Consider the following 144,179-nt stretch of genomic DNA (forward strand, 5'->3'; position numbering starts at 1 on the left):
AAAGTTATTTTAAAGCCTTTCTTATTTACCTTAGTCTCAGATAATTGCTTTAAAATATTTTTAATCCAGATAAAATTCTTAAACCTGTATTATGGATTAAAAATTGCAAAGCAGGGGCACCTAGGTGGCGCAGTGAGTAGAGCACTGGCCCTGGAGTCAGGAGGACCTGAGTTCAAATTCGGCCTCAGATACCTGACACATGTACTAGCTGTGTGACCTTGGGCAAGTCACTTAACCGCAACTGCCCTGCCAAAAAGCAAAAAAAAAAAAAAATGCAAGCAGCTGAAATTAATACCTTTTCCTCCTGTGTTTTATTTTTAACCATGGCATAAGTTTACTTCCATTAATGAATAAGTTGACAAAAATCATATTACATGTGTACGTTAAAGACCAACCAATACATGTATAACAGATCCTATACATACTTATAATGTCTATATAAAGAGGACAATACAAAGAACTAAGTCGCAGTACTATGAGCAATTTCTTTTGACCAATTGATTTAGATTGCTGCAAACATTCATTCCCAAACTACAGCTAAGAAACTCTAAATAGATTCAGTTTTCTTATATGATGCATTGATTGGACCTAAATGCAAACACTTCAAACCCTAGTGTTAAGATTGTCCAAACTTTATACTCACATCTAACATTTTCAAACACAGCTATAACCATGTACTCTTGCTATACTAGTTACTACAATCCAAAGAGCTTTAATCAAGTTTATCAGTTTTTTTCCTTTTAAATGTCTTCAGTCTGCCCCAGACCTGCTATAGAAATAAAGGTGAGGCAGTCTGATGTAGTGAAAGAGCTGCTGGTCTGGGGTACAGATGCCTAGCTGTGCCACTTACTATCGTGACAAGTCCCGGGCAGCTAGATAGTTTAGTCGACAGGGTGCTGGGCCTGAAGCCTATCTTCCTGCGTTCAAATCCGGCCTCAGACACTTGCTAGCTGTGTGACCCTGAGCAAGTCACTTAACCCTGCTTGCCTCAGTTTCCCCATCTGTTAAATAAACTGGAAAAGGAAATGGCAAACCACTCCAGTATCTCTGCCAAGAAAACCCTAAATGGGGTCATTTAGGGTCAGACACCACTGAAAAACAACTGTAGAACAAAATCTTGAAGGTCCTAAGGCAAGTAACAATTCTCCCTTCTCCAGGCTGTTTACCTACTTGTAAAATAAAAGTTGGACTAAATGACCCTTCCATTTCTAAATCTATGATTCCATAAAGGAGTTGTGATTAGTAATTATAGTTTAGAAGTTTATCATCTACCAACTTTTTCATTTTAGCGATGTTTCAACTACCACGATAATTAATTCACATGTATCTATAGATCTTTAAAGTTTACCTAGTACTTTCTTTACATCTGTCAAGTAGGTAGGGTATTATCCTCATTTTACAAGCTCAGAGGTTAAATGACTTGCCAAAAGTCACTCACAGTATCAGAACGAAGTCAAATACTCCCTCCACTGTCTTGTGCTGCACCTACCATGTATCCGTTCCAAGGACCTTTGTTGTTCAGTTGTGTCCAACTCCTCATGACCCCATTTGAGGTTTTCTTGTCAGAGATGTTTTGTCATTTCCTCCTCCAGCTCATTTTACAGATGGGGAAACTGAGGCAAGCAGGGTTAAGTGACTTGCCCAGGGTCACACAGCTAGTGAGTGCCTGAGGCCAGATTTGAACTCGTGAAGATAAGTCTTCCTGACTTCAGGCCTGGCACTTTAACCACTGGGCTGTCCCTCTACCATTCAAATTTGTTCATATACTGCAGTCGGTCCAGTTCCAATTCTTTTAGTCTAGAACTAGAAAATTATTCCACAAACGTCTTCTATGGATGGCATTCTGATATTTGGAATACACAGTAAAATCCCTCTTCACAATTAAGTGTACTAAAACATCAAGAGAATAAGAAACAGAATGGAAAAATTGGATGGATATCACTGGTCACTTTACTACCCAAACTCACATGTAAGATTGCACTCAAATCTCAAAATGTTAGATATGAAAAGAGTAAATAAGATGGAAGAATGTAGCTCCATGGTAACAATGAAAAGAAATATTCATTAAAACTTTGAGGTACAACAATTACTCAACTATTAGAACTAGCAATGATAAAGACCCAATGTAGTATGAGGGGAAAAGGGGAGAACACCGCTGGGGGAACTATATATTGGTCCAGTCTTTTTTAGAGAGCAAATAAGAACTAGAGTTGTGTCCTGTTCCACTTCTGAGAAGGTACCCTAAGGAAATAAGCCCCACTCAAAAAAGAAAAAAAATATACAAAGCAGTTTATAGCACAGCTGTAAATGAAAGACTGGAAGTAACCTAAATGCCTAATAGCAGGATGACTAACTGAATCATAGTATCAGAATAGAAAATGTCACAGGCATTAAAAATTATGATGGTTGTTTATACATAAACATTTATATTAAAAAGTTTCAAGATATTATGTGCAGATAAGAACTATGTAAAAAAAATATAAGGATAATATAAATGTTAATGATTTATATTATTTTTATGTGTCACACTGCTTCAGTTCCTAGTTTTAAAGCAAAAGAACACCCTTAACAGCTTAGTGAGGTAGCTAGTATCCTTCCTTTTACGGATAAGGAAAGTGAGGCTCCAAATTAACTTGCCTACATCCATTCAGCCAAAGGTCAAGAGCTACCTATGCTTATAACCCTAGATCCTTCTGGATCTTCTTTTTCCCCAATATGCAAACTAATTTTAGCTGCCGGATCTTTTCACAATTATTAAAACATTACATTTCAACCCTGAGAAGTGAGACCTAGGATAACATTTTGATTTCTGCCGACAATGCTTCCTTGAAACAATTCCAACAGTTTAGAAATGAGATCAGACCAAAGAATGCACAGGAATGCTAGCAATTGAAGAAATGCAAAGTAAAACTTTATGTTATAATCATATACATTACAAAAACAGCAGTGATAAGTGGATTAAACTTCAGTTTCTACAGCCAGGTTTAAAGGTTGTGTGTATGTTGCAGGGAGTGGGAGGGAGCCCTAAGGGAAGGTTCCAAGACTAAAATTCCCATAGAAAGACACTCAGCTCTGGAACCACAAAATTTTGTAATTTTCTCTCTGGGACGATCAAGGGAAGGGGGAGGGGCAGGGGGAAGAACCACTATTACTAATTTTTAGTGACAAAACATTAATACTGTGTATAAAATCTTGTGACAGGTTACATATTCTCAAGAGTTCAGAATTTTGCAGGGAAATGTAGAGGGAGGAAGGGGTGTTCCAACCCATAAAATAAAGAGCACAAGACAAATAAACAGCTCAACACTTTTTTCAGACCCATGACAATTATTACTGCATGGTAAGGCAGTGTCCTGAAATGCCAGTTAAAAAAAAAACCCAGTTCTGATGTTTATTAGTGGTGTGGTAAGAGCAAGTCACAACATCTTGGTTCTCAAGTTTCTAAAACTGTAAAATAAGGATATTTTTCCTATCTCCTGAAGAAAGAATTTAGGTGTTTTCTATTAAAGTCTATCTCCTCCCATATCCTCTTTTATATAGCATCCAGGTAGGTAAGCAGATAGATGATGACTACTGAAATGGAGGGGCGGAGAAATGACTTAGTTCATGGTAAAACTATGAAAAGAATCCCGAAATGTTGGCATTATCCTACCCTAGAAACTGAATGGAGAAAAAGAAAATGAAAAGCAAAATTCGTTAAAGTTTTCCAGGTTCAGCTCATCATTCCCAGTCTGTTACTGGCCGTATGATAAGAGGGGATGAATGGATCCCAGGGTAGAAAAATGGCCTAATTTTTTCTTTAAAAGTCTCAGAGAAGGTAAAAATGTGAGACCTATCGTTCAGATTGTAAAAGGAGAGCTCCCCCAAGTCATAGTCCAGAAAAATCCCAATTCGCTTGGGTTTTGCTTTTTGGAGTAGGGAGATCGGGGTTGTTGTCAAGGCGGTGTATTCATCCTTATTCCACCTCAGTCTCCAGTAGCCATCCTCAGGTGATACTTGAATGTTCCCATTCCTGGGAACGGAGTCTTTGCAAGCCCCCAGAGCCCACTGAGTCTTATCTCCGACCTCTACCTCCCAATAGTGCCTGCCCGAAGAAAACCCCTCCGAACCCAGGACGAAAGGGTAAAAGGTAAATCTCTCCGGGATGTCCGGTAGATCTTGCTTTGTCTCCACAAACCTCACGCTTTTCCGGTCCTCCGAGAGTACCAGGTTGGGGTGCGCCGTCGCGGGGTCTAGCGTTATATCCACTTTGAACTTCTTGATCATCTTCTTGAGCGCAAAATGCTGCAAAGGGAAACTGCAGGTGTCCTTCTTCAGCTCCAGGGAGACGGCGGCCGGGATCTTGGCGGTCTCACATTTGCTGATGATGTGCTTGATTCCCCTAAGGGCCTCCACCGCCGGCCGCTGGCATCTCTCCTGGATCTCGCCGATGAGCTTCTGCAGGGTGACGCCGTGGTCCGAGAGCATGGCCACGTTCTCGCTCAGCTTCTGCTGGATCTCCTTCTCCTCGTCCTCCAGTCGCCGCAGCACCGCCTGGTGCTCCTCGTCCAGAAACTGGTGCAGCTTCTCAAACTCCGAGTGGAGCTTCTGCCGTCGGTTCTCAACCTTCTCTCGAAGCTCGCTGGGCTTCCTCTGCTCGCAAGCCATGAAATGGCGCAAGTCCTCCACCTGCCGCTTCAGGGGCCCCAGGTAGGCGCGCAGCTTGTTCTTGTGGCACGCAGCCGCCTGGTCTACCGAGCTCACGCGGTGATCGCGGTGCTCGCAAGAAATGCAACACACCAGGCACACTACCTCGCGCTCCTTCTCGCAGAAGAGGCTCAGCGTCTGTTGGTGCTTCTCGCACACCGCCTCTTCGTGCCGTATCCGCTTACTGCGCTTGGGACTCAGCTTCCGCGCGATCTCCGCCACGTTGCCGAGCTGCCGGTTGGTGCGGAAGATGCGCAGGGGGAATTGGCGGCGGCACACGGGACAGGGAAAGCGCTCCTCCAGCTCCTCCCAGCTGCGGAGGATGCAGGTGCGGCAGAAGTTGTGGCCGCAGTCGATGGTCACCGGGTCGTTCAGATAATCCAAGCAGATGGAGCAGCTCGCCTCCACTTGGAGGCTTTGCAGGGCGCTCGCCTTAGCCATGACCTTGCGGGAAGGTGGGTAGCCTAGAGGTGAGCGGCGGGGCTAAACTCAAATTCAGATGCCTTCCACTAGCTCTTTCCCAATTCAGGAACAGCCGCAGCAGCCGCTTTCTCTTCTTTCCGGGACACCTCCCTTAACTCCCCGTTCCAGTGCACCGTCCAGCTAATCAAAAAACAGCGAGGCACCAGCCCTTCCCGCTTTTCTTCGCACACTACAGGGCTGGGCAGAAACACAGGCGGGCGCACGAGTCAGCCTCTCCTGAGGAGCGCAGACACCGGCTAATCGTTAACGAACGCCACTCCGCTGGCCGTGGCCTTTGCCCCCCACAGCCAATCGCCGCGCAGACGTCTCTACCGGCTAGAGGTAAATTCCGGCACTAGTGCGGCAACCGCTCATCCGACCTTTGAGGGAGAGATAGCCGAACAGTTCACGCTGTGGGGGGGCCTGATGCTATTTAGTGAGGCGGGTAGAGGGCAGGGCTCCTTCCCGCACAACTCCAGTGAGCGTTGGGATTGGCCGTTCTGCTCTGGGAGACCCGCCTCCCTCCCCCTCTCCCACACTCAATTGCGGGAAGGTGGGGAGGGGGCTGTTTGGATAAACTCTAATGGTGTAACTGGGAACCTGCTCGAGATTCTCGGGCTTGCCAGAGCTCACCATAGCAGAATGATACCGAGAGTAGCCATAAGAGTAACAATTGTCATTTAAGCAGGTCTTTAAAGTTTGCCAAGCGCTTTGCCTTTTGTTAGGAGACGCTCCACGTCTCCTGACTCCTGGACGTTTTTACAAATCTCTCTCTCTCTCCTCCTCTCTCCCTGTTCCCCCCTCCTCCACTCTTCATGAGCCCTTATGAGCCCTTTTGGGGTTTTACAGACGAGGAAACTGAGGCGAATAGGATTAAGTGACTTGCCCAGGGTGTCAGAGCTAGTAAGTAGTGTCTGAAGCCTTATTTGAATTCGGATCTTCCTGTGTGCAGGCTGATGTGTGGAGAAGAAGGGTTGAGGGAGATGAAAGTTGAGTCAGAATGAACGAGATTTGGCAGATAATACGGGAGGAAGTGGATGAATAAAAGTGAAGACTCAGAACTCCTAGATTGTGACTCTGCATTACTGGATGAATGGTAGTAGTCTTTAAAAAAAATGGTAGTGGTGTTGATGGAAATAGGGAAGTTGTAGCAGTGGGTTAAGGCAAAAGATGGAGTTGAGGTTTTGTTATGTGCTGTTGAAGGCTCACAGCCGGTCCTATGGGAAAAGAGAGCTGCCTCCATTTCCAATCAAGGCCAAACAGGCTGGGTCGGGTCTCCACACTCTCAGCAACACCTGAGCATGAGACCGTGCGCGGGGGATCCACTAGGGCATACACACCGCTAAACCTTTTACATAATTGGCAATAAGCCTCCTTGCAGGTGCCGAGCTAGCATTGGCTAAAACTCCTGTAAAAGCTTTGCTGCCTCCCTGAATAAAGGAGACTTCTCCACCTCAGTCTCCCTGTCTCTTCATTGTTCCTGATCGGGGTGCCCGCTGGCCGGAGACCCCTCCCCAAGGAGCCGAGCAGGGTTTTTTTTGGACTGGCTGGGTTTCAGATGCCTAGGAGACATCCAAGTGGAATGTCAAAGAAGCAATTGTCCTGGAGAGAGAGGAGAGTTGGTTGTGTAAATTTGGAAATGGGGTAGGGTTCTGCAAAGTAATAATATTTAAATCGGTAAAAGCTAGCACTTTTGGCTGGGACCGAGGGGACAGCTTCCCATGGTTTTGTTCCCTTTGGGAAAGCCAGGTCGACTCTGGTCTCAGGAGTTGTAGGAATGGCTTTTAAAGTTCTTGGTAACACCAGTTCTTCCACATATTCTGCTGTTCCTTCCATAAGACACTTCCCTCTCCGGACTCCATGCATTTTCACTGACTGTCCCAAGCCTAGAATTCTTCTCCACAAATCAAGGCAACAAACGTTCATTAAATGATTACTAATTGCTGGCATAGGAAGTACAAATATAAACATATTAGCTAACAATTTACAGTCCAATAGGGGAAGATGAGCTGAAAAGGGATTGGGGTGGGGGAAGGATGTCCAAGGTACCTGGCCTGGAGTGATAGAGGAAAGTCTAGTGAGTAAACAGCAACCTGGGAAAGAATAAAGATGTGGCTGGCCTAGGCATCCTCCTTCTTAACATGGAGGTTCTGGGAGAAACCAGCCACTCAGGGAGAGGCCGAATGTGTGCTTCCGATGAGGGTACAGTCTCTGGGAACCCTCTTGAACTCTCCTTGAATCTTCCCACTCGATCTGGCCTTTCCCTAAGGCCATAAACCTTTCATTATCTAGGCCCAAATCTCTGCTTGGCCTAGCCCTCTATTATCCAGCTGCTTCCCGCCCTTGATCCTATCAAAATCCCATTCTCTTGTTTCCTGGAGTCTTGACCTCTAGTCACCTCAGTCCCATAGGGATCCTCCCTAAACCGCTGCTCTAGTCACCCCAGACTACTTGACCACCCCTCAATCCCTCCCACGATCTTTCAATCCATGAAGGCGCTCAGATTCAGTCCAGCTCAGTAGATTGAATCTGGCCTGCTTGTGGAAACAAGCATCACAAATGGTAAGATTTCTTAAGACAACCCATTATGACGAATCCTTAATAAACTTTGTCTTTTTCCTTGACTGAGAAGGCTTGAGTGGAATTCTTTTGGCAGGACCCGGCGTGTTGGTATTTTGGGGTCTTGAGCACCCCTAAAAACCTATTTTTTCCCTACCATCATTTTTCTTTAACCTCATCACTTCCAGTGTGAGAAGTAGCCTGGGAGTAGAGTGAACTTTCTAGTTATGGTGAAGAAAGTACTATGGAGATGTATCAGCAGGACAGCCTGGAGAGTGAAAAGACTTATTTTTGTCTCCTGACCACCCAGGATTCCTTCAAGTCTCAGCTAAAACCCTAACTTCGCCGCCTTTTTTTTTTTTGGAGGGGGGAGGGCAGGGCAATTGGGGTTAAGTGACTTCCCTGAGGTCACACAGCTAGTAAGTTGTGTCAAGTGTCTGAGGCCATATTTGAACTCGGGTCCTCCTGACTCCAGGGCCGGTGCTCTGCTCACTGTGCCACTTAGCTGCCCCAAAACCCTAACTTCTGTAAGAAGCCTTTCAATAATAATAACAGCTAAAACAGCTTTTATTATGTGCAAGGCATGGGGCTAAGCACTTTACAATTATTGTTTCATTTGATCCCACAACAACCCTGGAAGGTAGGTGCTACTATCTTCTTGGTTTTACAGAGAAGGAAGAAACTGAAGCAGAGGTTAAATGACTTGCCCAAAGTAAATAATCTCCACTCTACATTGTGTATATCTTGTTTGTTAGCAATGTTGTCTCCCAGGTTAGATTGTAAACTCTTTGAGGAGAGGAATTATTTTGACGTTTCTTTGTATCCCTGGTTCTTAGCACAGTGCCTGGAACATAGTAAGCACTTAATAAATGTTGCTGTCCTGGTCTGAAGCCTCTTAATTCTAGTTCCTTTGGGCTCAGTTAGAGATGACTGACTTTTGGTGGCATACTTGAGGAAGGGATGTGCTAATGACTTGAGTGAAAACAAATGAGAATTCATAGCTCTTTCTGCAGAAAATCCTTGAGTACTCCTTTGAGCTGGTTTTATGTTTTAACTTATACTTTAATTTTACTTATTAAATTCCTAATTATATTAGGAAGCCCTGTTGTGGAGGAAAGAGTGCTGGAGTTTCACAGTTTTGGAGTCAAAAGACATGAATCTGAGTTGGGGCCTCAAAAACTTCCTGGCTTTGGTGCCGCAAAGTAAATCCCCTAAACTCTGGCAGCCTCACTTTTCTCATTTGTAAAATCAGTCGGATGAGAGACTTGTACTACCCACCTACCCCACATCTCTGTTATCAAGAAAGCACTTTGTGAAATAAACCCTAACGTGCTCTATTTGTTAATAAAATCAGGATGTAGGAGAATGATAGAGCTTTAGCAGTGGTTACCTAGATCTCTAATGAGCAAAGGGCATAACTTGAGAAGAGCCTACATCCACTGGACATTGCCCTATCAACACCTACACCAACAACCATTTATTATTGAGTTCCTTCTATACATCCGGCACAACGGCCCTGGGGGACACAAAGAAAAAAAATTAAATGACCTGCCCTCAAGGAATTTACATTCTATTGGGGGCACTGTGATGGGGAAGGAAGAGATACGTTGTTTACATATGTAAATATGATATGCATGTAATAAAATACTTAGGAGGGGACAGGCATTAGCAACTGGGTAGATCTAGAAAAGATTTATGTAGGAGGTGGTCTTTGAGTGGAGATTTCAACAAACCAGGGATTCTAATTTTTGTTAATTGTTCTCTTTTGCTTTTACCTCACCTTCATTCCTCTACACTTCACTTCCCTTCTTCCCTACCCCTCCAGCCATTCCTTTTTAACAAAACCCAGAAAAGCAAGAGAAAGAAGAAATAAAGCAGTTCAGCAAAATTAATCATAACAATTGAATTTGACAATATTCCTCACCCATGGTCTCCCAACTCTCTAGAGAAGGGAGAAAGGTACATTTCCTCACCTCTTCTTATGGGACTAGCTTGCCAACCTCTCTTTAAATAGATTGTGATTCTCATTTTTTGCAGGACTTTGGGAAAAGGTTCCTTTTCTCATACCCCATTCTCTTTTTAAAAAGTCACTGATATCTTTTTCTTCTACTTTGCCTAAAGTTCCCATCACTCACCTCTGCTCCCAAGAATATTATTCCTATCATGCCGAATTAAAAAAAAAAAAGAATGAGAAGAAAATTCTGCAAACAGTCAATAAATAGACAAATCTGACTTTATATGCAGTGTTTCATACTCCGTGGATCCCCCACCTCTGCAAAGGAGTCTTCTTTTCTTATTTGAGACCAAGCTTATTATTTGTAATTTTTAATGGTTTTGTAGTCTTTCCATTTACATTGTTACAGTCATGTGTATTGTTGTCTTGGCTCTGCTTGCTTTGCATCAGTTCTTATGTAGCTCTTTCCACACTTCTTATTCATCATGTTTGTCGCTTCTTATAGTAACATGCTATTATCTTCATTTACCATAATTTGCTTATCCATTCCCCCATTGATGAGCATCTACTTTGTTTCCGTTTCTTTGCTATCACAAAAGCGCTGCTATAAATATTTTGACCCTCACACCTATTCTTATTAATCTGGAACACCTCAGAAAGGAGGAAACACAAAAGAGAAGCACTGAGAAACAGGTGAAGAAAGTCTTGTTGAGCTATTTATGAACACACCTGGTCATAATTTGTGGAACAAAAAAATGACACAAGAAAACAGGTTTTAGTCAAATGCAGGGTGGAATAGAAGGCTTAAAAATGAATGTTTATCATTTTTTAGTTATTAATTTTGTGCTGTGGAATTCTTGCCAATCTGCATTCTTACAGCCTGGGCGTTCCCTATGCTAATAAAATGACAAATCCAATCTTAATCCCAGTTTATCATTTTTTTTGTGCTATTCAATTCTTTTTTATATAATTTTATTTATTTTTAGTTTGCAACATTCACTTCCATAAGTTTTAAATTTTCTCCACCTCCCTCCCCTCCTCTTCCCCAAAACAGTGTGTAATCCAATATAGGCTCTACATATACATTCTTATTAAACATTTTCACATTAATCATATTGTGTAGAAGAATTAGAATGTATGGGAGGAAACATGAGAAAGAAAAAACAAAACAAACCAAAAAGAGAGCAAATAGCATGTTTTGATCTGCATTCAGACTCCATATTTCTTTGTCTGAATGTGGATGGCATTGAATGGGATGGATAATTGTGAAGACTTCACAGGGTATGTCTAAGGGAGTAGGAGAGGTTTGGGATTTGGCCTTGTGATTTTGGAAGGTCAGGGCCTGGAGCTGTGGGCATGCCCTTCCCCCTCTCTCTCAGATGTTAGAAGATAATGAACTTCCTGTGAACTTCCAATGGTGAGAAGGGATAGAGGTGGGTGGGAATCTTTTCAAGAGTATAAATTAAGGCAGGTTCCCTTTTACCTCGCTTCCTCCATTATGGAGGTATGCCCAAATCTTGCAAGGTTTGTAAAATAAATTTACTTTGTTTCTCCTAAAGAAGTCTCTCCTATTTTTTGAAAATCCTGTCCCACACAGCATTTTCCATCATGAGTCTTTTGGATTTTTAGGTCCTTGCATTGCTGAGAAGAGCTAAGTCTATGAAAGTCAGTCATCTCACAATGGTATAATGTTCTCTTGGTTCTGTTCACTTCACTCAGCATCAGTTCATATAAGTCTTTCCAGGTTTTTCTGAAGTCCTCCAGCTCATCATTTTTTATAGCACAAGACTATTCCATTACATTCATATACCACAACTTGTTCAGCCATTCCCCAATGGACATCCCCTCAATTTCCAGTTCTTTACCACTACAAGAGCTGCTATAAATATTTTTGTACATGTTGGTCCTTTCCCCACTTGTATGATTTCTTTGGGATACAGCCCTAGAAGTGGTATTGCAGGGTCAAAGGGTATGCACATTTTTATAGCCCTTGGACATAGTTCCAAATTGCTCTCCAGAATAGTTGGATCAGTTCACAATTCCACTAACAATGTGTTAGTATTCCAGTTTTCCCACATCTTCTTCAGCATTTATAATTTTCCTATCTTGTCATGTTAGCCAATCTGGTAGCTGTGATGTGGCACCTAAGAGTTGTTTTGATTTGCATTTCTCTAATCAATAGTGATTTAGAGCATTCTTTCGTGACTATTTATAGTTAGCTTTAATTTCTTCCTCTAAAAACTGCCTATTCATAGACTCCGACCATTCATCAACTGTGGTCTACTCAATTCTTACCAGAGGGAGGAGGACCTTTGGTGATGGAGAAGAGTTGGAAAATGTGGAATTAGCTCATGAAGTACTCTTCCAGCAAAGAAAGGGATACTACCCCCAAAAAGGAATATGGGGGATTATTTTCCTTTTGCCTTTAATACCTCATTCTTAGAGAAATATAGTGGCTCTGAAAAAGGAAATTAAAATTAATAACATGTAACTACAGAGCACAAAATTGACACTAAGTTAGTTTGTTAATTTTCTCTTTGGTGAACATGTGGTCAGGGCAGGTAGACGCACTTTTCCTGCCCCCATTGGCCATTGGGGAAGAAATGCATAGCCCTTTTTTATTTTCAGCTAAAATTCTAGGGCTATGAATGGGGACAGGGATGTGTAAAGAAATGAAGAGTGACACCAATGCAAAGAAGCTGAGTGATGTTACCAAATGTACATCGTAGTAATAATGCTTTCCATGCAGAGAATTTTTATCTTCAAAGCTGTCTGTATCCGTGCATCTTTTTCCAAGGTGTCCACCCCTTGTGCACTATGGGACAATTCTGACTCTTTACGAGTCTTGTTCTTATATTTTTATCTAGCAGATAATAGTTTGTTTCTTCTTCCATTCTCCCCACTGGTGGGATGTTTTTCATGAAGGTTTTTGTTTGTTTTGATTTATTTTGTTTTGGAGAAAGCAGGGAAAGGGAGGCAGGAAAAACCTACCCCTTGATTCTCCTTTTCAAGGTAAGGATGGGCTTGGGAAAATAGCTAGTCCTTAATTAATCCTCACAACACCTCTGTGAAGTAGGTAACTATTAATCTTATTTTAGAGATGGGGAAATGAAGGTAAGAGTTAAATAACTTGCCTAAGGTCACTTAGGCAATCAACATCAGAGCCAGGATTAAAATAAAAATACTTTATATAACACTTATTTCCCCAAGAGCTCAAGGCACTTGGCGTTCGCAAGATTTTTATTTTTCTCCCCTTACTTAGTCCCATGCTTAGACTAAATGTTTTAATTATTTTCAAAAGGTCCATTTTTAATTATAGGACATTTCTCTTGGCACTAGTTAAAATAGGATTAATATCCCAGATGTGGCATTGAATCCTTAAACACACACACACACATACATACACAAACAAACAGTTCTTATCATGTACTTTTATTTAAAAAAAAAAAAAGTTCTTGGAGTCTTCCAGACCAATGTGGAATTTACTTTTGTCTTTTTCTGGTGGATACTGAATTCCAATTAGTATACTGATTTTCTGTGAAACAGTCCTAATTCTCCACTTAATTTTTCCTAAGGAGCCACAAGTGTGGGGTGTTGTTAGTGGTGAACAATGTTATAGGACTAGAGAACCTGGATCATTTATGTTAAGGGTCTGATGGTAACAAAGAACTGGCACCTAGAGAGCAGACAATTGATTATAATAATGTTATTGATAAATGGTATCTACAAATGATTGAATTTTTTGTTTCTAAACTATCCTTTTTGCAAATGACTCAAGCTGAGATAGCTAATAAAATGGAGAATGGAATTAAGATTTGTAAAGAAGTCGAGAGAGAGAGAGAGAGAGAGAGAGAGAGAGAGAGAGAGAGAGAGAGAGATTCCGCCACTCTAGAACCTCATCTCCTTTTACCAGAACTGACTTGATATCCCCCTTCTGATTATGGCTTTCCTTTCTCCAGTACAACCTCCATATTTGTATTTCCTTGTTCAAAAAATCTAACGTGACTTCTTATGTTCTTTGGGCTAAAATATAAATTCATGTTTGGAATCCAGAGCCTTTCTCACTCTGGCTATTCAGGCTTATTGTATTTATTCCTACTCATGCCCACCTGCAATTTCCGGGCATTCTGTCTCCTTGCTCTGCTTTACCCAGGCAGCCCTCCATGCCTGAAACCCTCTCTTTCTCACCTCTCCTCTTGAAAACCCCAAACCCAGCTGTCTTCCAAACTTCTCTGTTTCTGTTAAAAGCACAACTATTCTTTCATTCTCCTAGATTAACGATCATTGCTTTCTTCTTAGCTCCTCTCTCTGTTGAGGTTTAGGGAACTATATGTTGAGGCTTAGGGGTGCTCTGGACCCCAAAATCCTGACACTGGTCCTGCCGAATGAATTCGACTCAAGCCTTCTCGGCCAAAGAAAGACAAAATTTATTAAAGGTTTGCTGTATTGGGTAGAGTCTTAAGAAATCTCACCATTTGTGACTCTTGTCTTGACAAGCAGACCAGATTCAATCTACTGAGCTGGTAGTGGCTTCTCTAAGGATCTGATATTTACCCTGACAAATGCTAGATATGCTGGCTATTTAGTCTGTATTTGCTTATATGTCATTAGAATGTAAGTTTCTTCAGAGTAGAGATTGTTTCATGCCTTTCATTTTTATCCCTAAGAGCCTAGCTCAAGGCTAAGTGATTGATTGGTTGGTTAAATTATTAATGGGTTGGCTGAGGCACTACATCTTTTTTCTTTCTTTTTAAAAAAAAGTAAATTAATTATTTTTAACATTCTTTAAAAACATTTTCTCCCTCACATTCTACTCCTTTGGACTCCCCCCCAGCCCTCCTCTAGTCACCACCTCTGTAAAGTGTCTTCTCAGATCTCTTCTTTGGGACCAACTTTGTTTTTTCTAATTTTGCAAAATTCCTCTGCAGTACTTTTGTGTTTGTTAGTCTTTCCATGGACATTGTAGTAGTTATTATGTATATTGTTTTCTTAGTAACATTTCACTTTGCATCCGTTTATATGCAGTATATCTTTCCATGCTTCATCATAGAGTACAATATTCTGCTACATCCATATAGTACATTTTGTTTACCTATTTCTCATTCTATGAGTAACTGCTACCCCAAAAAGTGCTGCTATAAATATTTTTGTGTATACAGGCGCTTTCTTTTTGTCAATGACTTCTTGGGCCAAGCAGTGGGATCTCTGAGTCAGAAGTTATGAGTACTTATTTAGTATTTATTTGTGTGTGAGAAAGGTTGATTGGGGTTTCCCCTAGAATGCCCTTGAAGGGCAGTGACTGCCAGACTTTTCAAGGTCTGCCACAAACAAGGCACTTAAGGCTTGTTGAGGGTGAAATGAACCTTTTGTTAATCTCCAGACTGACCTTTATATAAGATGTGGATTTGCTGGGTCTTTGGCATTTGGCTGAGAGGACAAAAGACTACTTAAATTACCAAAAGAAAACAAAATTAGAAGCCACAGTTTCTAATTATATCAGGGAATGGGGGGGGCCCCCGGAGAGAAGAGGCTTGGGAGTGGGAATCACTAAGACTGTTTCATCTTTTGTCTTCCTGTTTAAAATGAAAAAAAAAATTCTGATTATAATTAAATGGATTAACGTTTTCTTTCTGGAGAAGATCTTGACAGGCATATCAGCACCCTCTTTTGGTTGAAGTATGGATAAGGGCCTGCTAGGTCCCTCTGTGGATAGATCACTGGACTTGGAATCATGAAGACTTATCTTCATGAGTCCAAATCCAACCTCAGACATTTGCCATCTGTGTGACCCTGGGCAAGTCACTGAACCCTGTGATGGGGTTTAGACTGTGGGAACCCCCTTGAATCTTCCCCCTAGATGAGGCGTTTGCCTGAGGCCATAAGCTTTTCATTATTGCTAGGCCCGAATCTCCTAGCCCTCCATCCTCTGGCTAGTTTCTACCCTAGATCTTGTCAAAGTGTCTATGCCCAAATCTGTTACCCTTAACCTAGCCTAGCCCTAGCCTTCAGCTACTTCCCAACCTTAATCCCATTCTCTTGGTTCCTGGAGTCTGACCTCATCCCAGTCCCATCAAGTTCCTCCTTAGACTTCTCCTCAAGACCCTCCCTAACCCCTCCTCCCATCACCCCAGGCCCACCCTAGATAGTCTACCCAATATGGCAAACCTTTAATAAACTTTGTCTTTTTCCTTGGCTGAGAAGGCTTGAATCAAATTCATTTGGCAGGACCCAGAGTGTCGGTATTTTGGGGTCTCGAGCACACCTCAACCCCAAACCTCATCACCTGTTTGCCTCAGTTTCCTCATTGGTAAAATGAGCTGAAATGGGAAACCAGTCCAGTAACTTTGCCAAGAAAACCCTAAATGGGGTCACTGTGAGTCAGACATGGCTGAAGTGACTGAACTAAAAAATAAAATCAAAATTCCAAATTAAGGCCTGCCTCCTTATAAGGTTATCAGATAGAACTATCAAGTAAAACTAGGAATGTTTGTTTTACAGTCATTTGAAACCAGAGCCTCCCAGAGGAGACAACTTGTGTTCTCAGTCTAGAAGTCTGTGTTCCAGTCAGTGTGGCTCCACTCAATTTCTGTCTTTTGGACTAAACTCTTTCCTACCCCAGCCCCCCATGGCCTCCAATATTAGCATATTTGGTATTTTTAGGTTTGCAAAGTGTTTTACATATATTATTGGATCCTTACTACTTGTATACTATTGGATCCTACAGTATTTACAGATAAGGAAACTGAGGCTGAAAGAGGTTAAGAGACCTGCACTAGGTCTAATACGGATGAGGTATGGGCCCTGGGGACCTCCCCCCTCCCCTCTCAATTTTCTTTCAACTTTCCCAAAGTCTCTGGCATTTCCCTGAGGCATCGACCCATCCCAGTAATCCTTTCAAACTGGCCTTACTTTGGGGCCAAACCTCCAGTTCTCTGTTACCTCTAACCTAGCCCAGCCCTTCATTGTCTGAATGGTTCCTGGCTACTTCCCATCTAGACCCGTTACTCGGCCTAGGTCCCAGGTGTTCACCAGGGGCACCCAGCCCTTCCCTGTCCTTCTCTCTTAGCTCCTAGTCACCCTAGCCTACTGGCCACTCCCATCCAGATCTTCCCACAAATTCTTTTTTTCTATTAAAAAAAAAGAGAGTCAGTCTCATCTACCCCACCCCAACCTGTGTTCTAATAAACCTTGTCTTTGGCTGAAAGAAGGCTTGGGTCGAATTCAGTTCATTGGAGGTAGGACCTGTGTTGCTGTTTCGGGGTCCCAGCACCCCTAGACCTTAACAAAACTAGTTAAGTATCTCAAGGACAGTAGTGGTGAAGAGGTTTAACCAAAATGAATATGGTAGGGAACCATAGGTTTCTAGGGGTGCTCGAGACCCCAAAATACCGACACACTGGGTCCTGCCAAAAGAATTCGACTCAAGCCTTCTCAGCCAAGGGAAAGGACAAAGTTTATTAGGGATTCGCCATAATGGGTTGTCTTAAGAAATCCCACCCTTTGTGACCTACTGAGCTAGATTGAACCTGAGCGCCTTCATGGAGGCAAGATGAGATTTATACACAGAAAGATTGTGGGAGGGATTGAGGGGTGGTCTGGGGTGACTAGAGGAGAGGTTTAGGGAGGGACTTGAGGAAGAGTCTGAGGAGGAGCTTGATGGGACTGAGATGAGGTCAGACTCCAAGGTGGGAAATAGCTGAAGGCTACGTGGAGACATACAGACAATAGAGGTCTGGAGTAACAGAACTAGGGTATAGATATTTTGATCAGGATTAAGCGTGGGAAACAACTGGACAATAGAGGGCTAGGCTAGGCAGAGACTTGGGCCCAATGAAAATGCAAGGCCTATGGCTTTAGGGGAAGGCCAGATCTAGTTGGAAGACTCAAGGAGAATTCAAGGGGGCTCCCAGAGACTGTGCCCTCATCAGTGGAATTCAGCCAGTTTACACTGGTTCACTAGAACTGGTACCTAATTTTAGACTGAGTTCTGGGAACTGGTTGTTGGGGGGATGGGGGTGCGGGGCTGGGGCCGACTACGTCTGTGGGAGCAGTGGCACCTCAGCTCAGTTCCGTGGAGAACTGGTTGTTAATTTATTTGAATCTCACCAGGAAGGCTATGAATTTAGGTCTGCCAACTCCCATGATTTGGGTGGTGAGAGTGGGGAGTGGAGGACGACACCTAGGTTGTGAGACTGGGTGACTGGGAAGATAGATGGTGGTACCCTTCGCAGTAATAGGGAAGTTAGCAAGAGGATGGAGGGAAAGATAATGAGTTCAATTTTAGACTTGTTGAGTTTAAGCTGACTAAGGAATATACAGCTTGAGATGTCTAATAAGCAGCTGGAGATGTAAGATCAAATGTCTGGAGAGATTAATCCTGGGATCTGAGAAACGTGTGCGCAGAAATAGTGATTCAATACTTGCTGATGGCCTCCCTAGGTTGCAGATTGGGCTTTTATAGCTTTTTAGGCCTACTTAAAATACACAGTCGTTGGCATTCCGTAGCAGAATGGAAATGAAAACTGTGCAAACCTTGGGGTCACAGGAGTTGCTAAAGTTCAAGTTTTTTCCTGTGAGAAATGACTTTCTCTGTAGTTAGTCTTATCAGAATTCCCCATACTGGCAAGGAATCTTTAAAATGGTAGAGGCTCCCTTTAAAATCATCCTCATTCATCCTGTTGTTGCCAATAGGGAGGGAAGCAAAGTGCACATCTCACAGTTCTGTTTCCTTGGTTTCAAAGGTCACTTTCTTTGGGGAGCTGGTGTTTCTCCAAAACTTACAGTGCGCAGGCTTATTCACCTCCTTCACACATGAACACTTTATCAAGTGATTTGCTTACAATCCAATAGGGGCATGACAACATGCAAACAAATAGATGCTAAGAGAAGGCTTCTCGTGGAAGATGGGATTTTAGTTGGGATTTAAAGGAAGCTGTGGTGGTCAGTAGTCAGAGTGGAGAAGGGAGAGCCCTCCTCCAGGCACAGGGGACAGACTGAGGGAGGGAGATGAAGAGTTGGGGATGACTCCTAAATTACAAGGTTGAGAGACTGAGAATATGGTGTTGCCCTCTACAGTAATGGAGAAGGTTAGAGAGGCAGAGGGTTTATGGGGAAAGATGATGAGTTCTGTCTTGGACATATTGAATTTAATGTCTATTGGACATCCAGTTTGAGATTTCTGAAAGGCAGTTGGATATTTGAGATTCAAGGTCCCGCAGGAAAAGCAGATTTGAGAATCGTTAGCATAGAGGTGGTAATTAGGACCTGGGGAACTGATAGAAGAGGAGAGGGCCCAGGAAATAACCTGGAGCAACCCCTATGGTTAGAAGATGTGATCTGGAGAAGGATCCAGCAGACGAAACAGAGGGAGAGGTCAAAATAGGTAGAAGAACCAGGAAAGAGGGAGAGGTCAAAATAGGTAGAAGAACCAGGAAAAAGTGGCGTTTAGAAAACCTAGAAAGAAGAGAGTTTCAAAGAGGAGAATGTAATAGTGTCAAAAGACACTGGGTCAAGGATCGAGGGTCAAGGAGAATAAAGATTGAGAAAAGGTCATTGGATTTGGTAACTAAGAGATGATTTATAACTTTGGGGAGAGCAGTTTCTGTGAAAGGTTGAAGTGGGAAGCCCAGTTGTAAGGGGCAAAGAGAGAAATGAGATGAAAGTGGAGGCATCTATTGTAGTGTAGATGGCATTTTCCTGGCGTTTAGCTACAAAGGGTGGTAGAAGCTTAGATATCTGGACCTGACTGTTCTCAGTTGGGCCTAAGGCGAGTCACCTGGTAATTTAGATTTGATATTGGAACCAAATGAGTCATTCTTAGGTCACTGAACAAAAGGACATTTATTCAGCAGGAACAGGAAGAAATTCAGTAATGATAGGCCTTGAAGACTCCTACTATGTGTGATAACTGAGAAAAGCTCCCTTGCCTGGGTTGATTCCCCTGATAAGCTTCAGAGAATGCCCCAAGCTACTCCTGGTTGCTTTGTACTAAGGCAACTCAGAAGGGGTGTCATCTGCCTGAACCAACGGAGTCTCCAGGATGGCTTCAATACTTAAGGAAAAAACAAGCTTAATTTTCAGGGACAGAGTTCAGGATATTGCTCCTTCCTGAAGAGGAGAAGGAAAGTAGAGAGATTTTGGGGAGAAAGGGAACCCTAACTCTGAGGAGTGGAGAAATGGAAGGGAGGGCAACAAAGACAAACTTTACCTTCTGTAAGTTTTGCCTAAGGTCATATAGAGAAATTGTCTTGACATAGGACTCCCGGTTCTTAGTGGCAAGGCAGAGAGCTTACTGTTTTTTGAATTGAACTGAATATACACAATTATGTCTCTGCTTCTGGGTTTTCTATCCTTGATGTGTCTCAAGCCCATTAGCCCTTCCCAGAGTGCAAACCTGGGATTGCTTACTGTCCTCCCTACCACCTTGTTCTTCACTGCCATGTTACCCTCCCTACGCCTCCCCCACTTTCCATTTGGCTCAATGGAGACAAGGCTGGTCTTTCTTAAAAAGAACTTTTAACAGGAAACTCTGTGAAAATAAAATAAATACAAAAGGATAGAAGTAAATATTCACTGAACATAGTTTATTTATCCTGTCATATTACCCTGATTTTCCCATTTAACTATAATTCTCCCCCACCCCAATCATTTGCATTTGTCTCTTCTATCCTTTCATTGTTGTTGTTTAGTTGGTTTTTTTTCTTCGGTTGTGACCCACTCTTTGTAACCCTATTTGGGGTTTTCTTCACAAAATGGGGTTTGCCATTTCCTTCTCCAGCTCATTTTACAGATGAGGAAACTGAAGCAAATAGGATCAGGTGACTTGCACAGGGTCACACAGCTAGTATCAGGCTGGATGGATTTGAACTCAGGTCTTCCTGCACCACCTAGCTGCCAGTGTCTTCCCATCCCTCACAAATTACCGTGGATTTACTTGATTTCTTTTTTAAAGGAAATTAACTGTGAATGGGAGGAAAGATAAAAGAAGATAGCTTGAGAAGATGAGAGGACTCTTGAAGAATTTTTTAATTTTTGGAGGGGCCTAGACATGTTTGTGAGCCAATAGAGATGGAAAGATTGAAAATTAGAAAGGGGAGAGGTTTGTAGGCACAAACAGTTAGCAAAGATATATAAGAGGATAAGATCAGACACAAGTAGAAGGGTTAAGCCTGGAGAAAAGAAATGCCACTTTTTTCTTTAGAAACTAGAGGAAAAGTACACAGCAGAGAACAAAAGAAAACCTAGAAGGAAGCACAGAAAAGCTGGGTAGCTTTGAAAACAATATGTAGTATTTATTACATGGGTTTTCTTAAAATGGAAATTTATTGTATTATGTTGAATCCTCTCTTATGTTCTACTGTGTACATGGAAAGTTTTTTTTTCCTTGTTTTGTATTTAAGTTTAAAATAAATAAAATTTTTTTAAAAAACTGGGGGAAAGGAGAGAATGTGGGGTAATGTCAAGGGATTTTGAGGTATAATAGGGAGAAAGGGGACTTATGACAAATAGCCTTTATTTTCTCAGTGAAGCATGAGGCAAAGTTCTCCAACCAAAGGGTGAAAGAGAGATAGTAATGTAAGACTGAGGGAATAAGAGAAGGTTTGGAATAGCTCCTTTGGGGAGTGAAATAAAAAATTATATCAGGATGAACTTTAAGTGTATGGGTGCTGGGCTTTGGTCATCTCCAGTTGTCCTGATCTATATCTGGCCACTGGACCAGATGACTCCGGAGGAGAAGGTGAGGCTGGTGATTTTGCACAGCTCTCCCTCCCTTAAATCCAGTTGACTTGCCATCATGGCAACATCTTTCTGATGTCATGGTCCTTTTTGAGAATGAAGGACGAACCACAAGTGTGTGAGAAACGTGGTTTTGGGGATCACTGGACTTCCTAGGCAGGGCCAAAGTCCTGAAGAAGAACCCTGTGATAATCCCTAGGGAAGGCTGTACAGACCACAGGACTCCCAGAGGAAGACCAAGTGGTACCCATCCCTTAATCTGTGGGGGATTCCAGGGCCTCCTAGGGGTCAGACCCTAAGGAAGACCCAAGTGATGGCCCCTTAGGATGGCAGTAAGATCACAAGGCTCCTGAGACAGGGCCGGAAGTCCCATGTGATGTCCCCTTAAGAAAGCCGTGCAGACCACAGGGTTCCCCAAGGGAATCCAGAGTGGTAGCCCTCTTAACACCGCAGTGGGGATCACAGGACACCCCAAGACAAGATCCAGGAGTAAGCCTGGCGAGCTTCTGCTGCCTGTTGCTTCCCTTCACTTGACCTTAGGAAAATCCATGTGATTTGCCCATTCATATCCAAAGAACTCAGGACCAGAGTGGGCAGAGGAAGGCATTTTATTATCCTCCCCGAGAGAGCGGGTGTAGTGCTCGCGGGAACACACACACTCATACAGCTGCAGGAGCAGGGGTAACCATTCCCTCCACTCCTGCTAGAGTCATGGTTAGTTTACAATCTTTGTTTTTGCATAGTTTTCCTAGGTTATACAGTCTATATAAATAGGATAATAAGGATACAGAAGCAAAAGTGAAGTTAATTTGATTTTCCTTGTATTAAACTATATTCTTTTACTTCCCCTACTTTCCCTCTTTAACATATGCAAATGATGCAAATCAGTAGGCCTGGATTCTTGACCAAGACCAGACCCTAGATAAGCTTGAACAGGTTCAAGTGGGTTTGGCCTCTCTAATTCCCTAGATTGCCTTCTCAAAAAGTATGCACATGAGTACAAGCCTCTGACCTCTCACCTGACCGACCTTGAGGCCTGGTCTCTGCTAAAGCTGGGGTGGGGGAGGGCAGGGAAGCACACCTTTAGTTCTGTGGAAACAAAACTCCTCCTCCCATTTCTTACAAGTGCATGAATGTAACGATATACACATATAGGTATAGGCAGATACAGATATCAAGTAAATGCAATGTCTCCCTGCTGTGAGTGAAAAGTTTAAGAGAGCTTAAATCATTATTAATTAGAGAAATGCAAATCAAAATGACTCAGGTACCACACCACACCTGTCATATTGGCTAACATGACAAAACAGGAAAATAATAAATTCTGGAGAAGACGTGGGAAAATTGAAACACTAATGCATTGTTGGTGGAGTTGTAAACTGATCCAACCATTTTGGAGAGCAATTTGGAACTGTGTCCAAAGGGCTATAACAATGTGCATACCCTTCGACCCTGCAATACCACTTCTAGGGCTGTATCCCGAAGAGATCATATAAATGGGAAAAGAACCCATGCGCAAAAATATTTATAGCAGCTTTTTTTGTGGTGGCAAAGAACTGGAAATTGAGGGGATGGCCATCAACTGGAGAATGGCTGAACAAGTTGTGGTATTTGAATGTAATGCAGCACTATTGTGCTATAAGAAATGATGAGCAGGAGAACTTCAGAAAAACCTGAAAAAACTTATATGAACTGATGCTGAGTGAAGGAAGCAGAATCAGGAGAACACGGTACATAGTTACAGCCACATTGTGCAATGACTAACTTTGATAGACTTGGCTCTTCTCAGCAATGCAAGGTTCTAAGACAACTCTGAAAGGCTCATGATGGAAATCTCTCATACAGAGAAAGAATTATGGAGTCTGAATGCAGATCATAGCATACTATTTCATCTCCTTTTTTGTTTTGTTCTTTCTCATGGTTCATTCCATTGGTTATAATTCTCCTTTGCAACATAACTAATGCGAAAATATGTTTAAGACAAATGTATATGTAGTGCCTATATCAGATTGCATACCATCTTGGGGAGGGGGAAGGGGAAGGAAGGGGAGAAAATTTGGAACTCAAAAGCTTGTGGAACTGAATGTTGTAAAAACTAAAAATAAATAAAAAAATTTTTAAAAAGGTGTAAGAGAGCTGTTTAAGGGAAGGAAGTGACAAGATTTGGCAACTGACTGGCTATTTGGACTGAAGGAGAGACAAGCCAAAGGTGACAATGAAGTTTTGAACATGGTGACTAGGAGGATAGTGGTGCCCTCGATAGGGAAATTTGGAAAATGTGTAACTTTGAGTGGAAGATATATTCTTAAAATATTTTTTTTCCAATTGCATGCATGTACAAATTTTATCATTTGTTTATAAATTTTTTTTGTCCAAATTCTCTCCCTTCCATCTCCCCACATTGAGAAGGCAAGGCAAGCAGTTTGATATAGCTTATTTATATGCAATCATGCAAAACACATTTCTACATTGGTCATGTTGTAAAAGAAAACACAGACCAAAAAATACCCAACCAAGAAAAATAAAGGTTTTAAAAAGTATGCTTTGATTTGCATTCAGACTCTTATCAGTTCTTTCTCTTGAGGTGGATAGCATTTTTCATCATCAGTCCTTTGGAATTGTCTTAGATCTTTGCATTGCTAAGAATAGCTAATTCATCCACAATTGATCATCATACAATGTTGCTCTTAACTGTGTACAGTGTTCTCCTGGTTGTGCTCATTTCACTTTGCATCAGTTCATGTAAGTCTGTCCAGGTTTTTCTGAGAGCATCCTGCTTGTCGCTTCTTATAGCATAATAGTATTTCATCACAATCATATACTACTACTTCTTCAGCCATTCACCAACTGATGGGCATTCTCTCAATTTCCTATTCTTTGCCACCACAAAAAGAGCTGCTATAAATATTTTTGTATATATAGGTCCTTTTTTTCCTTCCTTTTTTTTTGATTGAGAAGATAATTTTAATGAGGTTGTTGCAACCTCCCTTTATTCAAAAGAAAAGCCCTAGGAAGGTCTGCTGGGTAATCTATATTTTAAGGTTGAAATTTGGGTGGGGTAGGGGTAGGGATGGAGTGGAATTTTCCATCCCAGCCAATGTTTTGGGTAGTCAGAAATTAGGTTTTAACTGCCTTCAGGAGCCAACAACAGCTACTTTGGTTGCTAGGCCAAGTAAATGAGAGATGCTAGGGAAATATGGGTAGGAGTGGTTTTGGAGAAAAGCCCTATGATTGGCTGTCACAGGGAATTCAATCCATCACCCCACTTTTTGATTTGTTGATCATACATTCCTTGGGGGTAGGCCATGACCACCCCTCTCCTTGACCTACCCTCAAGGGCCATGGCTCCCCCTTTGGAGGTCCCTGGAAGTTTTTTCTTGCTTTCCCAGAAAAGTTGGCTGTAAGGCTTCAGTACTGTTCAGTTGGGAAGAACAGTTTCATTGTTAATATCAGTAAAGTGAGGGAGGGGGTAGTTGAAGGTCTTTGCTCTGACCCTGCACCTTTCCTGCCTACCTCTCTCCAGCAAAGCAGAAGAGTAGAGAGCTATAGTGGGCATGCCCTTCCCCCTCTCTCTCAGATGTTAGAAGATAATGAACTTCCTGAGCTATTTGTTCTCTGCTCCAGGAAGGTCTTTCCTCACCCCCCACTCCATTTCTTCTCCTAGACTTTCAGACGCCACCCTGGCAGTTGAGTTCTGATAGGGAAAACTTGAATGGACCAGATCCACCTTGGTCTTCTGCCTAGTTTTCGCGCCTTGACTGTAAGCCCACCTCCCATCCAATGGTGAGAAGGGATAGAGGTGGGTGGGGGTCTTTTTCATTAAGAGTATAAATTAAGGCAGGTTCCCTTTTACCTCACCTCCTTCATTATGGAGGTGTGCCCAAATCTTGCAAGGTTTGTAAAGTAAATTTACTTTGTTTCTCCTAAAAAAAAAAAAAAAGAGTAGAGAGCTATAGCTCAGACTTTTTGGGAGTGAGTTCTCACATTTGGAACTACAAGTGACTTAACATTATTATTTCTCTTAATTTAATGGGTTCCTTCTTATCCACGGGTTTCAGTGAATGTCCTACTTGTCATTGCTGTGTTGTTGTATTGTTGTATTTCAATAGGGACTGACTCTTTGTGACCCCATTTGGGGCTTTCTTGGCAGAGATACTGGAGTGATTTGCCATTTCCTTCCCTAGCTCATTTTACAGATGAGGAAACTGAGGCAAACAGAGATTAAGTGACTTGCCCAGGGTCACACCACTAATAAGTAAGTGTCTGAAGCCAGATTTGATATGAACTCAGAAAGATGACCCTTTCTGACTCTAGGCCCCAAACTCCATCCGCTTCACCACCTAGCTGCCCATCCTACCTTTATATCTGCCATAATAAACTGGGTGATGAAATGAAGAATTTGTGTTTAATGTTTATAGTTACAGAATTATCCATCTAGAGCTGAAAGTGACCATCTAGTTCATTCTCCTTCTACAGATAAAGAAGCTGAGGCCCAAGGAGGCTAAATAACTTGACTAACGTCTTACAAGGAATAATCATCAAAAGCAGAATTTGAACCCTGGTCCTATTACTCTGAGGAAACACTCTTTACTATGTACTATGTTATAGGGGGCTGGGCGGGTCGTGGTATGATGGGAATATTCAAACCAGAAGTAAAATTTAAGAAGGTAAAAAGAATTTCCCCAAGGTCTTGGCACATCATATTTTTCCAATCTCTAGTACATCATATTTCTAATCTATGTTTTTTGAAAAGTAGATTATTAGCACAATTAATTGCTATTGTGATCATTTTCCTATAGGAGAAATGCAGATTTATAAACTAACTTTGAATGACTGTATTGAGTGCTTTTTTCAGGCTTAAAAAAACATGAAAAACAAAAGAAGTAACTTTTTTATTTGTCAAATATCAGTTAACTAAGAAACAGCTTTTTAAAAATGTACCCACTTAGTAAATTTATAAAAGAAAGTAGATGGATTTAATTTTTTCCTATCAATACAAGGCCTAATGCAAAAATAAAATAAAACATTGTAAAATGTTGTTAAATGACATATATTTGAAGTGCATAAGGTTTTTTCTTTTTACAAAATATACAGACAAGTATATATTTTATAAACATAAATATCATAGAAACATGTTATCATTTAGATGAATTTGTAGTGAGGACCTAAAATTCATTCAGAAATCTAGGATTTTTCACTAACCTAATTTTTAAAGGAAAGTAGTTTTCTTGAAATCCTTTGGCTTATGTTTTTGTTTTACTCTGCCTTATATAAAATCTTTGTACCCAGTAAAACAATTTGAACAGTATATGAAATGAAGAGGCAGGGATTCCAAAGTGGTTCCGTAAGATTTTCAAAGCTATCTATATCTGAGCCCAGGTTCTTTCATTTTTATAAAAAAGGATTTGAGATGCCTAGTGCCTTCCTTTTTCTACCAAGCATCACAATGTAAAACCACCAGTTAAAACATGCTGTTTTGTAAGTCATTTATGAATTTCCTGAATTTTGTTCTTGAAGCTAACTTCTAGTCAGTGAAAACCGTTTAATCTCAATACAAACAAATATTGTATAATTGAAGTCGATCTAACAGAAACCTCAATTTTCCAAAGATGGTATATCTTCCCTTCCTCTTCTCCCCTCTCTTTTTCCTCCCCCAACTGAACCTCCTAGGCTCATTAGTAATTTTCTAGTCTCTTTCTTATGGTATTTATTTCATTGTGCTTTCATTGTAATTGGGTACCTGTTTTTGATCTTCCCCTATTAGATTTTAAGTTCCTGGAAGGCAGAAGTTTTGTTTATTCATTTTCATATCACCATCCTCCTCTTAAAGGGGAATCATTGTGCCTCTGAAATAATAGCGATGGAAAAAAAAGTGTTGAATTAATTTCCACATTCTGCTAATATTGGTGCATCAGCAGGAAACTAAAGTACAAAGAGGAAAAACTTTAAAAAAATGAGACACAAGTCAATCTATTTAAGAATTGACTAGTATAATTGTATTTTAAATGAGTCCTCTTAAATGGGCTACCTCAGAAACATGGAACCCGAGAACTGGATGGCGCCTTCAGTATAACACTGCATAAGAATTTCTCTTTACAATTTAATTGTATCTGTCAAGTGGAAATCTACTAGGAATCATGCTTCAGAAATTTGGATCTTTATTTCTTAGAATGTCTTGATGCTAAGACATTTCAGAAATGAACAACTGTCACCTTTAAAATAATCTGTCAGAGAAGGATTTTATACTTTCCATTTATATGTTATAATATGCATTTAAAAATTTTAAGTGACCAGTATTGACTTAAACATTAACACTCATTTGTTTAAAATGGCAACTATTAAATAGTTTTCTACTTTTAAGTCCTGTCCGGATGCAACCACTGGATTCAGTGTTTTCTATTTTATTTCTACAGTCAGGTTGGTAAAATTTGACTGTAAAATACAGTAATACTAGAGTTTTTTTTTCTCTCTGATCAAACAAACATAGTTTAAGTAATTTTTAAACTTCAAAACTATAGTTAGTATTCCTGGAGTTAGAAACAATAGTTTAAAATTCTTATAGCTTGTTTGGTTTGGATGCATTTATGGTAAGGATGTATAAATTCACATAGAAATCTAGAATTTTCCACTCTAATAATATCACTATAATTTATGAAAATTTTTTTTCTTTTAAACCTATAAATATCCTGATGTGCAGAAACATAAATTGACTGGCTTGGTATTCTGGCAGATCAGGAAGAGTAATTTTTTGAATCCCTTGTTATTTTCTCTTCAAGTGAAACCAGATACTGTAGACCCCCTTGATGCTCACAAATAATCGTCCTTGGGTGATTTCAGATGATTCTTTCAGTAGGAGGACTCCTACAGATCACAATGTCGTAAAAATGAGGTTTTTTTGAGTAGGACTCTTCGCTTCATTCTTTCTTCCTCATTTCCTGGCAGTCCAGGTTTACTAGAAATGGTTTTTACCTTTGGGACAGAAGGAAGAGAAACACATAATAAGATGTAATATCTAGTCATCCTGTTTCCATATATCCTTCAAAAAACAAATCTAAGTTGTAAAAACAAAGTTGGATTTCAAGGAATTTTTTGGAGGCATTTTATGGGGTAATGGGTAATACAGTTATTACAAGGAATCTGTCAGTCCATCTACATGGCAGTCATTGTCGTTTTGATCTTTTCCTTCCCAAGGCACATAAATGGATTACTCTCCCTGCCCCCCCCCCAATCTCTATTGATAATTCTGGATAAAATCATTTAAAAGCATTGCTCAATTTATAATAGCTTTCTGTTATGTATTTCTGCATTGAAGAGATGCAACTACTGTATCATATGAGGATCTTAGGAATTTTTTATGTTAACAAAAGATCCTCATAATAAAAATAGTTGGAAGCCACTTCCAAAGACATCATCTCATCTATTTTACAGATGAGAAAACTGAGAGCAGAGATTTTTTTAAAATTTACTTTTTATTTTTAGTTTACAACACTCAGTTTCACAAGTTTTTGAGTTCCAAATTTTCTCCCCCTCCCTTTTCTCCCCTCCCAAGATGGCATGCGATCTGATATAGGTTCTACATATACCTCCATATTAAACTTATTTACACGATAGTCAAGTTGTAAAGAAGAATTATAACCAATGGGATGAATCATGAGAAAGAAGAAACAAAACCAAAAAAGAAGGAAAAAGGAGAAAGCAAATAGTTTTCCTCAATCTGCATTCAGACTCTGTAATTCTTTCTCTGGGTGTGCATAGCTTTTTTCCATCATGAGTCTATTGGAGCTGTCTTTGAACCTTATATTGCTGAGGAGAGCCAAGTCTATCAAAGTTAGTCATCACAGATACCATATGCCTGTCTGTAATTTTGTATAATGTTCTCCTGGTTGGAGAGCAGAGATGTTAAGTGGTGTATGAAAAGTCACACAGCCAGTTAGCCATATATCCAGAGAGCTTAGAAACAGTCTTTTTTTTTTTTTTTTTTGAGGGGGGAAGGCAGGGCAATTGGAGTTAAGTGACTTGCCCAAGGTCACACAGCTAGTGTGTCAAGTGTCTGAGGCCACATTTGAACTCAGGCCCTCCTGACTCCAGGGCTGGTGCTCTATTCCCTGCGCCACCTAGCTGCCCCTAGAAACAGTCTTAACCCTCAAATGCAGGTCTCTTCTACTGTACCTTCACCATAGAAATAACAATATACTTTCCCCATAAGAATATATAGCGAATAGCACTTTTGAAAAGGTCTCAGGTGCAGTTCTGTAGGGTTTTTTGTCTTCATATTGACTACATTAGTGATTGAGATTATTTTTGGTGATATGTTGAATCAATAGACTTTGAAAAACATTTGAGTTTAAGACTGAACAGATTAATTATTCGCCTGAGGTTAAATTGTTTCTTTCTATTAAATTTTTCTGCCCTTACTGCATACCAAAATGCTGCATACCAAAGATTGTTTTCCTTTTAATTAGAGGACCAGATTACTAAAGTTTGTTTGAGCAACCCCAATTAGTATCTGGGTCTCTTACTGTTCTACTTTGACTAATGAGGTGGAGTATTTTCAGTGAAAGCAAATACCCTTGGTAAAGCAGTCTTTAATTTGTTTATCATGTTTGATTTCAGTTAGGCAAACAGATAACTACTGACTGGGCCCCCCTTCAGTCTATTTGCATTAAGTGGGTAAAGCATTCCAAAGAGTGGTGAGTAGGCCACTCAGAGAAAGCTTTTATTGAAGCTCATCTAGGAATGAATATTTTAACAATCAGATTCAAAATGTATTCTAGCATCTGAGAATAACTGTTCAGTTTTCAGCTGAGAGGAAAATAATCTTTTATGGAATAGGGATTGCTGGTCCCAAGAACAGAAACAACCAAACGACAAACATTTATTAAAAAGCTACCACGCGCCAAGTACCATTTTAAACACAAAGATAAAAAGCTGAAATAGTCCTTGCCCCAAGGGAGCATCTGAGGAAAAATATACACCCAAATTATTGTTTGTTCGTCCTTCATTCAAAGAGGACCAGTGACTTCATGGTGTGTTGTTTTGACTTGAAGTGAATTGGATTTAAGTGAGGCAGAATTGCCCTAAGTTGTTAGCCGAACTCTTTCTTCCAGAGTCATTTAAGTGCAGTGGTAGAATAAAAGTCAGGATGACTAGAGGTGGTGAGGGATGCAGTGGATAACCTTGATGTCTTTGATATCTGACCAAGCTTTAAGCACTCCCCAGCACCTTCTTCAGCCACCTTCACTGCTGTTGGAATAAATTGTTCTCATCCACCCACTCCACCATCGAAGTCTTCACATATTTGGGGTAGACATCCCCCAACTCACTAGCCCATCTACCAGAACGTTTTACTGGGGTATGGCCACTGCACTTGCTACAGCTTCTTAGAGCCACAGGTGAGAGTTGACTGTCAGGTAGGTGCCAAAGGTGAATGAACAGCCCTGAAAAGGGCTCTTGGGAAGCCCTCACACCAGAGGGACCAGTCGTCTCCAAATACATCAGTACAAAATACACACAAAGTAATGAGGGGGTGGGGATCAGGAAAGACCTGATGGCATTCAGCTGAGCTCTTTGAAGGATGCTAGTTAGGGCTTCTAAGAAGCAGATGTGAGGAGGGTGGGCATTCTAGGCATGGGGTACAGCAAGGGAAGAGGAACCCAGACTAGAAATGGATTCTCTTGGGTGAGTAGCAGCCAATTAGCCAAGTTGGATAGCACACAGAATGTAGAGTGTGATAGAACGGAGTAATGCATAAATAGGCTTATGGAAAAGTAGGCTGGAGCCAGATGATGAAGGGCTTTTTATTGTTTTTTTTTTTTTTTGGAGGGGGGAAGGCAGGGCAATTGGGGTTAAGTGACTTGCCCAAGGTCACACAGCTAGTAAGTGTGTCAAGTGTCTGAGGCCACATTTGAACTCAGGTCATCCTGACTCCAGGGCCAGTGCTCTACTCACTGCACCACCTAGCTGCCCCTATGAAGGGCTTTTTAAATGCCAGAGAAGTTTGTATTTGATAAGTGTAGTACAGTGGAAACACCTCTGGATTTGGAGTTAAGAGTACTTGGATTTGAATCCCAGCTCTGCCACTCACTTGGTGTGACTTGGTGGAGTCACTTAAATTCTCATGGTCTCAGTTTCCTCATCTTCAAGATGAAGGGGGTTGGACTTTGTGAACTCTAAGGTCCTACAGGCAACAGGAGACCACTGGAGTTTTTGGAGCAGAGAATGAGTGACATGGATGACAGCCTTGGAAGAAGTGGCACTTGTTGAAGTCTTGTTGCACTCTTCCACAAACATCCCTTCTCCCAATCCCTATCGCTGTCCTTTACCACCTTCCTGGCTTGTCTCCTAGGTCAAAAAGCCCGTTTTCCATCCCAGTTAGAATGCCATTAGATTGTTAACCAAGTACTAGCAATGAAGTCAAGGCTTAACCTTTGGCATTGATTGATCTTTTCATGTCATGAGGCCTCCTGCCTGTCAGTTCAGTCCAGCAATTAAGCATCCACACCTGGACAGCCAGAGTGCTCCAATGGTAGGCAGCTTCTGAATGGCTGCAAAAAATGAGGAAGGTCTCCAGCCCTGGACGTGCTGAAGTGACTTTATGGGATGACACGGACAAAAGTTGCACAGGACGAGCAGGAATGAATTAGTTATCTCCGTTGTTGGAAGGAAGAGCCAATGATAGTTCCATTTATACAAGTATGGGCTATTTCAACAAATACAAATCTCCCCATCCCTACCATGAAGAGCTTACGTTCTACTGGGGAGTGAGAAGTGGTACAACTACAGCCCACATAAGGCATCTTCGGGAGACTGAGAGCCTTCAGGTAGGAGTCTAAAACTGGAAACTGGCAAAACGAGGATAGTATGCATTCCCAGGAATGGAGGCTAGCCTGTGCAAAGAAAGGCAGGAGTTGGGATGAGTATATTTGGAGTTCCAAGGATTTTGCTGTTAGTCTGCCTTGGCAGAAAGACAATGTGTGGAATAAATTCATCGGGAAAGTGATGGGCTGGCAATATTGTGGAGGCTTTGAATAGCAAGTAGAAGATTTTGTGTTTTCCCATAGAGAATGAAGATGTCTGAGTGAAGAAGTGATACAGTCAGTTCTGTGTCTGTGTTGGTGGCTGGATCGAAGAGGGGAGAAACGGAAAGCGAGGAGACCAATTATGAGGCTATTGTAATGTTACAGGCCTGAATTGAGGAGGGCATGAACTAATGTGGTGGCTATGTGAAGAAAAGACAAAGTAGGTCAGGAACTTCAAAAGCCATCTAGTCTCTCCACCCCCCCCCCCCATTTTATAAATGAGGAAATACCCTCAGAGAAGGTAAATGACTTGCCCAAAGTCACACTAAAAACCATTGACAGAGACAGAATTTGAACCCATGGCTTCTGATCTAATAATCTGGTATGTTTTCAGACAAACTGAAACTGGGAAAGACCTTAATTTAGAGAGGCCAAGGTCACCCACTTCATCCTGGGCCATAAATAGTCCTCCTCTTGACTTTTGTCTTGCCACTGGACTTCAATGATTCTGGAGGAGAGAGTGAGGCTAATGATCAGAGGCTCCCAAACTTATTTGGCCTACCGCTCCCTTTAAAAAAATTGATCAGTGCCCCCCTGGAAATCTACTTTCTTTAATTAATGTTTTTTTTTTAAAATTTGTGTCATTTTAAAAAAATATAAAATTTAAAAAATGATACATCTTAAATTTAGTAATTTATTGTAAATTTGTGGTTTTTTTCTGCATTAAAAGTTTGATTACACAATATTGTATCATGTAACTGTATAGTATTGTATTGTAAACAAGTTATCACAGCCAAGTATTCCTGCTGATGCATGCTGAACTTCTTGCCAATGTGTGACAAACTTGCCTACCAATACTTGCTTGTTAAGACCTGTCAGTGGACTTCATCACTGATGGGTTATAACTTGCATTTTGTGTGTTTATTTGGAAAATAATGTAATCTCTGTTACACAACAGATGAAACATATGTGAATAGTTTTTCAAAATTTTGTTGTCTTCTCTTCTTTCCTTATACTTCCACTAACGCATTATTTTTATTTGCACCTGAGGCTACTACCACTCCCCTGGATCATTCCAGCACCCCCCATGGGGTGGTATAGCTCTCTTTGGGAACCTATGTGGGTGACTTTACACAGCTCTGCCTCACTTAAATCCAATTCACTTACAAATCAAGACATGATGTCATTGGTCCTTTTCAAGAATTAAGGGCGAACAACAGCAATTATGGGACCTCTTATTCAGCGGGTACTTGCTTAGGACTGGACAATTGATGATGATGATAATGATGAAAACTAACATTTATATATTGCTTACAATGCCAGGCACTGTGCATTTATTAATATCTAGGAAAGAGAATTTGAAATTAAAATAATACATGGTTCTAGATGTCACAACATTTTTGCTATGGTTTATATATGCACATACACTGATAAATACAAATGAAACATGATGGACAATAAGTACATCATTCACAGAGGTACAGATAAAGAGTTGTGAAGTTTGAGTAGGGGAGAGGATACAGCAGAGTGGAGAGAGAAGTTCATGACTGGAGGTATCAGAGAAGAATTGCGGGAGAAAGTAGCATTTGCACCAGGCTGAGTGCTGAGTATGCAAAGGCAAACACTAGGCCCTCCTCTTCAGGAATTCACAGTCTAATGACAGAGACAACATGTAAAAACAAGATACATAGGGGATAAATTGGGGCTAATCTTAGAGGGAAGGCATTAAGAGAACTGGGAAAGGTTTCTTGCATGCAGAAGGTGGGACTAGAGCTGAGACATCAGGGAAACCAGGAAGGGGCAGAAAAGAGGACTGAGAATATTATAAACATAAGGGACAGCTGGTGGCAATGGCTAGTGACTTGTGTTATGAAAAGCTAGAAAGACCAGCAGACTCCAATGAATGATGCAGTTTGACCAGAAGGTAAGTACCAAAGATCCCTAATAATGGGATAAAGCTGGAAAGATTATATGGTGTGGACATGGTGGAGGTCCTTGAAAGACAGGTAAAAGAGTTTGAACTTGCCTCTGTAGGCAGTTGAAAGGTTGAAAAAGATTTATGCATAAGGAAGATGAGTCTGGCTAGAAGCTGAATGGGAAGGATTAGAGAATTGAGGCAGGAAAACCTGTTGGCAGCCTGTTCCTTGTTGGGAAGATGGTAGAATGACCTCAAAGACCCTGCAACCTTTTAGGTTCTAGAGTCTTTGGGATAGCAGAAGAGTGGAGTAGGAGGGAGTCAAAAGCAATGGATTCTGGTCTTAGAGTAGCTCTAACAGTTAGTAGCTGTCTAACTGCTGGTACGTCTCTGACACGCAGCTTCCTCTTCTTGGAAATGAAGATAATACTTAACTCTGCTTTTCTCACAGGACTGTTGTGATGATCAAAAGGGATAGTGAACGTAAAAGTGTTTTTGAAATCTTTGAAGCACTGTCCTATTATTATAATTATAATTATCATCGTCATTACTCATAAAGCCAGTCTTGACTAAAAACTTGCCTAAGGTTTTTAACTCGGATACTAAAATTTGATAAGGATACCAGGTCAAAGTGTTGTTGGTTCAGGCCTTAGAAGCTTTTAGACCTTTTCTCATGAGGAGTGACTGTGCTCCCTGGCTAATTATTTTAGGCATAACCCAGCCATACTTTTTACCCTCTTGAGCCTTCTTCTTGCCTGTCTTGCCATAAATCTGGCCTCCAGTGTTTCCCCCTTTCATATTCTTCCCAGTTCTAGAGCCATGATTAAATCAACTCTGCCCTTGTCTCTGGAATGGGTGTGTTCCCAGTGGCCCTATTCCCTCTCTGGCCACCACTGCCCTGAGAGTGTTCTCTCCTACCTGGGGTCTCTGAGCTTGTATTTTATTATAATTGGCTTCCTTTATAATCCTATGTATTTTATTTTTACCAACATAATTTTAAAAAAATCCAGTCACTTATGATAAACACAACTCTGATGTCTTAGCCAGTCCTGAAAGACAAGAGTAGAGTGGACGTAATGGAATCAAATCAGTTCATTAGTCAGAAAGATGCAATAATCTGTAGAAAGTTATTTAACATCTCTGGACATTAGTTGCCTTTTCTGTAAAATGGAAGATTTGTATTAGATGACCTCTAAGGTTCCTTCCAGCTACAAATCCATGAATCTGATTTGTAGTTTTGTTTTAAAAAATTCTTATTTTAGATATATTGCTGTTCAGTCATTTTTCAGTCATGTCTCACTCTTCCTGACCCTAGATCCTGGAGTAGTTTGCCATTTCTTTCTCTAGCTTATTTTACAGATGAGGAAACTGAAGCAAACAGGGTTAAATGACTTGCCCAGGATCACACAATTAAGTTTTCGAGGCTAGATTTGAACTCAGATCTTTCTGACTCCAGGCCCAGGACTGCATCCATAATGGGTCACCTACCATCCTCCAGAGGAATGGCCAGACACTGTAGGAGGAAAATCAAGAGAGAACTGTATCATAAATCCCCTGAGAGGAGAGAGTGTCTAGGAGGAGTGGATGTCAGTCAAATGCTTCTGGTCGAGATAGGTGAGGACTGACAAGTTGCCTTGGGGTTTGGCAATTAAGAGATGATTGGAACTTTGCAGAGAGCAAGTTTAGTAAAACGATGAGGTCTTGAGGCAAACTGCAAGTGATATGAGAATGAGAAACAGTCACCAAAACCAATATTTGTATTATTTTGTTTACTTAAAATGAGCAAATAAAAAATATCCAACATATTTTCTTTAATGTCAAATATTAATGATTGTATATTAATGTAGACTTATTGCAGCTTGGTGGCCTAGTGGATCGCTCATTCCTCTCAACTTTAGAATTTCTCTATCATGTGCCTTCAACTCTTTATTCTGAAGAATCACTTCAGCCTTTAAATTGACACATTCCAAGGACCCTCTGCCCCTCTCTCTGATTAAATGGATTTTCCTTTGTTGTTATTCATTAGTGTCTGACCCTTCAGGACTCCATTTGAGATTTTCCTGGCAAAGATACTGGAGTGGTTTGCCATTTCCTTCTCCAGCTCATTTTACAGATGAGGAAACTGAGGCAAACAGGATTGAGTGACTTACCCAGCGTCACAAAGCCAGTGTATGTGCCTGAGGCTGGATTTGAACTCAGGAAGATGAGTCTTCCTGAACTTCAGGCCCAACACTGTATCTACTGTGCCACCTAGCTGCCTGGTTTTTCCTAACATCTCCATTTAAAGGAGAGTACACAGGTCAGTCAAGTCTCATTCCTCTTTAGGCTGCACTCCCCATACCCTCTACTAGGTCCCCCACCTTTTCAGCTTCCTTTTATGTATAGTCTTTCCCCACTATAAAGTAAGTTCCTTGAGGGCAGAGTCGATATTTCTTTCTACTTTTATTTGTATTCCTTGGCATTTAGTGAGAGCTTCTGAACTTTATAAGTGCTTGTTGATTGACTGACTGACTGACTGACTAATGAAGGACTAGACTTTCATCATGAAGAACTGAGTTCAGATTGTAGCTCGGTCACTAGTTCTGTGACCCTAGGACTCTCAGAGTCTCATTTAGTCATCTATAAAATGGAGTTATTTAATAGATGCACCCACCTTACAGGGCATTGTGAGGGTCAAATAAAATAACATGTCAAGTGCTTTGCAAACCTTTATAAATGTTAGCAATTATAAGGCCACATGAAGGGCGATGCTAGAAGGTGACTTTGGAGGTTAGCAAGTCCAATCTTCCCATTTTACAGATGAAGAAACTGAGGCCAGGAGAGATTAAGTGATTTGGCAGGGGTCCCACAACTAATAAGTGTCTGAGGAAGGATTTGAACCCCACTCTACCCAATTCCCTTGTCCACTGCACCGCCTACTGATATAATTTATGTAAAGCTTTTGTTATAGAGCATTACAGCTTTCTAGCTTTAACTGTGATTGTTATTGTTATATGGCAGATGAACTAGACAATTTCAGCCATGCATATAAAAAACTCAGTAATCACTTATGGAATTAATTTAGTCTTTATTTTTTCTTCTGGGGGAAAAAAGATGAATTTTTCTACCTTTTTGAAATTCCCAAAGGATTTATCAATTTAGAATTCAAAAGAAGAAAGTTCTTTTAAAAATAAGCTATAGAAAAAGCTATTGAGTTATATTGTTAATTCAGTAATCTGCTTTATACTGACATTTAAATTATTTAGACCAATAAAATGGTATAACTAAAAAATTCTCACAATTAGAAAATTTAACAATATTTAATAATAATGAATGATGGCATCTATTTGTGTATAACTTCATAATGTTCAATATACTTCTGTAGCCACTGCTTTGCTTGATTTTTATAATTCTATGAGATAATTGGAGTAGGCAGTATTATCCCTGTTTGGCAAATGAGGAAACTGAGGACTAGACAAATTGAATAATATTTCCAGTGTCAAAACCTAGATTAGGAGTCAGACGACCTGACCCTACCATGGTAAGTATTCTAAATGGTTTATTCTTAGTCTTGAAATGTATTTATTAGAAATTAGTGTTAAGGACAAATTGAATAATATTCCCAGTGTCAGAACCTAGATTAGGAGTCAGAAGACCTGACCCTACCATGGTAAGTATTCTAAATGGTTTATTCTTAGTCTTGAAATGTATTTATTAGAAATTAGTGTTAAGGAGGACAATTACTTGACTGTAGAATTAAATATTGGCAAACTAATGACCTGTTAGTAGCTGTTCATTAACTTTTACTAGGATCATAAATTTAGATCTGGAAGGAACCTTGGAGACCATTTACTTGAACTTCCTTTATGTAAATGATCAAACTGAGACCCAATGACCTCACCATGTTCCCACAGGTCCAGGTCATCTGACTCCTTATTCAGTGTTCTTGACAAAGTACTATGTTGTCTCTTGGTTGCATTAATCAAAGTGTTTGTAAAATAAAGAGTCTGAACTAGGTATTTTAAGGCACTTTCCAGTTCTAATAATTCATGACTATTAAGCAAAGTACTTGGAACATTGTTTGTTCTTGTTGTAGTTCTCTCGACTTTCTGATCCTCTTTGTGCCTCCATTTGTGGTTTTCTTGGCAAAGATACTGGACTGGTTTGCTATTTCCTTCTCCAGTGTCTCTCCATTTTTTACAGGCTTAAGTGACTTGCCCAGAGTCACATGCTGCTAAGTGTCCAAGGCTGGATTTGAACTCAGGAAGATGAGTCTTTCTGATTCCAAGCCCAGTGCTTTATCTGCTGCCCTACCTAGTTGCCTTATGGGTGCTGTAGCCTTTCACAATTAGGTAAGACTTCTACCTCTCCCTGTTCTATTTCTCCTCCCCCTCAATCCCTACCCCCCAAATGAAAATAATATCTATAAAGACAGATTACAAGATTAAAATCCTTGCTGGTAATTTTGGCCCTGTCTATGCTCTCTGGGCCATGACACATCTATTTGGGGTAGCAACCTCAGTTATTTACACCACTAAAGTATCTTTTGTAGAACTGAATTTCTAGGGAGCTATGGTTCTGCCCCAGTTGGTAAATAGTGCTTTCCTACATAGTATTGTAGGTATGTCCTACTACTGACATTGATGCTGGATACTGGTGTAATAGAAATTAAGGTGGGACTTTTTGGTTTTCTTCTCTTAAGTGCCTTTAATGATTCTGGCCTTTGTTTGAATGGGGCAGATAAAGTGGGATCTTTTTGTCTTAGTTATTTCTCTGCGTAGGGAGAATTGGGAGTCATTTGTATATGAGGTGATAATGGGGATGGGGAACTATCCCACACTTAGCCTGGGTGAGATCAGAGCCCTCAGGGCTCTGAACAGGATAAAATTGAGGACAGCTTGGCATTTGACTTTTGGGGCACACTCGTGGAAGTGATGTGGATGAGCAAAGGTGCCCTAAAGTCTCCTCCCCTTATCTTGAATTACCACAATACTTCCTCCTTATCCTGGATCATGGAATCCCTAATTTCCTGCCCCATCCTGAGTCCTAAAATTTCTGGTCTCCCTTATCTTGTGTCAATTGTTGTCCTTATCCTGTAAGACTTATCCTATCCCTAAATCTCCAACCCCCGTAAGAAACCCTAAAATCATCCTTCAGACAGTATAGCTTTTTGTCTATATAAGTCTGGTCCCTTCCCTACATCAGTGCCTTTGTTTAGCTCCTTGCTAAATCTCAGGATGGCAGCTTTTGCATCAGTAAAGCTCCCGATGGCTACAGAGAAGGTCTTAGTGAATTCTTTCGCATTTGATGAACCAGCTTTCCCAACTCTGACATCATTATTTTGGTTCCGAAACTCTGGAGTCCACACGTTAATTGGACTCCAGTGATCTTCTCCTAGCCACTGGGATAACAGGTAAGCACCCTTTTCTTCTCTTCCCCAGACCCTTTCTGCTCCCACTGTCTCCCTAGCAATGAGACCCCTGCAGTGCCCAGACACTGCCAGCGGCATCTGAAACTCCACTGACTTCTGGGGGGTCAGTCGGACTGTGGCCCTTGGTATAAGGGGGACGCCCTTGCCCTGGGTTGGTCGTTTTTCTTGGGATACTGGGACAAGTGGTGAGAGGCTGCTAGGAGACTGCTAGGAGGGAAATTCAGGAAAGAGATCTTTAAAGTGTCTAAGTATTCCATTGTAACACAGCCCGACCTCAATATAATCTGGAAAAGTAATTTGTGAAGGGGATTTCTAAACAAAACAAGCCTAGTAAGAGATTTTGGTCTCCAAAACTTAAAGAAAAGGCCCCTTGCTCTGCTTGAGCAGACGTTTTAACCCTGTCTTGTTCTCCCTGCACCCTGGTTTTCCTTGGGGGTCCCTGCACACCAGTTTCAGGGTCTCTGTACCCTGTGGGCCTCTGTGCCTGGTTTTAAGTGAAGGGATAGAGAACTCCAGCTCAAGGAAGTAAAGGTTATTTGGAACTTGGAATTATCACCACATGTCTTTAAAAAATGTTAGTTTATAGATAATAATCTTTTCTTTTAAAGTGCTAAGAGTATTGGGTCTTAAAAATTAAAATGTTACCACTAGTGATTATGAATCCAGATTTGAATTGCTCATCCAACTAAGTTGGGAATTAATTGGTCCTGTTTCCAGTTTTAAATACATGATAATTGCTTGTGGTGTGGTTATTTTTCTAAATTTTCTTATATTGTGAAACTTGTTTAACATTGTACATTACCTATGTTTGTTAGAAAAGCAATTCCTCTTATAATCTAGATGTTTTTAGACTAAGAATTGTACTTGATTAAGGTTGTTAACTAAAACAAGAATTTTTGGAACCATCTAGTCATAAATTCTTATCAACCCTGTGTAAGTGTTCTTTAAGATTTCCAGCTAATTTATTTTATGAAAGTTTTAGTGATTATTCCTTTTAACATCAGGGTAAATTGTATGCTTTTTTAGAAAGGGAAATACTTTTTACAAAGAAATGTTTTGCAAAATCTTTTCATGTGATTTTAAAGGCCTACTATGCTGATAACAATTATATTCAAGCCTACTGCGAATCCACTCCTAGGTTTGTTGTGTCCTTAGATCAGCCTTAAATAGGTGCTTTCAGAGAAACAGAGTCATTGGTTCATGCTTCAGGTATCCTAAGAAGGGACACTAGTCTCTTGAATGTAGGTCTGAAAGGTTCAATATCCCACTTTAAATTTTAAGAGGTGGGCATAGAAGTGAAAAGATAGAACGGCTAAAAAACAGCTTAGCAATTTTTGATTGATCTTTAAGCTTTGAAACCCCTCCTGACAACCCTGGTCACTCCCTTCCCTTGAGTCAAGAGGGCATCTCAGGAAAACTGCAAACAGCCCTGGAGTTTTTCTATTAATTCCTCTCATCCCAGATCAGAGTAGGAAAAAAGAGTATCACCCTTCTCCCACCCCCACCTGCAATTCACCTTCTCCCACCTGGTGAAAGGAGGGAGGGAGAAGGGGCATCAGCTACTGTGAGGGCCTCACTGGTAATGGCCTCACTGGTAATGGCCCTGGTCCTGGAGGTACCTCCCAGGAGCCAGCCAGTCGCATCTGCACTTGGTAAGACAATCCGACTTTGTATCAGTATATGATCTGGAAATGCAGTTGATGTCATCTGGTTTATTGTTTGTGATACAGCTAAAAACAATTTGAAAATAATAAGATTACTGGTTATGTGTTAATGCTAAAAGCTGGTCATTGATTAGTGTGTGTGTTTTATATGGAAAGGAGGGTTCTGCCGATTCAGAGCAGTCCTCAGGGCAAGTCAAAAGCACAGCCCATAGCAGCTCTAAGGATAGATGGGGTAAATAAGGCAGCCCCTTCTCAGGGGTCCCTGTCCATCCTTAATTTTATAAGCTTGCCAAAGACCTTGTTTCAGTTATGGAGTTCCTAAACGAGGAACTTGGCATGCTGGGAATTTGCAAGTATATAGAAATGATCTCTAGTGGTTGGCTTTTGCACAAGGACAGATTTGAAATTGGAGATCTAAGTCCTAGTAAAATTTTTTTTTTGATTAGTGAAACTTGCCATCTGAGGTAAAAGTTCTTGGGACCATAATGAACTGTGTTTTTGAGCTATCTGGTGGATCATAAAAATTCACCAGTAATCAATAGTCAATAATCTGCCATCCGAGAGAAATGCCACAAGCTACTCAGAGACAATGTAACTGTTACAGGTGGAGGCCTCTGTCTGGAAAAGCTGAGAGGACAATCTTAGCCTCAATCTAAGATGGGATCCTCCTGGATCAGTTTCCCATTGTGTTCCTTTGAAAGGTTCCCACCTGACTATTGCTGAGTCTGGCAATGTGATGGAATTGATACTATGTGGTTGTAAAACTGTGATATCCTATCTACTCATGTCCTTGTCTTTCCCTTTTGTGGCAAATCTCTGTAATCAAAGCAAGTGGTCAGTATAAGATGTGAGCACAATCTAAGTATGTGAAATCTTGCTCTTTTCAACCTGAATGTGTAGTGCATGGAATAGAGCATTCTTTCTGAATATGGGAATAATTAGACAAAGGGAAAAGAAGTTTGTGAAACAAAGGTACACATACAATGTTGAATCATTATCCCATAGACTAAGGCTGAGCTACTATAATAAAGTGTGTGTTTAAGATCTGAGCTATTCAGCCTAAAATTATATTCCTTTTTACATCTTAAACAACTTAGTAAGTGGATATTTGGCCTAGTTATCTGCCTGTTACTAGACATATGTCTGTAGACTTGACCAGATTGCTAAAAAGTTTAAGAAACGCTTAGGTCCCTTCCAGGTTTAAAGGCTGAGGGAGTTTTCTAGTTCAAACGGGTTTCTGTGTTCCAAGCTTCCCTCATTCGCCACCAGAGGGAGCAATCTGGGAGAGAAGGAGACCTTTCTGGGCAGAAGCATTTAGATAACATAATAGGAAACTGTTGCAGATTTTTAACAGAGGATTAATGATTTACTTAAAGACTGTAAGCCTCACAGTGCTTACTGAAGGGGACTGAAGAAGGATGGCATTAGAATAAAAGACATGAACTAGAAATGTAGTTTAGAAGTTTGTTTATGCGGTGATGAGGGCATACTGTATCACTTTAGGATATAGTTGTGTTTTATAGTAAGCCTTAATAACTATGTGTTTATTGAATTAAAACGAGGGTCATGAATATGTTTATGATAACAATAACTCAACCAAAAACTGGGGAACCACTCTCTGACAAAGGATTTGTTCCCTCTGATTTGTGAGTTGAGTGATGCAGGGTCATTGTGAAGGAGAATGCAACTTCTCAGGCTTGTTGAGGGTCAGTATTCCCAGAATATTTGTTAGCAAGCAGTGGTCAATAGGAAACTTGGGAAGCTTTAGTTGTTCAGTCATTTTCAGCTATGTCTGACTCTTTTGGAGTTAGCCCCACTTCAAAGATTTAATTAAAAAACCCTAAAACCCTAAAAAAAAAAATACCTCCAACCCATTTGGAGTTTTCTTGTCCAAGATACTGAAGTGGTTTGCCATTTCCTTCTCCAGCTCATTCTACAGGTGAGGAAACTGAGACAAACAGGGTTAAGTGACTTGCCCAGGGTTACACAGCTGGTAAGTATCTGAGGTCAGATTTGAACTCAGAAACATGAATCTTCCTGATTGCAAGCCCAGTACTCTGCAGTGGGCAGGTGGTGCAGTGGTACCACCTAGCCACCTAGTAATTTTATCAAGCACCTACTACTGTGCCAGGCACTGGGCTAAATACTTTATAAATGTTATCTTATTTGATCCTCACAATTATTATTATCCCCACATTATAGTTGGAGAAACTGAAGCAGAGTCAATTAACTTGCCCAGGGTCATACAGCTAGTAAATGTATGAGGCCAGATTTGAACTGAGGAAGATGAACTCAGGTCCTCCTGGCTCTAGGCAGAAGTATCAGTCAGTTAATATTTGTAACCATTACCATGTGGTATGAGACTGTTTCTATACAGGGGAAAGCTGGGCTACCTTTGCAGAAGCAGTGTCTTGTGCTCCAGAGAATGATATAAATTCACTAATCCCATCTCATAAATCAGAGGAAGAGAAAATAGAGGCAATTAGTTACCTGTTAGAATACTGACTTCCTACTGCATGTATTTGGAGAATACCTGGCCACAGGTTTCCTAAGACTCATCAATTGACAGGAACTCAGAAGGTAGATAGGTAGGTAAGTAGATAGATAGATAAAGCATTTATTAAACACTTTCTATGTGCAAGGCATTTGTGTTAAGCCCTTGAGGATAAAAATACAAGCCAGATGGCCCCTGTCTTCAAGGATCTTACATTATTAGAGTATGTGAAAGGGAGTATATATGTAACAAATGCGGAAAGGTAAGCTAGAACAAGAGTATGAAGGGTTTTAAAGGGCAAACTGGGACGTTTTATAGAAACACGCTCACATATATACATATAATATTTATAGTTCATCTTAGAGACAAGAGGGAGCCACTGGAATTTCATGATCAAGGGAATGACCTGATCAGATCTGTGCTTTAGAAACATCATGAGAGAAATGATTATTAAATAACAGAGAGATCCCTGGCCTTTCCCAAAACTTTACCCCACCTAGACTATCCTATCTAGGTGGAGTTATTGCCCCACCCAAATAGAAAATCTTACAAAGAATTTAATCTAAGGTGACTTCTGGCCCATTTGTGCTCTATTCTGGCAGATTTGGGCAGAGAAGGAAGGGTAGGTAGGGGTGAGATCCTTTGTCTAGATTGCCCAAGGCTGGGGGTGATTTGGAAATAAATGACATGAAGTCACATCCCCCAACTGCTCATTAGAATAGGTCCATCTTTCATTATAATATTCATTCTTCTCAATAATTGTTAACTAATCAGAATTGGTTACCATCCTCAGGAATACGCACTTTTTTTTTTCTCTCAGAATGTATTCTACATCTTGTATCCATCACCTTTTGGTAAGGAGGCAGGTTGCACAGATCTTGATAAGTCCCTGGTACACTGGTTAATTATTACAGTAATAAGAGGTGGGACTTCTTGCCAAATTGTTGGCTTTCACAATGTTGTTACATTAGTCTATACAACTCTTCCAGGTTTCATTGAAATTGCCTGTGTTTTATGGCATATTATTATTCTATAACATCCACATACCAAAATTTGTAGGACATCACATCTTACTTTCTAGTTCTTTGACAAAACAAAAGGAATTGCTATCAATATTTTGGAACACTTTGGTCTCTTTCCTTTCTTGAAAGGTATATGCCCTCTAGTGGTATCACTGAATCACAGATTTTGTCAGTTGGGGAGAACTTCACAGTTTTACAGTTTTAACAACAGCAAATTAATGTGTCCATTTTCCCAGAGTCCTTTCAATACTTTTATTGATTTGGATAATTTTTAATTAAGCTTGTTTTTTTTAAAATTACATTTATTTTCTCCCTCATTAATCTTCCCTCTGCAAGATGAAAAAGGAAAAAAATGCAAACCTCTAGTAACAAGTACACAATTAAGAAAACAATTCCCTACAATATTTGTGATGCTCATTTTCTTACCATCTTTATCAATCTGAAAATCTTTCTAATCATCAGTGATTTAATACCACTCTTTCAAGGACATATAAGCGTTGAGTGAGTTCCACGAGGGGTTCTTGGTATTTGAGTGTTGCTGACCCCTTTTATTAATTATATGCTAGTATGATTAATAAAATGATGAATTACCCAGAAACTGCATTTCTTAAACTTTTTATACATCTGTAATGTTAATGTGATTGAAGATCTTCCCCACTCATAGACCTCAGGTGGAGTCCATTAAGGGAAGCTTGATTAGGGAAGGCTTGTTTTGTAGGAGGGCCCACACCTTTGGCTAATTTCTAATTAGGCACTGGGTCATGAGGATTGTGATGTCCTCTGGCTCTGAAGAAGTGTATGTATACTTTGATGTTAGCATTTTGCCTTTGGGGCTCACTCATTGGAAGAATGTTTGTGTGATTTGGCCAGATGAGACTCTGGGTAGCCATTAAGGAGCTCCCCCAGCTTTGAAAACCCAGATGTTGGTGCTTCAGTCTCTAGTAACTATGTATGTATAGTGTTGGTCAGACAGTTGGATATGTCTGTTGATCTGTGCCAATTTCTCCATGTTTAATTAAAGTAAGATTGTTGACCTCTTTAAAGTTGCTTTCCTTTAGAAAGGCAGATCAAAGAATTTGTGCTAGCAGTCCTCCTGTGTGCTGGTGTTATTGGTCTTATACCCCCACAGCAGCTGCAAGTGCTGTTACAACGTCACAGTCACTTTGGTAGCTATATGTTGGATGAATTGCAGGAGAAAATGATTTAAGGCAATGAGACCAGTTAAGAAGTCTAGGCAAGAAGTTTTGAGGGCCTGAATTAGGGGGGTTGGGTGTGTGAATAGAGAGAAAGGGATATATATGGAAATAGATTTGATAAGACTTGGAAACTGTTTGGCTATAGAGTTTGAAGGAGAATGAAAAGAGGAGTTTGAAGGGATGTCAGAGGTCAACTAGACCAATCCCCTCATTTTATACATGAGGAACCTGAAGCTAGAGAACTGACTTGCCTTAAGTTATAAAGTAGGGACCAGTTGAGCTGGGATTTGAATTGAGGTCCCTGGATATTAGATGGAACATTTTCATCCACTGTACCATGTTGCCTCTGTTGGAGTAGTGGAGGAGAGAAGGCAGAAGCAGAGTAGGAAGCAGATCTCAAAGCTGATATGGGAGGCATGATATAGAATAATGGATGGCTTCAACCATCTGGACATCTTTTGGATATTTTCCTTCTGTCAAAAGCAGAGCAGTTCATAGTTTCTTGACTTCTTTAGCATCATTTCCTCTGCGAAAAAGTAGAGGAAGTGAAATAAAAAGGGGAACTGATACTCCAGAATAGGGTACGGAAATGATTGGCAAGTGAAGGCAAATGAATACCTCACAATATGTTATTATAGAAAAGGAGAGGGAAGGTGAATTTAGTCTGACTTGTGCCTTATATTTTGGGAGGGAATATTTCAAAGGGTTCAGAGAAAGGATGAGTTGGATACAATGGCTTAATAATCTGTTGGTGAATTTGGTCCAAGAGGGATGGGAAACTCTCAGAAATGAAACTCTGGTAATACAAGCACAGATGATTCCAGTGATTCTAGAGGAAAAGTAAAAGTTGCCCAAAGAGAGTACATGGCCACACAAGAGATTAATCAACTAATTTATGTTTTTAAAAGACTTGTAGACAAAATGGAAGCATTATTTCCAAACTGTTGCATGATCCTATAAAAATTGTGCCACCTTAAATCTCCAAAAGAACTGAGGTTGGTGATTCATTCTAATGATAACAAAAAGTGTTTTGTTTTTAATCTCTGCTAGGGGCAAGAGGAGGATCAAAGAAAGGATAAGACTGCTGCTTAAGGAAGATGACAGGATAAATGCAATGATGAGAAAGCTGATTACTCAACTTTTATTTTGTTTTTGTTTATCCCCCTCCAAAAAGAGTGATCTTTGGACTGGTAAGGATAGGATAGAAATCATTAGACAGGAATTGAAATCCACAGATAAATCAGGAAAAGATAAGGGAAGCGTGCAGTTACTTACCCTCGGTCAACATTTTGTAAGTACCAACTATGTCTCGCATGCTGAGGTTAGAAAGGCAAAAGTGAAACAATCCCTGCCCTCAAGAAGCTTACGTTATCTTGGGGGAGACAACTAATATAAATACAGACAAAAAGGTACATGGTAATTTGCAGGGAGAAAGTGCCATCAGTTGCAGTCAGCAAAGGCTTCATGTAGAAGGTGGCACTTAGTTAGATTTTGAAGAATAGTCTAAAGAGGTCTAAGAGGAAAGGAGGAAGAGAATTTCAGGCATGAAGGACAGGAGAAGAAATGTATATGAAGAACCTTAAGAAGTCTAGTTTGACTGATATGTGAAGGGGAGCAATATGTAAAAAGGTTGGAAAGGTTGGTAGGGACCAGGCTGTGAAGAGTTCCAAATGCCAAACTAAAAAGTTTACATTCAACAATGGTGATTCCATATATATACTAGGGATCCCTGGCATATATATGGAGTCACTGAACTTTATTGAATAAGGGAATTACATAGTCAGTCCTATACTTAAAGTAAATTTCTTTGTCAGTTGTGTGGAAGATGGATTGGAGTGGAGAAAAATGAGGCAGGGTGGGTGACTAATTAGGAAATCATTGCAATAGTCCTGGTGAGAGATGATGAGAATTTGGATGAGGGTAGGATGTTGGGACTGAGAAAAGGGGGAACAGGTAGAAGCAGGAAGATTTGGCAACAGAATGGATATGTGGGGTCATAGAGAGTGAGGAGTCAGGGATCAAATGGGATTGTGAACCCAGGTGAATGAATGGATGGTGGTACCCTTGACTGAAATAGGGAAGTTCTAAAGAGGAATAGGTTTTGCAGATAATGAGTTCTGTTTTGTTTTAAATGCTTACGGAGGTTTCAGTTCGAAATATCCAGTAGGAAGTTTGTGATGTGGCATTTGAGAAAAACTGGGCTGGATGTATAGATTTGGGAGCCATCTACAGAGAGATATTGGTACTCATGGATGAAGTCACCAAGTGAAAGCATTGGAGAAAAAGGAGGGACAAGAACAGAGCCTTAGGGAATATCCACCTAATGGGACATGGATAGGACATGGATAAAGAAGGAATGAGCAGATAGGTAGGAGGAGAACTACTGTCATGAAAACCCAGAGAAGAGTATCTGTGAGAAGATTCATAACAGAGTATCCACAACAGTGCAGAGAGGTTAAGAAAGATGAAAGTTGAGGAAAAAGCTGTTAGATTTGGCAACTAATCAGTCACTGATAACTTTAGAGAGGGCAGTTTCAGTTCAGTAATGGGGTTGGCAGACAGATTATCAGTTGAAAAGCGAGTAAAGGAAAGCGAGTGAACGTAGGAAGTTGACTGAAAATTCGGGGAAAGGAATAGCGCAATAGCTAGAGGAATGGTGGCGTCTCATGAGGCTTTTTAAAGAATGGGGGTAGAGAGAGGCACTTGGGGGAAGATGGTGGAATAAGGCAGAAAACTACCTGGCTCTTTCAAATTCCTCCACAAATAACTTAAAAATGCCTCAAAGTAAATTTTAGGGAGGCAGAAATAATTAGAAGTACAGGTAAAAACAGTTGTCTAGCCTAAGACAAGGACATTAGGAAAAATCTGACCTGCAGGGATGGCGGTCTGGCCTGATTGAAGTGCAGATACTGCTGGGAAACAGCAAGCTTTGAGGGCAACTCAGTAGACAGCAGTCTAAGCTTTAGAAGTGGTCACCCCAGTGGTGTGGTGGGTCAGGTAGCTGATCAGAAGATTGTGGGGCCCTCTTCTGGCACTCAGTGTGGGATCCAGTCTTGCTGACCAGACTCCATCCCAGGCTGTGACTGCTGGCAAGGAAGAGTGAGCACACAGCATTGCAGGTCAGTCCAGCAGAGGCGTGGGGCCCTGTTGGTTGTGGTCAATAGGTAGAGAGTGGAGTCTTTGGTTTTGGTTCTAGGGCAGAGGGGCGAGCTGATGCTTGCAGTCACTTGAGAACTGCAGAGTGCTAAGGCATTTGCAGTGGCAGTAGTGCTGGGGGGCCTGGTTGTGACTCAGAGGTGGACAGGAGTACCTGAGGTCACTTATAGACCAGAGCATGAGCTGGAGGAACAGTGACCATACCTGGCCTTGGATTGTAGAACATTGGAAGAACCAAGAGGTCAAAGGCCCCCAGAGAGAGCTCAAAAAACAACAGCAGGAAAAACCTGAAGTCTGAGACATTATGCCACTCCCACACCCTCCAGGAACAGAGCCTGACTCTAATATAAAGTTAACAGCACAGAAATATGCCATTAAAAAAGTACAAAGCAAAGAACCTGACCATGGACAGCTACTATGGTTAATACAGAAGATCAGAGTTCAAACTCAGCAGAAGACAAAACAGCTTCCTGTAAAGCTTCAAAGAAAAATATAAAATGGCCATAGACCCAAAAAAAGAGTTCTTGGAAGAGCTTAAAAAGGACTTTAAAAATCAAAATAATAGAGGTTGAGGAAAAATTGGGAAAAGAAATGAGTAATGCAAGAAAAGTAAGAAAATTATAAAAAGAAAGTCAACCAACTGGAAAAAGAGATCCAAAGACTTAACCAAAGAACCTAACTTCTTAAAAATTAGAATTGGGCAAGGTGAAATTAATGACTTCCTAAGATATCAAGAAATAATAAAACAAAATCAAAAGAATGTGAAACAAATGACTTGGAAAATAGACTGAGGAGAGATAATATGAGAATTGTCAGACTACCTAAAAGTAAAGATAAAAAAAAAAGACTCTAGACACTGTATTTCAAGAAATTATTAAGGAAAATTGCCCTGAAATTCTAGAATTAGAATAAATTAGAATAAAATAGAAATAAAAAAAAATCCACCCATCACCACCTGAAAGAGATACCCAAATGAAAACTTGCAGGAACATTATAGCTAAATTTCAAAGTTCCCAGGTCAAGGAGAAAAGATTACAGGCAACTAGGGAGAAACAATTTAAATATTGTGGAACTACAGTTAGGAAAACATAAGATTTAGCAACTACATTAAAAGACTGAAGGGCATGGAATATAATACTTCAGACAGCAAAGGAGCTTGGTTTGCAACCAAGAACAACCTAGCCAGCAAAGCTGAGTATCATCCTGCAAGGAAAAAAAATGAATATTTAATGAACTAAAATACTTTCAGGTACTCTTGAGGAAAAGCAGAACTGAACAGAATAACTGATTTAAAAGAATTAGGAGAAACAAAAGGTAAACATGAAAGACTAGTTATAAGGGATTTAAATTGTTAAATTGTTTTTGTCTTATATGGGAAAATGCTATTTGTAACTTTAGAAGATTATCATTACTAAGGTAGTTCTAAAGAATATACATAGATTGAAGGTTTGGGGTTGAGTTAATTATGATGTCAGAATCCTGTGGATGGACAGGATAAAAAGAGAGAAGAATAAACAGTGAGGAAAAATAGGATGGGGTGGGGGTGGGGGTGGGGGAGAAACACACAATTAGTAATTATAACTTTGAATGTGAATGGAATGAACTTACCCATAAAACAGAAATTAAGGGTAGAATGGCTCAAAAACCAGTTGTTTACAAGCAAACACATGATGTTAAAAGGTACCATAGATAATGAAGTAATATAAATACTAAACACTTTGCACCAAATACTATAGCATTCAAATTTTTAAAGGAAAATGTAAATGAATTACATGTGGAAATAGATAGCAATACTATAATAGTGTGGGATTTTAACCTTTCCCTCTCAAAACTAGATAAATTTAACCAAAAAGTAAATAAGAAAGAAATCAAGGAGATTAATCGATTCTTAGATAAGCTAGATATGATAGACTTTTGTAGAGAACTGAATAGGAATAGAAAGAAATATACCTTTACAAAAATTGACCATTTATTAGGCCATAAAAACTTTATAGTTAAATGCAGGGAAGTAGAAATATTAACTGTATCCTTTTCAGATCATAGTGTAATAAAAATTACATTTAATAAAGGGTCATGGAAACAGATTAAAAATTAAATGGAGACTAAATAACCTAATCTTAAAGAATGAGTGAGTTAAAGAGCAAGACATAGAAATAATAAATAATTTTTTAAAAGAGAATAAAAATAATGAGACAACATATTAAAACTTAGGGGATGCAGTAAAAGCAGTAATCAGAGGAAAATGTATAGCTCTAAATGCTTACATCAATAAAATAGAGAAAGAGCAGATCAATGAATTGGGCATGCAATTAAAAAGAACAAATTAAAAATCTCTAAACATCAAATTGGAAATCCTGAAGATTAAAAATGAGTTTAATAAAGATGAATATAAGAAAACTATTGAATTAATAAATAAAACTAAGAGTTGGTTTTATAAAAATAAAATAAACCATGGGCTAATATAATTTTAAAAAAGAAAAGAAAACCAAATCACTAGTATTAAAAATGAAAAAGGTAAATATACCACTAATTGAAGATGAAATTAAAGCAATCATTAGGAGTTATTTTGCCCAGTTGTATGCCAATAAGTTTAACAATTTAAGTGAAATGGAATAATACTTACAAAACCACAAACTGCCCAGATTAGCCAAAGAGGAGATAGAATGTCTAAATAAGCCTATTTTAGAAAAAGAAATTGAATAGGCCATAAATAAATTTTCTAAGAAAAAAAGCACCAGGATCAGATGGATTTACAAGTGAAGTCCACCAAACATTTAAAAGATCAGCTAATTCCAACATTAAGTAAATTATCTGGAATAATAGGCAAAGACATAAATCCTACCAAACTCCTTTTATGAAGCAAATATTGTGCTGATACCTAAACTAGGAAGAGCAAAAAGAGAAAGAAAAGTATAGACCAATTTCACTAATGAATATGGATGCAAAAATCCTAAATAAAATACTAGCTAGGCTACTATAACAATATATCACAAAGATTATACATTATGACCAAGTGGGATTTATACAAGGAATGCAGGGTTGGTTCAATATAAGGAAAACTAGTAACATAAATTATTATATCAATATCAAAAGTAACAAAAATCACATGATGATATCAATAAATGCAGAAAACATTTTTTGACAAAATACAACACTCATTCATATTTAAACTACTTGAAGGAATAGGTATAAATGGTTTTTTCCCTCAAAATGATGAGAAGAATCTACCTAAAGCCATCATAAGCATTATCTGTAATGAGGAAAGCTAGAAGTCTTCCCAATAAGATCAGAAATGAAACAAGGATGACCATTATCACCAATGTTATTCAGTACTGTAGCATAAATGCTAGCAATAGCAATAAGAGAAGAAAAAGAAATTGAAGGAATCAGAATGGGTAACAAGGGAATAAAATGATCTCTTTTTACAGATGATATGATGGTATAATTGGAAAATCCTAGAGATTCAACTAAAAAGCTAGATGAAACAATGAATAATTTTGGCAAAGTAGTAGGATATAAAATAAGCTCATTAGCATTTCTATATATCACCAACAAAGCTCTGCAAGAAAAGATAGTAAAAGATAGTTCATTTAAAATAATTGTAAACAGCACAGGATACCTGCCAAAAACCCCAGGAACTATATGAACATATTTATAAAACAGTTTTTATACAAATAAAATCAGATTTAAATAACTGGAGAAATAGTAATTGTTCATGGTGGTCCAAGCCAATATAATAAAAGTGAGAGTTCTACCTAAGTTAATTTATTTAGTGCCATCCCAATTAAATTACCAAAAAGTTATCTTATTGAACTAGAAAAAATAACAATTTACTTGGAAGAACAAAAAGGTCAAGAACGTCAAAGGAGTTAATGAAAAAAAAAATGTAAAGGAAGGTAGTCTAGCAGTGCCAGATCTTAAACTGTATTATAAGGCAGCTATTATCAAAACTATCTGATACTAGCTAAAGAATAGCCAGGAATAACTAAGGATCAGTGAAAGAGTACATATATAATACACAATAATAAATTATTATAGTAACCTTGTGTTTGATAAATATAAAGATTTAAGCTTTTGGGATAAGAATTTAGGGTTTAGTCAAAATTGTTGAGAAAACTGAAACTCAGTCTGGCAGAAACTAGGTATAGAGCAACATCTTACACCATTTACCAAGACAAGGTCAAAATGGATACGTGACCTAGAAATAAGGAAGATATCATAAGTATGCTAGGAGAACAAGGAACATATTACCTATCAGATTGAAGGACAGGAGAAGAATTTATGAATAAACAAAATATAAAGAGCGTTATGAGATATGAAATGGATAATTTTGATTACATTAAATTAAACATTTTTGTCCTAGTAAATCCAATGTAAGAGGAGGTGGAGCCAAAATGGTGGAGTAAAGGCAGGGACTTACCTGAGCTCTCCTCCAAATCCCTACAAATACCTTTTAAAAATGACCCTAAACAAATTCTAGAGCATCAAAACCCACAAAAAGTTGGACTGAAGCAAATTTCTAGCCCAAGACAAGTTGAAAGGTTGGCAGGAAAGGTTTGTTGCACCAGGGTAAGAGAGGAGTACACACCATGCCAGGGCAGAACAGGCCCTAGCAAACCTGGAGCAGGCCGTAGGGTGACTGAATCATTAGCAGCAGTGGTGGTTTCCAGACCTCTCAGCCCACAGACTCCAAAGACAACTTAGAAGGTCAGCAGGAAAAGTCTGTCCCACCTAGGTGAGAGTGTTTATTATGATTGTACATGTATAGCCTATATCGGATTGCATGCTGCCTAGGGAAGGAAGGAGGCAAAGGAGGGAGGGTAAAAAATTTAGAACCCAAACTCTTACAAAAGTGAATGTTGAAAACTAAAACTAAACAAATAAACAATGCAGGCCATGCCAGTACAGCCCCAGCCTCAGCAAATCTTGGGAGCCACTGCATTAGCAGTGGCAGTGGCAGCAGCTGCTTCCCAGAGCTCTTAGCTCACAGATGGTAAGGGTGTTGAATAACTGATCAGAAAAAGATTACAGAGGTCTTTTTGCTAGCACTGAGTCAGGATTCTGTTGCTTTGCCCATACTTGGATCCAGATGGCAGTTCTGGGTGGCAGTCCCAGGATGAGGAGGAGCACTAGCATTGCAGAGCTTATTGCCACAGTGGAGGGGGGTCCCTCCTCACAGTTCCATGACAGAAAAGAGTGCTTGTGGTCCCTCACAGGCTAGAGCATAGGCCAGGAGAATAGTAAACACCTCTCCTTAGATCAGGCCTGCACAGCTTGTGGCCCATCAAAGGATTTTGAGTGGCGTGTGAAAAATGTAGAGGAAAACATCCTTTGTATGTACAGGAAATCCTTTGGTGGGCAGCAAGAAGCCCACGGGCTGTAAATGGCTGTGGACTGCAAGTTGTGCAGACTTGCCTTAGATCCTACCAACTTGGAAAAACCGAAACTTACAGGTTCCTAGAAGTATCTCTGAAAACAGCTGCACAAACCCCCTGAAACTTGGGACAGTGTGCCCTTCACCCTGGAAGCAGAGCCCTTTGAAGAATTAAAAGTCAAGTAATAGATTGGGAAAAGAGCAAACAATGGAGAAAAGCAGAGAAAAAACTCTGACTATAGAAAGTTACTATGGTGACAAGGAAGATCAAAATATATACTCAGAAGAAGACAACAAAGTCAAAGCTCCTACATCCAAAGCCTCCAAGAAATTTTGTTAATTGGTCTCAGGCCATGGAAAAGCTCATAAAGCATTTTGAAAGCCAAGTAAGAGAGGTAGAGGAAAAGTTGGAAAGAGAAATGAGAGTGATGCAAGAAAATCATGAAAAATGAGTCAACAGCTTGGTAAAGGAAACACAAAACAAAATGATGAAGAAAAGAACACCTTAAAAAACAGCCTTGTAGAGTTGTGAACTGACCCAGCCATTTTGGAGAACAATTTGGAACTATGCCTAAAGGGCTATAAAGCTGTGCATACCCTTTGATCCAGAAAATACCACTTCTAGGTCTGGGTCTGTATGTATTCCAAAGAGATCATAAAAATAGGAAGAGGACCTGCATGTACAAAAATATTTAAAGCACTTCTTTTTGGGTGGTAAAGAATTGGAAATTGAGGGGATGCCCACCAGTTGGGGAATGGCTAAAGAAGTTGTGGTATGTGAATGTAATTAATACTGTTGTGCCATAAGAAATGATGAGCAGGCAGATTTCAGAAACACTTGGAAAGACTTACATGACCTGATGCTGAGTAAAGTGGGCAGGATGAGGAGAACATTGTACATAGTAAGGGCAACATTGTGTGATGACTGACTTTGACGGACTTAGCTCTTTTTAGCAATACACTAATCTAAGACAGTTCCAAAAGACTCATGATGGAAAATGCTATCTACATCCAGAGAAAGAACTATGGAGTCTGCATGCAGATTGATGCATACTATTTTGTCTCTCTTTTTTCCCCTTTCTTGTGGTTTTTCCCTTTGGTTCTGATTCTTCCTTACAACATGACTAATGTGAAAATATGTTTATTATGATTGTACATGTATAGGCTATATCTGATTGCATGCTGACTAGGGAAGAGAGAAGGCAAAGGAGGGAGGGGGAAAATTTAGAACCCAAAATCTTATGAAAGTGAATATTGAAAACTAAAACTAAACAAACAAATAAACAAAAATACTCCCAAGACTGCACCCCACCCCCCCCAACCAGACTAGGCCAAATGGTAAAAGAGGTCCAAAAAGCCAATGAGAAGAATGCCTTAAAAACCAGAATTGGCCAAATGGAAAAGCAGGTACAAAAGCTCACTGAAGAAAATAATTGCTTAAAAATTAGAGTGGAGCAAATGGAAGCTAATGACTTTATGAGAAATTAAAGAAACAATAAAACCAAACCAAAAGAATGAAAAAATAGAAGACAATGTGAACTATCACATTGGAAAGACAACTGACCTGGAAAATGGATCCAGGAGAGATAATTTAAAAACTTTGGGCTACCTGAAAGCCATGATCAAAAAAAGAGCCTAGGTACCATCTTTCAAGAAATCATCAAGGAAAACTGCCTTGATATTCTAGAACCAGAATTAGAAATTGAAAGAATAGACTGATCACCTCCTGAAAGAGATCGCAAAATGAAAACTGCCAGGACTATTATAGCCAGATTCCAGAGGTCCCAGGTCAGGGAGAAAATATTGTAAGCAGCCAGAAAGAAACAATTCAAGTATTATGGAGCCACAGTCAGGATAACACAAGATTTAGTAGCTTCTGCATTAAAGGATCAGAGGGCTGGGAATATGATATTCTGGAGGGCAAAGGATCTAGGATTACGATCACGAATCACCTGCCCAGCAAAACTGAGTATAATCAGTCAGGAGAACAAATGGACATTCAATGAGATGGAGGACTTTCAAGCATCCTTGATGAAAAGACTGGAGCTGAATAGAAAATTTCACTTTCAAATACAAGACTCAAGCATGAAAAGGTAAACAGGAAAGAGAAATTATAAAGGACTTAATAAGTTTAAGCTGTTTACATTCCTGTATGGGGAAGATATTTGTAACTCATAAGACCTCATTATTAGGGTAGTTAGAAGGAGTATATATAGACAGAGGGCACAGGTGTGAGTTTAAAGGGATGATATCTAAAAAATTTAAGGGGTGAGAGGAATGTACTAAGAGAAAGGGAGAGGTAGAATATGGGTAAATTATCTCACATAAAAAGAGGCAAGAAAAAGCTTTTACAGTGGAGGGGAAGCTGAGGGGGAATGTGTGATCCTTACTCTCATCAGAATTGGCTCAAAGAGGGAGTAACATACACATGCAATTGGGTATAGAAATCTATCTTACCTTAAAAGAAATTAGGAGGGGAATAAGATAAGAGAAGGAATGTGTGTGATAGAAGGGAGGACAGATTGGGGGAGGGGAGTAGTCAGAAGCAAAACATGTTTGAGAAGGAACAGGGTGAAAGGAGAGAGAAAATAGAATATATCCAGAACCAGGAGAACATTATACGCAACCACAGATATATGGATTCTGTGACAACTAACCCTGATAGACTTTGCTCTTCTCAGCAACATGAGGTGCAAAGACAACTCCAAAGGACTCACGATGGAGAATGCTATCTACATCCAGAGAAAAAACTATGGAATCTGAATGCATATTGAGGCACACTTTATGCTCGCCTTTTTTTTTTCTCTTTTGTTTTTGGGGTTTTTTTTGGTTTTGTTTCCTCTTTCTCATGATTCATTCCATTGGTCATAATTCTTCTTCACAACTTGACTAGTGTGTAAATAAGTTCAATGTGAAGTTATACATAGAAGATATATTGGATTCCATGCTGTCTTGGGGAGGGAAGAGGGGAAGAAAATCTGGAACTTGGAATTATGTAGAACTGAGTGTTGTAAACTAAAAATAAAAAAATCTCAAAAAAAATTAAAAAACAAGAAAATAGAATATATGGGGGCAGGGATTAGATGGAGTGAAATACAGTTAGCAATAGTAACTGTGAAAAAATTTTGAAGTAAGTTTCTCTGATAAAGGCCTCATTTCTCAAACATATAGAGAACTGAGTCAAATTTATAAAAACAAGAGCCATTCCCCAATGGATAAATGATCAAAAGATATGATTAGTTTTCAGATGAAGTAATCAAAGCTATCTATAGCCATATGAAAAAATACTCTTAACTCAATATTGATTGGAGAAATGCAAATTAAAACAATTCTGGGATACTACCTCATACCTATTAGATTGGCTAATACAACAGAAAAGGTAAATGACAAATGCTGGAGGGGATGTGGGAAAAATGAGACATTAATGCACTGTTGGTGGAGTTGTGACCTGATTCAGCCATTCTGTAGAGCAATTTGGAACTATGACCAAAGTGCCATAAAACCATGCATACTGTTTGACCTAGCAATACCACTATGTCTATATCCCAAAAGAGATAAAAAACAAAAAGGAAAAGAACCTATATGTACAAAAATATTTATAACAGCTCTTCTCTGGGGCCAAAAGAATTAGAAATTGAGGGTTGCCCATCAACTGGGGAATGGCTGAACAAGTTGTGGTATGTGATTATTATGGAATACTACTGTACTATAAGAAATGATGAGCAGGGTGCTCTCAGAAAAACCTAGAAAGGTTTGCATGGGCCAATGTGAAGTGAAACGTACTATGTACAAAATAACAGCAATATTGTAAAATCATCAGGTGTGAATGACTTAGCTATTCTCAGCAATACAACAATCCAAGACAACTCTGAAAGCCTTATGCTAAAAAGTGCTGCTATCCATTTCCAGAGGAAGAACTGATGGTATCTGAATACAGATGGAAGCATACTTTTTTAAAAACATTTTTTCTTGAGGTTTTTTTTTTTGATCTATGTTTCCTTTCACTACATGACTATTATTGATGTTTTGCATGACTGCACACGTATAACCTATATCAAATTGCTTGCCTTCTCAGAGGGGGTGGGGAGGGAGGAAAGGAAAGAATTTGGAACTCAAAGTTTTAAAAACAAAAGTTAAAAATTGTTTTTACATATAACTGGGGAAAAATAATACTAAATAAATAAAAAAAGAAATTATTGAATAAAACAAATAAAACCAACGTAGCCAAGATTAGAAGGAAAGTAGAAAATTGAGAAAAGATTTTATAGACAGTTTCTTATAGAGGACTTTGTCAAATTTATAAGAATATGAGTCATTCCCCAAAAGATAAATGGTCAAAGAATATGATATGAACAGAGTTTTTGGAGGAAGAAGTCAAAGCTATCCATAGTCATGTAAAAAAATGCTCTATGTCATTATTGATTAGAGAAACAGAAATTAAAACAAGTCTGAGATACCATCTCACACCTATGAGGTTGGCTAAAGTGATAGAAGGGGAAAATGATAAATGTTGGAGGGGATGTGGAAAAATTGGGACACTCATACACTGTTGGTAGAATTGTGAACTGATCCAACCATTTCAAAGAGGAATTGATTATGCCCAAAGAGTAATAAAATCGTGAATAGCCTTTTACCTAGCAATACACTGTTAAGTCTGTTTCCCAAAGTAATCAGGAAAAAAGGAAAAGAGGCTCTATGTTTCGAAATATTTATAGCAATCCTTTGTGGCAGCAAGGAACTGGAAGTTGAGAGGATGCCCATCATTTGGGGAATGGCTGAATGAATTGTGGTTTATCATTGTAATGGAATACTACTGTGCTGTAAGAAATGATGAGCAGGCTGCTTTTATGAAAGCATGGAAAGACTTGCATGAAATAATGAAGAGTGAAATGAGCAGAACCAAGAGAACACTGTATACAGTATCAGCAAACTGTTAACGAATGATTAAGCCATTCTGAGTTATATGACTATTCTAATCAGCAAAGGACTTATGCAGGAAGATGCTGTCTACTTCTAGAGAAAGAACTGATATGTGGAACTATGCAGCGTATAATTTCACATATATATATATATGTTCCTTTTTGAGAACAAAGGACGAACAACAGTATCTGTGTCAAATGGTGGCCTTCTCTAGTGCAGGGTTGGGAGGGAGAGAGGGAGGGAACTTACAATGTAACAAAAAAAAATTTAAAAAAAGAATGGGGGAGATGTGGTTGTGTTAGTAGGCAGCAGGGAAGGAACTAGTAGATAAAGAGAGATTGAAAATTAGAGGGGGCTGATAGTGGAGAAAACCTTCTAGAGAAGACGGAGAGAATGGGATGAAGAGTACACTTAGAGTCAGTCAATCACCAAATATTTATTAAGCAACGTGTGCCAGGCTCTGCTCTCAAGGAACTTGCAATCTATTTGGGGAGACAAGCAAACAAATATGTACAAACAAACAATATACAGGGTAAACAGGAAATAATTGACAGAGGGAAGAAGCTAGAATTAAGAGGGGTTGGGGAAGTCTTCTTGTAGAAGGTGGGATTTTGGTTAGGACTTGAGGAAAACCAGGAGGCAGAGATAAGGAGGGAGAATATTCCAGAGATAGAAGACAGCCAGAGAAAATGCCTAGAGCTAAGAGGTGGCGTCTTGTCCATGGAACAGTAAGGATGCCAGTGTCACTGGATTGAAGAGTACTGGGGCTGGGGTGGGGTGGTATAGAGTATAATAGTATATAGAGTATATAGACTCAGAAGGTGAGGGGTTAGATTATAAAGGGCTTTGAATGCCAGACAGAGGACTTTGTATCTGATGTTGGAGATCATAGGGAACCATTGGAGTGGTGGTGGGGGTATGTGACATGGTTGAACATACATTTTAAGAAAATATCTGGCAGCTGAATAGAGGATGGACTGGAGTGGGAAGCAACTTGTAGTAGGTAGACCAACCAGGAGCCTATGGCAATAGTCAGGCATGAGGTGATGAGGGCTTGCATCAGGACGATGGCAGTATCAGAGGATAGAAGGAGGTCTATTTGAGAGATGCTACAAAGGTGAAATCAAAAGTCCTTGGTAATGGATTGGAATATGGAGAATGATAGTGAGGAGTTGAGGATGACATCACTGAGGTTGCGGGCAATGGGAGGATGGTATTGTCCTCAAAAGTTATATGGAAGTTTGGAAGGGGAAGGGTATAAGGAAGAGAGAATGATTTCAGCTTGGTACATGTTGAGCTTAAGATGTCTACTGTCCATGGGACATCCAGTCTGAGATTCCTGAAAGGCAGTTGGAGACGTAAAATTGGAAGTCAGTGGAGAGGTTAGGGCTGGATAGATAGTTTTGAGAACCATCAGCATAGAGATAATTAAACTCGTGGGAGCAGATAAATTCACCAAGTGGCGTTGTATAGTGGAAGAAGAGGACCCAGGACAGAGTCCTGGGGGACACCAAAGATTGGTGGTCATGACCTGGGTGAGGATTCCACAAAGGGGACCGAGAAGGAATGCTCAAATGGGCAGGAGGAGAACGAGGCAAGAGAGTGGTATCCTGGAAACCTAGAAAGAGAGTATCAAAGAGCAGGGGGTGACCGACAATGTCAAGGGCTGCAGAGAGGTCAAGAAAAGGGAGGACCAAAAAAAGACCATTTAATTTGGCATTTTGGAGATCATAAGTTACTTTGGAGAGAGAAATTTTGGTGGAATGATGAGGTCAGAAGCCAAACTGTAAGCGATTAAGAAGAAAATCAGAGGAGGGGAAGTGGAGACATTTATTGTAGATGGCTTTCTCAAAGAGTTTAGCTATACAGGGCAGAAGGTAGTGGGGATGGAAAGATGAAGTGAGAGTTTATTGAAAATGGGGAAAATATGGGTATGTTTATAGGCAGTAGGGAAGGAGCCAGTAGACAGGGAGAGAGCCAAGTGAGAGAGAGTGGAGGTGGCAGAGGAAGCAATCTGTTGGAGGAGATGAGATGGAATAGGATCACTTGTGTCCATGGAGGGGTTTGTCTTGGCAACCAACTAATAGATGAGGGGGATTTGACCCTAGGTCTTCCTGACTCCAAGTCCAGGGTTCTAATAACTACATCATTCTTCCCCTATCCAAAGCCTGCTTAAGTCCTAACTCCCTCATAAGTCTTCTCCATCCACTCCAGCCCTCACTACTCTTTCTCTTTCCCAAGTTCTTAGGGCATTTATTATCTTTACCCTCTCATTTTCTTAGCAGGAATAGAAAACCACAATTCTCATTTGGATAGTGATTGCTTTTTAAAGAAAAACTAATTAATTTTTAGTTTTCAGCATTCACTTTTGTAAGATTTTGAGCTCTTAAGTTTTTCCCTCCACCTCTTCCCCCTTCCCAAAGACAGCATGCAGTCTGATATAGTCTGCATATCAAACATTCCACATTAGTAATGTTGTGAAAGAAGAATCAGAACAAAAGGGAAAAACACGAGAATGAAAAAACAACAAAAAAAGGAGAACATACTATGTTCCAATCTGCATTCAGACTCCATAGTCCTTTCTCTAGATGTGGATAGCATTTTCCATCATGAGTCTTTTGGAATTGTCGTAGATCATTGTATTGCTGAGAAGAGCTAAGTCTATCACACAGTGTTGCTGTTACTGTGTACGATGTTCAGGGTAATGCTTTCTGTTTTACAAAGTGCTTTCCTCCCAACAACCCTGGGAGATAGGTAGTAGGTAGTATTCCAAATATAACTACACCTTGCATCTCTTCTCCCCCCTTCATGTTATGTCTTCTTTCTCTGATAACTACCTTTTCTTCTTCCCCTGCCATAGGCACCTTGGCAAAAACAAACAAATCAACCAACCCCCAAGCAAAACAAAAACAAAACAAAACAAATAACTTTGGAGGGCTTATAGAATCAACCTGTGACTTCAGAAGCTGAGTGATTGAAGAAGCTATGAACAGCAGAAACAAGTTAAATAGAACTGACCCGATGTGGGGGTGGATGGGGCAGGCTGGGATGACCTGCCAAATAGCATCTTGCCAACTGCAAAATATTTTTCTCATCATTCTTTGAACTACACTATGTAAAAGCATTGAATAATCTTATCAAAAAGTTATTTTAAAATGCATACCAATGAAAGTTTTTCATTTACACATTAGTCCACTCAGATTATTTCAGTCCTGACACCTGAGATCTCATGTACTGAAGAAAAGGAAGTTCTGGGTTTGTGTGTGTGTATCTGAGAGAAGGGAAAGGGGTGGTATGTGGGGGTGGGTAGGAAATTTGGGAGCATGAAGCATTTTGGAGGTAAAGCAGGTCCAGGCTGGGGTGCTTTACTTAATACACCAGGAAGCTATTGGGAAAGGTAATAATATAGTAGAATACAGAAAAATAGGAGATTACCACGTCCGTATTTCCATATTTTGCCAAGAGCTTGCCCTCTACTGAAGAAAGAGGACATAATTTTTAATTTCTTCTCCCTTGCTTTTCCTTCTGTACTACTATGTAACTCCACGTTTCCAGGTACCAGAATTCAATTTAGTGCTATAAATACCATTTTTTAGTTATACTTAGATTAAATAAGTTCTGCGGGCTAGTGTCAGAACCTTATTGGATAGACTCTTTAGAGCATAGTTTCTATGGGAAAACATAAAGGGGAGTTCTAGACCTCGGTCAACTCTTGGAATAAGTTTTTGGTAGTTTTTGTTATTATTGTTGAATTTTTTTTAATATGTCTGTATATTTTGGCCCCTCACTGAAATGGCAAGCTCTCTGGGAAGTAGCTACCATGTCTTATGTGTCTTTGAACATCTAACACAAAGTTCAAATTGAATGAACAAATTAAAAATAACATGTTATGATTTTTTTAGCCTCAGATTTCTTAAATATGTTTGAAGTATTAAAATTATATTCCCCAAGCTCAAACTAACACATGATAGGGGAAAGAGCCCAGAAGTTTGCTGAGTGGCAAGGAGGAAACCACAAAAGTATAGCATATAGCTAGATAATTATAATATAATTTTCCAGAAAAGGCACTTAGTTTTTACTAATATTTAAAGTATTAATTTTATTGATTTTTTTGATATCACCTAAATTTCCCCCATATCCTTTTCTTTGCCCGTGTCAGAGAGCCGTATTTTAGAATAAATGATATTTTTGAAAGAAAAAAGAGGGGGAAGAAGAGAAAAAGCAATAAGCAAAACTGATGAATACATTAAAAAAAACTGAACATATGTGCAATGTTCCACACTTGTGGATTTCCCATGACTTCTGGTGAATAGGAAAAGCTGCCTTTTCGTATCTCTTCTTTGGCGGCATGCTCTAAATGAATCATATCAAACTCAAATAGAAGTGGAGCGCACTAAACTGTACACAAGGCACATAGTCACTTAGATACCCACAAATTAACATTATCTATGTTTTATTGTATTTTCATTTATTTTGTTTAAATATTTCCCAGTTACATGTTAATGTGGTTCTTGATAAGTGTTGGCCAGTGTTTGACACCTCTATTTTAAGCAATAGATTTTTAATAAGTTTTCCATTTAATATACGAATATCAAGCCTGAAATAAAACATAGTTTTTGAAACGGTTCATAGTTGTCACTTTGGTTGCTTTTCAAGTAGCAAAAAAAATTTAGAAGCTTTTAAATATCCTGTTTTTCCTCAATGTGAGGATTGTTCCCAGTTTGTGGTCTCCTTATGGCTTAGATGTGACATGAACACTCTGGCTGATCTTACAAATCTGGAAAGACTTCTACTCAGCTAAATTTGGAGATAACTTATCACTAAAAGGATAACTACCAGGTCTTTGGGTTCAGGGTTTTTGTTTTTTAAATTTTTTGCTCTTAGCAACTCATAGCTAACCACTAAGGTAGGAAAGGGATTGTAACCAGCATTGGTAGAGTAGTTTTATTGTGGTTACCACAGAGCTTTTGGAGTATTGAAGCTTTCTACTGTCATTATTCTACAGGAATAATATATCCAAAAAAACCCAAATCCCATCATTATTCTTTGAGGAATCTGGCCTTAAGTCTCTTTAGCTTACTAATAGAATACTTGAGAAGTACCATGGCATAGATTTGAAGTACAAGGACCTGCATTCAAATTTCCTTTCCACTTCTTTTTCCCTGCATCATCTTCATCACCTTGGGTGAATTACTAAATCTCTTTAGGACTCAGTTTCTTTACCTTTCAAATGAAGAATGACTTGATAGTGAATAGAGCTCTGGACTTAGGAGTGCTCAAATCCTACCTCAGACACGTAATAGCTGTACAATCCTGAACAAATCTCTTCAATTCTCTGTCCCCTGTTTTTAAAAGAAGAGCCTCTAAGCCTCCTTTCAGTCTAAAATCCTCTGAGCCTCTGACTACATGATACTCTCTAATGTTTCTTTCAATTCTAAATCTGATAATCCACTATTGAGATGGGCCTGAGGCCATAAAATGCCTATACATGCTCAAAATAACCTCTACAAACAAATTCAAATGTTTGTTAAGCTCCTGCCTTGAAGGTTCCATGGCAGTCACTGAGGGAAGATTCACAGTTTAGATAATTCATGGATAAAGTATGAAGCTTGCAGTCCAATGGGCTATAATTCCTCAGAATATATGGTAGGTACAGTGGAGAGACACAGAATAAAGTCCTCAGGACAATCTGAGAGGAAACTGGCGTTACGAATATTCAGGATCAGTGAAGACTTTCTGGAGGAAGTGACATTTAAGCCAGGATTTAATGGCTGGGTAATAATTTAGTAGGTGAAGGAGGAGAGTATAGTCTAGGAGGTCCTGGGAACTATACGAGTAAAAGACATGATGTTGGTTGGGGCAGCTAGGTGGCACAGTGAGTGGAGCACCGGCCCTGGAGTCAGGAGGACCTGAGTTCAAATATGCCTCAGACACTTGACTCATGTGCTAGCTGTGCAACCTTGGGCAAGTCACTTAACCCCAATTGCTCTGCCAAAAAGCAAAACAAAAACAAAAACAAAAAAAGACATGATATTGGGAAAACGGGTGCATTCATAGGACAGAATAGTATAGCTTGATTAAGAGTGAGAAAACATTGGAAGGGTGATGTGGCAACTGTGTATGGAGGGCCTTGAATGTGAGGCATAATGATGGGGTGCTTGTGCTTAGACCCCAGTTTTAAAAATCATATTTCTCCCTAGCCTCAAAACACTTATCTCTGACAGTTTTCTCCTCAGCCCAAGGACACTATGCCTAGCAATAACTCATGAATGGGCCCCAGTAAGACAAGATAACTTTCCCCACAATTACTCATAAGCGGGTCCCCCGTATAATAGACTATTTTTCCCCATCACAAGAACAAGCTGACCTCTGAAGAAATTCTCTTGCAGGCTAAACAAGTTGTGGTATATGAATGTAATGGAATACTTTGGTGCTATATGAAATGAGGAAGAGGCAGACTTCAGAAAAACCTGGACTTACAGGAACTGCTGCTGAGTGAAGTGAGCAGAACCAGGAGAACATTGTACACAGGAACAGCCACAGTGTGTGATGACTGATTTTTGATAGACTTAGCCCTTCTCAGCAATGCAAGGACCTAAAACAATTCCAAAGGACTCATGATGGAAAATGCCATCCACATCCAGAGAAAGAACTATGGAGTCTGAATGCAGAGTGAAGCATGCTATTTTTTTTTTCTTACTGTTTCTTCCATTTGTTATAATCCTTCTATACAGCATGACTAATGTGAAAATATATTTAATAGGAATATATATGTAGAGCCTATATCAGATTGCATGCTGTCTTGGGAAGGGAATTTAAAACTTATGGAAGTGAAAGTTGAAAACTAAAAATAAATAAACTAATAAAAAAAGTAAATAAAAAACAAGATGAAGATGATACCTCACTAAATACATCCCAGGTTTTATTCCTTAATTTTGTTTTATACTTAATAGCATATTTAACTCTGTTTTGCAGATTGTTTCCATTGTTTCTAAAGGAGAGGCAGGGGGAGACTTACAGAAAATGAAAATGTGTTTCAATTTCCTTCACAGTGTGCAAAATAATCACCATATTAATACAAAAATCATTTGGGAATTGTTAAAAATAAAAATGTACATAACCACAGAATTATCATGTATTGATTTCCAAAGTTATCATATTCAATCCAGAGGTCAAGCTATACATGCCAACTCTCAAAGCTATCTTAGTATAGATGTAACAGACCAAAAATACACCCCTGAGGAACCCCTTCCTCTGGTTTCCAGTAGTAAACGATGCCTGTCACCAAAGTTATAGGTTATCACCTAATTAGCATATCTGGCACATAATCCACTACTTTTTCTATATATAAGCTTTAGCATCATTCCTGTTAAGCTGCAAGTTCCTTAAGGAGCTTTGCCCACTGTAATAGTCTAACAATAAACCTATGCTAACTTGACTTAAAGATTGCTTGAGTCTGGGAATTCATTCCAGATGACCCTCTCTCCTGTATTTCAGTTATCAAGGGGTCTGTGAACCTCTCAAACCTCCTCCTCCCCCCCCCCCCCCCCCCCCGGCCCTCCGCCATTGAACCTCATCACTAGGAGTCTGAATGTTCCCTGATAACCACTAGGGAACCAGGGAAGATATTTTGAGCAAAAGACTGACATAAGCATAAGCTTAGAAGATTAGTTTTATGTTGTTGAGATGACAGATGGATTGGAGTAGGGCAAGAATGGAGGTGGACACAAGGTGGTGGAGGGAAGCCAGGAAGAATGGAGGTGGAAGACTAATGTGGTAGTCTGGGTGGCCGGTAAGGAAGGAGACTGGGGTGGCGCCAGTGTGCAAAGGGAAGAGGGAACAGATTGTTCCCTTGTTAAAGAGATGGAATTGTCAAGGTTTGTGTCAGCTTGTATATGAGAGGTGAGGGAAAACAATTTATACAATAATGCAGGGGGGAAGGGAGAAGGGAACAAATGTTTATGAAGCACCCATTGTGTGCCAGACACACTGCTAATAGCTTAACAAATATTATCTCATTTGATCCTCACACAACCCGGTGAGGTAGGTACTGTTAAGCTTTAAAAGACTTAAGAGCTCTTATCAGTGCAAAGATTGATTGCAGGATTCCAGAGGACTGAGGATGAAACATGCTACTCACCTCCTGCCAAGAAAGGTCGTGGCTTGAAGATGCAGAATGAAACATACATTTTTGGACATGGCCAATGTGTGTTGATTTACTTGACTATGCATGTTTTTATGAGGGAGGGAGAATGGGAAGGGGAGAGGGAGAGAAAATAAAAGCTTGTTAATTAAAAAAAAATCACATTCAAAATAAATAAATAATGAGAGGTGAAGGAGAGAGAAGAAGCAAAGACAATATCAAGGTTTCAGATATGGTAGACTGGATGAGTGCTGGGATCACTGACAGAAACAAACAAAAATATGCACACACACACACACACACAAGTATACATTCAGGAGAATGAGCAGGTTTGGGGAGAACATTAAATGCTGAGTTTTAGACCTGTTGACTTTCAGGTAGTGGTGAAGTCCAGGTAGAGATGTTCTATGTGCATATGGAAATGTCTTATAGTTAAAGTCATGGGAGTGAATGAGATTGTCAAGAAAGACAATCTCAAAAGAGAAAAGAGGAGAGGGTCAAGGACGAAACCTTAGGTATATCAACTTTAGGGGAAAGGAATCTACTCTCTATCTTGAGGCTTTAAGGGGTCTGGAAGAGGATCAGGAGTTAGAAAAGGAGTCAGTGAAGGAAAATTAGAGAGGTAGGAAGAGAACCAGGAAAATCTTGTGTCTCTTAAAGTGAGAAAAGTGCTACAGAGAGATTAAAAAAAAAGAGATTGATAAAAAGTTATGGCATTTAGCAATTAGCAGATTATTGGTGATCCTTGAGAAAGGAGTTTTAGTAGAGTGGTGAGGAGAGAAGTCAGATTAGAAAAGATCAAGAATGGAGCAGATAGTGATGTAGTAGAGGCATTGATGTAGATATTTCTCCCTAAGAGCAGCAAAAAGGAGAAAAAAATGGCTGGATGAGACCAGAAGGCCAGAAGACTTTTCTGGGATTAGGATGACTCTGAGCTTGCAGATAATGAATCATTGGAAAGAGAGATAGTAGATGCATGGGAAAGGTGGGGTGAATGCTAGAGAAACATCCTTCAGGTGTGTGACCAAAGGCAGAAGTTGAGGGATTAGCCTCAGGGAAGAATAAGGATGTTTGGTCTTGGACTGGAGAGGAAAAAAAAGCAAAAATGATGCAAGAAAGAATGGAGGAAGGTAGTTGAGGAAGTTCCAGTTAGATGGGAAATCAGAAACTTAAGTAATTTACTGCAAGTGTGGGGATGGAGTGGGGTGCAAGTGGGGGATAAGATAAAAAGGAAAAGTCATTGTGGGGAATGGGATAGGGAGTTGAGTAGAGTCACTGCAGAGATTGATTCTAAAGAAACATGGCAGCATGTAGGTGCTTCAGATATCTGTGAAAAGGCATATTCATGAATGATGTTTAAAAAATGTTAACTTCTTTTACAATGAGAAATTAACATCTTTTTCAACATGAAGGAAGATAATTCTAAAGTTAGTTTTTGGTCTGTCACTGAATATTCTTTAATAGAAGAATGGAACATTTTAAGTGCACATGTATCACACTAACACTGTGATGTTAAGCTAGATAAATTACAAACAATTTTGCTGTCATATTGATGAAGATATAGATTATCTCTGTGCTAAGAAATTCTAGATTATGAATTGCTTATCTTTGCTGTCCTTTTTTTTCCAGTTAGCTTTGAAATAAGGTATTTAGGAAAGTCTGCATTTTGGTAAACCAAGTTCTACTCTTAATCCACACAGACACCTAACACACACACACACACACACACGCACACTCACGCACGCGCGCGCACACACACACACACAATATCCAGTTCTCGCTTACTCACTTCTTTTACCTGAAATTCAAATTCATAGGATCATAGATCTAAAGGTAGAAGGGACATTAGAGGCCATCTAGTCCTGCCTTCCCTCCTGCTTCACCCATTTTAAAGAGAAAGAAACTGAGGCCCAAGGATATTAAATAACTTGCCCAAGGTCACAGAGATACTAAATGTCAGAGTTTGAACATCCAGAAACCAGGGATCGTTTCTTCATGTCATATAAAATTGTTAAATCTACACCAGTGGTTCTCAAAGTATGTACTTCAGGCCCCTGGGGGTCCTTGAGACCCTTTCAAGGGGTCAATGAGATAAAACTATTTCATAGTGCTGAAACATTATTAGGTTTTTTTTGCTCTCATTCTCTTATGAGTGTTCTTTGGAGTTTCCTAGAGACTACATGGCCTATTAATTAAATTAATTAGTTGCAAACATGAAGATTGAGTTAATATTTCATCTGAAGAACTGTATTTTTGCCTTTCCTACAGGTGAGACTTGACTTTCTCTTCTCCATGTATATATATTGTGTCCAATATCAGTACCAACTAATCACTGAAGATCTCTTATGTGAATGTTTGGTAGCAAATCTAATTGGCGCCAAAATATTCAAAGTGTTTAAATAGCTTTTTTTGAATCTTGTGGTCTATCCAGGAACAATCATGTTGATATTAGCAATGATAGTCCAAAAGCAAGACTGGGTAAGATTGCTGATTTTTTTTTTTTTTTTGCTTTCTGGCAGGGCAGTTGGGGTTAAGTGACTTGCCCAAGGTCACACAGCTAGCACATGTGTCAAGTGTCTGAGGCCGGATTTGAACTCAGGTCCTCCTGACTCCAGGGCCGGTGCTCTACTCACTGCGCCACCTAGCTGCCCCAGATTGCTGATATTTTAGTACAAATCAAGGTAGTGGCACCAAATTGTACCACAAGCTATTGTGTTCTTCACTGTCATGCGTGGTCTCTCTTTCCCTGCTCCCTCCTTCTCTATGTGTGTGTATATGTACCCATACACACACATATAAAGTAAGTATATATATATATATACATATATATATACATATATGTATGTATATACATGCACATATACAAATACATACACACATATGCAAGTTTCACTTAAGAATGTCTTTGATGAAGCCAAAAATTATTAACTATTCTTTTAATATTCTGTGTGATGAAGCTGCTGCATATTGCAGTACAGTGGTTTCTTGAGGAAAAGCAGTCAGGCGACTGAGTTGTCAGCTGAACTACTGGCTTTTTTTTTAATAGAACACCATTTTGGGGGCAGCTAGGTGGCACAGTGAGTAGAGCACTGGCTCTGGAGTCAGGAGGACCTGAGTTCAAATGCGGCCTCAGACACTTGACACACTTACTAGCTGTGTGTCCTTGGGCAAGTCACTTAACCCCAATTGCCCTGCCTTCCCCCCTCCAAAAAAAATATAGAACACCATTTTAACTTGAAAGAGTAACTGACAAGCTATGATTATTCAGACTTGGATTTTGGGCAGGTATTTTCTCAAAATGAACCCAGTGAGTCTGTTGCTTCAAGGAAAACAACTATTAGTGTTTGTTGCTAATCATAAAATTAAGTTTTCAAGCAAAATTTTGAATTTTGGAAAAATTGTATCTGCCACTGTGAACTCGATAGCTTCCCAATATTTAATGACTTTTCTGATAGGATTGGTGGTGATATTAACAAATATGATTTTTAAAAAATATAGTCTAATGAATGTGTCAATATTTGGAATATTTACATAATTCAGTGAACCAGTCCCTCCCCCCACCCCAATGACCAATATATGTTGTCATGAAAACATTCATGGTTAAGATGCATTCAAAGTGAAAGAGAGACCAGTGAATTGTGAAAAGTTCATTGATATGGCTTCAGATTGCACATTGCAGCTAATATTTAAGAAACATTACTTGTCAAGTTTTGGTATAACATCAAAGAAAAATATCCACAATTTCCTGTAAAGGCTATTAAAATACTCATTTCCCTTTCACTTACTTATCTATGCAAGGCTGGAATTTCTTCATGTACTTCAGCTAAAATAACATATCACAACATATTGAAAGCAAGTATGAGAATCCAGTTTTCACCCATCAGACATTAGAGATTTGCAAAAATATGGAAAACCATGCCATTTTCACTAATTTTTTTGGAAAATATAGTTTCTTTTCAAAAAGATGTTATTTATACGAACATGGGATCATCATTGTTATTTTAAAATGAACTAATAAATATTTAAAAATTGTATCATTTTCAATTTCTAACAATGGTAAATATTTATTTGAGATGTCACATAAACAAAAGCTCTTTAGGATCCTCAATAATTTTTAAGTGCATAAAGGGGTCTTAAAAGGAGGCCAAAAAGTTTGAGAACTGCTAGTCTACTGTTCTGATTGTTTCTACTTTTGCATTTCCACAGTCTTTTGTAATCTGGCTTCTTTCACTTTATTGAACTAATTCATTCCAGTGTCATCACTGACCCTCTTATCACCAAATCCAGTGGCTTCCCTTACCCCACCCCCCCACCTTCCTTGACCATTTTGCAGCATCTGACACTTTTGACTAGCCTTTCTTTGATCTCTCACCTCCCCAGAATCCCTTGACACTGTACTCTAGTGGTTCTCTGCTTGCATCTTTCACTCCTGTAGCCTCTTTTTCTCCCCTCCTTTATCCAATATTGAAGCTTTCCTTATGGACCTGTCTTCAGTACTCTTATCTTTAGTCTCTATATTGTCTTTCTTATCTTTTCTTATGGCTTCAATATTTTCTTCTTTGTGGGACATTCCATATCTGCTACTATAACCTCTCCTCTAAACTTCACATTTCCAACCAGCTACTGGACATTTTCATCCATATCCCATCATCACCTCAAACTCAACATATCCTGAACTGAACTCATTATCTCTCCCCTACAACCTGTCCCCTTTCCTACTGTAAGTTCCCCATTTTTATTGCTGGTTCTCCCTTCCTCCCAACTTACAAGTTTGGAACCTCAGAGTCATCTTTGACTTTCTTCTCCCTTTGCTGCTACTACCCCCACATAATCAATTGTCAAGTCTAATCTATTCTACTCCTGAGATCTCACCATCATCCATTCTCACCACTTTGACTCTAGTTCAGCAGACCCTTATTATCTTTTGATTGCAATATAGTTTCTGACCTCATCACTCAACTGAAACTGTTTTCTCCAAAGTTGTTGATGATCTCTTAAATGCCAAATGAAGTAATCTTTTCTTAGGTCTCATCCTTCTTGACCTCAATATTTGATATTACTGTCCCTTCCTTGAGCTTCAATTCTGCATCACAAATTGCCTATTGGACATTGTAAACTGTATATTTTAGTAGAGATCTTAAACTCAATATGTTCAAAATGGAATTCATTAGCTTTACACTCCGCCTTCCTCTACAACCCACCTTTCTTCATTTATTTATATCAAAGGTGCTACAGTTTTTCCAGCTTCCCAGATTTGTAACTTTGGTTTTATCCTCGTCTCCTTATTGTCCGTCACTCCACAAATCCATTCAGTGGCCCAATCTTGCCATTTCTTCCTCTATAATATTGTTCTATCCTACTTCTTCTGTTTACCCACTCAACCACTACCTCAGTTCAGGTCCACATCTCCTTTCACCTAGATTATTGCAATAGCTTCCTGGCTGATGATCTTCCTGCCTCCTCACTTCAGTCCGTCTTCCACACAGCTACCAAAATGATTTTCCTTATGCACAGATCTGACAATGTTACTCCCACATTCAATAAATTCTAGTGTTTTTTTTTTAAAACCAGAAAACACTTACTAGAAAACTCTTTATTAACAGAGGCTACTCAGTGTGACGATAGCACACAAAAGACACTCTGAAAAGGGACAGGCAGGCACACAATACCCTCACTTCCTCAGCAGCCTGTCGGTCTTTATACTAGAAAAAACACACACAGACAGTACTCATGTCATGTCTTTTCCTAGGAGCCCCAGAGAACATAGCTGCCACTTTCTCAAGTCCGGCAAGCTTACATGTGTCTAACTCTTGCTCAACAAACAGCTCAAGACTTTGGCTGGTCACATTGTTCATCAGCAAGTGGTAATAGTCCTTTCTAGAAAGTCCCCCAATACTCCACCTACTGAGCCTCCATAAGTTAGGTAAATGGCAAAATACTTGCTCGCAATATGTTTCTCTTGGTCCTCATATCTCAAAGAGATTTCTCTAATTGTGATAATAACACTGGCTTGTTGAAATCCATCAAGGGTTTCCTCAAGGCTCAAGTCAGGTGTCATCTCTCCTTTGTAAACCCTTCTCTGATCTCACCGCTGCACTCCCACCCCCCACTCAGCACCTTTCAATTTAAAAGTATTCTTTCCCTTTAACATTTCACATCATTCTGTTTGAGTACATACATGTTCTATGTACTTACTGTAACCTAACACAGTATAACTATTCATATAAATACCCTATTTCCCCCATTAGTCTTTAAAAAAAATTCAAACATTAATGTCATTTTCTCCTATTAGATTCTCAGGCCCCATCAATGAACACTGGGACCAATACAAAGTAGGTGCTTAGTCAATGCTTGTTGAATTGAATTAGGAAGTATGAGATAATGATATATGTTTAGTTCCAGAAATTAGTCAGTTCTAAAGTCAGTACCCAGAGAGCTCTTATGATCAAAATTAAAATATACTTGTGTTCCTCAGTGGATCAGAAGGTTCATCTGCAATGCCCAGAATGTAAAAACAGCCCAGTTAGATTTTATTACTAGAAGAGGGAAATTTTGGGAGAGTGGACAAAAGTTAACAAATTCAGGCTACCTTTGGCTGCTACTTATCTCCCTTGCACAAACACTTAATGGAGGATTTTCTGGCTTATCACTGACAATCATCATCTTGTTCCCCATTCTTGTAACAGATCTATCACTTAGGACTCTAAGGCTTTGGCCGCCTAATGTCAAAATGAAGAGTCAGTCAGATAAGTCGTATACAGAGTAGCTAGCTATTTTAATGAAACCAGCTCAATGGGAAGGGCTAGACAATTTGTCTAAGTAACAGTGGGGTCAGCATGCATCACTAATAAGTGAACCAAAGAATTCATCACCAAGGGACTAATCTGAAAAGCTTCCAATGGAAACTACATTTTATTCAGTTTATCTACCCTGTTACATGGTCCGCCTTGGTCTAAATGGAGCCAACCCTCCACATTCAATTTGTGCTTAAAGCATGCAGGAAACGTGGAGGTGAAAGAATGTTGGCCTAGGCCTTACTAAGGATGAAAGGGAGAGCCTCCAGGCCTTATAGCCCAACTTCCCTGGCTTTGTTAGTGCCTATAAAAAAGGCCTAATAAGGACATGAGATAAAGGGAAGTTATAATACTGGGAGAGGGTGTGTGGGTTAGTGGCATGAACATGAAGTTAGAAGATTCAGTTTGCATCTTGGTCTTGCCACTTACTGTGTGATTCTAGGAAAGCCAACTTCATCGAGCCTTAGTTTTCTCATCTATAAAATGGGGATAAAACTTGCCACGTCTAACCTACTGGTCTGTTGTGAGGATCCAATGTGACAAGTCTGTTATAGAATGTCACAATGTAATGCATAATTATTCTTACCAAATTTTAATGAGAGGCAGTGGAGTGGAGTGGATAAGTGAGCTGACCTCAAAGCCAGGAAAGCTCTGCCTCTGTTGCCAGTGCCTCCCCTCTCCCAAACTATAGATGTGTAACCCTGGGCAAGTTGCAACTCTTTAAAATTCTAAATTTAGAGAAGGTGCTGATCTTCATTGGTAAATGGAGCTTCTTCTTCACTTGGAGAAATCACAGTTTTAGTTCTTATTTCTACCCTAATTTTAATATAATATTTGTTAGCAGCAATGACACAGAGTAATCTTGGGAAATATATCAACACTGTGTATGCATGCCTTTAGTTGTACAAAAAAGTTTTTTAGTACTTGAAAAACCTCAAACAACTAGGTGCAAAGCTTGTAGCAACAGTGTTTTCTTGACCTAGATGCTGAAAAAATGAATGAGAGAATTTAAGCTAGAATTAACTGAACTTTTGGGCCACATCTCAGTGGCCTGAAGTTAAGACTTACTAGAAATTAATGTAAGTTTTAATTCAGTTCATTTAGATTCAAAAGGCATTAACTGACCTCCTACTATGTGTCAGGCACCTGTGAGGTGATAGTGATACAAAGAGAAGAAAAAGAAATAGTCTCTGGAATTCTTTTTGCAAATGCTCTGTCCAAGGCAGAATTTTCCTTAACCTTTTAGACTTTCTTATTCCAACTAGCAACTTGTTTACCTGCAACATTGACTGGTTTTTTTTTATGGCCAGCAGTTAGTGGGGAAAGCCGTGATGACCGGTGGATAAGGGATGCTTTGTGTTTCATTATGCAAGAGTGTCTCCCTCTTTCTTTACTAATATGCAGGAATCTTCTTGCTATTGTCTGATGCTAGCAATACTCATTGTAATTTATAAATTACAAAATGCTTGGAAAATCCTCCTGACACATTCTGCTGGTATAAAGATACATACCCTAGTTGTTTTTAATGCAAAATATCTCTATGCAAGCTGCAGTCAAGCAGAGCACTGAAAAAGCATGCTTCTTTCTGGGTTTTATCCTTGTCTATAGTTACCTATCACTATACCTTTTAAGTTCCTTCTTCTGACTTCTTACCACAGGGCTTTAACCTGATAGGAAAAACATCTAGCAAACAATGGGCATTGCAATGGAAGCCATAAAAGCTACATACAGGCTAACTGGACTAGTTAATTAGTGTTTGCATATGCACACTGCTCAGCTCAGAGGCTGAGCTCCTGAGCCATTTTGAAAGGCTTAAAAAAAAAGTCTTTGAAAAGGAATGGAGACTTTAAAATCATGGCAGTTGAAAACCAACGGGAATATTTTTAAGCGAAGTATTTCTACTTTAGCACCTTTTAAAAGTTAATAGATTCAAACTGTATTCTTGGTGATAGGGAAGGCAGTTTCCTGAGTGAAAAGATTAGCATTTTGGTGGGTGGGAAATTAAGGGAAAGCTAATTTAGGATCTGAAGCTGCAAAAGGCAAATTAGGGCAGCAGCAAGTGCTCCCCCACTTCCCATTTCCCGCCCCCTCCCTGGTTCCCCTAGAAAGCCTAGTAATCAGCACCAGCCACACTGGAGAGGCTAGGAATACTGCCTTGGAGTTAGATGAACAAGTAGGTTTTGTTCTCTTTTCAAACCCTGTCTGCAGGCAAAAAGAAATGACCAAGAATCAAGACCAAATAGATTGTGGCTGGCTGTGGTTTGGTTAAGAAAGGCATCTCCAAGTGCTTTAAAAAAAAATACCATGTAAGTCTAACTTGGAATGTGCTTATTCTGGGGAACATGCTCCGCTACCCACGCAGCATTTCAAAACACATGTTTAGAGGCACATTCATAATTGCATTCTCCTGGCGCCTGATTTTATTGTCAGCTCCAACCCGGATATGAATGAACACTGCTGAAATTTTAAGAAAGCCATTTTTGCTATCAGAAATACCTCAGGGGAAGGGCACCCGGGAATGGAGGGGCATGCATCTCCTCTGGGGACAGATGTGTCTATGTGGTTTTCTTCTCAATGCCAGGTTACCTGCAATTAGAAAAAGAAAAAAACATTTTTTACTGCCACCCCCCAGAAAATCGCATGTTATGTTGCTGGAGCATGCAAAGAAATCTTTTGGAACCAGGCTGCCTGGTAGTCATTTGTTTGCTGGGGGATAATTCATGTGACAAGGGGCATCAGGATGCATAATTCACGTGTATTACTAAAATGCTAACAAAGTAATCAGAATGAATCAAGGAGGGCATTTTCAAGCTCAGTATAGCCAGGGTTGTCATCTTCTTTACTTTTAAAGGGCTGCTTACTTAAACAAAACTTGCCCTTTAAGTTTCTGTCCAGTGGATTAATCACCAATATTTTACAAGAACCTTGACCAAAGTAAACTTCATTCTACAGACTTCGGTGTGTGGAAGAACCGAAAGCTATAAACAATGGAACAGGGCTCATTTGGAAAAGTACAGTTTTCCTTGTGAATGTCAGAGGACATACCACATGGATACCGGTTGCGATTTATTCTCAGAGTAAGTGAGCTTCTGGTCAACAACAACAAAAAAGATAGTCTGAACTGGAGCCAGTCATGAACATGTGATTTACCCTGTGCTCATTCTCTGGATAACCTTTTCTCTATCCTAACTAGACTAATGGTATGTACTCTTATATACCCATTTTCTTACACTTGGTCTTTTCAGTTTGTTATTTCAGTTGCCCACTTTTAAAATTCATGTCCCCTGACAGGTAACTTAACATATGATCTCATTATTTGAACTTGTTAGTTTGAGTTCCATGGCTCAGAAAAATAACTCATCTTCTTACTGTGATGGGTGCCAGTTTTTTGGAATCATGGATGTAAAAGGATATTAACATGTTCTTTTGATTTTCTTTAAAATATAAGCTCCCTGAGGGCAGGGACTATTAATGTGTTTGTTCGTATCCCCAGTGCCTATCACTGTGTCTGATGTATGTTAGATGCTAAACAAATGTTTGTGGAATTAGAATGGTTTCCTGGCTTTATAATATACAATTTTATTAAAAACCCTGGTAGCCTAGCACCATAATGGAGATAATTACTGAATATACTTAAAGCAAAGAAATACTATGTTCCAAAAGAATGTATGCCTGCCATTCCCAGGACGTTTTTGTTTTGCATTCATAAAGGCACTACTAGAACATTGCTTGCTCTCTCTCTTTTTTTTTGTTTATTTGAGGAGAACCACCTCAATTTTATTGCTAGAAATAGAATAGCTACTGCCCTTAAGAAAGTTCAATTGCTTTCTGCTACACAGTGATTCTATTAAGGTATAAAAAACCCACTTAAACTTAGTCTTCAGCAAAGGTGTTTAAATGAACTGTTTAGTATTCTACCATTTAGCTATACATATAAGATTTTATTTAGTGCTTTAATGAGCACACCAATTTTCCGGATGGTCAGGACTGCAAAAAAAATTTGCAACAGCTCAGAGTTCAATGTTTTGAACTTGCTGATGCAAAACTTAAATGTATCTCATTTATCTTTATATTTGTCTTCAGCTATCACTTTAACGGTCTATCAAAGCAATTAACCAGAGAGCAGAGCATGCTTTGGAATTCATAAACATTTCCCTGAGTCACTATCAACTATCTCCAGAAGACAAAGGTATATAGATAGACACATACCACACACACACATATTATACATACATATGCATATCTGTATGTAGACATATCACACATATCACTATAATGCAATTCAAACATGTTAATGTAAAAGTCCTACCTGGCCTTTGTCCATTGATAAGCAGTATACCCATCGTGAAAAAAAGGAATAGAAAAAAGAGCAGCTGAAATCTCATTTTGCTGCCACACGGAAAGATAGCCAGAGCACTCCCAGAAAACCAAACAATCCTTTAAATACTCCGGCAGTATCTGTGTGGCTCAGCTCAAAATTCTAATGACAAACCTCAGAGTGAGTTGCCAGCTGCGCCTTCCAGCAAGGTTAATGATCACATAAGACAAGGTTACTGGTGCTGCACTGTGGTCAGTGCCTCCCTCTTCTCCCAACCCCCTCCTACACCCCTCTCCCTTTTCCTGTCACTCCCCTTTATTTTCCATAAGCAAATAATGGTGAAATGGAGCATCCTAGTAAACAACCACTTCACTGGGGTCTACTAGCTTTCCGAAAGCAGAATGCTAAGACTTCGCTTTAAATTCAACCTAGAAATAGAGAAATATGTAAAACAAGGCATGATACTGCCCCCTCCCCTTCTGCATTTGCAACTGTTTAAACTTTGCATTGCCCATATTGGTCCCACATGCAGAAAGTAATGGGAATGACAGGAAGTCTCTCTTTTGTCCCTCTCAGAAAGAATTCTGCAGCCCTTACTTAAGAACCCCTAGTAGCGCTTTGTGGCAGGGCTAGCTGCTGAAATGCTTTCTGTTCCCCAAACTAGCTGCAAAGTGGTGGCTATTCAGAGGGAATTTGTAAACTACAAAATCTGGTGTGCCTTTTGTACCATGAAGTATTCTTAGGGTTCAGAACAGCCTGAAATTAGTCTTGGAAATCCTGAGGCTTTCAGTTTGGAAAACAAACTAAAATGTAGAAAGTGGCCCTGACAGATTTATTTTAAGAAAAAAAAATACCTTTTGCTGCCGGGGGGATAAAAGTCAGTCAGAACCAGAGGAACGTGGCTAGTGCTCTATTCTTCTACGCTGGCATGTGAGAGGGGGCTAGGAATGGGAATTAGAAAAAAAGAAGGAAACTTAGGCAAGTTCCATCCAATGACAGACTCAGCATTTTTACCTTTATGTTAAAATATTGTTGATCTCTTACACACATTATGGTTAGTCCTTGGCAAGCAGTAGGTATGCTGCTACTGGTGCTGTCATTCGAGGCATACATTGCACTTTGAAAGTTAACCAGAATGAATGATGATGTGATGGGAAAGTGCTATAGGTAGAAAGGATAACTCTGGCTATAGTTCAGAAATAATTTTTTTATATTTAGTTCCAGATTCATTATTAGAGCTCTGCACATGGCTGCAAAAAATCAATTGAATATGATTGGTTAGATAATGCAAGAACACATAATGCTTATAATGTGCAAGTCAGGGAATTGGGCTCCTTGGGGGATATCAAGATCCATTAGATGAGGTCCCAATAACAACGGCAGCATTTAAAGAGTGCTTTGCAAACTTTACAAATGTTAGCCCATTTGATTGAAGAAGCTTGCAATCTAGTGGGAGAAACAAGACAGATACATAGCTAATTATATTACAAATTAGATTTTAAGTTCACAAGAGAAGTGAAAAAAACATCCTATGGCCAGGACTTGGAGTTTTTTTTTTTGTTTTGTTTTGTTTTGCTGGGGGGATGGGGAAGACTTTATAAAGGAAGAATCACCAAGCTGGTTCCCTGAACAATAGTTAGGATTTCACCAGGTAGAGATTGAATTGTAGAAAGGCAAAGGGGGAGAGAAGAGTTCTCTTCTTTTGAGAGAGTGGATAGTGCAGAGAAAAAAGCACCGGTTCTGGTGTCAGAAGACGTGGGTTCTAATCCCTCCTCAGACTCTAACTGTGGGACCTTGGACAGGTCACTTAATCTTTATTTTCACTTCTCTATAAAATAAGGAGACTGGACTACATGGTCTCTGAAGTTCCTTGTAGCTCTACTTCTCTGACCCTATGAATCTGTTCTGAGCTAGAAAATTATGAAAACAAAGGCACAGATATGGAATAAGGTACCAGGAATATGGAGAATGGTGAATAATTCAGTTTTCCAGAGTATGGACTATGAAGGGGAACAATGTATGGTAAGGTAGTGTTGCCTATGAAAACTTTTTGCTTTGTGTAAGTTTCCCAGGTTTAGGTAAAAGTAGTGACACTATTGTTCTTTAGGCTTAAAATCAATCCATAAAGTTATCCTCAATCTAGAAACCAGTTCATAATCTTTTACTTTGTTAACTATAGTTTCATTAAAACCATAAACATACAGAAGTTCCCAAAATAAGAACTTCCATGGTATCTCAAAAACTTATGAGTGTTTCTAGACTTTTTACTTGAACGATTTTCCCCAAATAACTTAGAATTTGTCCTTATTTCCTTCTGAATGCTCATGTCGCATCTTCTCCCTTCCCACACAAAAGGTAATTCACTACTTGAAAGAATTATAGCATTTGAGGCAGCATGTATTTACCACTTACTATGGATTACCAAGTGAGCTGTTCAGCTCTACCAGCCCTTTTAGTCTCTAACACTACCCACAGACTCACAGAGACCCAATCCTTTTGTCTGCTCAAGAAATGTCATCTTTCCTTCTGTGTCTAGGTGTGGCCCCTTAACAACTGCTCAGCTTTTGGGCATGGTAATTCCCTGTGCCAGAATTACGAGAAGAGGATTGGCTGGATATCACGCACTATACATGACCTTGCATCGCAATAGGTTTCTTCATCTTCACTGCCTTTTCCTACCTAGTACTTCCCCAGGTTCAGCTGTCTTCAGATCATACTTCTTTTCTAGCATGTAGTTCTCTTTAAACATCTTTTTATTTTTCAATTAGCAAGAGTTTATTTTCTCTCCTCTTCCTCCCATTGGGGGAAAAAAGGAAAAGAAACTTCTTATAACAACGATCTAGTTTGTAGTTCTCAAACCATTATTGCATATATTTAAAATCTATTATATTTTCACACATTTCTCAGTAAAAACCTCAAGGTGGGGGTGTGTGAGAGGACCTCCTAGTCCTATTTCAACAGGAAAATCTTAAAGGAACTATAGCTTCTGGGTACATTGTCAATTTAAAGGCATGGCTGCATAAAATTAACTAAATACTACTGGATCTATTATATAGTATTGCTCCATAAATGACAAGGGATGTCATTGACTAGGACCCAAGACTTTTTTTTTTAAATTTATTTTTCCCCAGTTACACCTTAAAACAATTTTTAACTTATGTTTTTAAAACTTTGAGTTCCAAATTCTCTCCCTTGCTCCCTCTCCACCCCCACTGAGAAGGCAAGCAATTTGATATAGGTTATATATGTGTAGTCATGCAAAACATATCTATAATAGTCATGTAGTGAGAGGAAACAGACAAAAAAAAAACTCAAGAAAAATAAAAAAGTAAAAAAAAAGTATGCTTCAGTCTATATTCAGATACCGTCAGTTCTTTCTCTGGGGATGGATATCACTTTTTATCATAAGCCCTTCAGAGTTGTCTTGGATCATTGTGTTGCTGAGAATAACTAAGTCATTCACAACTGATGATCTTACAATATCGCTGTTACTTTGTACACAGTACATTTCACTTTGCACCAGCCCATGAAAGTCTTTCCAGGTTTTTCTGAGAGCATCCTGCTCATCATTTCTTATAGCACAGTAATATTCCATCATAATCACATACCACAGCTTGTTCAGCCATTCCCCAATTGATGGGCAACCCTCAATTTCTAATTCTTTGCCCTCAGAAAAGAACTGCTATAAATAATTTTGTACATATAGGTCCTTTTCCTTTTTGTTTTTTATCTCTTTTGGGATACAGACTGAATAGTGGTATTGCTAAGTCAAAGGGTATTCATAGTTTTATAGGCCTTTGGTCTATAGAATGGCTGAAATTGTAGCCCAAATTGCTCTATAGAATGGCTGAATCAGGTCACAACTCTATCAACAATGCATTAATGTCTCATTTTTCCCCCATCTCCTCCAACATTTGTCATTTACCTTTTCTGTCCTGTTATCCAATCTAATAGGCGTGAGGTAGTATCTCAGAATTATTTTAATTTGCATTTATTTCTCCAATCAATATTGACTTAGAGTATTTTTTCATATGGCTATAGATGGCTTTGATTACTTCATCTAGAAACTAATCATATCTTTTGATCATTTATCAATTGGTGAATGGCTCTTATTTTTATAAATTCAACTCAGTTCTCTATATGTTTGAGAAATGAGGCCTTTATCAGAGAAACTTGCTTCAAAATTTTTTTCCACACTTAACTAATGCTGTTTCTCTCCATCCTATCCCTTCTTCTGTTTATTCTATTCTCTCTCTCCTTTCACCCTATTCCTTCTCAAATGTGTTTTGCTTCTGACTACCTCCTCCCCCAATTTGCCCTCCTTTCTATCACCCTTCCCCCTTTTCTTATCCCCTTCCCCTCCTAATTTCCTGTAGGGTAAGATAGATTTCTGTACCCAGTTGGGTGTGTCTGCTATTCCCTTTTAGAGTCAGTTCTGATGAGAGTAAGGTTCACTCACTCCCCCTCATCTCTCCCCCTCCACTGTAAAAGCTTTTTCTTCCCTCTTATGTGAGATAATTTAACCCATTCTACCTCTCCCTTTCTGTTTCTCCCAGTATATTCCTCTCTCACTCCTTGATTTTGGACCCAAGATTTCTGTTGTTGAATTAATTAATCAAATTAAAAAATTGAAAAAGCTAACATCTTTTGGAAGGCTGGCAGATAAGAATATCCTTTCTTTTGAAAACATTAAGTTGGTCTTTATTTTTATCTTTTAAAAATTTTTAAAAGAATCAGTACTTTTATTTTTTGACCATATTTGACCATAGATTTTTATTGCTATTTGCACTTTTCCATTGCCTAGATTTTCCCCTCCCTTCTCTCCTTATTATAAGAAAAACACATTTTGAAAAAAAAAAAGAAGAAAAAAAAACCTGTCACAATAATACATTTTAAAAATATGACATTATATGCAATCTGGACCCCTTCCCCCAACCCCTTTGCAAAGGAGAGGAGAGGGATTATTTTCTCATAGCTCTTCTTTGTGGACGGTTGTTTTTTGTGACTTTGCAATATTCACTTTCTCTTGTTTTATAGTGATTGTTCTTTCTATTAACTTTGCTGCTGTCATTGGCTGTGGTTTTTTTTGGTTGTATTTATTTCACTTTGCATCGATTAATCTAAATCTTTCTATTCTTCCTTGAGTCCATCATATTTGGCATTTTTTATAGCACAGTACTATTCTACTACAAAGAATACTATTTCAATAAAAACATGTCATCCTGTCAACAAGCTTTCATTAAGTGTTTATTATATACCAAGCACTGTGCTAAGCATTGAGAATACAAATACAAGCACAAAGAAGGATGATGCTTACCCTCAAGGAGCTTGTGTTTGAGTGAGGAAGACAGCATATAAAGGGATGGGAGTGAGAAAGTGAGAAAGAAGGTACCTAGCATAGAACATAGTGAAAAAGTCCAAAGAAATACAGCCTGGTAGGAAATGAAGAAATAGCTGTCCTTCTTAAATGGAGATTCTGGGAGGAGCCCCCCCACCCTCCAATCCGAGAGAGGGGTCCTTTTTGCAGTGGGATACTTCTGAGGTGTGAATTCCAAGACTGAAGTGATCTTCTAGAATGAAGGGGTCAGCCTAATGGGAAATGAGGAGAAACTAAGAGTGTACAAAAAGTGACCAGTCTCCAGTCGCTTTATGGGTAAGACATGGCTCTTCTTCAGACATCACATCCAGCGTTTGGAACAGTTTCTTCTATTGGCATTTTTTGACAACCACGTAACAACAGCAACCATAATGATATTTTAATGATTTGTAATTTCATCCTCCTAGGTATTTTATCCATTCATGTGGGTTGTAATGTTTTCATGCCTAGATGCTATAGTCAGAAAAATTCATCATTTGGTGGACAATTCTTCCTCGGTTAGACTTGCTGAATTTGGCTAAACTGGTCTTTAAACAGGAAACATTAAATCTGTCTCTGGGTACCTATGTGAAGTCTTTCTTTTGGTCTTAGAAAAGCCAGAATTACCTCCATGCCATGATTAAACACTGGAATAGGATTTTAGTGGAGTGTTAATACTAATAATTGAGTTTATATAGCACTTTATTGTAACAAAGTACTTTATTTGCAAAATGGAAAATAAATACATGTATTCACATAAAAAAATTGGAAGGCAAGCCAGAGGTCACATATTCCAACTTTTACTCAAACTCTATATATGAGACATGCTGATAGGGAAGGACTGACTTTCCTAACACACTATGGGTCTGAGGTTCAGGTGCTGAATGGGAGACACACAAGTAGAGGAGGGCCATCCAGAAGGCCTGGCATCTATAAGGAATAGCCACTTTGGCAAAACTAGCTCCTTTGATCAAATGCTAATTTGTACCTGAGCTAACCATAGGAGCCATCGAAGTCTAGCTGTACTGTAGACTGGGACCTGAGACAGATACACAGACCAGGTCCACAGATACCTGAGTAAATGAGGGAGCAACCATCCCAGAAGAAACAAGCAAAAGGGAGACACTGACCCCTGTCTTTATTGAAGTTTCCATCTCTACTTCCACTTGGAACTTCTTTGATTGTCAATGCCAATTTGTTGATGTAGAGAGAGGAGACTAACTTACTTAGAAGGGAAAGATTCTGCCTCTATTACAGATCTATAGACTCCCCAAGAAAACCATGGATAGATTTTAAGGGGGTCTGGGAACTTGAATGGGAAAAAATCACAACTTTATTTCACTATAATTGTTTTCCTTTGTGATTCTATGTATCTTACGCATTTAAAAACATTTTTCTGACAAGAGATCCATTGACTTCCCTAGATGGCCAAAGAGGTCCATGACACAATAACTAAAAGGTTGTTCAGTTGTGTTCGACTCTTCTTGATGCCCTTTAGAATTTTTTTGGCAAAGATACTAGAATGGTTTGCCATTTCTTTCTCCAGTTCACTTTACAGATGAGGCAACTGAGGCAAACAGGGTTAAGTGACTTGCTCAGGGTCACACAGCTAGTAGTGTCTGAGACCAGATTTGAACTCAGGTTTTCCTGACTTCAGGCCCAGTTCTTTATCTACTGTGCCACCTAAAAAACCCTTAAAAATCTATACCCTTTCATTTGACAACTGGGACTTCAACGATGTTAGAGCCAATATTTTGCATCCAAATACTTAATAGGATCTTGTTGTTCTCACATGATCTGAATTCCTGGGGGAGTACTACAAATGGATCTCATCCTTAACATAAATGGATCATCAAATCTCTTCTTGACAGCCTCCAGTGGCAAGGAGCCGACTGCCCCAAAGACAGTCCGTCTAGATATTTGTAATTGCTAGTTTTTCCTTATTAAGACTAAATTTGCCTACCTTAAACTTCAATCTTTTGATCTCATTTTGGCCCTCTATACCCAAGCAGAACAAGTTTTAGTCCTTTGAAACAATCCTTCAAAATACCTGAAAATAGCTATCTTGTCTCCTATACGTCTTTGTTAGGTCCTTTATCTGATCTTATTATGACTTGATTTCCAGTCTGCTTGCCATTCTGATCACCCTTCCTTGAAAGTGCACCAGTTTACCAAAATCCCTTCTCAAATTTAGCACTGAAGGACTTCAGATGTGATTTGGCAAGGACCAGGACCAGGACCAGGACTGGGTACAATGGGACTGTCCTTCTCCCACTCAGGATACTATGCTTCTCTGAATGGTACATGCATTAAGCAGACACATATAGGCCCTGCGAACAGCAGCTTTAACTTCCATGTGTGTCCTTGTGATGAACAGCTAAAGAGACAAACCAGACTTCTGTTAAGTACTCCCCAATTAAAGTAGAGACATATATGTGTAATACACATGTGGATTTAGAGGATACTATGTAATGAGCCAGTAACTGACTTAAAGAAGACAGAGCAATGCTGAGGTAAATATGCCACTAGGGAAAGAAAGGTAGGTGAAGACAAAGGATGTGGGAAAATGAGTTGAAGAAAACTGGAGGGGCTTTAGAATTATAGAAGAAGGTGAGACAATAGCTGGTGAAGTTTGTCTTGGATTGGAACTTCAAAAAGAGACAATCTTAGAATAAACCTGGTATAGAAAAATGGGTAGGAAAAGCATCAGGAAGTTTTAGGAAGACAAGTTTTTAGTGGAACTTGGGAAATGTCCTTGGAATTCAGTCAAACAGTTAATCGACAAACATTTGTTAACCACCTATTATATATCAGGGCCTGTCCTGGGTGCTGGGAATACAAAAATTAAAGTTAAATTGCCAGCTAGTTAGAATATTTTTGCCATTTACCAGTTACTGTGCTAAACCCTGGCAATACAGATTCAAACAAGTCAGGTAGTCTGTGCCTTCAGTGAGATTATATTTTATCTTAGGTAGAGGGGTTTGGAGGTATAAAGTCTATTTTTTCCTCAAAGGTTTTAAGGGCCAAAATAAAACATGTAACTGGCTAGGAGAAGAATACCCTGAAGGAGACATTGACCTGGACAAAGTGGGATTCCTGGGTTGTGCTGTATACTTTTAATGGATTTACCAGTGAAGGGGAAAATCAACTTCATGGAGTGTGTATGGGAGTGGAGCAAACACATGTGTTGAATGCCTTGTTTCTTTGGGATGACACAGCAAATGCTGGGTGGCTCCTTGGTACCTAATCCCATGATATGCTGAAAGTGGGGGAGAGAAGATATTGGCTGCGAATTTGAAAAGAGTAGCTTACTTAGTGGACCTTAAAAAGCAATTGTGATTCTGCTCTGCTGTCTCTCTCTCTCTCTCTCTCTCTCTCTCTCTCTCTCTCTCTCTCTCTCTCTCTCTCTCTCTCTCTCCCCCTCTCCCTCTCTCCCCCTCTGTCCCTCCCTCTTCCTCTCCTCTCTTTCCCTCCCTCTCTTTCTTCTCTCTTTTCTTCTGTCTGCTTCTTTCTGTCTCTCTTTCCCTGTCTATCTCTGTTTCTCTAGGTCTGTCTCTGTCTCTCTCTCCATTTCTCTTTTTCCTTGACTGTCTCTGTCTCTCCCCGTTCTCCCCCTCTCTTTCCCTGTCTATCTCTGTCTCTCTTTCCATTTCTCCTTCTCTCTCTCTGACTGTCCCTGTCTCTCTGTTTCTCTGTCTTTCTTCATCTCTCCTTCCCTTTCTCCCTGTCTCTGTTTCTCTCTGTGTCTCTTTCTCTGTTTCTCTCTCTTCTTTTCTCTTTCTCTCTCTCTCCCTCCCTGTCTCTGTCTCTCTTGATTTTCTGTCTCTTTTCTCTGCGTTCCCTCCCTTCTTTCTCTCTCCCTGCCTCACTTTGCAGCTACAGTCCACTACTTCTCCATGGAGAGGAGGGAAACGTGCTTCACCATTGGTAAAGCCAAGATTGGTCACTACGTTTATCAGCATTCTGATACTTCTTGTGACCATGTTTTAGATTGTTCTACTGGTTTTGCTTACTTCACTCTGTGTTAGTTCACATACATCTTTACAAGTACCTCTGAATTTTTCAAATTCATCATTTCTTATAGCTCAATAGTCTGGTTTATTCATATGCCATAATTTGTTCAGTCATTTCCTAATCAATGGGCAACCATCTTTCTTCTTCTTCTTCTTCTTCTTCTTCTTCTTCTTCTTCTTCTTCTTCTTCTTCTTCTTCTTCTTCTTCTTCTTCTTCTTCTTCTTCTTCTTCTTCCTCCTCCTCCTCCTCTTCCTCCTCCTTTCTTCTCCTCCTTCTTCCTCTTTGTCTTCTTCTTTTCTTCTTTTTGCTTGCTTGCTACCACAAAGAGGGCTGCCGTAAATATTTTTGTATTTACAAGGGCTTTCCTTCCTTAGTTGAATTAATCTAATGAGCATTTATCAGTGCATACTCTGCCAGGCCCTGGGGATATAAAGAGAAAAAGGAAATGGTTCCTGTCTCACTCTTTATTGGGAGTAAGACAACATTAACACAGAAAAGGAAACACAAAATATTTACAGAGTAGATACAAAGTCATCGGGGTCTCTATCATTTGGGGGAATCAGGAAAGGCTCCGTCGGTGTAGGAAGTGGCCCTTAAACTGAATCAAGGGATTATATGAGGCAGAAGTGACGGTGAAGTGCATTCCACCTATGGGAGACTGTCTGAGTAAAGTCATGGTGACAGAAGATAAGTCATAGATGGGAAACAGGAAGTAGGGCCTTTTGGTGACATGTAGAGTGCCTGAAGGAAAGTAACATTCAGTTAGCGTGTACAAGTAGGAGGAGAACAAGGGAAGAAGCATTTATTTCATGGCTATTATGTGCCAAGCACTCTGCTAAGCGTTTTATAAATATTATCTCATTTGATTCTCATGACAATCCTGTGAGGGGGGTGCTATTGTACTCTCTATTTTCATTTGAAGAAACTGAGGCAATGGTTAAGTGGCTTGCCCAGGGTCAAACAACTGCTAAGTGTCTCGGGCCATATTTGAAATTCAGGTCTTCCAGAGTCCAGGCCCAGCACTCTATCCCAGCCACAGGTTGTTGTTTTGTTTGTCCTTCATACTTGAGGGGTCAAGGGTACAAGTGGGGGTCCATCATGGGAGGATCCAGGTCCAGGTATGGAGGGAGGAAAAAAGGCAAGATGAATCTGAGGAATAATGAGTCAGTGCAGTCTAACTGGAGCAGAGGGTATTGTGACAAATGAAAAGCCTGAGAGACAGAGTTTCTGGGTAATTAATATTGTTTGTTTCTCTTGGTAACCAAAGACAAAACCGTGGAGACACTGAATGATTTAAATACCTTTGGAAAAGGGGGTGCCCCCGAGAAGTGAAAATCAACTCCAACTGGTGAATAATTAATGAGGAGGTAGGCTAAAAAGCCTTTAGCTTCTCCTGCATAGAAGATGGCTTGATCATGAGATTCAGCCACCTCCAGGATTCTGGACAGGGAAATCCATATCCATCCAGACCACTCTGGTTGGTTTTCTCCTTCATGAGCTGAGTCACCCTAAACTCCAAGGAAAGGGTGTAAGGACATGGGACAGCTTGGGGCAAGAATTCACCTACATTAGATTCTATTTACACTTCAAATAGAAGTAAGGTCTCTTGGTTAGGTGGGATCCTGACCAAGATCAAGGAGCATGTACCTGGAGGATTAGGGTGATCTCCTCTATCAGCCATACCCTTCAGAGACTAGCTGACTGACCTTCAGGGGCTGGCCCTTGAATGAGGAAATAAGCCCAGATCTTAATTGATAATGGGTTATTAGTATACCAGAAAGCAGTAATTCCTGTAAAGAGGAATGACATTAAGCTGGAAAGCTAAGTTGGAGGAATTTGAATGTCAGATTAAAGAGTTTGAACTTAATTCTAAAAGGAATGGTGAGCCACAGTGGTGTGCCTCTCACAGAATTTGCACTTAATGTTTTTTGAACTGCTGAATGATGTGACCAGAGCTGAGATGAGAGGGGATGGGGTCAAAGATAAAAACAGAGGGATTGGTGTTAAGAAGGGTCATCTCTTTAAGCTACAGCAAAGGCAGAGAGTGGGAGAAACTATCTTTTGACGTTTTAGGATTATACGCCCAGTACTGATTTTCTGGGTCAAAGGGTAAGAAGAGCTCAATGAATTTTCAAATAAAATTTCACATGGTTTTCCAGAATAGTTGGACCAGTTTTCAGCTCCACCAACAGTCCATGAATGTGCCTATCTTCCCACAGTCTTTCCAACATTTACCATTTCCATCTCCAAAGCTGTATTTTCCATGGTTATAGGAAAAGGTGAATTATAAGTGTTTTAGATGCCAAGGTTTGCAAATGGAGTACTGCATGTGGGTAAAGCATTTATTCAGCAGAAACCTCATTTAGATTTTTCCCATGATCTTCTTGGGCACATGTGCTGGCTGGCAATGTATAATTTATTGTAAGTGCTATATCAACCCAAACTGATGCCAAAAAATATATTTGTTCGGGAGACCATAACTCCCCAAAAGGCACATTTTGGAGACTGTGGACATCTTTCTAAACCCTCATATGTCTGGAAATCTGTTAAATGCTATGTCTATGAGCATTCTAGACTCAAATATCTAACATAGAAAATTAATGGTTGTTGTAACACGTGTTGCATTCAGATTGCATATTTAGTTGTAATGATTCTTACGTATATTAAATTGATCAGCAAGTTCAACATTGAAAAAGTCACTTTTTTTTTGTCCCACTACATTAGAAGGAATATAGATGATTTTCCCCTTGGTTAGGAGCCACAAATAGATATCTCTTATTCAGTTCACATTGGAGAGCAGACCCTATTTAGTAAATTTCCTGTTGTTGAAAATAGTGGGAATCCTTTGGGTGCCTTCTATTCACAACTCCCCCACAGACTCCTCTTTCCCCTTCTCCTCCTTCTGTGATTTTTTGAATAAAATCCAGTCCCAGGCATTATCATAATAAATCTTAATTCCTTCCTAAGCATCAATTATGATTTATTGGAAGAGTTAAGTATACTCAATCCTCTAATAAACCCTGTCATCGCAATGTTGGAATTTTTAAAGGGAATATTTATGGAATCTTGAGAATCAGGGAATCTTTTCTATTTAATAGGGGTTATTTGGACGCAGACTGAGAGAAGTTAAGTGTGAGTTCCTGTTCTGAACTGTGCCAAGTTGGCGTGTGAGTCTAACTGATGCCTTACATTTGGGGATCTAAGCTGGTTCAGTTCCAATTATGTGGGAGCTTTCTGCTATTCATTTGGGAATTGCAGTATAAAAATGGCAGTAAGAGATAGCATTGGTATAGCACTTTAAGGTTTGCTAATTAGGGTTGCTATCATAATCATGATCATTTTTATAGTGTATTTTATATATTTTATAGTATGTATATTATATATAAGTATATCTATTTTATAGTATATATTATACATATAGTATATAATATATATATATTTGATAGTGTATATATATATGGTATATATATATATATATATATATATATATATTTTATAGTCTATTTTATAGGAAAGTGAGGCTGAGAGAGATTAAGTGAGTGGCCCAGAGTCACGTGGATCATGAATCGTGATGAGATTGGAGTGCTAGATTTGGAAATAGGAACACTTGGTTTCAAATACCACCTTGGACACTTCCTAGTAACCCTGTGACCACCGGCAAGGCATTTAGTCTATCTAATCTTCCTTTTCTGTATCTGAAAATGGAGTAATAATACTTGGCACAGTGGATAGAGCAGTGGGCCTGGAGTTAGGAAGGCTCATCTTCCTGAGTTCAAATCTAGCCTCAGACACTAGGTGTGTGACCCTGGTCAAGTCACTCAACCCTGTTTGCCTTAGTTTCCTCATCTGGAAAATTAGCTAGAGAAGAAAATGCCAAACCACTCCAGTACCTTTGCCAAGAAAACCCCAAATGGGGTCACAAAGAGTTGGACACAACTGAAATGACCACAAAACATGTTGTAAAGTTCAAAAAAGATTTTAAAGTACTTTGCAGACCCTTTTTTATTGGGAAAGGAAATAACAGCAATGACACAAAGGTTTCAAGGACTATCCTGTATGCTTACACTCACTCTTACTTTGCCAACAAGGCTGCTCTGGCTGCCTGTGTGAGGGTCAGGCCTGTTATATTTTATGCCTTTCCCTTCTTGGGTACTGTGAATGGGTTAGGGATTCTTGCTTTGCCCTCTACTGAAGTCTACACTAGCTGTGTCTTACCCCCCTCCCCTCTCCCCCCTTCCCCACTTTCCCATCTTTAGGAGTTCAGTGATTAACACTTCAGTTCCAGTTAAACACAACATCAAATTAGCTTTTAAAAAGGGATATTTGTTGCAATATAGTGCAAGAATAGATAGACATTTTCCCCTACACCTTTGGGACATCATCCCTGCCTTCTCCCAACACAAACCGCTTCAGTTTCTGGGAAGAGGAAGAGGATCAGGCTTACAATTTAACTCAGTTCCTACATAGCATTCGTTCTACCAAGTTCCCCACTACAGCCCCCCTGGGGCTAATGTCCAGCACCTTTGCTCTCTAAGGCTTCATTGTCAGACTGGCTGTAATACCTGGTCTGAATTCCTAGACTCTTGGATACTCGTGGCTTAAGGTCCTGGGTTTGAAATTTCACTCCTGCATCTAAAATGGAAAAGGACCAAGGGAAAGGCCAGACTTTGAGGCCCCTTTCTTGGGTGGGGGCTTTCTGTATGGCTGCGGAGGTGGCTCTCAGATCCTCCACCCTTACTTTATGGTGTCAACTACTATGAGTGAAGGAGTCCTTCACTGTCAAATATGAATTCAGGAAAATCCACAGCTGTTGGCTGAGTCAACTTTTTGTAATGATGCTGACCATTCAAGTTATATAGCCAATGGGAAAAGGCCACTGACAATTACGTGGCAGACCAACAAACACAGAGTCTCTATCCATGCAACAGTTCTCCAGTTTTTAGGTCGCAGATCACTAGCATCCTCCACGTGGGGTAGCACCATCTTAGATGATCTATACCTGTGCCAAACCTTCATTATACTTAAAAACTGTGCTAAAGTTTTAACTTCTGTTATAGCTGCTAGCGTCCTTCCTCTCCCGGTTCTCTTGTATTTATTTTGAAAATAGGGTCACAAAGGACTGAGGGCATTTATTTATTTTTGTTTATAGGTTGCTCTTGGCCAAAACAAGAGTGATTTGCTGGTTCTCAAAAAAAAAAAAAAACCAGACCTGGTCCGTTCCAGGATCATATTCAAAGCTTAGATAATTTTTTTTTCAATTAACAAGCATTTATTTTATTTCTCACTCCCTTCCCACTTTTTCAAAAACAAACAAAAAACACTTGTAACAGTATCTATAGTTAAGTAAAACAAATTCTCACATTGGCTATGCCCAAACGTAGATTTCATTCTGCACCTTGAGTCCATTACTTCTCTGTAATATAGATCATAGGTAACATAGATCACCATCATTCCTCTGGAACTGTGACTATTCATTGCATTGATCAGAGTTCTTAAGTCTCTCTGTTGTTTTATGTCATTATTGTATAAATTATTTTCCTTGCTCTGCTCACTTCACTCTGTATCAGTTCATACAAGTCTCAGGTTTCTCTGAAACCAAGTTGTCATTTCTTAAAGTACAATAGTATTCCATTACATTCATATACCATAATTTTATTCAACCATTCCCCAATTTATGGGCACCCCTTCTATGGGCACCACTATAAAAAGCTTCTATAAATAACTTTATACACATACATCCTTTCCCCTTTTCTTCAATCTCTTTGGAGCCTAGTATTGGTATTGTTAGGTCAATGGAAATTCTTTTTAGTATGATAGAACCTACCAGAGCTTATACCCTGTTGGTATGGCCTTTGCTAACTGAGGGTCATCTTTATGCCATGGTGAGGCATCAGAGTTGGACTTTGTGGAAGCTTCTGTGCAATCTATAAGTCTTGGCACTTAATAAAATTTTTCCTTCCTTCTTTCTTTCCTTCCTTCCTTCCTTCCTTCCTTCCTTCCTTCCTTCCTTCCTTCCTTCCTTCCTTCCTTCCTTCTCTCTCTTCTCTCCCGCCCCACCCCCCCCCTCCCAGAATGTAAGCTTCTAGAGGACAGGGATTGTTTCTTTTCTTTTTTTCTTTTTTTTTTTTTTGAGTTCTTTGTGTCTAGCATAGTAGGCAACAAATGCTTGTGGACTGATTGGCTGGCTACTTTAAAGGGCATTGAACCATTTGTCTGATAGCTGCCTGTAGACTAGTGCCTCTAGATTTTGTAGGTCAGCTGTAGAGAATTCTTTCACCCCCTCATTTCCTTGATAATCTTGTACCCTAGTAAAATCATATACTCTGTCATCGAACTATAGAATTCTCTTCCCATAGGCTCTAGTCCAAGGAGTCCTATCCCTGGAAGCTCTGTCCTGTTGCTTGTTGTAGTGTCATTTTTCCTGGCCTTCACTCAGAATATAAGGGCCAAGAACAATTTGCAGAGTTTTCGCTTTAACTCTAAATTGTTTCACTTTTCTTTTTCTACCATAAATTTTCATTGAGGGTAGAAAAGTGCTTCTATGCTATTCATTTTGAGTTGACTATAAAGGAATTTTGTTCTATGGCTTTATGTTGTTACCATTGCATTCCCAGAAATTTGGGAATGAAAATGTTTTATGTCAACTGCTAAGTGATTCTCTCTATTTTTGGCCCTTTGGACCCATTTTACAAGTTAACATAACATGAACTATCTTATATGTTATTGTAAGCCATAGAAAAGACCATGAAGATTCCAAATTTACCACCAATAATAAGTTTGCATATTTAATGGGAGGCGAATATGAAAGTTATTATTCTGCATGGGAATTAAAGAAATTCATGTCATTTTACAAAATTAAAGTTTTATTCTTTAATATTTTCATTTTCTTCCCTCTTCTCTCCCGTTTAAGGGTCTGTGTCCTAGTTGTACTTGATTGTGAATTTAAAATGAGAGTATAAGTGATATTACTACTCTCTCTGTGTGTTTGGCTGGGTGCATGTATAAATATAAACAGAGGCAGCCTAGTATAATGGATAGTGCCCTGGACTTGGAGTCAGGATATCATTAGGTTCAAATCCTGCCTTAGACACTTACTAGCTGTAAGATCTTCTGTACTTAATCTTTCCGAATCTTTTTTCTCATTTGTAAAATGAGGACAATAGTAGCACCTTCCTTGGAAGGTTGTGAGGATTAAATGATGCAGTGAATCTAAATGAAAAAAAGCACGTAAAAGTATTTTTCCAATCTTAAGTGACTGTGAGCTTAGCGCTATGCCTGGCATATAGTAGGTGCTTAATAAATGTTTGATTGAAAAACTACGTAAATGTGATCATATGCATGGTATGAGTATGCATGTACAGCTATAATAACTTAAAACTTCAGTAGGACTTTTGAGATACCTTGTATACAAAAATATGCATATGCAAATGTACATACATATATATACACACATATATGTGGTGTGTATCTTTTAAACTTACAGAGACTCCAGGGACATGGGAATTTAACATTTGGGCTTGGAGATGCCATACTCCCTGGCTCCTCCTGGTTGTGTGGTGACCTAGTGCTGAAAAAAGCAATATTTAGATGTGATGTGGCAAACTCTAGGTGTTTATGTCATCTTCTTCCTGTCCCTTGACAGTGTCATTTAAAAGTGAGACAGCTTCTAGCTGACCCTCTCTTCTTTGACCCTATTGATGGTGTCATGTAACTCCAAGACTCCCAGTTGGGTGGGAAAGGGCTGGCCCTTCTATACCGTAGCATCATGCTGATCTCATTCATGTGGCACCCCATGCAGGGAGCTCAATGAGTCAAGCTTGCCCTTGGGTTCCTGGTTGCCTTTTCTGCTTTGGTGTTTGCTCTTTGCTAATCTTAGGTGAATGAGTATTTCTCATGAGATGAACGTGTTCAGGCTTGGAGGTGACCTTGCAAATCAGAGAGATCCTGAAGTCCTGGGTCCATTGAGTGAAGCTGACTGCTATCAAAAGGAATTTATTCATCAGAGAAGATGACTCACATGATACATGGAGTCACAGTGAAGGTTGTGAACCAGCAGGAGGTCACTTGGGCCCTGGCCACCTTTCTTAAAAAGTCAGGGAAGCTGAAAGGACCTGAATGGGTAGAGGGTCAAACTGGCAAAACAGAAGGAATTGGTGCCCTACAGTAAGAACTGATTCTACACCTAGGCAGCCTCCAAGGCCCTGATATCTCTGAGGTAATTTAGGTGTGGGATTCACGACCAAGATCTATGATAAGTGCCAGCACAATAGGATCATGCTCAGTTACTTCAGCAGAGGCTTTATGAGCGTGGCCTGAAGGGTCCTACAAGCCCTGGAAGGCCTGAAGATGGTGGAGAATGACAAGGATGGGCCTAGAAGCTGACACCTCAGGGACAGAGAGACCTGGATAGAATTGCTGGATAGATGACAGCTGTCAACAAGGAACATTAGGACAAACTACAACAGATTCATTAATAAATTGCCTTATTTGTTTAAAAAAAAAAGATGATGAAAAGAGGATTGGTCCAAATATGGTCTGCTTTTACAAGCAGGTATGTACAAAGAATTGTTTGGACAGTACAAAGTTGAAGTGAAACATAATGACTAATCATCAGTCCTACAAGCTGCTTTATATGTTCTGATGAAGTTTCAGTATAAGTCCAAGCAGATTGCAGCATTAATTGTAAGGTAAGTTACTAAATCCTGTTTTAAGTTTATTGTCAAATTGTGCTTGTTACTATTCCAGATTTAGAATTTCCTTTGTGGCTATCAGTTTTTCTGTTATCTCTCTCTCTCTCTTTTTGTAGAAACCTGAGATATTAGCCTGAGTGTAAAAGTTTTAAATTATTTGCATATATGTTAGTTTGTGCGTTATATGCACACACATTAACAGAACCATTTTCTGTTCAGAATTTCATTTGACTTCTTAGGCATTATTACATTTATTCTTTTTCTAAAAATAAATGCTTTTTTGATACTCTCTCTTTACATTGATATAACTTCCTAGTGACTCCACTGCTTCTCTACCCAACAATCATTCTTGAATCTCTCAAATTAGCCAGATGTCAGTAACTGCTTTGGAGAAGGTGGAAGAAACAGAGTTTTGTGAATTTTGGAGAAACATTTCCCATGATACTACTTAGCGATCTATAAAACAGAAATGCTGGAAAAGGGATAGATTTTGCCACAATCTGAACAATGGTACAATTTTGCATTTAAATTTTCTATATGTGCTTAGAAATTTCAAATGATCAAAACAAACAAATATCAGTTTCTAACCATGTTGTATATTAACATAAGTGAAATAGTTTACTTGCTGTGGTTTTAAAAATGTGTAAGTATCTTTTAGTTTAAAGATGTTTATAAATTTTGGTACTTTATTCTTTCCACAAATAACATCAAAACACCCAATTATTCCTCAACACACATATAAAAATCTTCAGAGATCTCCAAACAAGGATTACTATGCTGTTTAAGTTACCAACAAACAGCTAGATGAATAATTGCAGGTGTGCTTTTACTTCTGCCTTCTTTCAGGATTGATTGGAAAAAAAAACACACTTCACATGTATTTCTAGCACATATGGATGCAATTATCAAATTTTTTGTGGAGTCGTAACATCACCAATGTCTACTAATTTTAGCCACTCTGTTAGATATCAACATGCAAACTCCTGAAGGATGACTTCTATGTAATTGACCCTTTGTCCCTTTTGGAAAAATATGAGTTGGGAGGGAGGCAAAAAAGGAAGGGGAGAGAGAGAGAGAGAGAGAGAGAGAGAGAGAGAGAGAGAGAGAGAGAGAGAGAGAATTATTCAAGTATTATTTAATAGGAAAAAAATAGAAAAAAGATCAAAGTGGAAGAAAAAGGGAAAGCTGAGTAAAGGAAATGACTGTTAAGGAATTTCTAATGAATCTTCAGTTGTTTATTGGAAATTTGGTTTGCAAATTTGATTATGTGTTAAGATTACTTATGGTAATTAAGTAAAATAAAGAAGCATTACACAGCTACAAGAGGATGTATGGGGGATGACAGTAACAGTCTTCTGGAATAGATTTAAAAATCTGAAAATGCTGGACCAGTGAGTGAAGACATGGCAACCTTGTTATGAGAGACCCAGAACTGGTTAACATATGAAGACACATTGTAGTTGAGAGTCTCTTTTTTTAAAATCTTGTCTACAGAAATAAAAATTAAAAGATACTAAACCTGTGAACTTTAAACCTTCTACTGAGTTCCTGCCCTGTCTCTAGTCCAAGAAGATTTCTGTCATCAGAGAGGGTAAGGTAAGATGGGGAGGGGAGTATTGCAAGGCAAATAAGATCAGATGGGATTGTCCCTGGAATCCTTCAAATCTCTCTGAAACCTTGCTCCTTTTTCTCCTGATGCCCTTTTTCAAGGCTGTGAAGGTTGAAGAAACTCTCCAAAAAAGATAGTGGAAGGAAAAATTATATTATAACTCTGATCAATGAGAACTATGAGAAAAGGATTCTGTGCCTTCCTACACTGAAAAACCAACCATGTGATTTAACATTAAAGTTAAATAAAGGTGAAGCTGTCACAGCAGGATCCTATTTACCTCCAAATGTAGTTTTGACGAATTATGTCTGTCTAATTTAATTTGATTTCTGTATATTTTCAGAGAAGGACATAGAATATATTTAACATCCTGAGTTACTAAAATTCAGCAAATGCAACAACAAACATTTGATAAGTGCTTATTATGTGCCAAACACTGTACCCAGCAAAGCAAAACAAAGCCAAACAAAACAGTTCCTGCCATTAAAGAGTTTACATTCTATAGGAAGATTCAACAGTACATATGAAAATAAATACTAAGAATATACAATGTAATTTCTTTCTGAGAGGATGGGACAAAATTTGTTATGGATCCATCAGTTGAATCCAACAAAGCAGGAATTATAATTATTCTATCAGGCAAAACAAAAATAAAAGTTAAGCAAGTCAAATCACGTCAACAAGCATTTGTTAAATGCTGACTATGGAATCAGGAAGACTCATCTTCTTGAGTTCAAGTCCAGCCTCAGAGAGTAGCTGCGTGACCCTGGGCAAGTCACTTCACCCTGTTTGCCTCAGTTTACTCATCTGTAAAATGAGCTGGAGAAGGAAATGGCAAACTGCTCCAGTATCTTTGCCAAGAAAATCCCATGTGGGGTCACAAAGAGAGAACAACAACAACAACGTGTTAGGCACTGTACTTACCACTGGGGATACAAAGAAAGGCAAAAACTCCCTGCCTTCAATGCGATTTTGATCTAATATGTACAAATACATATATATGTACATATACAGACACACACACACATAAAATAACTTGGAGGTAATATCAGAATGAAGGCATTAGTAAAAAAGCAAAAACAAACCCAAAGCAATAAAAATTCACTATATCAAGAGATAAAATGGGAACTGCACCCAAAGGAAAACTTGTATAATTAACTAGTTATAATATTTAAAATACAGTATATACAGTGCAATTTCAAGAGGGAGAATGCTGATAATGAGGAAATCAGGAAACGCCTTATGTAAGAGGTTGTAGCTGAACTGTGTTTTGAAGGAAGGTAGGGATTCTAGGAGGGGGCGGGGAAGAAGTAAGATTTTTTTTGGGGGGGGGGTTGAGGTGAGTGGAAATGTGTTTTAATTGGCATAGGAAATTCCCAGGGAAGAAACTCCTTCTCCTGGTGTAATTCATGCCTGTCTCACAACTTTATACAGAATCTTAACCTGAGTCACTGGCACTGAGGATCACAAGGTCTAAACTAGAACTCAGGTCTCTATTGTTTCAGAGTACATGAATCTTAATTTAGGTAGCTGCAAACACTGTAACTCATCTTGATTTAGAACAAAACCAGTTGAGTCATTTAAAAACTATGACAAACACATCTTTCTTTTTAATAGGTACTTAACTTCTATCCGATATCTAGAAAAATGCATCCTCTCAAGGACTAGCTGTTAGGCTTTGGCCCCTTCCCTGTGCTTTATTTCCTGTGAATAGCAAATGTTTTCATCTAGAAAGTTCTCCAGTACATAGTTCTGACCACTTAGATGCATTTTGTGTGACCTGAGCTTCTGTAGGATTTGAGTTGAAAGGGCCAAACCTTCAAACCCACTTTGATTGGTTTCCTTGGCTAAATGTATGTCTTACAGAGTTAAGAAAGGGTAGCTCCCTATCCATCTCCCTGTTTGCACATCTCTTGAGGGTTGTTAGGATAAGATTGTAAAGGGAAGACGACTGATGAAGAACAGACCTAGACTCTAAGGGTTTTTTTTTTTTTTTTTGGCGGTGAAAACTCTTGACTAGAAAACTATGCATGGATACATTTAAGAACTTAGTTGGCACTGTAGCTCTTAGCATACATTTTCTTTTACATTAAAATATTATTTTTATACTGCATGCTTTCACCCGGCAAACCCACAATTAGGTTTTTACCTTGAGGGGGCAAAGGGTTGTTGTGAAAAACAAATGAGATTAACAGGTACAGCACTTTACAAGCCTTATGCTGATATATAAGTGCTAGCTTTTATCATCATCATTGTTATCAATGTTGTCAGGGAAAAGAGGTCTTGATATATAGTTAAAAAAAAAGAGAGAGACAGAAGTGGTCCCACCAATCAGAAAAGTAGAAAGGCACAGAGAGGCCCACTATTGTATTAGATTGTTCCTGAAGGGGGTGGAGGGAGCAACATCAAAGCTTTCAGTCTAGATTTACGAGTTGCCCCTAGCCCTCATATGTCATAAAGATACAGTTTTGTCTATGGTTTTGTAAGTATGTGCCCTTTCTTCCCATGGACATTATGTACATTGGTGAGAGAACGTTTTCCAAGTTTACAGATGAAATGTTATTGTAAAATTAGTTTTGCTTTGCCTTTTGGTTAGCAAATGTTTCTGATTAAGAATTAATGATATTAAAAAAAAACAAAAAAAAGAGTTAATGGTGTTATCTTAGCTGATTTGTTACATGGGAAGAGCACTAATGGGGACTCTGGAGTCTAGTTTTCTATAGCAGGAGCTGCTTCACATGAGAGATTTGCCATAATGACTGCAAATTGGGTGAGCCACTCTAGAAAGAAGGGGATGATGAGGTATCACTTCCATACCACATATGTAACTGAACTTCTCTCTATTAGTGCAGAAGCATACTGGGACCCTCTCATTGTTCATCTTTTGACTACATATGACCAAAAAAAATTAGGACAATACCATATTTTGAAGTCTTTGGTCTAAACTGTATGAAAAACTCTTTTTAGTCTTTCTTATCAATTTCAAAGTAATATCCTCTAGGGCTAAACCACTTTCAATGCCCCAGAAGAATTCCTTGCTCCAGTAATTAGGGTATAGATCAAACTGAGGGAAGGAACAAGTCCTTGATTAATTCAGTCAAGAGAAGTGTCTCTTGAGCTCCCCTTTGATCAGATGGAAAAGAAAATCCTTAGAGGGAATGGTTTAAAAAGAGATTGAATGATTTTAAGAAAGTGATTCTTCAGGGTGTGACAAAAATTAAAGGACCATTGTTCTATGCGATGAATCAAAACGGTTTCCTAGATTTTGTTCTTTTTGGTCTTGATTGTAGAATTTATCTTTGGTTTTGAATCCTACAAATTATAACTTGAAAAGAACTTGGGTAGAGAGATTTTCAAAGATAGGATGGATTTTTGTCCCTTTGGATTTTCTCTCTATGTAAGCAGAGACGCTTAGAATAATTTAATTAATAAATTTGTCTCTGGCAGATTTTTGTGTCAAATGCAGAGTACAGGATTTTTCTTGCACATTTGTATTGATTATTTCTTAAAGCCTGGTAATATTCTGTTATGTATCACAATTTGTTGAGCTATTCCCCAGTTGGTGGGCATCACAACTGTCTCCAGGTCTTTGCTATTACAAGAAGTGTGGCTATTAAGTTATGGGAGTTACTGCTTTGTTAAAGAATGTAGCCATCTTTTAACAAATAGCAAATGATAAGTCTATAAGATTATGAAAGGCTGCTAGCTGCCCTAATTTTCAGTCCCAAGTACTGTTGTGCTGGTTTGACTATTTCTTTTTAAAATTAATTAATTTATTTTTAGTTTACAATGTTCAGTTCCACAAGCTTTTGAGTTCCAAATTTTTTCTCCCTCCTTCCCCCCCTCTCCTCAAGACAGCATGCAATATGATATAGGCTCTAAATATATATTCACATTAAATATATTTTTGCATTAGTCGTGTTGCAAAGAAGAATTATAACCAATGGAATGAACCATAAGAAAGAAGAAACAAAACAAAACAAAACAAAAAAGGGAGAGAGAGCACGCAAATAGTATGCTTCGATCTGCATTCAGACTCCGTAGTTCTTTCTCTGGATGTGGATAGCATTTTTCTATCATGAGCCTTTTGGAGTTGTCTTAGAACCTTGCATTGCTGAGAAGAGCCAAATCTGTCGAAGTTAGTCATCACACACTGTGGCTGTAACTGTGTACAATTTTCTCCTGATTCTGATCCCCTCACTCAGCATCAGTTTATACGTCTTTCCAGGTTTTTCTGAAGTCCTCCTGTCCATCATTTCTTATAGCACAATAGTATTCCATACTCCATTACATTCATATACCACAGCTTGTTCAGTCATTCTCCAATTGATGGGCATCCCCTCAATTTCCAGTTCTTTGCCACCACAAAATGAGCTCCTATAAATATTTTTGTCCATGTGAGTTCTTTTCCCATTTGTATGATCTCTTTGTGATGCAGCCCTAGAAGTGGTATTGCTGGGCCAAAGGGTATGCACATTTTTTATAGCCCTTTGGGCATAGTTCCAAATTGCTCTCCAAAATGGTTGGATCAGTTTACAACTCCACCAACAATACATTAGTGTTCCAATTTTCCCACATCTTCTCCAGCATTTATAATTTTCCTGTTTTGTCATGTTAGCCAGTCTGACAGGTGTGATGTGGTACCTCAGAGTTGTTTTGATTTGCGTTTCTCTAATCAATAGTTATTTAGAGCATTTTTCATATGATTATAGATTCTATTTTTTCATATATTTCTTTGCTGACATTCTTTTTTCAAAAATATATTTTTTACTTTTATTTTTTGTTTTTATATTCTTTAGAATTTCCCTTATATCTCTCTCTCTTCCTCTGCCAGAGAATCTCTCTTTATAACAACTACTTTAATTGAAAAGAGGAAGAAGATTAAAAAAATTAGTAAATCCTATCAGTACATCAAAGAAGTCTGATATCATATGCAATGTTCTGTATGCAGGGACCAGCTATCTCTTGCAAAAGAACAGGGAGAGGTATCGTCTCATATCTCTTGTTTAGAGATACCTTGTTTTTTTATTTATAGTTTTACAAAAATCATTAAAATTTAATTTTTTTGGTTAACTTTATTCAAAGATCTGTCTTCTCTCCCTTCCACCTCCCCTCCCATCTCACTTGAGAAAGAAGGAAAGCCAAAACCCCTACTATACACATTTATAGTCAAGTAAAATAAATTCCTTTATTAGCCATGTCTAAAAGTATGTCTCAATCTGCACTCTTGAGTCCATCGCTTCTATGTCAGGAGATGGGTAGCCTGTTTTCATCATGAATCTTCTGGAATATGTGTTCCATTCCTCTCTGATTGGTTTGTAGTTATTGTTCTGTACATTGTGGTAGTCATTGTGTTTATTGTTTTCCTGCCCTTTTTTTGCATCAGCATGTATTTTTTTCCTTATGCTTCTCTGCTTTTATCATGCTTGTCATTTCTTATAGCACCGTAGTATTCCATTACATTCATGTACCATAATTTATTTGCCCATCCCAAGATGATGGGCAACTACTTTGTTTCCAGTTTTCTACTACCTCAAAAGTACTGCTAAAAATATTTTGGTATGCAATATTTTTGTTCGTACATTTTTTTGCTGACATGCTTCCCTCTTATTCCCTTTCCTAATTCTTGATTCAAATGTGTTGCGACTGGTTCATTCTTACAGTATACTTCTCTGTCACTTTCTGGGTGATGGTTCCTTTTCAACTCTTGAGAGACCGCAGTCCTCCATGTCTTGCAGCCATATATCAATATGGTAAAATATTGGTATTAAGACAAAACAAAAATGGACTTTTTTTCACATCGTGGTTTGGAGTCATTTAAAGAACTTGGGAATTTCCTAAAGGTAATCCAGGCCACTTTTCTTCCTGCCCAATGTGGGGCCCAATTCATGGTCTATTTACAGTGTGTTCCCCAGATCTGGTAGTTAGGATCTATAGGTTGTCCATCTAATTTCATTTCATTGTTTAGAGTAGGAGTTCTTGAACTTTTTTGTGTCATCGACCTTCTTGGGCAGTCTAGTGAAGCCTATGGATTTTTTTTTTCAGAATAATAGTTTTAAATGCATAAAATATATAGGACTACAAAAGAAATCAAATATAGTAAAATACAATTAATTATATATACATATATCTATATTTGTGTGTGTGTGTGTTACACACATATACACATATATTGGAAATATGTTCGTGTACCCTAAGTTAAGAACCACTGGTCTAGACAAGAGGCACACTTTATCCATTTGGCTTTTCTAGGTTTCACTCTAGGGAGTGGATGAATATCTCTTCCAGGAGGCTCTGCAGTGTGGGGGGCTTCCTGCAACCAGTACATTGTCATCAGCAACCAGGAACATCTGGAGGAGCTCACCACTTATAGTGAAGCCCTCTTCCTCTTGGTTTACACGCTGGCCATTTTCCATAAGAGTGACAAACCCTTTTGGCAAGCAAACACCTTCCTGCTTTATGTCCTGTCTGATATTAATGACCAGAGGTTTGTCAAACAAGGTTATCTCTGCTTTATCTTTCAAGGAATTTTGTATAATTTTGAGAAATCACTTGAGAGATATCTTGTTCACAGAGATCCTTGAAGGTACTATTTTGCTGTATGAAATCAAAAGCTTTTAAAAATCACTAGCAAATAATAAGTAAGGTGAGATCTCATATTCACTACATTTTGTAATCAATTGTGAGATAGTAAAAATGTCATCTGTTGTGGAATACTGATTATGAAAGGCTGCTTTGTTAAGGATGTCATTTAAGGCATGTGTATATTATTTTCACAAAAATTTATTGATGAAATAAGCAGACATAGAGCTTGGCAAATAATGATGCTCTCTTCAATGCAGTTTTAAAAAAAATAATAAGGTCTGAGGGTTTTTCCCCATATACCTCTGCTCTCTCCCTTTCCTATGACTCCAACCAATGCAATAACCAGCCATGATTCTAGAGGACTGATGAGTAACTCTGCTATCTAATTCTTAACAGAGAGGTGGTGGGTTCAAGATGGGTTGAACCATAAGTGGTTCATGGAAGGAGACATACATTTTTGTGCACGGACAATATGGGAATTTGTTTAGCTTTAAATTGGGAGAATTGGAGAGCAAATAAACGCTAATCAAAAAATAAAATAAAATGACAAAAAAACTAAGAGTTTCGGTTCTAACAACAAGTAAAGCAATAAATGACTTCGCATTTGTGTTGCTACCAGCATGTACCTCCTCTCTATAATCTTGGTTCAGCTCATCTGTTGTACCCATTTTTGGTCTCTTTGGGGCAATTTCTACTTCCTCTATAAGCTCTGAACCACAATAATAAAGAACTGTGCTAATAAAATCTAAGTATTGTGGTCGTGTTGTCCTTGATGCTGAAAGTTGTTTGTTATAAATTTTTTTTTGTAGATCTTTTCCATCTTTTTTTTGTTTGTTGTTCTTCCAGTTTCGTTTTTAAGTGTTCTCAGGCTGATTTAGTGGAGTTGGGTCTCTTGCTAGCTTTTCTTTAAACTGGTTTTGTCCTCTACTGCTTTCTTCTGTTTTATGAGGTGATACTGCTCATAATCTTCCATTATCTTTTACTGTAATATTTTACAAATGAGATTATAGTCTAAGTCTATGTTTCCTTTAACTTTCATATATTTTTGCTTGTCAAGTAAGTAGTTTGCTTACTTAGTTCCTTTTTTAGGTTCTTTTATGTCTCCTTGTTATGGATGGATTGTAGTAGTTAAGCTTATGTATGAAATTAGTGTAAGCAGTGTTTAATGTCATTTCTTTCACCCATATCCCATTGGCATCAATTTTGGCATCAATATCAATGTGATATTGGCATCAATAACTTGTTTAAATAGGTCAGTTTGGAGTTTTGGTTCCATGCCGTGTCTTTTAAAAATTCTTTCTTCTGTCTTTGTACTAATTTCAGTTTTTGTTCTAGTAAGTTTGTGGTGTGACTCTATAGAGACATTTTATTCAGGAATGACTCCCAGCATCACTAATTAGCCATTTCCAAATCATTAAAATGTAATCAATTTCATTCTCTGTGATGTTATTAGACTTGTATGATCATCTAAGTCTTTTCTTGTTGAAAATATTAATAAAGAATAGGTCTCAGGCAAGTGTTTGGCCCCTCTCGTTCTTTGTTCCTGATTCATGTTTTCCAACATAATTTTCAGCATGCTTGTTTATTTATACCTTTGTACTGAAGCCATCAAGGGTTAAAGCAAATGCTGATTTATTAGTTAAGGCTGATCCTATTGAGTTTTTCATGGAATTTCTCCATCTTTTCATTCTTAGCACTAGGTGATTTTAATGGTGGTTTTTTTGGAAAACACTTCTGAGCAATATGAGATGACCAAATGGCCCATGAAATGATGCTTCTTGCTGCTTTCAACTCATGATAAAACCAACTCTGAGAACTTCTATTCTTGTTACTGAAAGGAGACCCTTTGAGCTATCCTTCCTTTTCTCTGATTTCATTTATAGTGGAACAGTCAAGATTAATATGGTTTTTTTCTTCTAGTAGTCTATCAATTCATTGGTAATTGGACATGTGTTTATGGAACTGCTCTTACATTTAGGGAACTGATAGCCAAGTTACAACTTACGGAAGGTCTAAAAACTGCATTTCCTAGTATGTCTGTCCTTTTTCCCCTCACTACTTTTTCTCTGTCATGGCAGAAGCAGAATAGGATTCAAAACTTAGAAACGTTTTATATTTTAATTTGTTTCATATGTTTGAGTTAAACTGAAGGGCTAAATTTTCAATCCATTATATTTATCTTTCACCTCTCTTGTTTGTATCTATTATTCAGCACTCATTAATGTTGTTAATATTCTAAGGATTTGTAATTTAATAGATGTAAGCATTCCCACCGGAACAGATAATAACCACTTATACTTAGTAGATAGATGGCTTTTGAGATTAATGAAAAAGTCATCACTCTGCAACTAACCTGGAGATGAACCTGTCTGAGCTCAGCTAGGCTGGTCCTCAGACAATAAACATGCTGTCCATTATCATGAATATACTACAGGCAGTTAGGTGGCACAGTGGATAGAGTATTGGACTTGGAGTCAGGAAGACCTGGGTTCAAATCCAGCCTTGCTTTGTGACTCTGGGCAAGTCACTTAACCTTGTTTGCCTCAGTTTCTTCATCTGTAAAATGAGCTGGAGAAGGAAATGGCAGGTCTTCCTGACTCTAGGCTGGGCATACTATTCACTGTTCAACCTAGTTGCCCTATTAACATGTATAATGAAAGAAAACAAATTTCCCCCTTGTCCATGTCCAAAATAAAGGTCTCATCATGTACTGTGGGACTATCACCTCTCTATCAGGAGGGAAGTATATTTCATCTTCTGAAATTGTAGTTGGTCATTGTGCTGATGAGAGTTCTTAAGTCTTTCAAAGTTGTTTATCTTTGATAATAACAACTAGCATTTATACACTACCTACTATGTGCCAGGAATTGTGCTAAGTTACAAATATTACCTCATGTGATCGTCACAACAACTCGGGGAGGTAGATGCTGTTATTATCATTTTACAGTTGAGGAAATTGATGCAAACAGAGACTAACTCAGGTCTTCCTGACTCTAAGCCCAGAGCTCTATCTTACTGTGTTACTTTGTTTCTTTATTACAATGTTGTTGTTTTTGTATAAATTGTTCTTCTGGTTTTGCTGATCTCCCTCTGCATCAGTTCGTACAAGTCTTCCCAGGTTTCTCTGAAACCATCCCCTTAATCATTTCTTGTAATATAATAGTATTCCATTCCTTACATATACCATCACTTGTTCAGTTATTCCCCATGGATAAGCATTCCCTCATCAACTTTCCTAATATTTTCAAGGACACCACTGTCTTCCCAGGCATCCAGGAAATCTCGTTGCCATTTTTGACTCACTCATACTGACCCTTTATTTCTAATCAGGAGGCAAATCTTATCTTTGCTACCTTCCCAACATCTCTCCTATACATCCCCTTCTTTCTGCTCCATGTTCCCACATTCTAGTATAGGCTGTCATGACCTCCCACCTGGATTATTATAATAGCTTTTGAAAAAACTTTCATTTTATATTATTTTTAAATTAACAATTTTATTTTCTCTTACCAACATCTCACTCAATTTAAAACAGGGGAAAAAAAGAAAAATGAAATTCTTGTACCAAATATGTATAGTCAAGCAAAACCTATTTCTACATAGTGCATTTGCAAAAATATACATCTCATTCTGTGTCTTGACTCTATAACCCTTCAGACAGGAGTTGGGTGGAATAGTTCATCATCTGTCCTCTGGAATCATGGTAGGTCATTACATTGGTCAGAATTCTTAGGACTTTCAGTTATTTTTTCTTTACAGTGTTTTTGGGGCAAATAGATGGCAGCTAGGTAGTCAGGAACACTCATCTTCCTGAGTTCAAATCTGGCCTCAGACACTTACTAGCTGTGTGACCCTGGGTAAGTCACTTAACCCTCTTTGCCTTAGTTTCCTCATCTGTAAAATGAGCTGGAGAAGGAATTGGCAAACCACTCCAGTATCTCTGCCAAGAAACCCCAAACGGAGTCACAAAGAGTCGAACACAACTGAAATGTCTGAACAACCAACTATACAATACCACATTATTCTTCTGGTTCTGCTCATTTCATTCTCTGTGAGTATTTATACAAACCTTTCCAGATTTTTCTGAATAGAAACATTTGTCATTGCTTGTGGCACACAATAGTATTCCACCACATTTATATGCTGTAATTTGCTTACCTGTTTCCCAATTGGTGGGCACCTGTTTAGTTTCTAGTTCTTTGCCATGTTCTAAAGGCTCATAATGACCTTTTAATTGCTTCTCCTGCCTTAAGTCTCTCCCACTTCAATCTATCCTTCACTCAGATGCCAAAATGATTTTTCCTCAAGTGCAGGTCTGACCAGTCACTCTTCAACTCAATCGACTTCAGTGACTGTTACCTCTAGGATCAAATATAAATTCATCTGGCATTTAAAGCCCTTTATAACCTGCCCCTTCCTATTTTTCCAGTCTTATTACATTCTACTCCTCTCTTTCCATTCTCCAATATAGCCAACTGGCCTCCCAGCACCCTAGGATGCTAGCACTTCCCTTCTCCTTGTCTTTATACTGGCTGTCCCTTATGCCTAGAGTACTCTTCCTCCTCATGTCTATCTCTGAGCTACGTTTGTTTCCCTCAAGACTCAGGTCTAATCTCACTTTTTACAGAGTCCTTTTTGAATCACACTTCCTGTCCTTTCCATGTAACCTTAGTGCATTTGCGCAGAGATTATGTGTTTGTAGATTGTGATTGTGGCTGACTTTTTGTGACGCCATTTGGGGTTTTCTTGGCAAAGATACTGAAGCTGTTTGCCATTTCCTTCTCCAGCTCATTTTACAGATGAGTAAACTGAGTCAAACAGGATTAAGTGACTTGCCTAGGGTCACACAGATGGTAAGTGTTGGAGGCCAGATTTGAATTCAAGAAGATGAGCTCAGTGCTCTGCACCACCTAGTTTCCATTTACACTATGGATAGCTTGTCATCGATATGTTGTCTCTTCTATTAGAATTTGAGATCCTTGAAGGCAGACCCAGTATTTTTATCTTTTTTGGCATCCCCTGTGTCTGGCACATAGTAAACTTTTAACAAATGGTTGTTGAATGGATTGACTTCTAGCTCTACCTCCAATGACTGGTCAGGATTATGAGAAAAAATCCTTAAGATTCCCAGAGTGAATTTCACTATTTATTAAAATGGTACGTACAAGTTAGTCATATAAGAAGCATATTTCTGTAAAGTAGGAGTGAATTGTGAAAAATATTTCAAATTTGAAGACCGTTCCTCCTCAGGCTGCTATTCTATCTTGGACTTTCTCTACAATGCCCCATTTTATTTCCTCCCCATCATACCTCACCCCACCCCACTCTATGCTTTTCTGTTCTTTAGCTTCTTGGTCTCCCCCAATTAGAATGTAAACTCCTTGAAGGCAGAAGCTGTCTTTCTGCTTGTGTTTGTATTCCCAGTTGTCTGGTACCTTAGGTGCTTAATAAATGCTTGTTGATTTGAATGTGCCAACTTAAAATTGTGCTGTAGGCTTCTGAACCAACAAAAGGCATTTTTACATCATAGACAAGGTTTGAAAATTGTGACCCCGCTGTGTTACTGTCGGCCCACCGGGGTTTCTGAGCCTTTCTCGTGGCACAGGTGGCTTGGCTTATAAAATAAATGCCTACATGACAAAGAGAATGACATTTCTGGCATTTAAAATATGTGCATTTGTAAAAAAGTACCATTAAAAAGCATTGATCTCTCCTGCATGTGGTCCCCTAGGCAGATGTTTACCTTGCCTGCCATTCGGTGCTAGCTCTGGGGGGTTAGTTACTTGTATTTAAAATTATGTTCCCTTCCCAAGGTTGAACAGTTTACACAATGCTCAATAAATAAAGCCTCACACTACTCAGAGGCTTTTGGCTGTTTTTACATGTTGGTCTCTTGGGTTAATTTATTTCCTCAATTTTTATCACTTTCTAGAGGTGTTCTGTTCTGAATGAATGTTACAATTATTTCTCCTCAACTAATGATTAATTAATTAATAATCGGGGTCTACCAAATATTGTGATACAGTGGAAGGCATGCTGAATTTGAAGTCATAGAACCTGAGCTCAGATCCCAGCTTTATCATATTTACTACCTGTGTGACCTTGGACCAGTAAATTAACCTCCCTGGGCTCAGTTTCCTCATCTGTAAAATGAGGTAGTTGGATAAGGAGATATTTTAAGGTCCCTTTCAGCTCCAAATTCTATGATCTGAATAAGTCCCAAACCTTCCAATTTGAAGAAATAATCAGACTTTTAAATTTAAAGATGAAACATTCATACTTTGATACTATGCCCAAGCTGTGATCTCATCAATATGGAGAGTCCCTCCTCTCATACAGAATGTAAATCATGCCTTGCTCTCTCATTGTGAGTGACCGTTGTCTATACCCTCCTATTAATCTTCTATCAAGAGTCCAGCCAATGTTCTGGAAGTTTTTTTTCTGGATGTTGTATGATTACCAATGGAACAAATGGCCTGTCCATGAGTTAGTTATTCCTCTCACCACATTACTGGCTCATTTTTGTTTCTGGTCATACTTCTTTCTGAGGGGCAACATTCCATATATTGTATGAAGAGTTGACTTTGGAGTCAGGAAGAGCTTAGTCCAAACTAGACTCTTAGATAGATTGACTGGGTGACCCTGGGCAAATAATTTAGTTTATCTGTACTGATCTATAATTCCTATACGACTGACATTACAGATCCAAGGGAAAAAAAAGAAAAAACCAAGGATGTCTTTCTGATGGCATCCTTCATCCTTAATGCTTCTCTTCTCCTTAGAGGTGAATTTTAGTAGTAAGGGAGGCAGCGAGGTACAGCAGAACTAGGACTGGATCCAGAATAATTACCCAAAGTAACTAGGTGACATTGGTTAAGTCAAGTCCTTCCTCTTTCTGGGCTTCTATTTACTTATTTGTAAAGTAATGCAGTTGAGGTAGATGACCTGTAAATTTTCACTTCTTAAATCTATGGTCCCAACTTTTGTCCTCTCTGTTAGAATTTTTAAAAAATAACTTCCAATGAATGTCAGTGGGACCAGTGTCAGAATTATCTTATACTAATAAGGTATTAATATCATTACTGTTAATTAAGCTGATTCGAACTAGAATATGTCTTTATTTTCTAAGTTAAATATCTTTATTAGGAATCTCTGTATATCGGAGGCAGTGAGGTGGTTAGGTGGGTAGAGTGCTAGGCATCAGGAAGACCTGAATTCAAATGTGGCCTCAGACACTTACTAGCTATGTGACCCTGGCCAAGTCACCTGACCTCTGTCTCAGCTTCCTCATCTGTAATGAAATAAAATAATATTTGTGAGGTACTTAGTACATAGTAGGCATACAGTATTATTATTACTTTTACTACTACTAGAAACTGAATGTCTTCAAATGGTATTGAAGGAATTAAATAGGAAGAGCCAAGGGCTTGTGGGTGGATTGGTTCTGTTCTAAGGGTCTGAAGAGGAGAAAGAGAAGGGAGGACAAAAGGAGGAAGATATTAATATAGAAAGGAGCACCTACTTGTATATTTCATATATCATGACTTTCTCTGCCCAACAGTAAGGTGGTTATAAAATTCACTGAGATAAATCACAAGAAAATCATTAAAATGGTGCACATAGAAAGCACGATTATTTACTGGGAAAAATGATTCTGTTATGCAGCACTACAAAAATAGTTTAGGAATCTGACCTATTGTTATTATTACAGCGTGTGGGATTTTTTTATATGACATCTCAACTAAGTGGCCTCATATTATACAGCTCCTAAAAGCTAAGAAAATATTTGTCCTTTTAAAAAGCAGTTTAAATATGAATCAATTTTATCCTCATTCATGCTTCTTAAAAAATGAAATAAAATTCCTTTTATCCTACCAGGAACACTCCAGTTTTATTATCATTGCAAAGTCTTCAAGATTTATTTAGATAAAATACATAATTTTATTATCATTTAATTTGAGCCAAATATCTTATAAGGGTAGCAATTTTAGGCAGTATTTACTCACTGAAAGGAGGCAATATACAGGTTATAAAGATTTCTAAGGTTACATTTCCTTTACCATGTTCTCAGAAAGGACAGTATAGTAATGTACTGAAGGTTCTCAGCTCAAACATCACCCCCACTGATGTACATACTGTAGTATCATTTTCACTTCCTAGAATCATAGATTCTTACAGCTGGAAGTGATCTTCAAGTTCCCATCCCCTTCTTTGACAGAAGAGGAAATAAGGTCCAAAAAAAAGTCAAGTGACTTTCCTAAGGTCAGGCAGCTAGTAAATAAAGGAGCTGAGACTAAAATATGTGGCCCCTGACTCCCAAGCCTGTAGTCTTTTCATGGTACATCATGCTACCTTTCACTGGCCTCATTTCAAGGTTCAGGCATGGAGAGATGTGTTGATTTGTTTAATATTTATATCCTACCTATTTCCAAAGGTACAAAGATTTAAGGCCACAGGTTAAGACATAGTACAAAATAGGACAATGAGGGACAAAACAAAATAAAGACCTTTGAAAACAATCAGAGGGAATAGCTGCTATCAGGAACCCAAGGTGAACAGGTAACCAAATGGGTTGTTAGTTTTGAAGCAACTAAGGGATAAATGAGAAATATATTGGTTATATAAGGAAGTAGGATGGTGCAGTAGATAAGAGTGTTGGGCCTGGATTCAGGAACACCTAAATTTTCTGGTCTCAGACACTTACTAAGTGACTCTGAGCAAGAATATAATCCTGTTTGCCTCAGTTTCCTCGTGTGTAAAATGAGCTGGAGAAGGAAATGGCAAATCTAGTATCCCAAACAAATCCAAATGGGGTCATGAAGGGTCAGACACAACTGAAATGACTGAACAAATTAGGTTATGTGGGTTTTATTTTCTGATGAGAAAGCTTTCGTATTTATCTGCAGAGACCATATTTTTCTTGGAACTACCTCAAACTTGGAGAATCTAGATGAACGATAGGTAAAAGGATAGGGAGAAAGTGCCAAGTGGCCCTATGGGTGGAGCTAAGAAAAGAATCTCAACCTATGCATTAAATTGGTCCATTAGTGGGCACTGGTTTCCTCACCTGTAAAATGAAAGGGTTGGATTGGAGAAGGGGTTCTTAACCTGGGGTCTGTGAACCTTTAAAAAATATTTTGACAACTGTTCTTTCACCATAATTCATTCTCTTTGTTATGCTATGTATTTTTATTTCATGCATTTAAAAACATTATTTGGAGAAGAGCTCCTTAAGCTTCATTAGACTCCCAAAGGGGACCACGACATAAAAAATATTAAGAACCCCTGGACTAGATATTTTTTCCGGTCTTTTTCAAATCTAGGATTGTTCTGGGATATGTAATTGATTTACCTTTATATAGTTTGTATACCCAGGATGTAGTAGAAAGAGCAATAAACTTGGGGTCAGAGTAGGGATGTTCATGCTGTGCTATATCCTACCTGTGGGACCTTGGGCCAATCACTTAGCCTCTGGACTCCAGTTTCCTTAGCTGTAAAATGAGGAGTGTCCTAAATGATCTCAAAGGTTCCTTTTAGCTCAAAATACTATTAGGCTATGAATCCACAACAGCATTAGAACTCTCAGATTGCTTATTCTATTGTCAAGGAGACCTTGCATTTTAAACATCCGGCTATGTGAGGATGATATACCTTACATTCCACTTTAAATTCACATCTATTAGGAATTGAATTTCTTTTTATATTCAAATGAACAAGAGCCCTGGAAGGCCAGAGACAAAACATACTCTTTTTTTTTTTAAACATTGAAAAGCAACTGTTTTGGTGGTCTCTACCAGCCTGGGAAGATGTCATTTCCAAGATAAATTTGAGCTCCCTTGGACATTGCTGCTCCAACCTTGACCACCCATGTTATGACTCATTTTGAGATCTCAGCTATGTCATTAAGCTTGGGGAAGAAAAACCAACAAAAAACAACCAACTAAACAAACAAAAAAACTGAACAAAAACCATGCTCATATTGTAATGTAATTTGGACCTTATTTTTCTTCTTTTGTGACAAGATCTCATTTGCAAAGGATCCAGACAAAAGCAAGGGTTAAAAACTTCACAAAGTACTTTGTCACTGACCACATATAAGACACTGGACACAGCCTAGCAGTATTGTTTCCGTATATGTTAAAGACTTGTCCAGCTAATGAGAAAAAGGCGAGGCAGAAATAACCTTTCAAACATCATGGGGACTGCTTTGTGTGTAGGGTTCCAGCAAACACCCAGGAGGTGACAAAGGTTGCTTTTGTATCAGTGACATGTATGCCTAATTTATATAAACTTATAAATCTCCTGGAAGAATATCCCTTCCAAGACTGATTTGTAGATCCTGAGAGACAAAACTGTCCATTTGCCTTCCTCTTTATTAAATGACCTTGGACTAATGCAAATCACCTCATTTCACCCCATTTCAAACTATCTTATGTTTACAAGGCAATCTGGCTCACCATGTTAGCTATAGGGTGAGAGAAGTTAATTTAATAAGAGAAATGAAAAGTACTCCTAGGTTCACCTCCTACCCATCAGATAGGCAAATGTTAGAGACTCTGGGAAGACAGAAACAGTAATACACTATTGCTCTGAACTGGTGCAACAGCTTCAAATTATACTGAAATATCTGACAAACACTTCGATAAACATTTGATTCTTTAACACGGTGACATCACTATCAGGAATATACACCAAAGGGATCAAAGATAAAGGGAAAGATTCCACACATACAAAAAATTTGCAGCGGTACTATGAAGGAACTGGAAAGAAAGTAGGAATCCATCAGTTGGGAATTCTGAAACAGTTGTGGAATATGATGGAATGGAAAATTATTGTTTTATAAAGAATGATGAATTTGAAGAAATCAGACAAACTTGGGATGGCATACATGAACTGACGTGGGGTAAAATAAGAAGAACCAGGAGAAAAATTTACATGATGCACACAGCAATGTACAGGAAAACAGTGTTGAAACATTTCAGAATTCTGGTTAATTCAATAAGCTTCAGAGGACCTACTGTAAAGTATGTCTGCTGCCTTTTGTTAGAGAAAGGGTGGACTAGGAATGTGGACTGAGGAACAGAAATGGCCAATACGTTACTTTGTTTTGCTTGTTTGTGCTTCTGTTTTAAAAGGAAAAGTTCTCTGCAGGGTTGGGGGGAATGGGGAGAGGCAAAGCCATTGATTGAGAAGAGAAAATGATGTGAAAAAAGAGCATCGATAAAATATTGAAAATAAAAAATATTAGAACAATACTTTTTCTTGGAGAGCTAACAGTGTTTGTATTATTAGCAGCACCATTAGGACTTCCAAATTCCTTCTTTTAACTCCAATATTCTTTGAAGAAGAAGAGGCGTGGTATAGTGAATAGAGCACTGGACTTAAGAGTCTGCAAGAATTGGGTTCCAATCCTACTTATGACGAGTATTAGGTATGTGACCATGGGCAAGTCACTTAAGTTCTCAGAGCTGGTATTCTTCATCTGGATCCATAAATATTTAAAAACATATTTTCAAAACAGTTTCAATATAATTGATTTCCTTTGCAACACTATGAATTTTATTTAATGCATTTAAAAGCACTATTGTGAAAAGGGGTCCATAAGTTTAACCAGACTACTAAAGGGGTCCATGACCTTAAAGGTTAAGAGTCTCTAAGAAATTTTTTAGGGTGCATACACTTTATTAAAGAGCAAAGTACAATTTTTGGCTTTGATGTAAACATTGATTCAAGTCTAAAGAGATCCTTCCAAGACATCAGTTAACTGAGTATTGGATGTAACCATGCTATTGACTCTTCTGATTTTGTGTCAGCACCTTGAGAGAGAAAAGAGGGTAGACAAAACTAAGGAAGAAGATAGCAGTTACATTAATGTAGGACCTAGGAGAGATGTTTCTGTCCTGGTTGGCATCCATACCTGAGCTAGGGTGGCTGATTCAAGACCTCAGTTTGGGGAGGGAAATCCCATTTTATGACTCAGTAAGAAGAAAAAGTCATACAGGAGGGAGAGAGGATCTAAAGAGAGCCCTTCCTCAGACAAATCACCCTGAGGCTGATCAAGCGGCATCTGACCTCTGCCCAGTGCAGGCACTAGGTAGGTGAAGGCTCTAGGGTCCCTAAATCCCAGAACAAATTACTTAGTTATAGCAGACGGGGTAACAGATGAAGACCTGGGGTAGCTATACTCTCCCCTTTTATCCTTCCTGCTCTAACCTGGGCTTCCCTTTCATATCACCCAAACCTGGGAATGCCTGAAGCACAAAGGATGGATGGAGGGAAGAGAAAGAACCCAACCCAGTACAGTGAGCTGGAGGTAGAATGGGGGGAAGAGTTAAGGCAACTTTCTTCTTTTTTAGAATTCAGTTTTATTTTATTTTCAGTTCCAAATTTTTTCCTTTTCACCTTCCCCTCCTTCACTCAGTGAGAAAGGAAGAAAAACAAAACCCATTATAAATATGTATAGTTCAAGCAAAACGATTCGCTCCATTATCCATGTAAAAAAAACCAAACAAGGAAAGAAAAGAAATATGGTTTAATGTTCACTCTGAATCTATCAGCTTTCTATTTGGATGTGGATAGCGTATTTTGTTATGAGTCCTTTGGAATTATGATTGGTCATTGTGTGGATCAGAGTTCCTTAGTTTTTCAAAGTTGTTGTTGTTGTATAAATTGTTCTCCTGTTTCTGTTCCCTTCACTTTGTGTGGGTTCATGTAAGTCTTCTCAGGCTTGTTCAACTGTTCTCCAATTGTTGAATGTCCTTTCAGTTTGTAATTTTTTGCTAACACTAAAAGAGCTGCTTTAAATGTTCTTGAACATATGGGTCCTTTTCTTCTTTCTTTGATCTCTTTGGAGATATTGACCTAGAGTGATATTGAAGGGTTAAAGTTAAATAGCGTTTTGGGCATAATTTCAAGTTGCTCTCTCAAATGGCCAGACCAATTCACAGCCCTACCAACAGTGCATTAAAGTCCTTGTTTTTCCCACAGCCCCTTTGACATTTATTATTTTCCTATTTTGTCAACTCTGCTAATCTAATAGGTATTGTGACATAGTATTTCGGAGTTGTCTTAATTTGCATTTCTCTACTTATTAGTGACTTAGGGCATTTTTTTCGTATGTCTATTGATAACTTGGATTTGTTCCTCTGAAAACCATTAAGGCAACTTTCTAAGTCAATATGTAATAGACAATATATAACAGGTAGGTTGGGACCTGCAGAACTGAATGGTGAAAGAAATTCTCTTGACCTATTGGACAATCTTTAGGTAATTCTTTTTAGCTAACAATCATGGAACATCACCATCTAAAAAAAGTCATTTTTTTTGATAGTGGATGAATCTATCTCAGATATGCAAGTGATACCACTCTGATGGCAGAAAGTAAAGAAGAATTAAGAAGCCTCTTGAGGAGGGTGAAAAAGGAGAGTGTAAAAGCTGGCTTGGAGCTTAACATCAAAAAACCTAAGATCTTGTCAACTGGTACCATCACTTCCAGGCAAGTAAAGGGAGAAGAAATCGAAGCAGTGTCAGATTTTATATTCTTGGGTTCAGAGATCACTGCAGATGGTGACTGCAGCCATGAAATTGAAAGATGCTTCCTCCTTGGAAGGAAAGCTATGGCAAATCTGGACAGCACACTAAAAAGCAGAGATGTCAAAGGTCCTTTTGGTCAAAGCTATGGTTTTTCCAGTAACCACGTATGGCTGTGAGAGTCTCTGAGTGCTGCAGAACTGATGCTTTCAAATTGTGGTGCCGGAGAAGACTTTTGAGAGTCACTAGGACAGCAAGGAGATCAAATCAGTCAATACTTAAAGAAATTCATTCAGACTATTTACTGGAAGGTCAACTACTGAAGCCGAAGTTTAAATGCTTTGGCCACATAATGAGAAGATAGGAATCATTGGAAAAGACCTTGATGTTGGGAACGATAGAAGCACAAGAAAAGGGGATGGAAGAGAATAAGATGGATAGATAATGTCGTGGAAACAATAAACATGAACTAGGACAGACTTTGGGAGATAGTGGAGGATAAAAGGGCCTGACATCCATGGGGTCACAAAGAGTCAGACATGATTGAATGACTGAACAACAACAAAAATTATTCCATTACATTTATATGCCACAATTTATTGAGCCATTCTCCTTTTTGATATATAATCTGACTTATTTGTATCATGATCCTTATCTCAACATGAATATATATACTTTCAGTCTTACCACCTTGGGTCTGAAGGGGATGGAAGGAAGGTAGGTGGTTAACAACATAGCACCCACCCCAACAAAGCTGTGTACCCTCTGTCCACACTGCCCCAGGCTTAGTGTCTGGTGCTGAGGTTCTCATGCCTGGTCCTGCTTTCTTCCATGATTTCCACCCATTTGATGATTTCTCTTTTGTCTTTGACTGTGCTGATTTTCGTGGTGATTGTAACCCCTTCGCCTCTTCCACGTGATCCTTTGGTGCGAGCAGCTGCTGCTACCCACAGTCCTTAAGATGGACAGGGCTAGCCTGCCCATCATAAGGTTAAAGCAAGGTAGGGGGAGAAGGAGAAGAGGTCATACTGTTGCCATTTTTGTCAAAACTAGCAGATATCAATCTCCAGCATCCTAATTTCCATGGTAAAGCCAAGGTGGCTCTCCATGTCAATGAATATCAAAGCACTTATTAAACAACAACTATGTGCCAGGCAGTTGTGCCAAGCACTGGGGATACGTATAGGTTTGTAACCCTGGGAAAGTCATTTAATCTCTCTGAGTCTCAGATTCCTTATCTACAAAATGGAAAAAATGATAGTGCCTACTTCACAGGATGGTTCTGAGGCTCAAACAAGTTATATAATGGTATATTAAACTTTGCAAAACTTTAAGTACTAAAAATGTGAATTTTTGTTTTTTCTTTTTTTCTTCTCCCTGGTACTCCTTCCCTTCCTAAGGCTATTTCCTCCTTTTCCACTACATTCTCCACACCTGTCCTCCCCACCTCTCAAAACTAAAACAGCCCCAATGATTACAAACTATCCTAGAGTTTTGGTTTCCAGCACAGATAAACAAGTTCAATGCCCCTTTGCATTTAATGTTTGCAACATGAGGCAGGTCGTCTGAATCATTTGTCTGTGGCTTTGTTGTAATGGCACATTGCATTCCTTGTGAATCTGTGTTTAATTGCTCAACTAATTAGCGATCCAACAGGAGAGAAGGAAGAGAGGAGCTAAGGCTGCATCTTTGTTTCCAGGATAATCCTCTTTCAGCCCTCTTTGCTTTGCTTTATGTTAGAGCTGGAAGTGAGCTAAAAAATCTTCTAGTCCATCCCTTCTATCATGATCCTGTTCTCTCAGAGAGGGCAAGAGACTTGACCAGAGTCACATAGGGCAGAGCTATGACGCAAACCCAGTCTGATTCTCAATTCCCAGTCTAGGGCTCTATCCATTACACCCTTCTGTGAACACAACTAAGACCACCAGGGCCTAGGATGACATGCATACTCTATAAATATCCTTTGGAAAACAGCACATTTCCCAGCTTTGGAACGAAGTAGCATTGATTTATGATACCCCCCGCACCTATCTATAGAGTCCCTCCTTGTATATCCCTTATTTAGAATCCTGATACTAAATCAAACAAGTTAAAAATTTTTTTTTTTGAAATTCAAAATGAGAGGGTATTGTTTCCTAATGGGAAACAGCAGAATAAAGGAGCATAGTACTAATGGAATTTAACCTTCTCATGAGCTATCTTTCTCCCCTTGCATGGTCTCAAGGTACTTGGCCAATGGTAGCTGGATCCCAGTTGGACAGAGGGTATTTCACTGGTGTCATTTACATGGATTCTTGGGTGGAAAAACAAAGCTTTTATGACTTCACCCATGATTGAAATCTGCCTCCCAAATAGGATCTATTCTATTATGCCCCACCGTATTCCAGAAGACTTTAACTAGTCAGAAACTTGAGGTAGGAGCAAGACCGTTGAATGAAGCATGGCCCCCAGGCACAACTGTGAATTAAGCATAATCATGCTACCTAGGCCTGATCCACCTTCACTGAGGCCCATTCATATCCATTGCCTTATTTTTCCTCTTATGGTAAGAAAAAGACTGCTCAAAGGTGTGTGGAAAAGAACAGGAGTTTTGGTGGTTGTAGAAGGGAAAGGAAAATATGGAAGCTTTCATTTGCTGGTAATAGCTTAGGAAAGAGGAGGTAGGGGAGTGCGGTAAATTAACCCTGTATATTTTGATATGGATAAATCTTAGCTCTTCAGAGCAACCTGGCAGTTTTCAGTTCAGGAAGATTAGAGATCCAGAGCTGAGAGGGAACTCAGAGGTCATGAAGTCCGATTTCTTTTTACAGATGAAAAGAAAACTGAGGCCCAGAGACGTTAATGACTTGCCTACTAAGTAGGCATTACTAGGATTTGAACTCAGATCCTGTGTCTCTAAGTTCATTGAGACCCTTAATAACACCTCATATTTACAGAACTCATTTATTATTGTTGTTATCATTTGAAGGCGGAGGAAACAGTGAAACAGAGATGGGGTGACTTACCCAAGGTCACATAGCTAATAAATGCTAAAGCTGGGACTGGAAGCCAGTCCTTTTGGCCCCGAGATTAGTGATCTTTTCATCATATCATGCTCTCCCCAGTTTTGCTGCGGCAACATCTCTCTTTATCCCAACAGAAAGGTTCTAGAATGTAAGCTCCTTGAGGGCAAGCATCATCTCACTTTTGTATCTGAATCCCCAGGGCCTGGAACAGGGCTTGGCACCTGGTAGGTACCTGGCAGATACTTGCTGGCTAATTGGTGCTACTTGTTTTTTGCTTCACATTCTTCTTCCCACAAGCACAGGGTCTGTTCCTGGGACACCACCAGTCCACTCCTCGTTGTTATGGAAGATCAGTCTCAGTTCCTTTATCTCTGAAATAACAGCATCTGCCTTGGTGCCACTCATCATTTCAGTACCCCTACTTCCTCCATAAAACTGCCCTTATTAAATAGCCACTGTTTGATTCCTGCCCTTCTCTCTTCTACCTCGCCCGCCCGCCCTCCCTCAAAAAAATCTATGGAGAGTTCAGTTAGTAAAGCCTGAAAGAATTGTAGGGAGAAGGCATGTTAGTAATGGAGAGAAAGAGGAGTCCAGTCTAAATCCATTTGTTCTTTCAATAAGCATTTATGAAGTGTCTCCTCAGAGCACTGCCGTGTGGAATAGTGGAACATGAAGAGACCTTGTCTCAAAGCAGTCAGGAGGGCCTGGGCGTGAGTGTTGCCTCCGCTATGTTCTGGCTGTTGCACTGCTTGTTTTACTGGGAGGATGACATTGAACCTCCTGGGTTTCACACTCTGCTCTAAGATGACACATTGCAGAGCAGGAGCTGGTCTGCTTTGGGAGGGGGAATGTCTTCCCAGGCACTTCACTGCAACAATGAAATCACAGGTCCAGAACCACAAACACACAAAATGAGCAAGTCAGTGGAATAATTGTGTACTGCCTTAGTGTGTCTATGGCCTCGGGGGTAGCTAAAGCAGCGTGGAAATGTCAAGAGTATAAGAGTTTAGGAAAAGCTTGGGATTTAAACCCTTATATACATATTTTACAGGGCTATAGATTTATATATATATCCACATACCTATATCTACACATACGCATATGCACACACATGTATGTACACATATGCATGCATACACCTGTGTACACACCTGCATGCAATACAGACATGCATGCATATGCATGTATATGTATAAATGTGCACAATGCGATATGTAGAGACATGTATTTATATGTGAACATGCATATATATGTGGGTGTATATATATGTGTGTGTTCACATACACACATATACACACAGTGCATAATATATATTATATAACATAATTATAATTTAATATATAATTAAATATTTATGTGGATATACACGTATACATGCATACATATACATACTCCAGATCTTATGATTACCTAATAAAATACATTTGTTTTGTTAGGTAACTATACGTACACAAACACATACATTTATATGTGCATATGTGTGTATACGTGTATACAATCTTATCTAATACAAAATAGACTTGCTTTGATAGGTATACTATATACACATATATACGTGTGCACACATATGCACACATGTTTATGTATGTAAAGTTACCACAACAAAACAAGTGTATTTTATTCGGTAATAATAAGATTTGGAGAATTGTCTTCTGTATCTTTTACCTCCTAATGAAGATCTAGATCTCTCTCCAAGGTGGCTAAGGGCCGGAGAAGCTCCTTACTTCCCTCCCCCAATGCAATTTCATCTTATGGTGAAATATACCATTTCCACATCTGATATCATGCTTTGCATCATAAGTAAACATCTCTCCTGCTTCAAGGGGGCTAACTCCACCCTCCTCCTCTGTTCTTACAGCCTGTCTGCCTGATTTCCAGGAATCTCGGATGATAAAAACTCCAGGGCACAAATAAACCTACATTTTTCTTACTGTGCTCCAAGCCCATTACTGGTAATAATTTAAGACTGCTTGCTTTTGTGGCTAAAGGGAGATCGTCTGGGATTCATTAAATGCTATAGAACAGGTGCAGATCCGTCTTGAGCTTTAAATGCCTTCCAGCATCTGCTAAGTCAGAATACACTTAAAAGTAAAATGTGAACATTTCTCCCAGATGCTTCACAGATAGAGTCACATGAGAGATTTCCACTGAACATGCATCCTTTAACCATTCCATATTCTGTATAACTTGATTTGGGTTTGAATTGTGGAATCTTCCTCTTTCTGAAGGTGGAAATAAGAGGGAAATGGTTTGAAAAATACAAATTTGTCTTTGATAAACATGTGATTGCATAGAAAATCCGAATTCATTTTTGCCCTCTCTTTTTGCTACAAAAGAAACAGTGGAACGAAGGATTGCTGTTCTGCTAGGGAGACGCTGGAAGCAAATTATCTTGGGTCTAGGAGATGGGATATAATTACAAGACAAATGACTTGCACATCCGGTAGCTTCAGTAAGGGTTAAACTAAATATTTCAAGCTGTTCTTTGGTCTGTTTGGTCATGTTTAGATGAGGCTAACAACTGCCACAAGACCTTTGCAGGCAGTTCTTCCCAGGTGTCTTCTATTTAACTGCTGAGATAATGTGAGTTACTTTACGAGGAATATTCAGAATAGGGAATGATAGAAGAGATCTTGGCTCTCCTGGGATTCTCACAACCTCAGGAGAATTCTCTTTACTTAAAGTTATCTTGTGACCCTGGGCAAGTAACCAAGTGCTGTTTGCCTCAGTTTCCTTATCTGTAAAATGAGCTGGAGAGGGAAATGCAAAACCATTCCATCTGTGCCAAGAAAACACCAAATGAAGTCACAAAAAATTGGACATGACTGAAAAAGGTTGTCTCATCTTTACATCACCATCCCTCCCTAGCTCAAATACTAGCCAAAAGAAAGATCTTTGGAACACATTGTAAATGCTGAACAAAAATCTCGTGATGGCCAGATGTAGTGGTACAAGCGAGAAGCTTTTTAGTGGGGGCATTGTGGCATGATTTGGCATTTGAACTGTGTCCTATCATGACAGAGAAACTCTGAAAAATTCAATCTGAAGTACAGAGACAGAACTCACATCTTTCCTGGCCCACTGAGGGAGAGGCTTATTTAGGAGAGGCTTATCCTCTGAAGAAAAAAAGGGCTAATGAGGCCAACCACTGGGAGATGAGGATTGCTGCTGGAGGAGTGATACTAAACCCTTCCCAAAAGGAAAAGGGAAGATTCTAAAAGGTGCCTTTGTACAGATGGGAGGCAAGGTCTGCTGGGAACCCTGCCTGCCACATGACTCTAAGTTACTAAGCCTGCCAAGGCTGCAGAGACATCTGTGGAAGGGATGCTCATTAAAATAGCCTGTTGCTATTTTCGATAAGTTCCAATAGGATTTCTTGTTTTTTTCTTTAAATTTTAAATAACCTCTTTTTCATTTTTAATTTTGAAAATCTTTGGGCTTTCAAAGAAGGTATTGAAAATGCATTGTTAGGTCATGTAGTTATTCAGGAGAGAGAGCAACAAGCCAGAGGCAAATGAATAAATAGAGTGGTGCTGTGTTTTACTAGCATTCCCCCAAACTCTCCAATTGCTATTTAGAAGAGACAATTGAAAAGCAAATTTCTGACATAATAAAGATGAATTTTTAATAGCATCCAAATCCTAGAGCTGGAAGGGGCCAAGAGACCATCTAGTATAATTCCCTCATCTATAAAGATGAATGAGAGCGGCTCAGTTTTGTCTAGCGTTGAAGAGCTTATAAGAATTTTGCTCCTAGTAATCCCCTGCATCAAGCAATTTAAGTACTATTATTTAGGAGGTAGTGTGGTTCAGAAGTAAGAGTTCCAACCTTGGAGTTTCAGTCCTTACTCTGCCACTGTGATCTTGAAAAGTTGCTTATATACTTTCTGGGCCTCAGTTTCCTTTTTGTCTAAAATAAGGGGGTCAAGATAACCTTTAAAATCCTTTCCAGCTCAAGGACCTTGACCACCATTTTACAGTTGAGAAACCTAGCCTTACAGAGCTTAAATAACTTGTTTAAGGCCATATGATCAATAAATATTTATTAAACACATGCAGTATAGATTATAGGTCTAGAATTGGAAAGCACCTTAAAGGTTATCTAGCCTGATCCTTTTGATTTACAAATGAGAAAACTGAGGTCCAGGGAGGATAAGTAACTTGTTGAAGGTTAAATAGTAAGTAAACATTTTGTGGGGACAATGATAAAAGTGAGACAGTGCTAGAAAATAACTAGAAGGGGGTAGAGCCAAGATGGCAGCTGGAAAGCAGGGACTTGCATGGGCTCCCCACCAGGTCCCTCAAAAAACCTATAAAAATGGCTCTGAACAAATTCTAAAGCTGCAGAACCCACGGAATAGCCGAGGGAGGCAGGGCTCTAGCCCAGGACAGCCTGGATGATTACTGGCTAAAGTCTATCCCACGGAGCTGGGAGTGGAGTGGAGCAGAGCCCAGCGTGGGCTGTGCCCGGACCAACCAGACCAAGAGCCGGGCAGAACAGGCCCTAGCACCCTGAATCAGTGAGCTGTGGCAGTTACCAGACTTCTCAACTCACAAACACCAAAGACAACAGAAAAGGTCAGTGGGAAAAGCTTCAGGGACAGAGTGAAAGGAGTTCATGGTTCGGCCACCACAGAATCAGTCCAAAAGACCACTGAAGAAAATACTACCTTAAAAATTAGACTGGAGCAAGTGGAAGCTAGTGACTTTAGGAGAAATCAAGATATTATAAAACAGAACCAAAGGAATGAAAAAGTGGAAGACAATGTGAAATATCTCATTGGAAAAAGCACTGACCTGGAAAATAGATCCAGGAGAGATAATTTAAAAATTATTGGACTACCTGAAAGCCATGATCAAAAAAAGAGCCTAGATGTCATCTTTCAAGAAATTATCAAGGGGAACTGCCCTGATATTTTAGAGCCAGAGGGTAAAATAGAAATTGAAAGAATCCACAGATCGCCTCCTGAAAAAGTTCCCAGAAAGAAAACTCCTAGGAATATTGTCTCCAAATTCCAGAGCTCCCAGATCAAGGAGAAAATACTGCAAGCAGCCAGAAAGAAACAATTTGAGTATTGTGGAAACACAATCAGAATAATACAAGATCTAGTAGCTTCTACATTAAGGGATCAAAAGGCTTAGAATATGATATTCCAGAGGTCAATGGAGTTAGGATTAAAACCAAGAATCACCTACCCAGCAAAACTGAGTATCATGCTCCAAGGCAAAATATGGATTTTCAATAAAATAGAGGACTTTCAAGCTTTCTCAGTGAAAAGACCAGAGCTGAATAGAAAATTTGACTTTCAAACACAAGAATCAAGAGAAGCATGAAAAGGTAATCAAGAAAGAGAAATCATAAGGGGCTTACTGAAGTTGAACTGTTTTGTTTACATTCCTACATAGAAAGATGATGTGTGTAATTCATGAGACCTCAGTATTAGGGTAGCTGAAGGGAATATATATACACACACACACACACACACACACATATATATATATACATACATATATATGTATGTGTGTGTATATATACATATACATATACATATATATATATACACATATACACAGAGGGCACAGGGTGAGTTAAATATGAAGGGATGATATCTAAAAAAAGTAAAATCAAATTAAGGGATGAGAAAAGGAATATATTGAGAGAGGGAGAAAGGGAGAGATAGAGTGGGGTAAATTATCTCACATAAAAGTGGCAAGAAAAAGCAGTCCTGTTGGTAGGGAAGATGGGGCAGGTGAGGGGGAATGAGTACATCTTGCACTCATCAGATTTGACCTGAGGAGGGAATAACATACACACTCAGTTGGGTATCTTACCCCACAGGAAAGAAGGAGGAAGGAGATAAAAAAGGGGGGATGATAGAAGGGAGGGCAGATAGGGGGAGGAGGTAATCAAAAGCAAACACTTTTGAAAAGGGACAGGGTCAAGGGAGAAAATTGGATAAAGGGGGTTAGGATAGGAAAGAGCAAAATATAGCTAGTTTTTCACAACATGAGTATTGTGGAAGGGTTTTGCATAATGATACGCATGTGGCCTATGTTGAATTGCTTGCCTTGTTAGGGAGGGCGGGTGGGGAGGGAAGAGGGGAACGAATTTGGAGCTCAAAGTTTTAAAAGCAGATGTTCAAAAAAAAAGTTGTTGCATGCAACTAGGAAATAAGATATATGGGCAATGGGGCATAAAAATCTATTTTGCCCTACAAGAAAGTAAGGGAAAAGGGGATGGGGGGAGTGGGGTGACAGAAGGGTGGGTTGACTGGGGAACGGAACAATCAGAATATATGCCATCTTGTAGTGGGGGGAGGGTAGAAATGGGGAGAAAATTTGTAATTCAAACTCTTGTGAAAATTAATGCTGAAAACTAAAAATATTAAATAAATAAATGGTTTTTTTTTTAAAAGAAAATAACTAGAAAATAGCAGAGCCAAGATTAGACTTCTAATTTCTTGAATCTCAGTTCAGTTCTCATCCTACGCTCTGCTTCTTTATGAACACATACAAACATGACTAGAGACATGCATTCAGGGACACATATTAATAAAAACAAAATTTTAAATGACTTTAGATGAATACAAATGATCCCAACAGTAACTTCTACTTTCTGCTCATTATTATAATCAATAACCTATACTCTGAGTCAACATTTAAGTGTGGTGAAGTGTATCTCATACTTCTGTGATGTTAATCTTCTGGTGGGGATGTCTTAAGTGGTTCTGAACACCCAATAAATATGTGGGTCTTATAAGTTGTAATACAACTAGTACCTACTAGGGTTTTTCCTACTTCTGTCTCCCTCTATTCCTAACCCAGAAGTTAAATTTTTCCTAAAAGGTGACAAAACTGGGAATTGATTGATCCTGGAGTGGGGCAAAGATCACACCATGCCTCCTTTGACTCAGCTTCCTGCTAGCCTCTGATTGGATTGATATGGCTTCCTGAACACTTAAGTGTTAAAAAAAAAAAAAGGCCCACTCATGTAGGGTCTGCACCCTTCAGACCTGTGGATGTCTCGAGGAATCACCAGAAGAGTCATCACACCTTGGTCTCCTAATCAGATGTATTATAGATATAGAGAAGAGGGAGTTAGCATCTACCTGGGCTAAGTCCTAGTATATCATTGTTAAATATTCTTTCTATGTTAGGGTAGGATAAGCCTACTTTTGTTAACTGTTCACTGATCTGTAAGTGCCTCATGTCACTCTAACTTCTAACTTGAACTAACAGGGTGATTTATATCAGGCCCACTTATACAGATTTTGTTTAAGTCAGTGGCTTTAATTGGTCTTTAATTAAACATACATCTAATAAGCACCTATCATGTGCCAGGTACTGTTTGGGGCTAGTGATATGAAGACCAAGAAGTGAAACCGTTCTTGACCTCAATGTTCATCAATTCTGTTGGGGGAGGGGAAGGAGAAACTACATGTGCATAGAAAATATATGCTAAGTAATCTCTTAGAGGACATGTAGAATATTCAACAGAAATGGGTTTTAGTGGGCACAACCAAAAGGTAAGGTAGAGTGGGATATGGCCCTAATGAGAAATGAGGCAGATGTGGTTGGGTAAATAGGATTAGATAGTGGAGCCAAGGGAAGAAAACTTTGGTTTAGGTATCCTAGGACTGAGAATCATGGGGATTCATAGAGCAGTAGACTGTTATTACCTTCACAGGAGTAAGGGTAATGTTGATTTGATTATCGATCCTTGAGCAAGAGGTAAAAGACCTATGATCTATACTGCATGTGCTTAATAAGTATTGATCATGTGGCTTTAAACAGCAAGAGGTGTTGGTGTGGGATTTGGTGTAGGTGTTGGGTTCTACAAGTCAGATATCCTGTCTTTGGGTTTGTCTGATAGTCATGGCAGGAATGGTCCTAGGGCCTGGGTAGTTATTTGGAACAATGAGGTTTGTTTAAGATACCCAACTCTCCAGTTCTCAGCCAGGCTAGCTTTGCCCCAGGACTCGCTCTAATGAATAGCTTTTCTCACCAGGGTGGGATTGGGGATGCTCAGAAGACTCTTCCATTCTAAGATTGATGGCTTTCATATTTGCCATCCTTTAAAAAAAACCAAAAAACTGCTGTCACATTCGTTTGTAAATACATATCTCCCTTACCCGGAGTTCCATTTCTTCTTATTTGCCGCTTGCTCCATATAATCAGTGCCAGACATAGTACATCTAAACTAAAGTGGTCCACCAGCCTCAGACTCCTCCAGGATTATAGGCATGAACCTCCATGCCAGGCCAGCCCATACAATTTCTTAGCTATTTGTTTTGTCCCAGAGAGGAAAACTAGTTGGGGTAGTAGTTGTAGAAAAACCACCCCTTACTAAGGGCAATAGTAGTTAGGAATTCCACTGTTTTGTTATACTCAGGAGGCCAAAATAAATCCAGTCCTCTTTCAAGTACCCAGCCCTAGCGTAAGCAGACCCCAGGGACTTTTTGAATACACCAATTATAAGTAAGCTAGATAAGGATACACAGGTGTTGATAGAAGTCTTTTGTTGTTAGTGGCTGCTCAAGGATTCATCAGTTAACCTAGCTTCTTGTCTTCCTTTGGGGGAAGGAGCAAAGTCTGGATGGGCTATGTTGTTCTACACCCTGACAGATGGTATAGAGGGGGGCAGTCACTGTGGCTCCTTCCAAGTACCTTGCATTGTTTCTCTCACCAAATTGGCAAGATTAAAAGACTCTTAATCATCCTGTTAACCTCCCTATGGCTGCTCTCCAGTTTGCCAATATTCTTTGCAAAATGTGCCCAGAATTAAATATAATGCTCTAGATATGGTTTGACCAAGTCAGAGTATAATGGGATCATTACCCCCTAGTCCTGAACAGTATATCTTTCTTAATGCAATTTGAGATAATTGTGGTTACAGTGTTATGATGGGATCTCGGGCCCTATATCCATGATGGATTGTCCTTCCCATGATATTCAAAGGCAGGTGTTACCCCCTCAAGGAACTCAAGAAGGAGCCCCAGTGCAGGGAGGTGGGGATTTGGTAACTGGACAATAAGATTTTGTTGGTGCTTTCTAACCAGGGAGATAGTCACACCAATTGTTATCTAAAAGGAAGTGATTAGTACCTACCCAAAAGAGGGGAAAAAGAGATTTCTCCACTTTTTAAAAATTGAGGAACCCTATCTCTCCCAGATAGGCAGCTAAGTGGTGCTGTGGACGGGGCACAAGGTCTGGAGTCAGGAAAACCTGAGTTCAAATCCAATCTCAGACACTTAGTAGCTGTGTGACCCCGGGCAAGTCATTTAACCCTGTTTGCCACAGTTCCTCATCTGTAGAAAGAGCTGAAGAAGGAAATGACAAACCACTCTAGTATCTTTGCCAAGAAAACCCCAAGTGGGATCACAACTGAAAACTCCGAATGGGTTCATGAAGAGTCAGACATGACTGAATATGACTGCACAACAACAACATCTCTCTTTGGCTTATTTATTATAGGCTTCTAAATGTTCCATAGGATTAGATGTTTGTTGATATTTATCATCTTCCTTCTTTGTTTACTTTGTTACATGCCAAGCTCATCTTTTCTGGTCTTTCTCATCTGTTAAAATTATTACCAGTGCTTCTTACCTCTAAACCATTTGAGTCACTCTTGTTGAAATCCTTTCATATCTTTCTAGAGAGGAGTTGGATTAAGTTGAACAATATTCCCAGGAAATTGCAAAAGCAGATAAGTAAAAAATTCTTTAGACTCACCAAATCCTCACTCAGACACCAAGTATCTGCTCGAACTTACTATTCCTCTCTTACTTCTGGACAATTAATTGTTGTTGGATTAATTATTGTTGATCTTCACTTGATGAGACAATAAGGAGACTCCAGGATCTCAGTTGTTCAGATGCATTGGAAAGGACAATTGGAAGCGTTGCTTTGCTAACAATCATATTCCCATATTTCTATTCACTTGGCCCTTAGGATCTCAAGTGTGGACTATTTCAATAGACTCATAAATGATGACTTATTTTTTCAAATCTTCCCTACCCCCTTTACACAGCCACAAAGTAATATTCCTAAGGAACATAATCCTAACTTCCCTGAGCAAAAAGCTCCCTGTGGCTTCTAGGACAAAATATACAATCGGTCCAGACTACCTTTCTAGACCGTCTTATACATTATTTCTTTTCACGTTCTCTCTGGTTCAGTCAAACTGGTTTATTGGCTGTTTTTCAAACATACTTTTCCATCTCCTATCTCCATGCATTTCTACAGGCTGTCTACCATGCCTGGAGTATAATCCTTCTTCTCTTCTATTTCTTAGAATCCTTTGCTTTCTTGTAGCTCAGCTCAACTACCACCTCCTACATGAGTTATTCCCCAAATTACTTTTCCTCCTTCCCCTTAGAATTTTATTTAGTTTTTATTTGTAGCATTCCCTAGTGATGCTTCCCCGGGGCTTGGGTATATTCAGTTGGCATTCCCCTCAAGGGCATGCACTTTTTCCATATGCCCCTTCAAAGCAAGAGAAGAAAATGACTCAAGTGTGATGATAAAAAGACTTTTGGCTGATTGCTGAGCCAGGAAAGCAATAATGCAGGCTCTCACACTAGGTAGAAGAAGATGCAAACTCTGGTTCATTGCTCAGACGGTTCTCGAGAAACAAGATGTCACTCCTGTTGGGTGTTGGAAGAGGAGAAGGTCCTTCACTATCTGGTTTGATAGAGTCCTCTGTGACCCCACCTGCCTCATGAGGTATGGATTCAAGTAACTAGGCTTGTTTCTGTCTCTTTTGCTTCTCTTTTGTTACTCCCTTTTCTTCTTGAATTTACCCGATGAGCCCTAAGGGCTGCAGACTAGGAGCTGTGTTTGTAGCAGCTATAGTAGGGTTGAGCTTGCAACTTGGGAAACATCAACTTGGGCTTTCTCAGAAAGAAGACCATGCTTGGTGTTTGATCTGACTGTGCTCAGTAGAGGCAAAAAGTGAACTGGCTAATTAGTAGCCTTGCAAAAACTGCCTTATGTCCTAATAAGACCTGAATTTCAGCTGGCCAACTGACTGTAATGGTTTTGTTGTTGCTGAGCAGTAACAACTGTTCAACCCCATTGGGGTTTTCTTGGCAAAGATACTGGAGCGAATTGCTAATTCCTTCTACAGCTCATTTTATAGATGAGAAAAGTAAGGTAGACAGTGTTAAGTGACTTGCCCAGGGTCACACAGCTAGTAACTGTCAGAGGCTGGATTTGAACTCAGGAAGACTCATTTTCCTGAATCCGGGCTCAGCACTCTATCCACTGCACACCCAGCTGTCCTGATTATAATGGTAGTGATAAATTATTAATCGTCTGTTTTAATCATTCTACACACCTTTAATTCTAGGGCTTCCTCTTTTTTGTGTTTGGGAATAAACTACTTGTCCCATATCTGATGGGCTATATTTTTACTTTCCCCGATTGCTGAGGAGACCCCTTCAATTTCCAGCTCAGAACTATTTCTATAATCAGCAGCCGGTTCTGCCCAGAGTAGCCGGGATAAGCTGGATTTGAACCCGTGTGTTCCTGATGTTAAGCCCAGCACCCTGTCTGCTCTGCCACCTCAGTGCCTAGCTAATAAGTTTCTGAGGTGGTATTTGAACCCAGTTCTTCCTGATTCCAGGTCTAGCTTTCTATGCTGTATTACCAAGTGGTTTACTCAGCATCGCAAAACTAACACTGTCTGAGGCAGGATTTGAACGCAGTTCATCTGCTGTACTATTTTCTATCACACTTCATAGAAAGCTAGGGCAAGATTTGAGATGACGCAAAGCAGAGTTGAGGGAAAAATCGAATATGCTTTAGATTGTAATGTGACAAATAGGAAGAAGAAAGGACCAAATGCTTTTTTGTTTAACACAAAACAAAACAAAACAAAAAGCCTTTTCAACATTAGCTGTCCAAAGAGGCTCTTCATTAACAGTAAAATATGAAGCGCTTTACGGAAAAGTTTCCTTCTTGTCCAGTAGATCATTTAGGGAGCTGCAAGTTTTATCCTTTTTCTGCTCTTGATTCACAGAAGGCCTTGGATCAGATCAACTCCTTTCTGGTCACATCAGTCAAAAAGAATGACAAAGCCTGTGTTTTCCCAGGATTGTTGGAAGGATTAATTAGATAGTATTTGCCAAGTGCCCTGAACTCAGGGGAGAAAGGGTAATTATGAAAGTGCGTGCAAATGATAGGAACAGTTACTTTTAGTAGTAGCTTTTTTCTCCTCCCTATGTGGCCCTGTATTCTCTATTTCTATTTGGTAAAAATGGTGCCTTACCTCCAGATAAGTGCCTGTTTATTTTGTACATATCTTATATATACGTAATTGTTTGCCTGTTGTCTCCCCTTTAGAATTCGAGCTCCGTAAGGGCAGGAACCATATTTTGGCCTTTCTTTGTATCCCCTTGGCACAGTGATGGTTGACAGAGTGAATGATAGTTCCTGTGCGTAATTATCTGAAGGACTTTCTTAGGGAAACCAGAATAGTTGTTCTGTTCAAGAAAAGGGATTTGGCTGTCAGCTAAAAGGCCCAAGTCAGATACTTATCTATCATGTAAAGTTATTAATTTAAGAATAATCCTAAGGGAAAAAATGGCACTTTCATCTTGGATATTTACTTTTTAAAAAAATTTATTTTAGACTTAAATACTAAAACTTAAATACACAAGAAGAAAAGAAAAAGAAAGATTATAAACTTAAGTACTGAAACTTAAATACAAAATAAGAAAAGAAAAAAAAGCATTGCCATGTGCACGACAGAATGTAAGAGAAGATTCAAAATATACAGCAATAAATTTCCATTTCAAGAAAACTTATATAATAAGTACTGAGCATTATGTTGAAAGCTGTCCATCTTTTCTTTGCTTCCTCTCACACCTCATTTGTACACGATATTTTGTTTTCTGCTGTGCACTTTTTGCTTTGTTCTTTTTCTCCCCTCTCTTCCCCCCCCACCTCCCACAAGGCTATAATTAAGCATGGATATATTTATGTATAGATATACATACTCATATACAGATATACACATATATGTACATACATACACTTACATATACTTAGATACATAATCATACTCATATATAGACACATATATTCATATGCCTCCATATAAGACCATATTATACGTACTTGTCCTCTGTTTCTCTGAGGGTAGATAACCTCTTCCTTCGTAATTCCAAGTCTTCGCATTTTTTTTCTAAGTCCACCAACTCATTTCTTACACCACAGCAATATTCTAACCTTATACTGTCTAGTTATTTTAAATAGTCCAACACTATGTTGAGGAATATGGCTGACCCATAGTGTAGTTTTCCTTGTTTTCTCTTTTGATTAAATCTATTTTAGCCTTAACTTTGTCCAAGATCATGATTACCACATCTGCTCCTTTTTCCCTAACAAATTCTCCTCCTGATCTTTATTTTATGTTTGTGCATATCTCCCATTTCCTATCCCTCTTGACTCCTCTACTTTACTTCTACTCACTACCTTGCCCTCCTATTACTTAACCTATGCCTCTCCCTCCAGGATCCCTCCCTCATCCTCCCATTCCCATTAAACACCCTTCTATACCCCTCTTATACTATTCCCTCACCCTCCCCTCTAAAGAGCCCTCCCTTCTCCTCTCCCCCCCATCCCTTTAGCATTTTATTTCTTTCTGAATTTAGAAGACTTTTATACTCTTCTAGATATATATGTATTGTTCCTTCTTGAATCCATTCCTGATGAAAGTAGGTTTTCAGAACTACCAGCCCTCCTTCTCCAAATAAATTCTCTATGTCAGTTCTTCCTCTCACACCTCATTTGTATAGGATAGCTTTCAGGTAGTCTGATTATTCTTATGTTTTCTCTTCATGATCTGTTCTCCAGATCAGTTGTTTTTCTTATGAGATGTTTCACATTCTCTTCTATTTTTTCATTCTTTATATTTTGTTTTATTATTTCTTGGTTTCTTATGACTTCACTGCCTTTCCCTTGTCCAATTCTGATTTTCAAGGAGTCATTTTCTTCTTTAAGATTCTGAATCAGGGCAGCTAGATGGTGCAGTGAGTAGAGCACTGGCCTTGGAGCCAGGAGGACCTGAGTTCAAATCCAGGCTCAGACACATGACACATGTACTAGCTGTGTGACCTTGGGCAAGTCACTTAACCCCAACTGCCCTGCCTTCCCCCCCTCAAAAAAAAAAGATTCTGGATCTCCTTTCCTAATTGCCTGACTTTCTTTTCATAATTGTCTTGTTTTTCTTGGATTGTTCTTTTTTTTTTCTTAGTTTTTCCTCAATCTTTCTCATTTGATTTTTAAAGTCTTTTTAAAGTTCTTCTATGAATTTTTTTGGGGCAGACGACCATTTGACGTTATTCTTGGTGTAAAAGAGGATTTCTTTGCTTCAGTATCCTCCTGAAGACAAACTCTAGTCTTCTCTATTCCTATAGTAACTTTCTTTGGTTCTTTCTCCTTTGCCTACTCATTTTTAAAAATTTGTAGCAGCTTATTTTTTGTAATCACCTCTAGTCCTGGGGTATGGGGAATGGTGCCTCTGGCCTCAGATCCTCCTTCAGTTCTCTTCTCTGGCCTGCAACTGAAACTAAGATCTCCAGCCTCACGTAAGTGTCCATAGCCAGCTGCATCCCTGCCACAATGCTTCTGCATTCACTGGGTGTGTGCTGGTTCCTTCTCATTCAGAGCTGTGTCTCCACAGCACAGTTGGCATTCCTTGTCAGCAGAGGTTCCCTCAGTCTTCCCTGGCTCAGATGCCCAACTCTCCTCACTGTCTTGGGGGTAAAAGTTCCTGTAGCTGGGGCCAAGGCAGCCTTCCAACCCAGCTAACCCCAGGCAGGCCTTGTAGCTTGTTGTTTAGACATGACTAGCCTAGAGGTGTTTACTCTTCACGGAGACCAAATTTTGTTCTGGAATTTTTTTTTCAGATCTCTGGTTGTCTCAGGAGGACCACTGTTCTGCCCCAATCTTATTTATTTTTACTGCTATGTATTTGTCCTGAGGTGCTATTGTTTGTGGGAGAATCTGGAGAGCTTGAAATTTTCCGACCTACTCTTCCCAGAATCCTTTTGGACATTTAGTTTTATCCCTGATACTGCTTACTTCTGCCACCCAAATTTTTATCCTGACCCTCAGCTCTGAAAGGGTGGAATGAAGTTTTTTTTTTAAATCACTTTGCCTACAAATATGGCAGCTAAGAAAATGTTTTATTATATGAAATCTCAAGCCTTTTCAGAGGAGGTTATGCCAGTAAACAATCATTTTTATCTGATTACTTTCACAGAAAAGCTCTTAAAAAGCATGACATAGCATAAGGGCTACCTTTTATCATTGGAATGAGAATAGCGGCTTTGACCAGAGCACTCACAGCTTAGGTGAGTCTGGTTTAAACTAAAGGATTTATCTTTGTTGTTTTATTTTTCCTTCAATAAAGTTAAAGAAGAAACCACACCTGTTCATTCCAAAGTTTTTATTTTTTAATTTTAATTTTTTTTCATGGAGGGGCAAGTCAATAGCTCTTAATTCCATATCTAGTTCTGAACTCTAAAACTTTGTGATTTTGGATGCTTCACCTTATTTTGAATTTGATGGGATATGGGGTTGGGGTGGAGAGTGATATGCTGGAATTAGTCTTGGTAGGGTTGAGTTGCTGAGAGCCTAGTTCAATATATGGAATCCTAGGACAACCGTGGGCTTTATCTGAATTTAGCAGTTCCAAATTCCTGACAGATATTAATCTTTTGTGATTTGGGAATTGGAAATTTCAATCCCTGAAATCATGTTATTCTGTATTTTTCATAATATTTTATTTACATTTTTAAAAGTAACTTTAAGTAAGTTTTTAAAGTAATATTGAGTGACCAGAAAAGTAGTGAATCTTTTTTTCTTTTCCTGTAAAAGGGTGATCCTAAAAGTTTTGGAGGTTTTCTGTTAAACAAAAAACCAAGAGCAAAACAACATAATATTAAATGCATAGTTTATAATTATTATGGGCCAATATATTGTGACAATGAATTAAAACATTTCTGGCAATGAGATGATTGATTATCTTTCTTAAAATATTTCTAATGTTTTTTTTTTGTATTGAGCACTCTTTCCCATGGATATCTATAAATTGTTTAATAAATAAGAAACATTAAGTTTAGTAGTATCTAAAAATAATGGTAGCCTATTGCAAATATTTAAACACTGGAAAATGCCAGTGGACATTTTTTGGGTAGTATTCAAATAATGTAACATTCAGATTTCCTAGAAAGGTTAACAGCAGTACACAGAAACATATGTTCAAATGGACAAATTATGGCCTTGTTTTGCTTTCAAAACTTGTTATTTCTTGGAACACTGCTCAAAGGATCCACATATAAACTATAAATTTATTAATAATTATTTTATTTGCAAGGAAGATTCAGCATTAGTAGGAGAAAGGACCATTAACACATACTTATAACTTGATAACAGTTACAAGTAAGACGGTTCTGATTTAGATAATTTCTCCTCTATTTCTGTCCCAGTTCCCAGAAATGTCTACCATGACCTCCAACTTAATGTTTCCTGTTCTTGCCTTCTACTTGACATCAGTGAATTCCTTAGAACTGGTGATGTCTTTGTTGATCGTTAACTCTTAATTATTGCAGGAGAATTACAATACTTGTTCTAGATTACTTGATGGGTTTTTCTTGGGATTCAGAAAAACATTAATTTCCTCCCAAAAAGCTGGGAAGGAATTCGCACATGGAAACACCATCAGAACCTTTAGAACTGACCCGTGATAACTCGAAATTTTTCTAGTCTAATATGCATTTACTAGAGTTATGTAGAACTTGGGCTTGGTTTTGGGGTTAGGGTTTGCTAGAGTCACAGTTTGCTTGTATTTTTAAAAATTTTCTATCTTTTAATAAACTTAACATTGGCAAATATGGATATTTCAGTAAACAAAGCAGAAATGATGAATGCATAGTGAACTGTTAACTTCTGCTGTGTGCTGTGCAAAACTGCTTGTGTGCAGTTTTACAGAAGTTTATATGAAATTTAACAAAATTGTAACAAAACTTTCCTGATTGTCTATGTCTCTATATTTCTTTCTGTGCATTTAAAAAAATGTTTCACTAGTGCTTCTATCCCTTTTTTTCTTTGTTAGTGTTCCTGGGAGGGATGGGAGGAGAGACCATCTTCTCTCTTCCTCTCTTGAATCTCCCCCCAGCAGAAATAAGGAATTGTGATCACATGGTAGTTTAAGCATATATGCACATATGCTGTCTGATCCTTGCTTTGGGTTGTCGCTTAGGCATTACAGTGATCCTGAGATAGATATGCCAAGTTTTGAAGTCAACCTTGTGAGTTCTAGAGGTTGAAGATGTTGCATCCCTTAGTTGGGCTGTATTAGAGGGGAAGGTATCTGGCCCTTGGCCTGCCTGGACAGATGTCTTAGGCTTTCAGGGAGATGGTACATGGCCTAAGTGAAAAGTAATGTCTCATTAGCAGTACCAAAATGATTCATAATCAACAAACATTTATTAAGTGCCTACTATGTGCCAGGTACTGTGCTAAATACTTCTCATGTTTATCTCATTTTCCTAGGAGAGCAAAATCGTATTTGTTATTTGCTGTTTTTTCTTTTGTTTCTGTCTTTTGTGTTTAGAGTTTCTTTTGTGTGTAGGAAGTAAATACCTGTCCCATATCTGATTTATATCATTGAATACCTTTCTACTCATTGTTGGGCAAACCCCAGATATGAGCCAAACCAAAGCTTTAAGTAAATCTTCCCTAGGGTAAAAGGGAATTTGAATTTGGGAATGGGAGTCTGACCCTTCTTTTAGGTGGGCAGGCTTTCCCAGGACTGAACTCCGTCCCAACATCAGACATATATGCAGAGCAGAAAGTCCCCTCAACAGAAAGGGAGAGAATACAGCCCTTCCAGGTCCTATGGACCTAGCAGTGGCTTAAATTGTTAGTCTTAAATTAAGCTCATATCTTCCTGCCTATAACTTCTACTAATTGTTTTCACACAGAATGAATAGTTCTTTAATCTTATGTGTTGTCCTACAAATATTTGAAAATGGTCAACATGTCCCCTTAAACCTACTCTTTTCCAGGCTAAACATTCCTTGTTCCTTTAACTGTTCTTGGATGATGTAGTTTCTAGACTCTCCAACCATCCTGGGTTCCCTCATCTATATGATCTATGGTTTGTCAGTGTCTCTTATAATGTGTGATACTCAGACCCAAACATAGTACTTCTGAAATTAAATATTTCTAGATTTCTAAGAAATTCTTTATTTAAGTCACAACTCCATGTGAACTTCTTTCCTTCTCCTTTTCACTCTCCTTTCCTTTCCCCTCTCCTTCTTTGGACAATCTTGAGCATTCAGATCCCTAAATCTTGGTTAGCAGGTTGGCTTCTTTATATTTTTCCTACCCTGCAGGAGGCAACGCAACTTCTGGATACCTTTCCTTTCTTCCTTCTCCTTCCCCTTCTCTTTGGCTCCTCTCCCTTGAAAACAGATGAAATAGAGCAGGAAATACGAAAAACTATTCCCTCTCTCTTTGACAAGTACTATATTCACCACATATGCCCCTGCATAAACCCTTCTTCCTTCCTCTGCCTCCAACTAAGTACTGTCCCCTCAATGGTGGGCCATTGCATTGTGAATGCTGAACCTGAAATGCTATTGGTTTAGTCTAATGTATTAAATTTAATAATAAATGCATGTATGCATAAAAGACTCCTATCTATACCTTTTAAAATAACCTGCAGATCTTTTACTCCAAAGATTGCCATCCATACAGTACAGTTTTAATTGTGCATCAGAAATTAAAAAAAAGTTTAAAAAAACCCTCCCATTGCTTTAATCTTTAATACCCAACATAACAATATGAGATGGTAGGGGCAGTGGTGAAAGAAGACATGAAAACCTACACTTTTATCCTACGTATTCTCATTATAATGCAAGCATTGCCTATTGAACTACAGCAAAAGCCATTTTGAAAATTATAATCTGATTATAAAGTGAGCAGAGACCTCCAGTAATGAATGAAAAAAAAAGTATAAATACTTTGGAGACACATTAAGGAAAAAAAGCAAAGAAACAACTTATAGGAGAAGTCAGTAAAGGGTAATACATTGGGAAAATAGAAAAAAGTAAAAATGGTTCAGTTTGTCTATTGCTTCCACCTTTCCACCCCCCACTTTCCTCCCTACCTCTATTTCTTCCTCTCTTATCTAATCAGTGAAAATAAAGGCAGTTTGCGGTTGGTGCCTCTGACATTCTAGCTGAGAAATAAATGGTCAATATGAATTGGGGGAAAAAACCCATCAGCTAACATATATGTGCATTAGTTCTTCTGCAAATCTCAGGATAGTTATTGGACTATTCAGGTTCAGGCTACCACTTGGGAAATGAAGAGAGAAAAGAAGAATCAGCAGCTGGTTAAAAAGTCCTGGCATTACAGCCATTCCTGCTAGTAACCTTATAAGGAGGATAAAAAAAAAATTTTGAATGTAATTAGTTTAATCTAAGTGTAGATGTTGGATTGCATAGTGATTTTGTTTGTTAAGACCCTAAGAAAATTTTAAACATGAACATATATGTGAAAGTCTTTGGACTTTCAGAGATTTGGGGCACTTACAAATCAAAGTACTAGCAAATAAAATTCTATCACACCAGAATATTGTATATACTTTCAGGCTTGGAGGATATGTTGGTTACTTTTCATGGGGTTATTTTTAAGGAACTGCTTTCTCCTCACCCTCTCTGCTCATTCTCTTTCCTTTGTTTTGAGAGATGATTTTCTGGGCAAGAGATGGACAAGGTGATATCAAAATAAAAGACTGATAAAACTTTTAAATGATACTATCAACTACATTAATGGGAGAATGGGAAATGTATTGGAGATCCTTAGTTGATATGGGTGTTATGCAGAGATAAAGCAGCGTTATAGTTAAGTAGAAGATTGGTTATAGGAGTTACTAAGTTTTAAGCTATTCTAGCTGAGGAAGAAATAGAAAACTATTGATTTAGGTGCACATTCCTAAAGCTCACAGGTCATTACTTGGTTGGAGAAGAAGCCGCTAATTTGTTTGGATTTCTTAATGAAAAGGTATGACCTTCCATATTGTCTCTACCATAAGCAAATATACTTTTCTACCATAAAGTAAACATAGCTGTAGAAGAGACTTTTACATTCCAAGACAAATTATCATTTGATAAAGTCAGTAGGGTCTACATTCCAAATGTTAGGGTTGTATATAAAACTGAGTTTAATTTTGACTTTAGGTAAGGTGGAGGTGGGTAAAAGACATCTGATTAGATCAGGCTGAGAATGTTTTATGGCAAACAAAGCCTTTATTTCTAAGGTAATACAATACATAAGCAAGAAAAAAAGTCAATGTCATTTGGAAAAACATAGCTGGTCTATGCCATGTTTAAGGTTACTTCTAGGTACAAAATTCTTTCGATGGAGAAGATAACAGGAATACCTTCTTATAGAAATCTCCAAAGGTTTGGCCGTTGTGACTTGTCTCATCTTTTCTATTTCATTTCTATAATAACATGAAATCACATCTTCTTGCTTCAATGGCAAGCTAACGTCCTTCAGCAAAACTCAGTAGTGGATAAGACATTATTATTAGACAAGGAGATACACAATGAAATATATGATCCCTAAGTGTCTTTTTAGGCATAGGTTGGGTCTTTAGTCCTAGGTCACTTGGAAAATCAGGGAAAATGGTGGTTTGCCAAAGGCCATTAGCTACAGAGCAGTTATTAGGCTCTTTTAGGTAGAGAGGAAAATAACTATTCAGCAGCCAAAGCTTTGTAGGTAAGAGGGATTAGGCTACTTCTAGATCAAAATCTCTCCTTCTCTCTCCTCCCTTTCCCCACCCCCCCCTTCATACTTATAAAAGCCAAGACTGATAAGAAGACATTGTAGGTGGTCAAATGAAATCAAGATATTTACTTTACCTAAAGCAGCTAAACCTCTTGAGATGGTGAAACCTTGGGACAATGTGGAGTTAGGAAGATAGGTTCACTTAGTAAATGTGTGGCCATGGGCAAATCACTTAACCTCTCCAAGCTTTAGTTTACTCAGCTGTAAAATGGGGATAGACAGCTGTCTGTGGTAGTGTAGAAAGAAAGCTGGCCTTGGAATGGGGATAACCAGGGTTCATCTATTTAGTGCCCCAGGCAACTCTTTGAGATCATAAGTTTTAGAATCAGTGAAGATTTCCATTGGTAGAGGGAGTTACCTTAGAGGGAGTTCCCTATATCAGTGAAATCAGATGTCTGGTCCAAAAAGAAAAGAAAATGGGGATGATGTTAGACTCAAATGAGTCAATATTTACAGCATTTGTAAATCTTCAAGCAAGGTATAAATCACAACTATTATTAGTACTGTTGTCTCCATAGTCCTGCAATAGCCAGACTCTAGGTAGTATCATATACCACATAGTGCTCATTCAGATGAGGTATCCACATATATATATCCTGGTTAGAATGTAATGAGAGTATGTATATTTTATTTTAATTTGTCCTTATTTAAAGTTATATTTATTTTTATTATTATAAAGACACACATCTATTAAAGACAGTGTAATTAGTCTTTATTTGAAGACTCTTTTACAGTATTTCTTTAGAGAATCCTGTGATTTAGCTATCAGTTTTATCTGGGCCTTGGGATTACCAAGACACTGTTATTTCTTAGAGAGTAAGAGAAGATCTTTAATAGTAACATGTAGGAATTTTGTAGGGTTAGAACCCTAGAAATAGAGAGCCGCAGACTATTAGAGCTGGAAGGCACCTTATAGGACATTTATAGGACTCTCATTCTGTAGGTGGGAAAGCTGAGGTCCAGAGATAACACTACAATGAAAACCAGAACTTGGAAAGAATTTCAGACACCAAATCTAGTACTGTTGAGTTGCACAAAAATTTAGGTAACTTAGGTAAGAAGAATTTCTAAATGGGATCTAAATGTCCTCAAAGAGCTAAGGGTGGTTATAGAGCTGAAGTAAACAGTACTCATTGGAGAACATGGACCACGGTACCATGAAAAGGTCATCAATACAATATATTGTGCCATTGCACTAGATTTCAGTATGTGTAAAGTTTGATGACCATTAAAACAAAGTTCATTGCCCCTTTCTCTTCCTGCCATATAACTGAAGAGCTAACTATTCAGGAAGGCACTTTAGCCTTAGGAATGGCAACTGCATACACTCAACAAAATCGAACCCAGTGTCATTTAGTGCTAGGTGACATTCATTAGGATCAAATATGGATCAAATTTGGCACGAGTGCTTTTGTCTCTTTCCTATGTTATTTATTTATCCATGATGACTGTAACTTTATTGGGATTCTTATCACAGGGTGGGGAGTGAGGGGAAACCTTCCTATATATAGAGGTGGCATAGGGTAGTGAAAAGAGCAGGGTTTGAGTTATGCCTCTGCTATTTACTACTTGGGTAATCCAGGGCAATTTAAATAAAATATTTGGGCCTCAGTTTTCTCATCTGTGAAGAGAGAGAGTTGGATCCCTTTAAAGCTGTGATCATATAATTGATTTATAGATGACATTTTCCGCTATG

General features: G+C 38.9%; 2 protein-coding genes across 2 annotated transcripts; both read right to left on the minus strand.

Annotated features, from left to right (window-relative positions):
- Window positions 1-2,887: 2,887 nt before the first annotated feature.
- LOC118852785 (E3 ubiquitin-protein ligase TRIM39-like) lies at window positions 2,888-5,446 on the minus strand. Its single transcript, XM_036762484.1, has one exon. The coding sequence runs from the start codon at window positions 5,125-5,127 to the stop codon at window positions 3,721-3,723; it is 1,407 nt and encodes a 468-aa protein (XP_036618379.1). The 5' UTR covers window positions 5,128-5,446; the 3' UTR covers window positions 2,888-3,720.
- A 20,826-nt stretch (window positions 5,447-26,272) lies between these two features.
- On the minus strand, window positions 26,273-78,942 carry APELA (apelin receptor early endogenous ligand). The gene is made up of 3 exons (XM_036764076.1): window positions 78,813-78,942; window positions 77,000-77,089; window positions 26,273-28,366 (listed from the first exon to the last, which is right to left on the minus strand). Exons 1-2 carry the CDS (start codon window positions 78,886-78,888, stop codon window positions 77,001-77,003), a joined length of 165 nt encoding a protein of 54 aa, XP_036619971.1. The 5' UTR covers window positions 78,889-78,942; the 3' UTR covers window positions 26,273-28,366; window position 77,000.
- Between the last annotated feature and the right edge of the window lie 65,237 nt (window positions 78,943-144,179).

This window comes from Trichosurus vulpecula, chromosome 6, assembly GCF_011100635.1.
Source record: "Trichosurus vulpecula isolate mTriVul1 chromosome 6, mTriVul1.pri, whole genome shotgun sequence".
Taxonomy (NCBI): Eukaryota; Metazoa; Chordata; class Mammalia; order Diprotodontia; family Phalangeridae; genus Trichosurus; species Trichosurus vulpecula.

Excerpts from the sequence above, each read along its gene's own strand:
- APELA (XM_036764076.1), bottom strand. The coding sequence starts at position 78,888 with ATGAGATTTCAGCTGCTCTTTTTTCTATTCCTTTTTTTCACGATGGGT. Across the intron at positions 77,090-78,812 it reads TATCAATGGACAAAGGCCAG|GTAACCTGGCATTGAGAAGA; the intron begins GTAGGACTTTTA and ends TTCTAATTGCAG.
- LOC118852785 (XM_036762484.1), bottom strand. The coding sequence starts at position 5,127 with ATGGCTAAGGCGAGCGCCCTGCAAAGCCTCCAAGTGGAGGCGAGCTGC.